The sequence below is a fragment of the Desmodus rotundus genome, chromosome 5, assembly GCF_022682495.2.
Source record: "Desmodus rotundus isolate HL8 chromosome 5, HLdesRot8A.1, whole genome shotgun sequence".
Classification (NCBI taxonomy): Eukaryota; Metazoa; Chordata; class Mammalia; order Chiroptera; family Phyllostomidae; genus Desmodus; species Desmodus rotundus.
The window spans coordinates 22,867,290-23,011,468 of NC_071391.1; the positions used below are offsets into that span (position 1 = coordinate 22,867,290).

A 144,179-nucleotide genomic window follows, 5' to 3' on the forward strand; every position below is an offset into this window, starting at 1 on the left:
AGAGAGGGAAAGGGAGGAAGAAAGAGAGGGAGGGAAACATTGATGTGACAGAGAAACATCGATCAGTTGCTGCTTGTACACACCCCGATCAGAGACCAAACTAATAACCCAAGCATATTCCCTGACCAGGAATTGAAACAGTGACCCATCACTTTCCAGGACAACTCCCAACTGAGCCACTCGGGGCTGGACAAGCATTTTTAATTATTTTTCCATTATAGTGATGGATTTTCACAGAATATTTTATTCTCTTTTCAGGCCTCCTTGGGACCAACAAGAGACATTTATCAAGCAGGGGCTGGGGCTATGGGGGCATGCTATGATTAAGGAAGCTAAGCAAAATAAGCCATGTTGGGATGAAAACTATGATCTCATTGACAAAGAGTTCCAACTAACCAGCACACAGATGATACATACACACTTCCTGGAACTTTGCTTTCTCTCTTTTCCACAAGCGTTTTCTCTGTAGTCACTGAAGTATGGAGACCTTTTTTTTCTCTCTAAACTTCCAACAGAACTCTTTGTGCCAGGGATAGCGCAACTCCATCCTTCTGTGTCCCATCACCAGTAAACAACTAAGTGAACATCACAGACTCTGAGTATTTGTTGCCTCATAAATGGAATTTAGAAGAGTCTTTGGATGAAAATCACCACACAGAGTATAGTAGAGTATTATACTTCTATGCAGAATATTATCACACCAGAGATTATGAGGCATACTTACTTCACTGAGAGTCTTTTGTGGGCGACATTCATGTGCTGAAAACAGACGTGGCATTTTAGATAATGGAAATTTATGGAGACTGTAGATATTTTCCCCCTAGAAAATGAATACGTCTTTTATACAATTTCCAGGATAAAGGATACTAGTGAAACTGTGGAAGCAAAGCTCTAAAATATTCATTATTTTTCTGCAACATCAATTTGTTTTTGGAGTTGGTAATGTGTTTTAAAAAATTATTTATGTTTCAAATGAATCATTTGCTGAACAAACTCACATAAAAGGTAAGGAAACAGAAAAAGGAAGGGAAAGAAGACAAATTGATAGCCTATCAAATTGTGGTTTTGTCACACTTTAGGTTGCAAAGAACAGAAGCTCATTTAGTCTTAAGGAAACAGGGTTAACTGTAAGGACATGTATACTTTGAAGTTGTTAAGCCATTTTATAACTGAGATGATTCTAGGACTGGTTCCACCAGGGTCCGCTTGGTCTCTCTGTCTCTCTCTATCCCTTTAGTGTCTATCTTCTTCCAGCTTAACTTTTCAAGTAAGGTACTGTGATTGGATTGTTTAATTTGTAACTATGGAGTATATCTATCGGGTAGTCTCTGATTCTGTTACACATCCCTGACAGAAGCATTTAGCTTCTTCTCTTAAGAGGAAAGAAGAAGCAGTATAAAGTCTATGTCACACCAACTAGTATAGGCCCACTACAGAAGTCAAAATAGTATATACCAATGTTTACTACATTGCAAAAATATATGCATATGTTTGAATACAAAAGGGACTTTGAAATAAAAATTTTCCAAAGTGATGAGATTATAATTGCTTATTTCTGTCTCAGTTTTCACCAATGTTATTGTTGTATTGCTTTGACTAAAATATAAGGAAGTTTTAAAAATATTTTTATAAACATCTTCAATTTAAAAAAAAGATTTTATTTATTTATTTTTAGAGAATGGGGAAGAGAGGGAGAAAGAGAGGGAAAGAAACATCAATGTGTGGTTGCCTCTCATGTGGCCCCCACTGGGGACCTGGCCTGCAACCCAGGCAACCCAGCCTTGACTGGGAATTGAACTGGCTACAATGTGGTTCATAGCCCATGCTCAATCCACTGAGCTATACCATCCAGGGTTATTTGTTAAATTATATTTTATTAATTATGTTATTACATTTGCCCCAATTCCTCCCCTCCCCTTCACTCATCCACCAAGTACCCCCCACTCCCTCAGGCAATCCCAACATCTTTGTTCATGTCCATTGGCACGCATATAAGCTCTTTGGCTACTCCATTTTCCTATGCTGTACTTTACATCCCCATGATATTCTGTACCACCAATTTCTATTTCTTAATTCTCATACCTCTTCATCTATTTCCCCCACCCCACCCATCTGGCAACCATCTTCTCTGTATCCATGATTCTCCATTTTTCTTGTTTGCTTAGTTTGTTTCTCAGATTCATTTGTTGATAGACATGTCTTTATTGCCACTTTATTGTTCATAGTTTTGATCTTCTTATTTAAGAAAAAAGTCCCTTTAACATTTCATATAATAATGGTTTGGTGATGATGAACTCCTTTAGTTTTTTCTTATCTGGGAAGTTCTTTATTTGCTCTTCAATTCTAAATGAGAGCTTTGCTGGGTAGAGCAATCTTGACTGTAGGCCCCCACTTTTCATGACTTTGACTGGTTCTTGCCAATCCCTCCTAGCCTGCAAAGTTTCTTTTGCAAAATCAGCTGACAATCTTATGGGAACTCGCCTGTAGTAACTAACTTCTTTTCTCTTGCTGCATTTAAGATTCTCTCTTTATATTTAACCTTTGACATTTTAATTATGACTTGTCTTAGGATGGGCCTCTTCCCATCTATCTTTTTTGGAGACTCTCTGTGCTTCCTGGACTTGCATGTCTATTTCCTTCACCACCTTAAGGAAGTTTTCTTTCATTATTTTTTCAAATAGATTTCCAGTTTCTTGCTCTTTCTCTTTTTCTTCTGGCACCCCTGTGTTGCAAATGTTAGAAAGCTTAAAGTTGTCCCAGAGGCTGCTTACACTTTCTCAGCCTCATCCACTCTACTGCTGTTTCCCTGAAAATTGTTCTTTATTTCAATTAGTGTATCCTTCATTTCTGACTGGGTCTTTTTTTATGCCATTGAGGTCCTCACTAAGTTCCTTGAGCATTCTTATAACCAGTGTTTTGAACTCTGCATCTGATGGATTGTTTATCTCCATTTTGTTTAGTTCTTTTTTCTGGAGTTTTGATCTATTCTTTCATTTGTTTCCTCCTTTATGCAGCCTCCCTGTGTTTGTTTCTAGGTACTAGGTAGAGCTGCTACAACTCCCTGTCCTGGTACTGTGGCCTAATGTAGTAGGTGTCCCATAGGATCCAGTGGCACAGCCTCCCCTATCGCCTAAGCTGGGTACTCAAGTGTGCCCTTTGTGTGGGCTGAGTACACCCTCCTCTTGTAGTTGAGCCTTGATTGCTGTTGGCAGATCAATGGGAGGAATTTACCCAGGCCAGTGTGCTGCAAGGATTGGCTGTATCCCCTGACCACCAACCTCCACCCTCCATGGAGGATCAGCTGTGCAGGGGCAGAGTAGTGGTACTCTGACATGGTCTGTAGCTATCCACTGGGTGCGTAGGTTCTGGGGTTTCCTGGGTCATGCTGGTTGAGGTCAGTGCACACCTGCATTTTGCCTGGAGCCACCCTGCCTGAGCTATGAAGCAATCTGAGTTGGCTGCTACTTCTGCTCAGCTTAGAGATTCCCAAGCAAAGCCAAGCCATGAACCTAGGCTGGCTGTGCTAGTGCAGGGCCTGGGGTCACTTAATAACACGTATGGGGCCTGGGAGCTTACCGAGGCTGGACTGTTTGAGAGGATTTAGGGAGCTGTGAAGCATGAGCCAGGACTGGCCATTCATACAGAAAAGTAACTGTTAACAGTTTGGGTCGGCCCATAAGTTGGGTGGGACAGAGTCTCGGGGGACCTCCAGGGCAGGGCAACCAGTGTTAGCCAGGTAGATGGAGTCTCAGATACGGCAATGATCTCCAAGCTCTGAGGCTATGTTAGGGGGAGGGTTCAGAAAATGGACAATGGCCTCTGCCAACCTTTCTGTGATGGAGAAAGCTATCCCCTAGTTCTTGCCTTGATGCCAGACACTTCAGTTCCTCCCCGTAAGCCACTAGTGCCTTTCAAGCTGCTACCCTGCTGGTGTTGGATCTCAGAGGGAGTGAGTCTAAGTAAGTCCATGTGTGGGTTTAAGGGAAACTGCTTGAGACTCCAGCAGTTTCTTCCACGGACTCAATCCATGCTGGGTTTTGTGGTCAGAAGTTATGGGGAGTTATCTTCCTAGCACTGGTACCCTGGTCTGGGCAGCTTGGTTTGGGGCTGGGATTCCTTGCTCCTGATATATCCCTCCTGAATTTTTATCCACTGCACGTGTATGTGGGACTAGCCCTTTCCACGTCTCTGCCCCTCCTACCAGTATGGATGGATGTGGTGTCTTTAATTCTGTAGTTGTCAGACTTCCATTCAACTCAATTTCTGATGGTTCTGAGTGATAGGTTTTTCTATAGTTTAGTTGTAATTTTGATGGGGGTGTTTAAGAACACAAGCAGTGTTTACCTATGCCTTCATCTTGATCAGAAGTCTTAAAAATATTTATGACAATGAATATAATTTAACAATGCCCACATACTTTTTAACTGACTTGTTTTAGGTTTTTTTACTTAAAAAAAAAAGTTTATCTACTTGTTTTTAGAGGGGAAGGGAGAAAGAGAGGGAGAGAAACATTAATATGTGGTTGCCTCCCACACACCACCCAGCCCGCACCCCAGGCATGTGCCTAACCAGGAATCAAACCAGGGGCCCCATGCTTCACCGGCCGGCACCCAATCCACTGAGCCACACCAGCCAGGGCCTAGGTTTTTTTTCACTTTTAAAGTCCTTTTCAACTCAAGCAGTAGAGTCAAATTAAATTTAAGAAATGTGTAGAAGATGTGTTTAATTAACGTTCTAATTCATAATGAGTCAATAGTCATCCCAGGCAGTTTCATCATGGACACGGAAAATTTATTGCTTGGAATTGTTATATATACTTTAAAAAATAAAACCACAGATATATTTGCGTCCTTCTCCTACAGCTTTTGAAATATTTGCCCACCTCTACGTAGCTGTTGCCATGCACCTATCAAGCCTTTTGTTGAAAAGGTCAAAATATACAGGGCAGACCGAAACATTAGGAAAATACAGCCGTGCGGGTCAGGAGGTTGGGTATGCTTAATGTATTTATAGCATTGGGCACATTATATCAAGTACAACACACACTCATTCTTTTATGAGCATTTTAGCTAACAGGAATTTAAAGTTAGAGATAACTATAGAAAACTTCAAAGAATTTTTAAAAATCCAATCATTTGGTTAACAGAGCTTTTGCTTTGTTATCAGTGACACTAATGAGTTTTTCAGATTCCAAACAAAGAACCAATATTGGCATTCATAGCCAGCAGATACATTTCTAAGTAGTTAGAGTGTCGGGCAGGTGGAATATATATTTATGAGTACTTAATTACAATGATTGCTCAGCAATTTAATAATTGTCATTTGTTTCTAATAAAATTGGTGTGTGAGTTGTAAAAAGTTAGTTCCTTAATCATATGGTATGCCTGGACTTTAGAATTCTGATTAATAATTCTAATGATTTGCAATAAGGAAGTAATGTTCTGAACTAAATTTGTTTAATCAAGTGGAAACTGTATTTGTCTGCCACCTGGGGGATTCATGGAAACATTGCAAGTAGCAAAAACTCAAAAACATTACAATATATGTGTTAATATTTGTCTTGTGAGTGATGTTGGCTAAAACATACATACACATATATACATGTATATGTAGGTATAATTGCAGCCAATGAGGTAGTGACAAAATCAAGAAACTTTTATTCTGGATGTCAAGTAACAAAAATGTTTCCAAAAGAAGGGAACGGTTAGTTTTGTAATTGCCGGTAGAGCAAATAAAATGAAGAGAACTGAATACTGACCACTGCATTTGGCAACTAGAAGGTCTCAGGTAGCCAGAACAAGGGCAGCTTCTGATATTTTATGGTTTTTATTGCTGTTATGTGCATATCTTTTCAGTTATGACATTTGTCTAATCCATTACTGCTGGAGTATAGGAAACTAGTAATTTTTAATAGTTGGTCTTTTGCTCTGGCTGGTGTGGCTCAGTGGATTGAGTGCCGGCCTGTGAACCAAAGGGTCGCTGGTTCAATTCCCAGTCAGGGCACATGCCTGGGTTGCAGGCCAGGTCCCCAACAAGGGGCACATGAGGGGAGGCCACATGTTGATTTTTCTCTTCCTCTCTTTCTCCCTTCCTTGTCCTCCATACAAAAAAATTGATCTTTTATTTGACCACCTTACTAGATTTTATTATTTCTAATAGTTTGTCAATTGACTTACTTATATTTTCTAGGTAGAAAATATTGTTTGAAATCATTGACAGACTTATCTTACTTTCCAACATTTGTATTTCATTTCACATTAGCTGGTATCTCTAGTGCAGCATAGCAGTAGAATTGAAAGTGACCAGTACTATAATTTAAAATGATTTGCTGTAGATTTCTGGAAAATATTTAACAGATAGGGAAGTGTCCTTCTATTCCTAGAGATTTTCCTTTTCTTAAATCATAAATGTGCATAGAATTTTATCACTTTTTAATAAATATCAAATGATAAATTTTATTTTTTTAATTATTAATATTACTTGTTAATCCATCCTTATGGGTAACTCTAACTATCCTATATTTCGTATTTTCTTTTTAAGCTCTGTGGTTTCTTTTTTTTTTTTTATCCTCACCCAAGGAGATGCTCATTGATTTTAGAGAGGGGGTTAGGGAGAGAGAGAGACTGGTAGAGAAACATTGATTGATTGCCTCTAGTATGTGCCCCAACCAGGAACTGAACCCACAATGTAGGCACGTGCCCTGACCTGGAATCAAATCTGTAATCTTTGGGTTTACAAGACAACGCTCCAACCAACTGAACCACACTGACCAAGGCTAAGCTCTGTGCTGTTTTTAATTTCATTTTGATTTTGGATTCTTCCAATTTTATTCAAAAGTAAAACTGGCTTTAGGATTAGTTATAAAGTACCAACACAGTACAGTTTCGGTATCAGGATTGTTTTCAGCTTTAAAATGATGTGGAAGTCAATGAAAGGAAGGTACTCAACACATTCTAAACTACTATAATACAGGATAAATTTCCAAGCTCTAATGATGATTTACACATTTCAAGTAATTGATAAAACAAAATTTTGATTGCTTTTTAATTCAATCAAAAGTACCCATTGGATTCAATCCACTCAGAAAGTGAGTTATTACTATAGCTAATATCCATGAGAACTTGGCATTGTATCTGGCTGGGTGCTAAGATACCTAGCCTCTAATGTGACCCTTAATGACCTCCACTTACAGTACCTGCTTTCATACCCTTGTGTAATCCCCATCTCTTGAGTGGATTTATCGGCCAGCTTCTGATGAATTAAATATGGTACAAGTGATGGGATGTCACTTCTGAGATTAGGTTATAAAAGACAGTGGTTTTTGTGCTGGATATTCTCTCTTTCTTGGACTGCTCACTCTGGGGAGGGCCGCCTGCCACATTGCCAGGCAACTGCGGAGTTCATCAGAAAAGAAAACAAAGGAGGACTCTGGCCAACAGTCGGCAATAAAATAAAATAAAATAAAATAAAATAAGGCCCTCAATCTAACAGTCCTGAGGAATAGAGGCCCATATGAATGAGCTTGAAAGCAATTCTTTCTCTAGTCCGGTTTTCAGATGAGACTTCAGACTCAGTCAACAGCTTAGCTACAACCACGAGAGAACTGAAGCCAGAGAGACCCAGCCAAGCTGGGCCCAGATTCTTCTACTTTCAAATTACTTTTCAAAAAACCAAACTACATATGTAAATACATACATATAAAGCAAACATGTCAAAATGTTAGTCACTGCATCAAGGTGTGGTTATACAGGTATTCATTGTATTATTCTTTGAACTTTTAATTCTTTAAAGTTTTTCATTAAAAATATAGGGAAAAATGGCATTTGAGTCAAACTTTGAAGAGTAGAATGTGAATATCATTCTTTTTTTAAAAACTGATTTTAGAGAGACGGTGGCGGGGGGAGAGAGAGCGATCACTTTGTTGTTCCACGTATTTATGCATGAACTGGTTGATTCTTGTATGTGCCCTGACTGGAGATCCAACCCACAACCTTAGGGTATAGGGACGATGCTGTAACCAACTAAGCAATCAGCCAGGTGTGAATACTATTCTTAAAGAACATGGTTCTTACATTAGTTCCTACTTAGAAAACAGATAAAGAGAAAAAACATTTGACACAATCTAGGTACTGTATATTATACTGTACATCCTATTTAATGTATACTATTTCTATATTCTACTTTTTCACCGAACAATATCATGAATGTCTTTCTGTCTTTACTGGCTACATGACATTCCACTGTAGAGATGCCATGGATTATATTTAACTAGTACTCTGTTGTTGGATGGTGCAATATACTCCTGCTAATATAAATCTTTTGCTCATCTGTCTGATTACTTGAAAGGGTAAGAATTTAGGCTGTGCAAAGGGGCCGAGGCAAAAACATGGGCAGAGGTGGGATAAGAATGTATAGATGGAAAAGTTGAATAGTTTCCTTTGTCTGGGGTTTGGCCACTATAGGCAAGGAGGGTGTAAGGAGACATCTTATGATGATCCTTGATTGGAAAAAGTTTGAGAAGAGTTGCCCTCACTTATTCTCAAGACATGCCAGGTACTGTTCTGAGCACTTTTTCACGTACAACTTTTTAAAATTGCAGGTACACTGTTGTTATTCCTGTCTATAGGCAAGGAGACTGAGGCATGGAGAAAATAAACTGCGCAATGCTACCCATCTAGTGAGAGATGGAGCCAGGATTCAAAAGAATGCGGTCTGGCTCCACAGCCTGCGAGCTATTATATCCATTTTGCAGACAAGGAACCATAGTGAGATGCTGAACACAATAACCGGGCCTTATTGACTTAAAGCCTTAGACACAATAGTGAATGGTGACGGTATAAATTAACATGTTCTTAATCTGTCCCTCTCATCCCCAAGAAGCGTAAAAAGCGTTAGGTGAGACCACAGAAAACCTCGATAGTTTCCTTACCTCCAAACTATAGAAGGCATTTAACATTTAGCTTTGCTCTCTAAGCTGGCCTTTGGGCCTGAACTTAAATGAATGGGAGTCAGGCTTCAAAAGTGAAGAAACAGGATCCACAGCTTGATAATTAAATTCCAAGAGCCGCGCGAGCATTCAAGCAAAAGTTTCCCGCCTCCTAACCGGTAGCAACCAGTTCAGCAACAGTCCTTCCAGCCCAGGGCCGTGACGTCATCGCAGGCAATGACCCCTGGCCCTAGTTTCTCTGCTTCTGCGCGGTCGGGTAACCGGCTCGGCGCGACCGTAGGCCCGCCCACTGACCCGGAAGTTAATACAGAAGCCACACCTCTCTCCACCGGCAGGGACGCAGCCATTTTAATTCATATCTGAGTGGGCGGTGGCGGTTCGTGTTGGCGGTCTGGCTCCGCCGGGCAGGGGGTAACTTAATAGGTTTGAGGGTGGTTTTTAGTTTAATTTTTCTTTTCTAGCTTCACATCACGGGCCAGTTTGCACGTTCTAATTATCTGAAACAATGTCAGGAGACGCAGCCACGGAGCAGGTGAGGAAGGAGAGTGGTGGGGCCTCGTGGCGACCTCTTCTCTTCACGTCTCTGTTCGTCCTGGTTCTCCGGCCATGTTCGCTTGAGGCAGGGCTCAGGGGTCTAATGAACCCGGGGGGCCTGGTACGGAAAAATTGTGGAAATGGGGAGCAGGATCTGAGATTTAAAATCATTTCTTGGCTTCTGTTTTAGGCGTTAATATCAACACGTTTGATTTAGACAATAACCGTAGAAGCTGCTTCGTCCAGTTTAGATTCATGGAACTACTCCGGTTGGATGCCTGCCTTTGATACCATTTTGATGTTAGGGTGATTAGGAATTGATTGTTTAAACATGTACTCGCTGTTTTAAAGAAATTAGGCAATATTAATTCCACCCCTTCTCCGATAAATATTGTACCCAGAAATAGGTTAGTAGCTTGAGAAATAATTTGAGATTAAAGTAATTTGGGGAAATAGATTCTTGCCAGAGTGAATGAAGGGAACAGTCTGGGAGTAGAGCATGCTTTTGCTGGGTAAGAGTTAGGAATTTTGTGGCTTTCTCCCGCTTTCTTCTTTATTCTGTTTACATTTCGTTTTACAGCGAGACAAGTAATGCAGAATATGATATATCGGAAATGAGAAGCCTGTTTCGGTCCTTGTAAATAAAAGCATTTGTTTTAATACTGGATATAAGTGACATTTAAGTATTTAAAAATTCACAATTTTGATCGATGATTTGTTTCTTTTGCTCTTCATTCAGAATTTTGTCGTATAGTGTTTACCTTTTAGTTTGAAAGATGAAACATTTTATAAAAGGTATTACTCAGTTTTTTTTTCGATTTAAGTTTTGGGATGTTCAGGTAAATAGTTTTTAAAATGGAGGCTAGCTAGCCTGCAGTCTCAATTTCCTGAAATTTCCCATTGCCATAGCAACGAAATGCACTTAGATTTTCGGTTTCCAAGTCCTCACCTTATAACGTGGAGGTAGTCTAGGTAACTAAATTTCATTATGTCGGGGAAGTTTGGCTAGCTGAATTTTATTTGCTGTCGACTGATTTCAGTCCTGAAATCTCGGCAGTGTTTACATTTTATATGATGCCCCAAAATTCAAAGTCTTAAAATTAGTGTATGTGTACCTACCCTTTTCCTGCCCCCCTTCCCTTTTTTGTGTATGTTATCTGGAAGTAATGTACAAAAGTTTTATTGAAAATTTCCCAAATTCATTAATTTTTTTACAAGATTTAATTTATTTTTAGAAAGAGAGGGAAAGAAACATCAATGTGTGGGTGCTTCTTGCTGGACCCCAACTGGGGACCTGACCCACAGCCCAGGCATGTACCTGGACCCGCAGTTGAACATGCGAACCTTTGGTTGTTGGGCTGGCACTCAGTCCACTGAGCCACACCAGCCAGGGCCCAAGTTCATTGTTAATTCTTGAATTTATCTAAAATTGTAAAGACACTGAAATGTTTCTGTGACCTTGGTTATTTCAGAACTCTAGTGTTTTAAATGGGAGAAATGGTGAAAATTTATAGGAAAAAAATCTCACCCAAAAGTTTTATTGTGCAAAGTTGAGGACACAAAAAGGCTAAGAGTGCCGTAACACCTGCAGTATAATTCTTTTACTTAGAATCAACAGTTGTTAAACATTTTGCCTATTTGTTTTATCTCCCCTACATATTTATTTATTTGAAAATAAATGGACACACATTTAAGCATTCTCATTATTTAGCATCAGCCCCACATAATTAAGCATCAGTGCCCTTATATAACCATCATGCCATTTTCCCACCTAAGAAGATAAATGCCGTATCATTTCTAAAATCCAGTCCGCATTCAAATTTTTGTGCCAAGAATGTGATTAATACAGTATTTTTTTGTTTTTTCTATCAGAATCTAATCTCGGTTTACATTACATTATTTGGTTGTCTCTTGAATAGTCCCGATATTTTATCCCTAGGGTATTGTGTGTTTGAAGACTACAGGACAGTTTTCTCGTTTTCTGGGATGCAGTATCATTTAACTTGTCTCTTCATCTTTTGTATTTCCTGAAACCTAAACTCAGCTTTGATAATATTTAGGTTATTTTTGGATAGAATACTTTATAACATGTTAACAGTTACTTCATACTAGGTGGTTCCACTGTTAGTGATGTTTAAGTTTGATTACTTGGTTAGGGTGATAATGCTTTGTCTCTATTCATTGTAAAAGATTATTTTCCCTTTTAGTTAGTTGTCTGTGTCGGGGGTTTTTTAGATTTTATTTTTAGAGACGGGAAGGGAGGGAGAAAAAAAGGGAGAGAAACATAGATGGGAGAGAAGAAACATTGATCAGTTGCCTCTTGCATGCCCCCAACTGGGGACCTGGCTCACAACCCAGGCATGTGCCGTGAATGGAATTGAACTGGTGACCTTTTGGTTTGCAGGCTAGCGTACAATCCACCACACCAGCCAGGGCTGTCTGTGGGTTGATACCGTGTTCAATAACCTTTTACCTAGTTATTTATCAATTGATAATCTTTGAATAAATTCGTTATTACATTGAAGGTCGCAAGTGGTGATTTTTAAAAAAATTCTCATGTTCTGCCTCTACCAACTGGCTCATATTTTTCTGTAAAGTTTCCTCTTTTTCCTTTCTCCTTTTCAAAGATTGAGACTTCAGATTCATAGATTTCTCTTCACTTAGTGTGTTAAAATCATTAATAACCATTTTTCTTTTGGATACTCACCTTGTCCCAACTTTTATGGTGGTTCCCGTATCTTTTTTTCTATCAATCTGAAAGCATTTATTGACATCTGATTACCATTAAGGAGTCATCTTCATATAATCTTTTCTTTAACTTTTTAATGATACTTTTCAAACATTCAGAAAAAGAATAGTATAATGTTTCTATTGGAGAGTTTCAACTCAAGGCAAATCTTGTTTTCACCATACTTTTCACTGTTCTTCCCATACCCATTACTTTAAAGCAAATCCCAGATGTTGTATTATTCACCTTTTACTGAAATGGTAATTAAAAGATAACTTGAAGAGTGACATCATTAAAATTATGAATCAACTAGCTTGCTTTATTATGTGTAAGACAACAGTCAGTGAAAATTTAGAGGAACAGGAGTGCCTGAAATGACACAAGAAAAAAGAAAGAAACTAAATAAAAGTGAAGAATAATAAAAATAAAAACCACTCTGAATCATGGATTTGCTTTGGAAAGGTGCCACAGGATGGGATGGACAAAGAATACTGCAAGATATGAAGTGTAGGTTTCTTTTAGCCTTTTAGCATTGAAACTTAAAATTAAGTATTTGCTGAATAAATCGAATATTTTAAATTCGTTACTCAAAAATATGGACGGTCATTTCTTGGTACTGAATGGCTGGATTTGTGCCCTTCAAAAGAAAGTGATGATTGTAGACAACAAAAGTCACGGCAAAGGTTTACTGTAAAATTAAAATTTTTTTTTACTTACTGATTTTTAGAAAGAGAAACATCGATTTCTTGTTGCGCGTATTTATGCATTCATTGGTTGATTCTTATATGTGCCCTGACTGGGGAAGGAACCAACAACCTTGGTTTATCATGGGAGGATGCTCTGACCAACTGAGGTACCCAGTCAGGGCCTATTGTAAATTTTTTACTTTTTTTAATCATATTTTTTGTTTATGCTATTACAGTTGTCCCAAGTTTTTCCTTTGCTCCCCCCCCACCCATCACTCCCCACTCCCTTAGACAATCCCCACACCATTGTTTATGTCCATGGGTCATGCATACAAGTTCTTTGGCTACTCCATTTCCCATACTGTACTTTACATCCCCATGGCTATTCTGTAACTACCAGTTGGTACTTCCTAATCCCCTCACCTCTCCACCCATTCCCTCAGACCCCCCTCCCATCTGACAACCATCAAAACATTCTCCATATCCATGATTCTGTCTCTTGTTTGCTTAGTTCAGTTTTTTAGACATTTTTTTTCTCTTGTAAGGAAATTCCATTTTGCATTTCTAGAGCTGTTTAAATTACTTTGCAGTGTTTGTGGGTGTTCTTTTGGAGCTTTATGTTTTGATAGTTTAGTAGTGACAAAAGTGTGTGCATATAGGTTTCCCTCCTGATCCACCCCCCCCCCCAAAAAAAATTAGGCTCCTGTGGGGAATTATGGCTATATTTTTATCTTGTAGATTTTATTTTTAGCTGCTCGGTTCAACTTTTGATTGCATTCTTTTTTTAGCTCTGGTTTACCTTGTGCACTACTCCCTACAGCATTTAGTAGAGTAGAGTTCCTCCACTGGGTTTGAGCTTGGGCTGAAGGTGCTGCCTTATTTATTGTTGCATCTTAAAAACCTAGGAAATACTGTTTCATACTTAAAGGTGTTCCATAAATAAATGGATGAATTTGAACCAATGCTACATGTAATATGTTACAAATTCTCAAATAACTTAATGTTTTGTGAAAACAAGTGCGTAAGTAATTAATACAAAATAAAATAATTGGGGCATAAAAATTGGGTGGTTTCAAAAATTTTGTTGGATAAGTGGAGGGAGAGAAGTGTGTTGGGCCAAGTCAATTCATAAGAACCTTTAATTTCATAAAATGTTTCTACACTCCTATCTTTTAGAAATAAGACTTCACTTTTTAAATAATCTATAGCCTATCTGAAAATTAGAAAAGGCTAAAATATAAACAAAATTTTCTCATTTTGGGAAAATGTCATGACTTGTAGAAGCACAAATAAATTGCCATTAGTTCTTAAAAGAGGGAAATTTGGGGCTGTAAATCAGTGTTTTGCCTTTGGTGAAAAATAAGTTTGTGAAGATATAGAAAATATGAAAAATGTGTTCTCTTATTTAAAGAGGAAAGAAAGATGAAACACAGTGTCAAAACCTGAAGCCTGGTTAATTTTATTGGGTAGTTATTAGTACTTACTAGCAGTTAGGAGGAATTCCAAACAATTTTAAAGCCAAATTGTGGGTGTTTGTGGGTGTGAAGAAGAGAGACAGAAAGGGCCAAATATGTATGTTAGATGATGCTTTCTTTGGACTCAGTTGCTTTTGTTTTTAAGAATAAAATATTTCTGTAATAGCCTTTTTCTACTTTTCCCCCACCTGTTTTAAAATATTTAGTATAACAGTTTTGAGCAGGCAAATTTGATTTGGTCTTTATTATTAATGTTTATTAAGAAGGCTGGACTATACAGAATAGTTGGGAATGATTATTTCTAAGAGAGATTGATCTGTGCTTGTAGAACTATGGGTTTTCCTTAGAGGTGCAGCAGAAAATCTCTCATAATCTCTCTTATGAGAGATTGCATTCTTTTTTTAAAAAATTTTTATTGTTATTCACCCACAGTTGTATGCCTTTTCTCCCCATCCCTCCACTTCACCCCACCCCAGCTGAATCCCCCTCCCTCCCCCACCTCCACTCTCCCCCTTGATTTTGTCCATGTGTCCTTCATAGGAGATTGCATTCTTTAGCATTAGAATTATAGGAGGTTTGGGGAATACAGGAGTTGACATCCTGGATGACCTTCTGGGACAGCAAAATCTGTATTCAGATGTTTGTACCTATTAAGTGGACAGTTGCCAAAAACAATTCATAGTTTTAAGCTCTTCTGCCATTGTCCCTGAATTTATTTCTCTATTGACAAGACCCAGCTATGAATTTGAATCTTTGTTTTGCTGTAAGTTGGTAATGATGTGAGAACTAATGTAAAAGGGGATTTGATTTGGGCAAATGTTTAAACTACTTTTAGATTAATGGGTATTTTATAATAAGCAGGAAATATTGAATAAAGCCAGAATGGCAAAACTGTCCTAATTGATGTTTTTCTGATGTTTCACTTAGTTTATCTAGTGAGTTAATAGCTTGGCTACTCTTGGTCTAAAGAAGCCACCTTTTTTTTTTTCATTCTAAAGGGTTAAGATTTTATTTATTTATTTTTAGAGAGAGGGTGAGGAAGGGAAAAAGAGAGGAAGAGAAACTTTGATGTGCAAGAGAAACATCGATTTATCGGTTGCCTCTCACATCCCCCCCAACTAGGGCCCTGGCCCACAACCCACGCATCTGCCCTGACTGGGAGTCAACTGGCAACCTTGAGGTTCACAGGCCAGCACTTGATCCACTGAGCCACACCAGCCAGGGCTAAAAGACTAAGATTTTTATTTGTAGTTTGTTAACTGTTTGTTTCCTAGGGGGTGAACAAGCAAATTTAATATGCAAATATAGTAAGTATAATTATTTGGACCAGTAACCTTCAGCCTATTTTTCCCCCTAAGTTTTTGGATTGTTTACATATTTAGTGGATTTTTAGTTTTTGGCAGGGTTGAAGGGATGATGTGCCTGGTACATATTATGATTCATAGCAGACTGGTAAAGGAACACAGGACTAAACTGGCATCAAGTCCTAACATCACTAGTCACATAAAGTTCTTTATTCTCTGCATATAAATTGGCTCAGGACTGTACTTGAACATGTTCTTGCAGAGTGCTACCTTGGTCTACTTTTAATTTTGAAAAAAGGTTATCAAGAGAGACTTCAAATGTATATTCATACACAGTTTTCCTTAATGCTTCAGCACAAAAAAGAAAGAAAAATTAGAATGACTTAGGCCTGATGCCACTTTATTTTTGTTAAGGAAACAACATTTGGAAAAGATCTATTTACAGAACAGGTAGATTAGGTAGTGGTTCTCAACATGGAATCCGTGGTCCACTGCACCATAATCACTTAGCTGCTTTATAAAAATATAGGTGTCTACACCCCAATTTGAGACATACTATAACAGATTGTGTAAATGAGGAAGGCTCATAATATTCATTTGAAATGAGCACCACAGGTGATTTTTATGTACATGAAAGCTTGCAAACCACTTAATGTATTTTGCTGTTCATAATGCACTCCTGTGTATAATGGGCACCCACATTTTTGTGCCCATTACACACGGGATTATTATAGCCCATGGTGTGTAATCATTATGCCCATGTATAATACGTATCTTTATTTTTCCCTAAAAAATTTGGGCCATAGGGTGTGCATTACCCACAGCAAAATAAGGTACATAGGGATTGAATATTCCTGGACCTTAAAAGTTGTTTTTGAACCCATTTCTTTTCTTTTTTTGTCTTTTGTTTTTCTTTTCTGTTTTTCTCTTTTTTCTCTTTTTTTGTATAGTTTCTTTTTATTTCTTTTTTTCTTCTTGAATACATTTCTTGATAAAATAGAGAAAAAATTGCAGAGTATTTGAGGATGGTTAGCCCTTTAAGATAGTATTTTACTGATTTTCTTCCCTCTACTATATTTAGTCATTACCCTTAACAGTAGAAATTACTTATAAAACCAGGTATGAGACTCATTTCTGCCTCTGTTGGTCATGGTTAAGAGCTTATGGATTTAAATCCTTTACCATTCCCCCCTCCCATCCCATACTTTTGACACTTATCACTTGGGTTAAACTTTCACTGACCTTTATTTTAACTTAATTTTTGTATGACTTCTAGCATAATAGCCTCCCCATTTACCACAAAAATAGATAACGAGAGAATGAGGATTACCTTTTTTTCTGTCCAAGTTTTACTTACCTAGTGGGAATGGGAAGGAAAAAATTAGATTATTCTTTTTACCGCGAATTTACTAGTTTGTTGCTTCTCTTCCTCCCCCAATTAACAATTTCATAAGTGAGCTGCCATATAGAAAGTGGTTTGCACTTTCAATAAAACTTGACTCATAGTTTTCCAGGGTCTACATGACACGTTCCACAGGTATATGGAAAGGCTATTAAAAATGCTTTTCCTTTTTACAAATTCATAACTAGTGTAGTCATATCTTCCAAAACAATATATTCCAATAGATTGAAAGCAGAAGCAGATAATGTCTTCAATTCAGCCACACAATAAGGAATCACCCCAAAATGTGAAGCAGTGCTATTGTTTTCACTTTTTTTGTTTGTTTGTTTTGGGAAATAAATATGACTTCCTTTTAAAATGAATGAATTTTTTATTTTAACTTTTAATATAATTTTGATAGAAAAAACCCACAGTTGTCAAAATTTCTTTGTCTTCTCAGTATCTAAGAGTGCAAAATCATTTACAAGAAGTTTTGAGAATTGTTGAAATTTTCGTTGGGCCTGTGAGGCCAGTGTCTGGAGTTCAGTTTCTCTGAGTTAGCTTCTCAACAAACAAAAGGTTAGGCATGGAAAATGAAAGGACAAACCACCAAATAGGATAAAGTTTTCATAAAGTACATATCTAATAAAGGATTTTATCTGTAACGTATAAAGGACTCTTACAATTCAACGATTAAGATAACCCAAGTAAAAATTGGCAAAGAAATAGACATTTCTCCAAAGATAGACACATGACCAATGAGAAAATGCTGAACTTTGTTAGGGATCAGGGAATTGTAGATCAAAACCACAAGAAGATACCATTTCACACCCACAAGGATGGTTATAATCATCAAAAAGATAGACATGCCCTGGCGGGGTTGCTCAGTTGGTTGGAGTGTCATCCTGAACACCAACAAAAGGCTGCAGGTTCAATCCCCAGTTGGGGGCTTATGGCAACAGCAAGGATCCATGTTTTTCCCTCCTTCCCCCCTCCCCTCTTCCTCTCTAAAATTAATGAGCATATCCTGGGATGAGGATTTGAAAAATAATAACAAGTGTTGGTGAGTAGGTGGAGAAATTGGAACCCTCATAATGCTGATGAGAATGTAAAATGGTTCAATTGCTTTGGAAAATAGTCTGACAGTTCTTCAAAATGTAAAACATAGAATTACCATATAACTTAGCAATTTCACTTCTAGGTATACACCTAAGGGAGAAAAAAACACAAAATGAACACCTAAAAAGTGAATCCGGTGTCCATTAACTGATGAATAAATAAAATGTGAGATATCCTATACAGTGAAATATTTTTGGTAATAGAAAGTGCTAACACATGATCAAACATGAACCTTGAGAACATACAAAGTGAAAGATAAAAGAACATGTATATCATTTAAAATCATGAAATACTACATATCTATGGAGACCAAAGTAGGTTGGTTGGTGGTTGCCTAGGGCTAGGGAATTGGGACATGGGAATGACTGTTAATGAGTGCAGGTGTCTTTTCAGGGAGATAAAATGCTTTAAAATTTAGTGATGGTTACAACTCTGAATATACTAAAAGCCATTGAATTGTATACTTAAACAGGTGAATTGTAAGTATGTGATTATGTCTCAAGCCAAAAATAAGAAATTTTAAAAGATCAGACATCCAGTGGGTTTCTTTGACTTCCGTGCTTTTAGCTAGTTGTGCATATGTTATTAACAGAAAAAGGACTAAAGTAGGTCATTTCTTAGCAGTACACTACTAGGAAAATAATTCATAGAACAGGTTTCCTCAGAATATATTCTGGAGAGTTCCTCAGTAATATATTCTCCTTATACAAAACATTTTCAAATTCATAATTTTTTCTGATTTTTGTCAGATTCTGATACCATTTGAAATTGTATATGTTGATATGTTGCTGTATACTCTATACAGTTGTATTATTTCTCTGGTTTTTAAAATTGTACAAATCAAAGAAATTCCCAAAGGTCTAATACCTTTGGTAACATGCATACCTTGGAAACCAGTCCAGTTTTTGTTCTGCTCATTTGATTTGTGGCCCCATCTTATTCCCCATTCATATCTAAGTAATAACGAACCCTGGCCAGGTGGGTCAGTTGGTTAGAGCGTTGTCCCCAGGGTGTTTCCCCATGTGAGAAGCCGCCAGTGAGTGTGTAAAGTGGAACAACAAATTGATGTTTCTTTCTCTCCCTTCCTCTCTCTCCCTCTCTCTCTCTCTCTCAATTAAAAAAAAAGTTAAGGCTAAAAAGTGGTGAGGTGAGTTCAGTACCTGCCCCCGCCTCCACTACACCCATACAAATAACAGTTTTGCATGTGTAAGAGCTGTAAAGGCAAATATTTACAGTTGCATAAGCTTGATTACAGTACTTTTAGTTGTTTTTTTTTTTTTTTAGTACTTTTAGTTTTGAAAAATCTTTGTGAAATACATTTTATGGTTTGTAAAAATAAACTGAGAAATAAAATAAACAGGAACAAAAAAGGCAGCTACTTGTCCTTTACAATTTCTGTTAAGATCCTATATGGTCCTGATGTGATCTATACTGCAAGGGTTTTTTTTTTCCTCCCTTACAATTATGTTCTCACATTTTATTTGCCAAATATGGCACTTTATATAAATGCCCTATTTTAGGAATTTAGTGACGTACCTTCAAAGACCTAAAAGGTTCAAATTTTACTGTCATATATATCTTGTGAACTGAGAATGGTTTTCACCATGGCTTCAGGAAATCCTGTGCTTCAGGAAACTGGTATCAAGTCAAACAGTAGAAGGAACAGAAAAGAAAATATGTTAAGAAAAATAATAAAGGTCTCTTATTCTCATGACAAATTTCAGGACAGTTACAGGACAGAGATTTAATTGACAACAGGTTTCCTTAAGAAAGCCAGAAAAAGTAAAGAAAATGTAATTCATAAAGACATAAAGAGGAAAGAAAACAAGCAGCTTCTCAAAAGGACACTGAATCCTTAGAAATCTATTAGGACTTCTGTTTGACTCTGACCAACTCTAATCATTAACTCTTTAAAGTGACACATTGTTGACTTGTCTTTGGGAGATGAACACACAATACAATATGCAGATGATATATTTAAGAATTGTACACCTGAAACACATACCATTTTATTAACCAATATCACCCCAATAATTGAATAAAAATAAAGTAAAATAGGCCCTGGCTGGCTTGGTCAGTTGGTTAGAGTTTCATCCCCATACGCTGCCAAGGTTGCAGGTTCCATCATCAGTCAGGTCTCATACAAGAATTAACCAGTGTATGTGTAAACAAGTGGAACAACAAATTGATGTCTGTCTCATTCTCTCTAAAAATTAACAATAACAAAAAATGATAATGGGAGTATAGTTGTTTTTTTTTTTAAAGGTAATGTGATTATAGTTTATTCCAAAGGCAAAAGCTAGATTTCAATAGAGTTTCTTGTGGTAATAAGTTTTGGGACATGTAAGCATGGGACAGCTGTTCTTTTCTATAGTAAGACGACTTCTGAACTCATTCCATTATAAATAGGCACTGGAAACTTGCCCAAAGTTTTCTTAAAGTGGCCTAGTCCTCTGATGTCAGCCAATTCAGGAAATAATAATACAACTCCATTCCTTAAGGAGGTGTAGGCTCCTTGTGGATACTAGCAAACTGTTCAGTTTTTAATTTTCCTTTGCCCTACAGCAATATGGTAACCAGGCCAGAAAACAGTGATGTGTTGTTGGCTACCCACCTGGTTCATACCTGTGAGAATGAATGACTTTTTATTGAGAGAATTAAATGTGTCCATAATGACCAGAGGATACTCTTAGTAAATTTGGTTAGTTTCCATTGTTAATTAATGCACTTGATTGAGAATTATCTGTATAGATAACTATGAGCATTTAACATCTTTGGCCAAAGAAAAATAGGGATGTACCAGATTCTGAAGAACTGAGCCATGGTTCTGTTAGCTTTTAACTGGACTCTGGGCAGTTTCATGTAATTCAATTATATTTCTTATTATGAAATGGGGTTATTAATAATTTAACAAGTGATGATTAATGCTTGACAAATGTTTTACATTTGATCTCCAACATCCTTTGCATGGGTCATTAGCCCATAGTAACCCCTTCCCCCAGATGTCTAGATAGAATTTTGGGGGTTCCATGAACTTGGATGGAGAAAACAGAACTCTTTATTTTCACAAATCTCTTAACTCAAATTGAGCTTTTTCTTTAAGTATGAATATAGGCAAGAAACCACACTAGTATTAGCAACAGCTGTGATTGGAACATATTCAACATAATGTTGCACTCATCACTAGATTTGCCACTGGATCTTGTTATTTAATGTGTTATAAAACTTTGTTTTAAAAATATTTCAGAAGTTGGTTTCCTTTGAAGTCCCGCGTAGTTTGTGTATTTAAGAACATTATTCTGAGAAAGGGTCCATTGGCTTCACATAGAACTTAACTGGAAGGTTCTGTGGCACCAAGAAAGGTTAGGAAGCCCTGGAAAGCCATGGTTTTCAACTGAGGCTGTACATTAGAACCTGGAGAGGTTTTTGTTTTTTGATAGTGATGTTCCAGTCCCATAAAGCAGATTATGATTCTGATTTAATAGATCAATTGGGGGGGACTTGCACGTCTTTAAATCCAGTTTTCCCCAGTTGATTCAATGTTCTCCCAGTGTTAAGAATCACTAAAGTAAAGGTTTTATTTTAGTAAGGAGACATTTATACTTCATGCTGCGATTATGCTGGTCAACTATTAAATGAAACCTTCTGAATTTTCTCTGTTCTTTTACAGATTGTGGTATACATTATCTAGCTTGGTAGGTTAATAATTTTCAGCAAGTGGATCTTGAGTGATTTGCTCTCCCATTAGGCTGCTTTGAAATTGTTGACTTTGACTAAAGCAGTTCCGACTATAGCTTAGGTATTTTTAGTTCCTGATTTAAATATCTTGTATAGATTAATTTATTACTAACATTTATAGTTGGTATCTACCAAATTAAGATTCTAGTTTATTTAAAATATTTTTTTAAATTTTTAAGGATTTAATTTATTTTTAGAGATGAGGAAGGGATGGGGAGAAAGGGAGAGAAACATAGATGTGTAAGAGAAATGTCAGTCAGTTGCCTATTACTAGCCCCCAACTAGGAATCTGGCCTGCGACCCAGGCAGGTCCTGACAGGAATGGAGGACCATGCTCAACGCATTGAACTAGTCAGGGCTGTTTAAAATATTTTTGAAGTTTTTCAAGAAGTAAACACTTTTGAAAGGAGTCTCTTTTATTGTATCCCAAGTGCTCTTCAACAGTGTCTAGCACACACTCTAGGCACTGAGCAGATATTTCTCAGGTGAAGAGCAAAAATTCAAACACCAGAAGAGTATACAGTGTGAAGTAAATGCATGTATTTGTGTGTGTTTGTGTCTCCCACCAGTTGACCCCCCTTTTTTTCCTAAAACCCATGTGGCTAATTATAGACCTTGTCCTTTTTACTGAGACTACAAATTTTATTATAATATTTATTAAAATTTTTCATCCATGATTATTTATTTCTAGTGTTATGCAATAATAAATGGCTTAGTAGCTAGCTATTCTTTAGTATACATGTACAGTAGGATACTTTGCCAGAAATGGAATTCAGGGTCAGATTCATATTAAATTTTTATCAGTATTACTACTTGCTCCTGCCAACAATGTGAGAATGTTTCTACATAAATACAGTGCACTGTTAATCATAAAACACTTTTGATCTCTGTTTTATGGATTATATTTATATTTCGGTTGAATGTTTAAAGTTTGTTTTTACTTTTTTCTAGGATCTGTTTGAATATTTCAGCTTTTTTTTAAGTTGCTGGTCTTTTATTCACTGGACTTAATATATTAATAAATTTTAGCATTTTGCCAGTGTGTTAATGGATATTTTTAAGTTTGTCTTTGATTATGATTTTTTATACAAATTGAAACTTCATAAATTAAGCTCTCTTCTTTCAAAAGCTTCTGAAGAGCATTTTCCATGCAGAGCTAAATTTTAGTATGTTTTTTCCTATTTGTTTCTTGTGTTTTTGTTTTTAATGTTTAAGTCTTTGAGCTACCTGATTTTTACTTTGGTAGAAAGGGTAAAATAGAAATTCAACTTTATTTTAACACAGTTGACTTGGCAGTTATTCTTTTTTTTAATTGACTTTATTGGGGTGACATTCATTAATAAAATTACATAGGTTTCATTGTCTGTATATTGTTGTGTTTACCACCCCAATCAAATCTCCTTCCATCACCATTTATCCCCCTTTTTTCCTTTTCTACTGACTTTGCAGTTATTCTAATAGATGACCATAGTTATATTCTAACATCATACTTTGGATAATCCACCATTCTGATTTGAAATACCACCTTTATTATTTGCTGATTTTCCATATATTCTCTTTCTGAACCAGCCTGACTGAGTAACTGAGTAACTGGTTTGTAACCATTAGGAAACTTTTACTATGCCATTTTATGTTCTAAGATATGGGTGGGGCCAGTAGTCCTTCATTAAACTGTCTTCTCTTGAATATTATTGTGTAGCATCCTATTGTAGAATTTCCAGAAGTCTTGCAAAAAGGCAACATGAAACTTTGTATAAATTAACATTTATTTGACTTACCGTGTATCACTTTCTTTTTGTCTATAGTATTACCAACAACATAGGTTCGTGCGTGTGTGCGTGCATTGTGTATTAGCTACTTTTAAGATTATATTTCCAGACCAGCCTTGGCCAGTGTAGCTCGTTAGTTGGGTATCGGAAGTGAAAGGTCTCTGATTTGATTTCTGATGAGGGCACAGGCCTGGGTGAGTTCCGTCCCTGGTTGGGATGTGTGCAAGGGGCAACTGATCGATGTTTCTCTCTCACATCAATATTTCTCTCCCTTTCTCCCTTTCTTCCCCTCTCTCTAAGAAGAAACAAAATCTTTTAAAAAAAGAGTTTATAAAAAATCTTTTAGAAAAAAGTTTAATAAAAATAAAACTACTTATTAAAGGGTTTAGAAAAATACTAAAAGCTAGAAAGGGAGGAGGGAAGTCATGTACCTCCATTATCTATCACCCACATGATCACTGAACATTTTAGTACAATCTTTTAAATCTCTCTTATTGCAGAATTATTTATTTTACAGTTTTCATTATGATGTATATAAAATTTGTGAGTTGTTTGTTTAAAACCTTTACATCAAAATAAAATTTTCATGGCCATTTCATGCTTTCTCTTTATGGCTCAGGATGACTGCACTATAGCAGTGTTTCTCAGAGTTGGTCTCCAGACCCTGTGGGTTCCTAAGATGATTAGAGGATCTGTGAGTTTAAACTGATTTTAAAAATTTAAGGCATTATTTGCCTTTTTTCATTCTTAACCTCTTATGAGTGTACAAATCCAGCTTTTAATTTCTAATATGGTAAATATTGAAATAGACCACATAAACAAAAGCTTTTTGGTATAATTACTAATTTTTCAGAATAGAAAAGGGGTCCTGAGACCACGAGGTTTGAGAACTGCTGGTCTGTAATATTTAATGTAAAAGATGGATTTATTTACATTTTAAAATGTCTTTTTAACGGTCTTTTAAAAGTGCGTGATGACTTGATTTTTTTATCTAGTTGACAACATAGAGATTATAGAAAATGGAGGCCTCTTTTATTATAAGAGGGCATTTTTATGCCTTGTATTGTGATACTATACCCAAGGACTGATAATGTGCTTGAATTAAATTAGGCATGAGATTTTTAAAACAGTAACTTCAGTTTGTTACTTTCTCTCCCCAGGCAGCTGAGTATGTCCCAGAGAAGGTGAAGAAAGCCGAAAAGAAATTAGAAGAGAATCCATATGACCTTGACGCTTGGAGCATTCTCATTCGAGAGGCACAGGTTTAGTGATAATAGGATTACATTTCCTTCTCTATGGGTCCAATCACACTACTTGGTTCTGCAGTAAATATTCTCATAATCCTAACATTGTAAATGCTGTTTATTGGTTTTCAATTTTAGAATCAACCTATAGACAAAGCACGGAAGACTTATGAACGCCTTGTTGCCCAGTTCCCCAGTTCTGGCAGATTCTGGAAACTGTACATTGAAGCAGAGGTTAATATTTTTTTTTATTTTTCTTATATAGCATCTGATGGGAATTGTAGCATACACTATAGTGGTAAAAAGTTAGGAACATAGATAGCACAGCTCAGACAAGGAGGATTTAAAATGTTTCTTGCCTTTATTTTGTAAAATAGGTATAAAGGAGTAATTAAAATGAATTTTTGAAATTTGGGTCTTTACAAGCTGATGATTGTTGCATTTTGCGGTTGCAACAACATTAAAACAGTTTCAATGGTATTGGAGTGCTTTAGCCTTTTATTTACTTGTCATGTGTCAATTTATTGCCTCCTGTGTCATTTATTTAGAACTCATTTTTCTTTTTATTCCTGCTTACAAAAATATGAACTACTGGTATCATAAGCAAATACAGAAATGTTAACTTAGTTTCATAGGTTATTTTGAATGGTGAAATGAAACATTTAGATGAAAAGTTATTTCAGATTTTAATTTTGTGAAAATACATGGTTTGTCAATAAATGTGAGCACTTCAATAATTTAAAGAAAAATTTTTTCTGTAGGAGAAAATTTACATTATACAGAAATAAGCTAATGTGACTTAAATCTATGTAATCATAATTTACACCATGATACTTTTTAAAAATTGTTTTGATATTTGAAGTCAGGCATGTTTATTTTAAAGAGTAAAAATTATCCCATTCTTAATTATGATTAGAAGGTAATGTTCATTTTTGAAGACTGGAATTAGTCAAGATGATAATAAAGCGTTAATATGTTGATAACAATTGGCACCAAGTAATCATTTTTCAGGTTATAAATTAATGGGTTGGAAGGGGTGAGATGAGAATAATTGATACCCACATTAAGCTGAAAATGATATCCATTTCTTCTTATAACTTAAGAAATATTCTTATTTTGAATATTTTGTAACATAAATTCTCAACATAATCAAGTACACTGCAGCCTTGTCATATTTTCCACAGTAGCTGAAATTTGATAATATGTGGGTCTGTTTTAGACCTATTCAAAGGGCTCTAGTCATCAGCGATACTGAACAAACTTCAGCACAACACAGTGTTGTTAACCTGTGATGTGTGCCTCACAGTGGACTCAACCAACAGCAGCTTTAAGTGGAGGCTACAGTGTACTCATTGTATTTGTGGTATAGTTTGTATTGTATTACTCTGGGAGGGGAGGAATTACTGGACAGTAGCAGGAACGTTGTGTGTGTGTATGTTAAATATTTTGTATGTGGTCGTATATGTGGTATGTGTGTTTGAATGTTTGTTGTGTGAGAGAGGTTGTACCTTACGTGGAGTCTGGTTGTGATTTTGGCTGAGGACCATATCTTGATGGTTTTATCACTTATCCTTTGGGACCATTTCCTTCCTTGATATATTTAACCATCAGAGTAGGCTGGCACGAAATTCACCAGGTGAGTGAGTAGCTCTCTCTGAAGTATGCTGAAACCAGTGCTGCTTTATAATACTCATTAAAGCAAGGAACCTGAATCACCTGTACTTGGTCTGCATTCCAGTTTGACTTTACAAACACAGCTTATATGCAAACTGAAGAAATGATTGTCATTGGCATATAATATATGACGTAGTACTTTCTGAGTTTTAGAAATTTCCTTCAGTTTCTCAAATACTCAGTTATTATTAATGTGTTTTATTATAGCATAAGTTAAACTGAAATGGTAATTAGACACTCCATTCTCTATAAACACAATCAGTCTGTTTCCCCCATTTCCTAATTGAAAATATGACTGCATTTTAATAAGAATTCTAAGACCAGATGTTATTCCAAGGAGCTGAAAGTTGTCTCAGGATCAGACTTTCAGAACTGCTAGCAATTGCCTGACTTATTTAGTTGGTAGTGTTTGCAGTTATTTTAGACACACACAAATACGCAGGTACGTATGAAACATCTTTTGAGAAAAAGGGCTAAAGAACATACTGTGTGTTTTGTACAATTTGTATTTCTGGTTTAGGAGTTAAGATGTTAAATTGAATCTTGATTTCAGAAATGCATATCCTGAGCTGTGTTTTTCTCTTTCCTGATTTACTCTTTATATTTTAAATTTTCACATTTTGTACTTTGTTTAGCCTGTGAGAGGTTAAAATTTTCTTTGGCCATATCATCCAATGTGGCCTTTAATATTTGTGGTGAAGGCACATAACCTATCATACTACATTAAAATCTATAGTAGTAATAAGAATGTCTTTACATCAAAGGTAGTACTAAACATATTTGCATAACATGCTGTATGCACTCTCAAGAAAATAAAGTTTTGTTGACATTTGTTGTAACTCAGTACTTTATGGTGGGAAAACTATAATGTTTCATTTATATATGTTCAACTAAACCAACTTGTATGAGTCCAAATACATTTAGTTCTTCTCGAATAGAAACTACATCCATCTTTCATAAAAGATGATTTGCTTCCCCAGAGAAATTTCTTGTTAATCCTACTTAAGTTCAAAGCTACGTAAAAAGGAGGTTTTTTGCTTAAATTTGAAATATCAGTTGCACGTGGGAGCATATTATAAATAATTCTTAGTAAAAAAAATTAGTGACACTTACTAGTCTGATATTTTAAATGTTTGCCAGTATATGAGTTTTTGTGATATCTGAGCATTTAGCAAATACCTGGCTACTTGAATAAATTTGAGCTTTAAAATGTCATTCTTAATTCATTACCTACTTTATTTTTTTGCATAGAAGCTGTTGGATGTAAAATTCTATTGTTCTAATGATAGGGCATTTAGAACCAACAAATTTGTATTTATGATATTTTATAACTTCAGAATTAAGCCAAATTACTTGAGTGTTGTATATACTATACAGTCACATGCCATGTAATGACATTTTGGTACGACAGACTGCATATGCAGTGGTGGTATACCATAGAGCCTAGGTGCATCTGGGTTTGCATAAGTGAACTCTCATGTTTGCACAGTGACAAAGTTGCCGAACCGTGCATTTCTTAGGAAGTATTCCTGTTGTGCCCTGGCCAGTGTGGCTCAGTTGGTTGGGTGTTGTCCTACAAAGCAGAAGGTCTCTGGGTTCGAATCCTGGTCAGGACATGTGCCTGGATTACAGTTTTGGTCCCTGGGTGGGGCAGATACTAGACGCAACCAATTGAAGTTTCTTGCATTGATGTTTCTCTCCCTGTATTACTCCCTTCTCTCTAAAAGTAGATTAAAAAATCTTTAAAAAAGAAGAAAGCATGCCTGCCATTAAGCAGTTCATGACTGTATAGGCACTCATACTTTGCCTCAGGTGTGTGAAAGATGCTGCTTTACTCTTGAATTACAAAACTGCTACTTTGTACGATTTAACAGTCATAACAATTACATGATTCTCACAGCGCTGTAGTTATCAAATATATAGTATAATTGTAATTTTTACCTGAAAATACTTTTCTGCTGGTTAGTTTTAAAGTAAACATTTTAATACATTTATAGCCATTTAGTTGATGTATGGATGTCTTAAGGCTGCAGTGTAGTATATATTTGTTTAAGAAACGAGTTTTTACACACTGGAATTAAGTAGAATACCCTATCAGAGTCTCACTGTCCTTTTTTTTTAAGAGTTTATTTTTAGAGAAGAGGGGAAGGGAGGGAGAAAGAAAGGGAGACAAACATCGATCTGTTGCCTCTCTCATGCACACAGATGCACACCAACTGTGGGCCAAACCCACAACTTAGACGTGGGCCCTGACTGGGTGCGTTTTGCTTTGTGGAATGACACCCAACCAACTGAGCCACGCTGGTCAGGGCTCAGTGCTCTTTAAAGAACCACTGTGTGGAGTGGCCAGAAGGATCACTAAGAATCACAAAATTGAGAAAATTTATAGTTTTGCCATGTATGGTTTTTTTCCCCTGTTGTGACTACAGCTTTTCCTGTGGCTAGGTTAGTCAGTGAGACAACATGTAAAGTACAATATTTTATTGTTAACCAGTCTGTTTTGAATTGGGCCACAATTATAAGAAATTTTCCTATTAAAGGATGGTATATTTTATTGGTAGCTGAAGGAAAAAATGAAGGTAATGGTGCTGTCTGTGAAACTGTAATTCTTTAATAAACATATAGAGAATTGATTGCTCTTTCTTTTAACGACTTTAGAAACAGGAATACTTTTCTTATACAAATAATGGGTCGTAAGGTGTACGTGTTCAATTTTTTTCAAAATAACATTTCTACGTGGGAAAAATGACTTAAAGTTACCTTTCTTCTTGGAAAATGGAAGTGAATTCAGGATGGAACATGAGTAACCTAAATTGAAATAAACTTCTCTACTGTCTTTACTGTTTCAATGCCTCTAAATAGCAGTTTAAACTGTATTGTTTTGTATACATTGGGCAATGTGATTTTTTTTTAATGTAGATAAAATTGCATTATCATATAGATTGTTTTTTTTCCTATTTGGCTTCCAGTTTTTTTTTTTTTTTAATTGTACTATTTTCCTATAGCTCTGCTCTTTCCTGTTTGTAATAAATGTTGGTCCATGTCTGTGTGATTATTCAGATTGTACTCTAAAACACAATATGCTCTGTAGTTTCTTAAATGCATGTGATAATGTAGTGTAGGGGGTGTAAAACAAAATAGGAATTATTGCAGATACAGAACTGAAGTGATTAAATATCTGAAATGCTTTGAATAATAACATTCTATTTTTAAAACAAAGGCAGTATTTGTCTACTTGCAGTTTTATTTTAATGTCTGACCGATTTTCCCTTCTGTTGCAGCATAGATGTTGAGGTGTTATCATTTCTAACATGGTCTACACATGCTTTTCCTTGAGAGCCTTTTCTCTTCACCTAAGGCATTGCATAAATAAAACTTTTGCAAATGATATAGTTAATTTAGATAACAATTTTTAAAAAGATTTTATTTATTTTTTTAGAGAGGGGAAGGGAGGGAGAAAGAGCACCCCTAACTGAGGACCTGGCACACAACGCAGGCATGTGCCCTAGCTGGGAATAAAACCTACAAGCCTTGGTTCACAGGCTGGCACTCAGTCCACTGAGCCACGCCAGCCAGGGCTAGGTAACAAATATCTTTTTAAAAAAAAAAAAATTGTTTTCTATTCTTTATGTCTTGTAGGTATTTTATCTGAAATGTAGGACTTTTTTTTTTTTTTTTTTTTTTTTTTTTTAAGATTTATTTTTAGAGTTGAAGGAAGGGAGAGAAGGAGAGAAACATTGATGTGTGAGAGATACATCGATTGGTTGTCTCTCACGTCCCCAGCTGGTGTCCTGGACCACAACCCAAGCATGTGCCCTGACTGGGAATCAAACCAGCAACCCTGTGGTTTGCAGACTGGCACTCAGTCCACTGAGCCACTCCAGCCAAGGCTTCAGGCATTTATTTTTTAAAGCAAAACTTTGCATTAGTCAACTGGATTGCCTTTATCTTTCTTAACTTCGTAAAGCAAAATTTCAATCTTTGCCACCACTGATAAGTATCCTGAAAAATATTGTCATCTTTTTCAACCCAGCTTCTTGTATTCTATTTTAAGAGTTATTGTATATTCCGGAAATGTGGAAAAGGCATCTCCAACCAGATTTTAATAAAAATAACATACATTATAAAATTTGTTTTGAAAAAAAGGGGGGGGCTGCTTGATCGTGCAATTTCCAGTTCTCCTGTGGGTCGTGTTTAGCCTAAATTTCTTGAGCATTTATGGAATAACATATTTGATGTACAATACCTAATGATTTTTTAAAAATTACTGAGCATTGTTTCAGTAAGGTTTGGTATATTACCCCTTATGCCTATCCCAAGAGGCATTAAAGATATGCTACAACATGCCATCAATGAATAAATACAAACACATAAAAGCCTTTCATAATAACACAGTTATAAACCTACATATTTGGATGTAGAACTAATCCTAACAAAAAAGAATTTAAGGGTGCTCTGCACTTTTGGTTTTACTTGAGCATAAGGGAACCAGGTGGCAATTAATTGACTTTCTCTTAAAAAACAAAAATATCTCTAGTCAAAGGCTCAACTATGTTCTAATGGGTTCATTGTGGGGGGTTTTGTTTGTTTTTAGTTTTGTTTAGTGTGTGTTTTCAACTTGTAAACAGTTCTTCCTTTTGAATGATTCTGGTTCAAGGCACTTCCAAGAAATAAGGATGTCTAAAATAATAGTGGTATCTGTTAACAGCTGTACTTCTAAATGTGGCAAGACTGCATTTATTAGCTTATAAGTAATTTATTTTATAAATTTTAATTTTTATTACTAAACGGTTTTACACTTTGGAGCAGAAAATAAATAGTATAATGGTGTAATCATTTAAAGTCTATAATTTCTTTCCACATAATTCAGAGTCTACAGCAGTATCAACAAAATTATGAATGGTTGCTTTGAATACAACTTGTTAAGAAACTAAACAGATTTTTTAAGTCTCAGGAAAGCATAACCTGGGGTAAGTTTTATGATTTTGTATGCTAGGAGACTTCCAAAGAGAAGTATTTTATTTGGAAATACTAAGTCATAAAAACAAAGGATCTTCATGTCAAAGACAGTACTGAAATGTCGTTTTTGGAATAATAATTTGAAATGTGCTAAGGTCCAAAGGTAAAGTCCCAAAGCTTTTTTAATCTTACTAATACTGTTGTTTATGTGACAGAACATTCTCATTTATAACTTTTTTTTTAAATGCAAGGTTTTAACTCTGGCATGTACAGATAACATTATTGTATGTCTTTGTCTAAAGATTCCTATATGAGAAATGGTCAGCCTTTACTGGTTTTATTGAGATACAATCGACATAGAACATTGTATAAATTTAAGGTATACAGTATAATGATTTAATGTTTTACATATTGCAAAATGATTAATGTTTAGTTAACATCCATCACCTCACATAGTAAACAAGGGAAATGGTCCTTAATGGTGACAATTTGTATAACTTTTAATATGGAAGTTGGAGAAAAAAACTGTTGACCATTTCATGATGATGGTTTTCTTGAAGTTTTTTCTACTCAACAAATTGAATGTACAAGTATCACATTTAAAGCCAAGGTGGACATTAAGTTTAAATCATAAATTTAAAGGTGGAAGATAAAATGAATTAATTTAGCCCTCTTGTTTTTATACATGACTAAAATAAATCAAGAGATCATTGTCCAGTAAACCCAGAGTTTACAAACTACTTTTTTAGGATCACCTGGGAAGCATTTGGATACAAGGTTTGCATACAGCATACCAAATTGCTGACTCAGTTTCCAAAGAACGGACACATGGAATCTGTTATTGTTAGGTGTTTCTGGCAGTCAGTTTTAGAACTGAAGCTTCAGAGGGCAGCATTCAAATCTAGTGCTTTGAGAATATTTCACACCTTGCAAAATACTCCGTACATTTGTCTGGACTATAAAGTGATTAGAGTCTTGCAGCCAATTCTTTTGACTACACCATGTTGTGATTTATGAGTAGTATATAATCAAATACTCCTAAGTGGCATGTACTATGTGCCTGGGAGTATTCTCGACAGTGTGGTAACAGATCTGCCAGATTCAACTGGGACCACTTTTAACCTGCTCATTTTATTCCTGGGTTTGACACAATTTTTTGGCCCTATTAACAATATAGGGTGGGACAAGAGTAGATTCACGGCTGTTCATATGTAAAATACAATAATCAGTTTAAAAAAAGTAGTATACTAATTAATATATAGTAAAAGAATAAACTAACATGTACTAACAACTGTAAACCTTATTTTATCCCACCCTGTATAATCACCTAAGTGCCAAACTCACAAGTTCTGAGGAAGGCCCCTGTGTTAGGAGAGGGCCACACAGGCTGAAGAGTAAATGTAGCTACCCTTGAGGCAGTTTTTTGATGTGAATACCACATAATTTCAGATTATTGGCTAACATCCATTTATTGAATCAGTACTTAAGTGTCTCTTGGGAGGTGAGGAATAAAGTGTTCTCACAAAGAGCCAGTCATTATTTCTAGCTTTTTGTGTAGTCAAGGTTTTACCCATTTTTGAAATTTTCCTTACACAGATGAGTGTTCTTATCACCATTTCAACTCATGTCCCCTTATTTAAAAATGTTTTATCCTCAATGTTATGATAGTTTTAAAATCATAACTTTAAAAAATAGTAACTTCATTATTTCTAGTTAATGTCTAACTTCAAGGGAGTTTAACTTCCCCACTATAATTAAGAATTTAAGCACCAGTGATATTTGTATAAATACTTGTATAATTTTATAAAATGTAAATGTCAAAATGAAATTAATGAAATATCTTGTGAAACTGTAGACTTTATGGGATGGGAGAGAGTTTAGATATATTTGGAGAAGATTGCCAACAAAATTTTGGTACCTGTTTTTTGTACATTTAATTCCCTTGTCCACATTTTTTTTTATTATCAGTTTTAACTACTGTGTAATAATTGACTTTCCAGATTTTGTAGTTCTTTAAAACAGTGCTGAGATTATCACTGTTTAGAGTTGAAGATTCAAATTGTATGTCAGTCTCTGGGGATCACATAATTTAGTGCTGTGTTATGGGTTGACTACATGTTACAAACATTTTTCTTATTTAAGCAATTTCTATACATTTACTGTTTATTTTGAAAGTATTTTATTAAACTTACAAAAAAGGTTGCAAGAACAATACAGAGAACTCCCATATACACTTCACCCTCTTTGGCTATTTTTTAACATTTGGCATATGCTTTATCCTATTTTTTTCTGAACCGTAGGAGATGGGGTTGAATACATTGTGACCTTTTAACACTTGTGTATTTTCTAATAACAAAGGTATTCTCATACATGTGTACTTATGAAATTCAGGAAACAACATAAATAGAACTTTAACCTGCTATCCATGTTCTTTCATTATTCTAGTAATCTCCTTTTTAGCAATTTAATCTAAGGCCATCACATGTAGTTGTTATCCTCTTTGGTCTTCTTTGATGTTGGCTTAAGCCTTAATTTGTTTGATATTTTCTTAGTAGATTCAGGTTATTTGCATTTTAACTGAAAAGGTACAAATGGTTGGTTGTCCTCTTATCTCACCATGAGGTATGTGATACTCATTTACATCTTAGTGGGATGTCATTGTTGGGATTTTCTTTACTGTGTTTTCATTTTTTATTTTTGTAATAAAAGTAACAAGGAGACACACTCTCCTTGGGAGCATAAGCACACCCAAGCCTTTCTTCCCCCTCAGGCTGCATTTCCTAGACTTAAGGGTCCCCACGAGATGGGAGCAATGGGCAGCAGCATTTTATCCCAGGCTAATCCCCTCACCCTGTCTCCAAGACCCCCTTTGTCTGATTTTGCAGTGAGCTAAGGCAGTCTCAGTTTGAATTTCTTCTGTTGATTCTTGAAACAAAACCTTTCCTTGTTTCACTGTCCCCAGTTTTGATAAATGTACTCTCAGAATAAAAAGAAATATTAATGGGGAGATGCTTTGTAAAAATAATTTCTCATTCAGTAACTGCCCACCCCATTTTAATCTATTAACGATTCTTGCCTGAATCATTGGTATTTTTCTGACAAATCAGTGTTTTCTGTTTATTGTTGAGTATAAATATTCTACTGATGACTCAGACGTCAAGCTTACTCTATTTGAAAACTATTGGAAATACTAGCCTTTTTCTGTCCCTCCTTTTTCCTTTTGAAGAGCTTACTAATAGTAGTTCAAAGATGACTTACAGGATTTGAGTGAGTTATAGTTGTATCAGATTTTCCAAATACAAAATCATACTGTATCAGTAATGCCTTTACATTTTGTCATAAATTGTATGAGGAAGATTGAAAATATTGCTAACCTTACTCATAAGGTTATCTAGAAACTTAACTAGTTTAATGTTTTTGTAAGAACCACTATAAGCTATGGCAAATAAATGTCATTGTTGCTTTACTTAGTTGATCAAATGGCATTTTCAAGTAAGAATTTGTTTAGAAATCTTGGAATCTTTGGCTTTAAAACATTCGAAACTGAAAAAGACCACCTCAATATTTTATTGTTTGCAAATGCTTTATTTTTAAAATAGTACAAAAATAATTTCTTGTCTGAGGTATAAATTAGAACACTATGAATTAGAAAATACTTTCTCTTTTTCTCAAAAGATTCATTTATTTTTAGAGGGGTTTGGAGGGAGAAAGATGGAGAGGAAACATCGATTGGTTGCTTCTTGCACATGCCCTAACTGGGGACTGGTCCACAACCCAAGGCATGTGCCCTGATGGGGAATCGAACCAGCGACTTTTGGCTTTGTGGGACGACGCTAACCAACTGATCCATGTGGGTCAGGGCAGAAAATAATTGTTGTGTTAACCATTAAAGTGGTATTTTCCAAAAAGTAAGTTGTTAAATAGTACATTTGAGTTTGCCAAGTTCACGGAATAGTTGAGATTTGCGTTCAGAGAACACACTCTTAAGTCAAAAGGACTTAACTGCGTGTCTGTGATTTATTTTTTATCTAGTGGGTGGTTACTTGCCATGTGTCTCAAGTGCAGGGTTTGAATTCTGCCCATTAACCTGTGTTATTAAAACAGTGGCCTGATCATTTTTTGTAGTATAAAAAGATATGTTTAAAGAGTTGTTACTTCATTTTTGAAATGCAGGGGATTTGTAGGTCACTCTATAAAGGATAGTATGGAGGAGTAGGGGACACAATCTGGAATGTGGTGACCTCTGATTTTCTACTTAGTTCTTCCATAGGATTCCTGTGACCTTAGGGAAGTCATTTAAAATTTAAAGAGTAATATGAATATTACCATAGATAACTGTGCACCTTCCACCATGACTTAGGTTTTGCCATGCATGCTTTCTTTATCCATTTTTGTATAAATAACATGGTCCTGCATAACCATAATAATACCACACTGAAAAGGAACAGTGGTGTCCTAATATAATTTAGTATCCAGCTCACGTTTACCTTTTTCTAACTGTCCCAGATTTATTGTTTCTAAACTTCCCTGTGTCTGTAATCAATGAAATCATTTGAATTTTATGTTCTCATAATTGCCCTTTTTGTGCTATGCCTTCTGTATATCAGTTTACCGCACAGATTTTGTTGTTTCTTACCTTCGTCCCCTTCCAACTGAATAAGAAAATTAATGTGAATTCAGATGTTTGCAGCAATCTGTAAATTGTTTTATTAACTGATCCAGACAAGAGTTTTCTTTAAACTGCCATAATATAAGGAACAGGGTGGGAATTTTTTATATTTTTACTACTGACAACTTACTCTGATTTTTAAATATATTAGTAATATTGTTTTGGATATTACCCAAAATATGCACAGAACTAACTGCATGGAGTTCTTAAAAGTAAGTGTTTGTCAGTTGTGTTACATTTTAGATGCACATCTACGAAACTACTGAATTTCATGGAAAATGGTACTCTATGGGAACATCATATAAGGAAAAGTGTGAGGGAGGCATTTTTGAAGGTGAAGCATATTCTACAATAGATTTTTAGAAGTAAAAAAGATAAAATATACATTTAAAAAACCCATCGTTGATTTTCAGTTGTCTTGTTGATAGTAGTTTTTTTCTGTATTCTGATTACTTGACCTTTACTATATTTTCAATAGTGTGTTTAGTACTTTATATGAAATATCTGGTTATCACATTTTACCTTTTGAGGTAGGTGTCTGTTTTCCCTCATTTTCTTCTGATGATCACCTTTTCTGAGATTTAGAGGACTTACATAGCTCTCCTAAGAGCTACAAAATTAAAGGTTAAGCTACTGGGAAGTAAATGGGGAAGGTGAGGGTTTATACTCTGGTATTCCATTTCCTGGGTCCAAGCTCCTAGTCACTAACCACTATACTAACTAACCTAAAGAACCGAAAATAGAGTATATTACAGAAATAACTATATAGTAGGTTCATAACTGACTCCTTTTTCTTCGCTCAAGAATTTCTTGTATTCTTATTTAACTACTAGGATTTTGGGTTACATTAAAAAAAAAAAAAGATTTAGCTACTCAACCACATAAGATTTCTACAAATCTTTTAGAAGATAACATGGTACATTAATTTATGTGCAGTCTCATCTTATGGTTTGTATAAAATCTTAGCTCTAAAATTCTACTTTGCTATTTTGCTATTTTTTTTTTTTACCTGTCACAGTTTAAAAAAAATTCTCAGTTGTGTGTACTTGGACTAGCAGGAGTTCTGAACACAAGCAGCAAGTTTTAGTATTTCTGGACTTTTAAGAAGAACATTGGTACATTTGTTACAACTCCAAATGCTTATTTACAATCAATATTAATGTGAGAACAGTAAACTTTACTTCCTGTTTCTGGTTTAGCAATTAGGAGTTTTATTAGAATGGAATTTTCTTAAATCAAGGCCAGAATTAAGAATACAGGTAAAGCCTTGGCTGGTGTAGCTAAGTGGATTGAGTGCAGGCTGTGAACCAAAGGGTTGCCAGTTTTAATTCCCAGTCAGGGTACATGCCCGGGTTGTGGGCCAGGTCCCTAGTAGGGGATGCACAAAACAACCACACATTGATGACTCCTCCTCTTTCTCCTTCCCTTCCCCTCTCTCTGAAAATAAAGTCTTTAAAAAAAGAATACAGGTAAAGTATGTTAGCCTTTGAATATCTGCTAAGTAAAGATTTCTCTTCAACTTTACATTAATGTCTTGCAAGATAAGTTTTCTGATAGAGTATAATTTATTGTGAATTTTGGCTTTGGAGGGGACATCTTCAAAATGTTTGACATTGTGAAACAAAACTTCATGAAGAAATGGAGTGAAGTCAGAGGAGCACAATATTTAACTCTCTAAAAAAAAAAGTTTTGGCAATGAGCAGTGTGCCTCAGTTGATTGGATATAATCCTGCAAAGAGAAGGGTGACTGGTTTGATTCCTGGTCCGGGCACGTATGAGAGGCAGATGATGGATGTTTTTCTACCTCTCCCTCCTGTTCTCTAAGAATGAATGAATATATAAATCTTTTAAAATTAGTATTAAAGAATTTCTTTATTTTTAGAGCGAAAGTAAAGAAGGGAGAAAGGGAGAGAAACAGCCTTCAGTTGCCTGTCATGCCCCCAACTGGTGAGCTTTGCCTGCAGCACAGGCACATGCCCTGACTGGGAATTGAACGGGCAATCTTTCAGTCCATAGGCTAGCACTCAATCCACTGAGCCACACCAGCCCAGGTAAATAAAATCTTTTAAAAGGTTTTAAAGGAGGATCGTCACTCATAGTTGATGAGAAAACCACATTTATTGAAACTGGACTAACAGTTTCAGTTATTTGTATTTTGTGGTTTATCAGACTTAGATATTCAAGAGATACTTTTTGAGCATATCCTGTCACTGAAAACTGAACTATCTTCATGCAGCCTCCTGGTACCACTCAGTTGATTCTAAATTATGTTATGTCCAAATTATTTACCTATAAAACAGTTTTACAATTATAAGTTTCCCAAAATTGAACTGTAGAAATACAGGGTGAGTGGTGCTCATGATAAGTTTTGGGATAGGAAGAAAGGTATAAGCTGTAGTTCAACCTTTAGAAGATTCTCTCCATATTAAAATGTGCAGAATTTTGCTGACAAGCCCTTTGGCAAGTGATTTATTTTGTGGAGTCCTTGAAAGTACCCTGAAACAGTGGATGTTTAGTAAAATGACTTAAACAGAAGCCTATTGGTATACAGTGTGGGGCAAAGTAGGTTTACAGTTCATATGGGATATAATACAATCATTAATTAATAGGACAAGAATAAACTTTGGCCCCGGCTGGTGTGGCTGTGTTAGAGCATCATTCATAACCAGAAGGTTGTGGGTTGGATACCTGTTCCTGGCACATATGGCTTCTCTTATCACTGTTTTCTCTGTCCCTTCCTCTCCCTCTCAAAACCAAGGGAAAAATAAAATGCCTTTGAGTGAGATCTTAAAAAGTTTTAAGAAACTCCTTTGTGTACTTAACACTGTAAGTGTACTTTTGCCTCATTCGGTATTTGCCTGGGTTATGCTGAGATAAAATTGCCCCAAAAGTTATTTTTTCAGTGATAAAATTTACTATTGAATTTATAGATTCTCAGAGTCATCTGGTACGTTTCCAAGCCCTGAACCATCTCCATACTGTCATGGGTTTTATGTGGCTATAGGGAAAAACTACATGAAGTTGTCTTGTTTCAGGTTCGTTCTTTGACTTTGTATGTCAAAAGAAGATAGGGGATTTCCAGGTACCTACTAAGGAAATGTATGCTAGACACTCGGCTGCTATGGAAATCACTGAACAAATTTACAGTTTGTTAATGGAGGCAATTACAATAGGTTGTAGGTGCTGTGATAGAGCAAATACCAATGCTTGATAGAAAAAATATTTGCCAAATCCTTAACAAAGGACAAAAGCGTGCTTTGAGGTGTTGGAAACAAACTGATAGTTTTTAAGCTGAATTTTGCTTCTAGTTCTTAGTATTTTGAATGGCTGACTTGTGACTATTACATGAAATTTTTCTTAATTACAGAAACATGAGCTTGTTAGTTAATCTGGAATTGTAGCTTCAGTTATTAGGGAAAGCACTAGAGAAAAGGCATAAACATCTGAGGTTTCATAATGGTTAAAATAATATGAATGTAATTTTGCTCTCAGAAAATCTTTTTTTTTTTTTAATTATTTTTAGAGAGAGGTGAAAGGAGGTGGAAAGGGAGATAAACATCAGTGTGTGGTTGCCTCATGTGCCCCCTACTGGAGACCTGGCCCACAACCCAGGCATGTACCCTGACTAGGGATTGAACTGGTGACCCTTTGATTTACAGGCCAGCACTCAATCCACTAAGGCACACCAGCCAGGGCTGCTCTAGGAAAATCTTACATTGAAATATTTATAATTTAGGGCCCTTGTTTTAACTCAAATGCCTACATTAATTTAGAAATTAACTGAGTGGAAGTTTCCTTAAAAAAGAAAAATTGTATGTTAGAAATTTTTTTGTTTCATTTTATTTTGTATTTGAGTGAAGAAACAATAGAATTAAGAAGCTATGAGGCCTTTTATTCCTTTTAATAGTCTTTACATAGTTTGAGGAAAATGTTACAGTAATTGACCAGAGTGTTCATTTTGGGGAAGACAGCTTTTTCTAATGGAGGAATTACTTACAGTTTATATATAGAGAAAATTTGAACAGTTTTCTCAATTTCATTCCTAGAAAAACTTTTACCATGAGTAAAATCTGTACTACGTGTCAGTCTTAGGGTGGCACATTGCTACTGTACAGTAACACAATTTTCAGATTGATTCATGCACAGAAAATGATCCGCATTCATTATGTGAATTGTATTGATGAAAACAATTGAAACGTTATCTCCTTATTTCATTAAGTGCAAATGTAAATGTGGGAGTGTACACTAAAAGGGACAGTTATACCAAAATGACAAGGAATTGAGAACCAAGATTTTAAAGTATTTACACTTTCATTGATAATATAGTATCAAAGATCGAAGCTTAGTTATGAACAAAACCCTGAAACTAATGTTCTCGCGGCTTATGAATGTTATTAGAATTCTTAAAGACAGGCTAAAATTAAGAAAAATCGAAAGCACAAGAATTGGTTTTCAAACATCTATTTAACAAAAGATTGGTAAATCTATCTAAGCCTGTATTTTTTTTTTCAAAATTGTGTAAACTCCAAAAATTTATTAGGGAGTATTGTTTATGGCAATATGTTAGATAAGTAATTAAGTATAAATAATAATTGTATCAGTATAACAGTGATTTATTGTATATTTTTTTAAAGGAATGATATTACATGGAATACATTGTTTTTATAGCAGTAAGAGTATTTGAAGATTATAGTGGGAATTTAATAATTAGTTCTGGTTCTTGATTGGGTTTGGCTACTTTCTGGAATCTTTAGCATTAGAATAAACATGTTTCTATTTCTAGTAGAAATTGGATATAGTAAAAAACTACATTTTAAATGAATTTACCCGTATTTTGCCATGTATAATGTGCTCCCATGTTTTTGGCCCAAACTTTAAGGAAAATAATACTTCATTTTAATTTTTAATTCAATTATTTATATTCAGATACTTGTTTTTTGTATTATAAAGGAATTTAGCATTTGTTTTTTTAACATACTGAGGTCCAAGAAATTTTGTATAACAAATAATTACAAAACACAAGATACAAGGTATTTCAGACACTACCCATGTATAACATACATCATTATTTTTCCCTCAAAAATTTGGGCAAAAAAGTGTGCATTATACACAGCAAAATAAAGTATCCTTCTAATAGCTAACATTTTTATATATTTAATAATCAGTTATTAGTCAGAAATACAGATAGGTGGTTTAAATTTTAATAACTAGGAAATGAGTGTAAGAAGTCAACTAGATACCAGCTTAAGTATAATATTTTGCGCTTGATGTCTTCACAGTAGTAGTCCCTTTTTCAGGCACACAGGCTTTCTTAAACATTCTAGACACATCGCCACCTCAAGGTTTTTCTTCACATTAGTTTTGTGTGCTGTAAAGAAATTTGCCCACTCCTGGCTGGTGTGGTTCAGTGGATTGAGTGTCGACCTGCAAACCAAAGGTCACCAGTTTGATTTCCTAGTCAGGGCACATGCCCAGGGTGCAGGCCAAGTCCCCATTTGGGGGCATGTGAGGGGCAACCATGGTGTTTCTCTCCCTCTTTCTCCCTCCCTTCCCCTCTCACTAAAATAAATAAATAAATAAATCTTTTTTTAAAAGAAATTTGTCCAGATAGCTGACTGGCAAGATCCTTTGGTTTCTTCAGATTTTTATAAGAGTCTTATCTTCTCAGTAATGGCTATCCTGTTTAAAATCTGTACTTATATTTCCAATACCTCAACACTTTCCTTTATTTTTTCACCTATAGTACCATCTCATAATACAGTAAAGAGTTTACAGTGCTTAGGGGTTCTCTTCTGCACATTGATATGTTTTAGGAACCTAGAACAATGCTTGGCATTATACTGGCGCTCTAAACATTGTTGTTTGAAAAATCCACAGTGGAAATAAAGTTGAATTTACCACCTTTTCAACTTGAATTTTAATTTCTAAGATTTAAGAGTATGAAATCAATTTATAATATGTTAAAAATAGTTTCTCTAGAAATACAAAAATTAGGACTAATACCTTCAGATATTTGATTATCTTAGAATAAGTTTCATTTATATTTAAAATTACCCTTTAAAAAAAAAAGAACTTATTTATTTTTAGAGAGATGGGAATGGAGGAAGAGGGGGATGGAAACATCAATGTGTGGTTGCCTTGCACGTGCCCTCTAATGGGGACCTGGCCTGCAATCTAGGTGAGTGCCTTGACTGGGAATCGAACCAGCAATCCTTTAGTTTGCAGGACCATACTCAATCCACTGAGCAACACCAGCCAGGGCTATAATTAGAATTATCTTGATGGCCCTGGCCAGGCTGTTAATTTTATTTGGATCGTTGTCCCATACACCAAAAGGGTACAAGTTTGATTCCAGTCAGAGTGCGTATGGATGCAACTCATCAATATTTTTCTCTCATACCAATTTTGTCTCTCCCTTTCTCTAAAATCAATAAACATATCCTTGGGTAAGGATTAAAAAAATATATATGTTTATATTATCAGTGTATGATACAAGAGAAATGTTTTTAAGGAATTACCCAATATAAAGCATGCTTCTGATTTACCTAGTGTTTAGAAGTACCTTTAAAAAAAAAAAGCTTGTGATTCCAAAGTGCTCTCAGATAAAACTTAAAACCTAATAGAGAAGATATATGGCCTGCCTGGTTACAATAAACCTTTAACCACATATATTGGAGTTAAATTTCTGAAACATTTGTGTATATAAGAAATAAAAACTTGAATTTTCATACATTGTTTTATCAAATTAGTAAACCACAAATATTCTAACTGTTCCCCACCTCTTTCACAGCTTTGACTAATGTATATGTGTGCCATGTCAACCTCAGATTGATGAGTGGGCATTCATTAAGTCATCTAGATATTAAAATATGTAAATACTTAATTTACTCTTCAGGCATCATATAATATTTTTTTAATTTTATTTATTTATTTTTAGAGGGGAAAGGAGGGAGAAAGAGGGGAAGAAACATCAATGTGTGGTTGCCTCTCACATTTCCCCTACTGGGGACCTGGCCCACAACAGAGGCATGTGCCCTGATTGGGAATTGAACCAGTGACCCTTTGGTTCACAGGCCAGCACTCAATCCACTGAGCCACACTAGCCAGGTGTATAGATTTATTTTTAAAACACATAAAAGATTACTCTAGCTTCAGTCTTTAAAAAAAAATAGTTCTGTGTTAAATATTATTTATTATTTTTCATTTTCTTGTGGCTTTACCCAAACTTTATTAGGTATAGCAAATATGAAAGGTAAACATTATACTTATTTGGGAATGCTATAAAACATTACAGGAAATAAATTTGATGAATGAAGTTACATAACTTTACTTTCGGAAATTTAGGGTTTCAATGAACATTGGATTTTAAAGTTTTTAGTTGCTTTTTATAAGGTGGTTTGCATACAATTTTTTTTTCTTTTTGAAAGCTAAATGTTAAAATATTAAAGTTTTGATAACATGGTGAGCTCAGTTATTAAGGTCAGCAGTCATTAAAAACAACTAAGGCAGCCAGACACATTTTAAAAACATCTTAAAGGCATTGTAAAGAATTACTAAGAGAAAACTTAATTAGAAAACAAACACAAAGCAAAGAAAAAAACAAAACTGGGAGGTAAGCGGAGTACCTAAACTTCATTGTGGGAGCTTTCGCCAAACAGAGAACTTAAGCTGAAATTCTGAATGATTCTAGAAGCCCAGACAGAAGTCAAAGCCCAAGGTTTGCCCAAGAGAATACCCTGTCCCTTTAAAATTGTGTGCAGACAATATTCAGGGTGACAGTGAGCCAGAAATAAATGCATGCTGCCTTCCTAACTCTAGGAGACTGAGGAAAGTTGCTGTGATCCTGAGCCAGAGCCATTGGAATGGGGAAATGCTGAGATGTTACAACAATAAGTTGGCCCTTGGGTGGATTTGTGACTCAAATAAAAGTCACGTGGGTGGTTCAAAAAGAATTTGAATCATAAAATATGGTGGACTCAAACTGAGTTTTGCTGCTTGGTACCTAATGCACTTACTCAGATCCTTTCTCGATGAATGCATCTTCATCCTAACGCATAGAAGAACCTCCACAAATATTTTTCCAAGGAAAAGTAGTTCAGTCGTTAAAACTAAATACAAGGAATCATCTATATTAAAAGTATCTGCAAAGACTTGATAAACTAGAATAAAGTTTGAAATAGGTTAATAACACAGTGCTGAAGAGAGAATTGAAGTGTTGGAGAAGTTCAGATTGGAGCTTCAAGAGACAGTAAGATAGAAAATAGTAAATTGAGGATTAAGAGCTACAAAATGTAGGGTGAAAATGTGTTACTGGATTTCCAGAAGTAGACAGATAATGGTTACAACAAAATTGAAGAGAAATAGCAAGAATTTTCCAGAATGCTAATGATTTCAGCAGATTCAAGATTTCCAACAAAGAATTCAATCAGGATGTTAAATGAATCACAAGAAAAATTACCGCCTAGACATATGAAAATGAAACGATAGAAAATGAAAGAAAAAAAAATACAGAAGTAGCTGGATTCAAACAGACGAATAAGCTTCAAAAGATTCACAGTTGATGTTTCCCTAGCAGCAATGATGGAAGCCAGAAGATTGTAATTGCCTCTTAAATTTACAGAAAGGTGAAAAAGTATCTAGATTCAATAAAATACTGTGTATTTTGGACATTTCTGATTATAGTGTAATTTCCTCAAAAGATTTATATCTGCATATTTTAAAGAATATATTAAGTATCCAAGTTTCTCAATAATTACTTTATTAGTAACCTGTCTCCCCCAGTCATTCTGTTCAATGAAAGTTCTCATAAAATGAAAGGACTTTTATTAGAATGGTAATGGTATTTTTTACCTTTAAGAGTTTAATGATTATTTTAATATTTAATTACAAATAAATTAGGTAAAACTTACTTGATTGGTTTAGTGCCATAACTTTTTAAAGTTTGTGGCTTCCAATAGTTTCTAAAGTGTTGGTTTTCACTCAAATGTTACCCACATATATACTTCAATAATCTCATTGTTAAATGTTACAAATACTTTTTAAAATGTTTAAAATATTAAGTGACAACAATGTCTTGTTTCAGTAATTAATATCCATTTTTAGGTTTGAGAATTTTTTATTTTACTTATTTTTGGAGAGGGGGAGGTAGAAAGAGGGAGAGAAACATCAATGTATGGTTGTCTCCAGCATGCCTCCGACTGGGGATCTGGCCTGGCCTGCAACTCAGGCATATGCCCTGACCGGGAATCGAACCAGCGACCCTCTGGCTCTCAGGCTAGCACTCAATCCACTGAGCCACACCATCCAGGCAGGTTTGAGAATTTTTTGATTAAATGAGTTAAATCCTGATGATAGTATGTACCTCTGTCCTATATATTACCAGTTTGTGTTAAGTTGGTTTTCTTTTTTAAAATACTTGAATTACAGGTATGTAGAGAAACTGCAAATGTATTTCCTTGCCTTAATAAATACTTAAATAATTTAAGAATATATATCTAATTTCTGTATGTATAATATATGTCCTATTTCTTTTGCTCATAGAGTATTTGGAATGTTTGTTTTGAGAACTGTTAATGAAATGCAGGAATATGTTTAAACATAAGAGAAGCCACAAAGCAGATGTATCATCTAGTTTTAAAACATTTTTGAAAAATTATACTCCAAAAATCCAAGATACCCATCTGCTCATCTTTGAGCTGCCCAGCGACAAATACTTAGCTTGCTTATTCTCTCTCCTTTAAATGAGTAATTATGTAATTATGTTCTGTTTCCACCTTGCTTTTTATATACTTCTTTTGCTTAACAAAGTACATTTTAGAGGTGTTTTTTTTTTTTAAAAAACAGGTACTTACTATTCCATATTTTGTTTAATCTGTTTCCTACTGAAGGATATTTATATTCTTCCCAAACACATTTTATTATACACATAACAGCATTGAAATCCGTGAACATGTCATTTCCATTTGTGTGAATATACCTGCTTATTAAATTTATAAATGAGGAATTGCTGAATCAAAGAGTTTGTGGGATTAAAAAGAGATTTTATATCCAAATTGCCTTCCACGGGGGTTGTAATAATAGAAAATCACACTGTAATCCTGGAAAGAGCCAACTTCATATCCTCTGTATGTAATTTGTTATTACACTTTAATTTTTTCCACTTTTTGTAGGTAAAGAATTACAATCTCAGTGTGGTTTTTATTTGCATTTCTTATAAATGAGAGTGAGCATTCGTATCTTTAAAGACCCTGTAGATTTATTTTTCTGATAACTGATGTCCTTCCCCCATTTATATTTTGATATATATGTATATATATATTTTTTTAATTTGCAGAAGTACTATACATTAGGAAAGTTAAGAGAAACTTTTAACGTCAGCATGATGACCACAAGTTCAAGTAATTTTGATATAATTAAATAATATGTTATCTTCATTGCTTATGTTTTTCTCAGTGTCACATTGGAAGGAATGATAAATACGCTGTGAGAAGAAAGACCAATATTTTCCTTTCTTATTTTGGTTTTTTGACTTGAGTTAAATATTTTTCTTTCAAATACATGTTGTGTGCTTAGTTTCATTTAGCTGAACAAAACCCATGATTTCCCATTTAAATCTTATTTGCGAATTATATTTCTTAAACATCTTAAACCTTTTACATACTTGTAACTCAACACTAGAAAGACATGAGAGACTTGAATTGCCCATATGTAATGACAATAATTTTAAATAGATTTCATAAGAGTATGTTTCTGTTTGTAGTTACATTTTCCCCTTAAATTGATTTGCCTATAAAATATTTGTGAAGAAAAATCTTTTTTCATAGTATACATTTTCTTGAGTTATTCAATAAGGCACTGAAAATGGAAAAATGAAGTATCTTTTAAGCATGAGAGATCCCTTTGTGAGTTTTACGTAGTATGTAGATTATATTTGTACTATTTAACATTAGACATTTTAAAAACTAGTTTTCCCAATGGTGAGGTAATTAAACATTCCATGAAATCTAGTTTTCCAACATGTATGCCTTACTATCCAACAGTGTATCTCAACTGTAGCATTTGAAAGCCCATCCTTAGATTATTTTAATGCTTCGTGTGCATATTGTGGTTGAGGAGGGGACGGTAATAGAACAATGGTCTTGTTCTTATTCCTCTGTTCTTCAGGTGTAGGAGTGATTGGGAAAGGGCTGTCTGGAGCTCAGGTTCTTTGGAGAACTGAGCATTAGGAAAAAGTGGTTTTCCTATTACTTTTTATATGTCACAGCTTCTGATAATCTGACAGCTCCACTAATCTGTTACATAAAGCCTGGACAAAATTACACCTGTATGTTAGAATCCACTGACCAGTTGTTTATTAGATTACAGGAACCTTCCTCCAGGCTTCATTTACAGGATAGATCATTTCTTGACTGACTTGTTCAGGGTTTTTCCCCTTCAACTCTATTTGCATTCCAGTGATAACACAGAGTTCTTTTTTTTTTTTTTTTTTTTTTTTTTTTATGGCAGTAATTCCAGTCTGATCTTTATTTCATTCTAGCCTACTAAAACCTTCATAGTATTCCATATAGGATTTGAACTTAATTAATTACTTTTTGTGGCACCACTTTGGAAAATATCATCAAAAACATATTTAGAGGGGATAAAATGTGAAGTATAAATCAAACAATTCAAACAATATAAATCAAATTTTAAAGAAAATTGTGCATGCTTTTGTTAAGTCATTAAATGTGACCCTGTTAAGAGGAATGCAGTTAGGAACTTAAGGAGTAAGGAAAAAAGAATAAGTTCCTATGAGATTATTTTATAAACATTCTGGAAATAATATTTAATATTTCAAAGTAGAGTTAAAATTTCACCTTTGGAACGTGTATCATAGAGAAAGACAATTCATTTCTCAGTCTTGATTCCACTGGAATTCAATGGGTTTTTACCTGATTTTTTTTCCTTTAATTTTTATAAAGATAATTTGTTAGGTATATCTACCTATTTAAACTTCCACTTTCAAAATCCCAATTTCTCATCTTTTACATAGTTATGCAAGGCAGTATTAGATGGGAAATCATGTTTTCATCCAAGAGAATGAAAAATGAAATTGATTTGGGTGTTTACATCATCAAAACCATGTGAAAATTTACTTTCAAAATCCATATTAGAGTTTTAATCAGTCCTTATCTATTTTTAAAAATTGTCACCTTATTCTGAATTGACTGACCATATAATACGTAGCACACACTTTCTATTGAAGTGTGTTTTTTCTGTTAATGTTTTACCATAAACCCTTTTAGTGAAGTGAGGTTTTTTTAAAGTTTTAACCAGAATTATAGAACTTATGAGTTTTCCGTAAAAGTTCATATTTTCATTAATAGGAAAGATAGCATAATATTAGTTCAAGTTAATTTTGAATGAATATGCAATCAGTGATTTTTATCCACCTTTATTTAACAACTATTTATTGAATGTCTACTATATGTTGGGCACTATTCTAGATGCTCTGAAATAAACTGATACAACTCATTGACTTTGTGGGATTTTATTATCTGGAGCGGTAAAAAAAGGTTTATTAAGCCATATCTCAGAAGAATGACCAGGTCCTGGGACATAGAGTCTCAATTACCAGCCACAGGGCTAGATGGGAAAGACAAACATGCCCTGAGGGATTCTTTGATAATGTGGACTCCCTTGTTGTCAAATGAGTCAATGAAATAGTACCTAGATGGAGTGCTGAAAAAATGATTTTTATAGTAGGCTTTCATAAACAGTTGTCACTGAAGCTATATATGTGGATGAATGAAAATTTGGAAATAAATAGTGCAATTTTAAAAGGCAAGCATAATGTCATCAAATGAATGGAAGTTGAAAAGACACGAAGGAAAAACAACTTGTCAGGACTATTTAAAAAGAAAAAACTTCTGTATTTTTCTTATATAAAGAGTAATATAATAGCCCTGGCTGGTGTGGCTCAGTGAATTGACTGCTGGCCTGTGAACCTAATGCTGGATCGATTCCTAGTCAGGGCACTCGTCTGGATTGCAGGCCAGGTCCCCAGTTGGGGGCATGTGGGAGGTAACTGATCTATCTCGCACATCATTGTTTCTCTCCCTCTCTTTCTTCCTCCCTTCACCTCACTCTACAAATAAATACAACTTAAAGAAGAATAAGTTATTTCAGGGAAATGTGTAAAGTTATAAATATAATGGAAAATCTATATTTCCACTACCTTTTACCACTGTTAGCTTTTTTAGATGTAGGTACCCATAAAATAAAAATGTAAAACTTTGTCGTAACATCGACTTTACACTTTTTGTTATTTACTATGTAAAAATCAACTTCTAAATATGCTAAAGTCCATTTTATTTACATTTTTATTGAATTTATTGGGGTGACATTAATAAAATTATATAGGTTTCAGGTGTACAATTCTACATCATTTGTATAATGTGTTGTGTGTTTACCACCTCAAGTCAAATCTTCCATCAACATCTATACTCCCTTTACCCTCTCCCACCTCACTCCAATCCCCTTCCCCCCTGGCTGTCACCATACTGTTGTGTCCCTGAGTCTTTTTTTTCTTTGCTTAATTCTTTCCCCCTTCTCAACCAGCCCCATGTCCATTATAGATACATGCTATTTAACCAGTCCTTTATTATTCATTCATTTTTTGCTTTATAAACAGCTAATGTAAATAAAATTTTACTTACATATCTTTAAACATTTATGATCATTTCTTTAGACTGATAATTTAGAATTGGCATTTCACTATCAAAGGTTGCTAGCATGATTTTTCACATTGAGCTAGGAAATGATGGTTTTTGCTTGACAGTTTTATAAAACTGGCCATTGTGTAGTTTGTCCAAGAGTAGAGATTAAGAATTAAATAAATGTATAATTTATTTGGATACAGTGATAAAAGTATCAAAGGCAGAGTTGCAGAATGTGATTATAATTCTGATCTACAATTAAGAGTGAATAGCAGCATTGATAAAAATTTAATATTTTATGAGGAATACATTATAAATTTTATAGAAGCAGGAAATGTATTTTTTTTCTACATTCATAATTACTGGAAATAATGGAAGAGTAGGCAAATTGCTCAAAAAGTAGAGAAACTTAATCCAGTTTTTGAAAAGTGATTTTAAGAAATGCTAGTTGAAGCATTACCCATGATAGTATCCACTATAAATGTTAACGCTTATTTAGCAGTATAAAAGTATAAAACCCATCAGGTTTCTTTTTCTTCTAGTGTTATTTGACTTTCTAGACAGGATTTTATCCTTTCTCTTACCTCAAATACTTTTGGGGGTTCTGTTCCTTTTCTCTGCCTGGTAATGGATATTTTTGAGAAATTAAACCAGTGACTCAAATGTACATCTTTAATACCACTCACTGTCTTACTTGAAATCAATAATATATCTCCTAGCTTTAAAACATTTTTTTATTTCTTTTTTTATACTTTATTGATTATGCTGTTACAGTTGCCCCAGTTTTTCCCCCTTTCCCCTCTCCCTCAGGCAATGCCCTCCACTGTTGTTCATGTCCACAACTTACGTATGTAAGTTCCTTGGCTTCTCCATTTCCTATACTGTACTTTACATCCCAATGGCTATTCTGTAACTACCTATTTGTACTTCTTAATCCCCTCACCTCTTCACCCATTCTCCCCATTCCCTCCCATTTGGCAACCATCATAACACACTCCTTTTCCATGAGTCTGTCTCTATTCATGTTTGTTCAGTTTGTTTTTTAGATTCAATTGTTGATTGATAATTTATTTTTGCCATTTTATTCATAGTCTTGATCTTTATTTTAAAATAGGTCACTTTAACCTTTCATATAATGGTTTGGTGATGATAAACTCCTTTAGTTTTTTCTTGTCTGGAAAGCTCTTTATCTGCCCTTCAATTCTAAATGAGAGCTTTATTGGGTGGAGCAGCCTTGGCTATAGGTCCCTGTTTTTCCTGACTAGAATATTTTTTTGCCAATCCCTTCTGGCCTGCAAAGTGTCTTTTGAGAAATCAGCTGACATTCTTACGGGAACTCCCCTGTAAGTAACTAACTGCTTTTCTCCTGGTGTTTTTAAGGTTCTCTTTATATTATTTAAACTTTGGCATTTTAATTACGTTGTGTCTTGGAGTGGGCTTCTTTAAAGCCATCTTGTTTGGGACTCCTTGTGCTTCCAGGTCTTACATGTCTATTTCCTTCACCAAATTAGGGAAGTTTTGTTTTATTATTTTTTCAAATAAATTTCCAATTTCTTGCTGTTTCTCTTCTTCTGACACCCCCATTAAGCACAAATGTTGAAACGCTTGAAGTTGTCCCACAGGCTGCTTACACTATCCTTGTTTTTTTGGATTCTTTTCTCTTTTTGTTCATATTGGTTGTTTTTTGCTTCTGTATGTTCCAAATCATTGGTTTGACTCTTGGCTTCAACCACTCAACTGTTGTTTCCCTTTAAATTAATCTTTATTTTGCCCTAGCTAGTGTGGCTCAGTGGATTAAGTGCCAGCCTATGAACCAAAGAGTCCCCCGTTCAATTCCCAGTAAGGGAACATGCCTGGGTTGTGGGCCAGATTCCCAGTTGGGGGTGGGTGAGAGGCAACCACACAATGATGTTTCTCCCTCTCTTTCTCCCTTACCCCCTCTCTAAAAATAAATAACTTTTTTAAAAAAATTGCTCTTTATTTCAATTAGTGTATGGCTCATTTCTGACTGGATCTATTTTATGCTGCTGAGGTTCTCACTTGATTGTCTTGAGCATCGTTATAACCACTGTTTTGAATTCTACATATGATAGATTGCTTATCTCCATTTCATTTAGCTCTTTTTCTGGAGTTCTGATCCATTCTTTAATTTAGGCCGTGTTTCTTTGTCTCCTCATTTTGGTAGCCTCCCTATGTTTGTTTCTATGTTTTAGGTAGAGCTACTTTGACTCAATGTCTTGGAAGTATGGCCTAATATAGTAGGTGTCCAGTGGGTCCAGTGACACAGCCTCCCCTATCACCCAAGCTGGGTACTCAAGGTACACCCTCTGTGTAGGCTGAGTATACCTTCCGCTTGTAGTTGAGACTTGATTGCTGTTGGCAGGTCAGTGGGAGAGATTTATCCCTGACCCACAACCCAGGCAGATGCCCTGACTGGGGATTGAAGCAGCAACCCTTTGGTTCGCAGGCTAGGACTCCAGAAGTTTTTTCCACAGACTCAATCCCTGCTGGTTTTTGCAGTCAGATGTTATGGAGACTTATCTTCCTGGCACTGGAACACCCTGGGCAGCGAGCGAGAGTTAGTGTGGGTCTGAGAGTCCTCACTCCCAAGATATCCTTTCGGATTTTTATTCACCACACGTGGATGTGGGAGCAGCCACTTCCATGTCTCCATCCCTCCTAGCAGTCTAGGTGGGTGTGGATTTTTTAATTCCATAGTTGTCGGACTCCTGTTCAACTCTATTTCTGACGGTTCTGAGTGATGATTGGTCTCTATTTTAGTTGAATTTTGATGTGGTTTTGTGAGGAGAGCCATGTTTATGAATGGCACCATCTTGACCCAGAACTTCACCTAAAAATTTTCTATATGAATTATTTATGATCATCTCATTAAATCCAATAAAAAGTAAACTTTACTGTGCAGCAATTACCACATTTTTCATTTTTGTTCCCATGAAAAAATTACTTGTATTATTTCTCCCTCTGTATTCCTTTGTTTCTCTTGCTGTCTTGCCTTCTCCAAAAGCCCAGGCCACTATTACCCAGTTGAGGATGACAACAACAGCTTCTTTGCTATTTCTCGGGATGTGTCTTCTTGTCCCATCCCATGACACTGAAAGCCACCTCTGTCTTCCCCATCTTCACACTCCCTCACCATAGCTTCTATACTTTCACTATGGGGTGACGTTCAATTTTTGTGTGTGTCAGGTTGAAACTCTGCTTGGCTTTTTATTTAGGCCCCCTGTAAGGGACCACCACCAAAATTAGCCCACTTATTTTCCCAATACATATTCTTTGTGGTATGGATGTCTTCACTATGGCACAGAAAACTTCAGAAACTATGTTATTTCATTGAGTTACACAAACCTTTTTTTCTCATTAATGGCCTGGATTTCATCTGCTCAGTAAAACTGTCCTTGGTAGTAATTTGCATGGAACTCCTTTTCCACTAAATTTTATAGGACATGGAGCATATATAAAAATAAATTTAAAAATTTAGTCTTCTCAACAATAATTTAATATTTCCAACTTGATTATAAGATCTTTAATAAAATTCAGGTTCACATTCCCATATCCACCTGATAAATCCAAAGCACACACTACAAATATTTTTTAGTTCGGAAAAGTGGAAGATTAATACCTAATTTGGTTGGTACAAAGAATCAAAATGAATGTAAACTTAAACTAGAAATGTATTTTTGCTTATCAAACTTTAATTTGAATTATACTAACAATAGTTTATATTTTCCACTGATACTTAACCAATAGTTCTTTCTGTAACACATTTTAAGGGCCACAAGAAATAAAATTTATAGGACGTCAACAACTTTTAGCCAATTTGTTAAATCTTTCAATCTGTGTATATGTATATACATTTGTACCTACATTTAATAGCCAAATTATAAATTACAGAAATAATACAGTAGGTTGTAGGAAAAATTAGGAAATACAGAAAAAGATTTAACTGTGAAGTATCTATTTGACTCCTTTGCTGAAATATAACTGCATAAAACTAAGTTATATATAAAACAGTATAATCCACCACTGTATTTCCACAGCTAGTAAGAGCCTCCACATAGGCACACAATTTCTTGTTGAATAAAATGAATTAGTTTGCAGACACTCCTTTTCTGATATCTTTATTTTAAAATTGAGACCATGTGGTGGTACGCAAGATCTATAGTCACTGTAGCAACTTAAGAATGTTTGAAGATCTTAAAGTGCAGGGGCCATTCCTTTCTATTTCCCAAATTCCTTAAAACTACTTATGTATCGTAATATTTCCAAGACATATTTTTCAGGATTTAAGGGATTAGAAAGCAGCAGAAGAGTGAGAAAGACTAATGAATGGACCACAAGATTTGTGTTTACGATGCCATGTGCTTTCAGTTTTGAGGCTAAGCTTTTCATATAAGACAAGCAGAATCAGGCAGCTTCTATGGCTCAAACTCAGTTTAATTAATTGTCTTAAATTCTACAAAAATGCATGTGCTATACTTTAGAGTAGAAAAGATGTCAGGAATAAATTAGGAATATGGGTTTGCAATTCGTGTATTTATCACAATTTTTGTAAGCAGCTGCTATGTAAAGTCATTTGAGATGGGACCTGGCCCAGTAGTGTGTGAAGATGAGCATTGGCTTGTCCCAAGTGGTTATTATATGAAAACGTAAACACGGTATGTAGAGACTTTCCTTTAGATTGTTAGGCTTGTTTACTTTATAGAGTTATGTCATGTGGGTTCATTTGGCAAATATGTTTTTGAATTGTTTAAAATTGTACAGTTACTCATTAATGACTTACAATTGACAATTCTAAAAAATACTGATGTTACGGAATTTTTTTCCCCCCAAGGTATAAAAAAAATTGATTTTGAGGTAATCAGGTAAAATGCTGTTTACATGTAAAGGTTTCTCTGTTAAGAAAAATGTTAGTTTTCTAGGTCATCAACATTTTATAAAATGTTTCATGAAATATAAAAACCATTCCTAATACTATTTAGGGAAAACTAATTTGCTTTCATAAGATTTTATTTATTTATTTTTAGAGAGAGAGAGGAAGGGAGAGAAAAAGAGAAAAACTGGTTGCCTCTCGCATGTGCCCAGACTGGGGACTGAACTAGTAACCAGGCATGTGTCCTGACCAGGAATCGAACCAGCAACCTTTCCCTTTGTGAGACAGCACCCAGCCAACTAAGCAATACCAGTCAGGGCAAGGGAAAACTAATTTAGTTTTGAACCATTAAATACTGTGGCTTCTTTAGATTGTATAAAAATGTTCCAGGTAAAGGGCACAGCTACTCTGAACTGGTCAAAAATGGATGTTACCCATGAGTCAAAGCTTTGTTAGACATTTCTTCTGATAAGGTTTACATTTGGAAAGTTAAATAATTTGTTTTAAGTGATCATTAGGTTCAGTGATTTCCCAGGGAATTGATTTTAATTAATTATTAATTAAATAATAATTATTATTTAATTAACAATTAAAGATAATTATTGCTCAATTAATGCTTGGGAAGTAATTTGGAAGTTAACAAAGGACTGGAATTAAAAAGTGTTTAAAATGATCAGGAATAGGCCCTGGCCAGTTAGCTCAGTTGTTCAGAGCATTGGCCCAAAGCACCAAGGTTGTGGGTTCAATCTCCAGTCAGGGCACATAGAAGAATCAACCAATGAATGCATGAATGGGTGGAGCAGCAAGTTAATGTTTTTCTCTCCTTCCTGCTCTAAAATCAATAAAATAAAATTTTTTTAAGTATCAGGTTAGATTGTGTTTATTTAGAGTCATACTTGTAATAGTCTTCCCCAATAACCACTCATTTAATTTAATCAAATTAAAAAAAATCTAGTATTGATCATCTAGTTATTTTTCTTTTTTAATAAAATAAAAATAATTAGTATTTTGATAATTAAAAATATTCCTTTCCCTCAAAAGCAACTTGTCACATCTTGGTAAAATTAAAATAACTCATCAAAAAATATATCGCAAGTATATGATATTTTTAGACTAGCAGCAGATAAATCAAAAGGATAAGTATTAAAAATTATCCTCAATCTTTTCTTGTAATGATTTTTAATTATAAAATAATATTAACCACATTATATACATTTGGAAAAGACAATTATTCCATTACACTTCCACATAAATTGTTCATATTTTGGTATATTTCTAATCATTTTTAAAATCTTTGCATTATACTAACTTGGAAGATTCCTGTTATAAAACAATCTACATTTACCTCAGATAATTGCACATTAATGTTTGAAAACTGAAAACAAAATAATTTTAAGAGCCCCTGTCATTTATAGCTATATAACATTACTTTTAATAGATATGAACAAATTTCAGTATGCTTTGTAAATTATTTTTATGTATATAAAGGGCTTTAAATGGCAGCATTTTTGATTGGTTAATGATAGACTTGAGAATCTGTGATATCAAAATGAAATCTAAAGCAGTATCAAGAATTTAAAAATTTTATTTACTAATTTTAGAGAGAAGGAAGAAATGTTCATTTGTTTTTCCATTTATTTATACATTCATTGGTTGATGTCTTGTGTTTGCCCTGATTTGGGAATGAACCTAGAACCATAGCGCCTGATGACTATGCTCCAACCAACCGAGCTACCTAGCCAGGGCTAAGATTTGTTTTTTAATATAAATTTAAACCAAGCTTTGGTTATCAAGTCGATCCCTGTACACATAACTATGCTAAATATGTTTAAGAATATTTAACTTAGAGGTAAGTTGTTTTCACATAAATACTAGTAAACAATACCCAGAAAAATAACTTTTTAAAGAAATACGGTGCAGTAGTAGGATGACCCAAGGAAGGCTGTTCACATGTTCTTGTACAGTTTCACCAATAATGGAACTTGAATGTGACCTACACCGTAACCTTTGTTTTTCTCTAATGGGGTCAGTTATAATAATGACATTAGTCTTTCTGGCTATTTGGTTTACATAGTTCTATTTAGAGAAAATGAAATGAAAGTTTATACTCCTTTGATTCATAATTTTGTTAATTGGTATGATTTATGAGCACCTGGGATGTCTAACTGCTTTTCTTTTCAATTTTTGGAAAATCACTTACAGTAGTTATTATTCCCATTTTATAAGTAGGAACACTGATGCTGGGAGACATTCAGTAGGTGATACAAGGTGATCAGATCCTTTTTATTTTATCACACAGTTTCTCCAAAGTAGGTTGATTTTTTTAAAAATTGAGTGATATTTAAAAATAATGAGATTATACCTGCTGTGATAATGCTACCAGTGTAGGCTCTTAGAAAGGGGCTGTCAGAGAATGAATATCGGTGAATTTAAAAGTGACAGTCCATGGCCATGTGTATTCAAGGCCAGAGACACATCCTGTATCAGAAGTGTCTTTTTCCACATACGTATTGAACCAATACTGATTAAAGCAAATAATTGATGAGTCCAAGATGTAGGACCAATTTGTGTAGGAAAGAAATATAAAATTCTTCTGGTTTACATTTATTACACATACTGATATGTAATTTTTACTGAAATGAATAAACGAAATCATATAACTGATCTTCAGTCTTTTTTCTTGCCTCTATTCCTCCACACATAGAACTCTGCCCATAACTGTATTAACAACTTTGTGTATTTTCCATATTTTCTCCATTCTCATAGTCACATACAGACATACATGTGTATAAATAAGATGTATTTTTGATCCTGTTTTACAAAAATGGATTATATTATACACATTTTTATTCAATAAAATCTTGTGGAAATTCCCCCAAACTATGTGGTACTGTCCTAATTCATTTCATATGGATATATAATATTCCATGATGTGAATGTACCATAATATATTAAACCATTTTTCTGTTGGTGAATATTTACTTTGTTAACTTTTTGTTGCTGGAAAGTTTGCAGTTAATAACTTTGTATAACACCTTTATATCCTGGTGCTTTTATTTCTATGGAGTATATTCCAGGAATGGAATTGCTGTGTCAAAATTTGTGTATTTTTATTGTTTGAATAGCTTTTACCAATGGCTTTCCATAAAGGCCATAACAATTCATATTTCCTTCAGCAATGTGTGAAATCCCCTTTCCTCATATTGTTTCAGTAGTGTTAATACCCTTTTAAGCTTTTACCATTCTGATTGGTATTTATTTGCTTTTCCCATTTGGTAAGTTTGTTTGTGTTGCCTTACTGTTTTTATTTTCATTTTCATTTTCATTTTCTCTTCTGGGAATCACCTATTCATATTCTTTGTCAATTTTCCCACTAAGTAGTTTTGGTTTTCCTAGCCTATTGTAAGAACTGTATATAATCTCTCATTGTATTTGGAAGCTGGTGACTTGACTTCACTCCCACTCCCATCTTAATTTACCTCTACTGAGCTAAGCAGCTGGATGCATGACCTCAGGTTTTATGGCTGTCTCAAAGCAGACGGCCCCTGGAGAGCCCAGGGCAAGGCTTAAGAACTGACCCATAGAGATACTCAGAACCCCTCACCTGCCTTTCTACTCCAAAGGAATGTGGACATCAGGCATGCTAAGTCCTCCCTACTCTTGAGCAAAGATTTCTTTCTGGCTTTTTGTCAGAGAATTACTAACAGCCTGTTTTCCCTCTACACTTGCTACATAGCTGTCATGGTAGGGGGAGAATCAATTACCACTCTTAAGACTGCCAACACAGCTTCAGTGACTAGACAGCAAAAATAATTGGACAGTTAGTGATCCAGCAACTGTTGGGATAGGCCCCCAACAAGGTAGAGCTGCTGCAGGAGAGAGACACTAAGGAGTAAAATAATGTGAATGCAGTGAGATTGGAAGAACAGTATTAAAACTCTGGAGTCAGAAACCATTATTGTTTAACCAACTACAGCAATAGTGGAGGAGGATGGTTGCTTGGAGACTTAAATTAGTGTCCTGGAGGATCAAGTGGAACAAGTATTTTTAAACCTAGAGCAAAAAGTGGGTAAAAATAAATTTTGAGGATAGAATAAGGAGACTTAACGTGTATAATAGGAGTTCTAAAAGGAAAAGGGAGAAGAGGCAATAATTTAAAAAGAAAGTTGTCAAGCTCAAAGACTGTCTTCAGAGTTCTCATCTGTAGCATCCTAAGCCACAAAACAGAAAATTTATATACACTACTGAGAGAAAAGGACCACAAACCAAGATTTCTTTAACCAACCAAGTTATTCATCTATCAGGGTGAAACAGACTGATCTATCCCAATTGAGCAACAAACTCTGCCTACCATCTGATGAAAATACTCAGAAAAGAAAGTCTAATAATATTTAACCTCGGTCTTTGCACACACAATTCTTCCTGGCAGGAATAACTCTTCCCTTTCTTTACCAGTGTAACACCCAAATTTTTTCTAGGAAATCTTTTGCAGCTCCCCAAGTCTGCGTTTTATGCTCCTCCTAAATGTTCGCTGTACTTACTCTACCTGAACATTTATTTTCCCCATAAAATTGTAAGCTCTATGAGAACATGGGCAGACTATGTATGTTGTGTTCACTGGCATCCCCAGTGCCTAGACTACAGTAGTTTGCCTGAGTGACTAAAAAATTTATGTATGGTGAAAATTAGCAAGATTTTTTTTCTGTCCTACTATGCCTTGTATATCTGTATTCATCTTGTTGACTATTTTACAAAATTTTAAATTCACAAAATTTCAACATGAGTGCATGAAAATCTATTCATATAGGGTCAACTTACATAAGGCATATTTACAATGCATACATCTATGTTGGGTTCAAATGTCTATTGTTTTTGAAAGGTAGAATTAGTAGGAAAGTATAGAGATGGATTTGCAGGATTATTTTTAAAAATGAGGTAGTGTCTTAATACTCTAAAGAATGATGTTAATCAGATATTTTTCTGTTTTCAGATTAAAGCTAAAAATTATGACAAGGTTGAAAAGGTGAGTTCTATTAAATATGCTTTGACTTTTATGCTGAAGTTTAAATTAAGACTTACCATATATATGGCAAACAGTAAATGTTAACAATTACTAGATCTAGGTAGTGATTATAGAGGAGTTGATTGTACTTACTCAACTTTTCTTTATGCTTTAAAAGGTTAGTAAAAATTTGGAAAAGGGAGTGATTATATTCTACTGACAAATAATGAGAATGCTTTGATTATCTAAAAATAAGAAATAGGAAAGGCATTGCTGTTTACTATTTATTTGCAAGAAGATAAATACATGAAAGGAGCTACGTTTTTTAATATTCCGTGTCACCCATGTACCTGTGAAATTTAACCATGGATTCTGATAATTTTTTTTTGTATTTATAGCTATTTCAGAGATGCCTTATGAAGGTTTTGCACATTGATTTATGGAAGTGTTATCTTTCATATGTCCGAGAAACCAAGGGCAAACTACCAAGTTACAAGTAAGTTAAGTCAGGATCTGCAGAATGCACGTGCCCTCCAAGGCACACAGTCCATCCCGCAGTAACTCACACCTCCTCTTAACTCCAGGGAAAGAGATGAGTTTGCTGTCAAACGTAAGAAAAAGCATCTTATTACTTGTCATGGCATCACTGTTGGCAGGTTATGATGCAGTGTGCTCCTTACGTATTCCAAGGCATTCCTGACAATTCTATTGTTGTTTAGTTGGTCTCCCTGCTTGGACTTTAACGCACCCATCTGTCTTCACTGAATCTAAGTAATGGGCCTTTCCCAAATGCTATTTTTATGTGTAACACACAGGCAAGTTATGTCTATAACAAGAATTCAATCTTCTTTTCCTCATTATACTTCATTGTCTTATATTGAAAAGCAAATATTTTTCTCTAAATTTTACTTCAGAGCTAATAGAGCTTCAGATGTAACTGACCTGCTTACAAAAGATAGTTCCACATTTTACTCTGCTATGTACAAGATTAGGCAGTTTAAAAGATATAAAAATTAGTAAAACCTGGGCCTCATTGTTGATAAGCTCTCGAGCAGTAGGTAAAAAAAACGAAGTTAAATTAATGACATTGGTAAGCTAAATAAAAGAACTTGATGTACCTCTAAAGGAGCCTTTAAATTTTTGTTTCTGTATACAAAATGTTCAAATGCTATTCTGATCATATGATCAGAGATTATGATTGTGCTTTAGTTGTAGATACATTTTAATAAAGATAATTTTTATAAAACATGTTTTTCACATTTATTTCAGAGAAAAAATGGCTCAAGCATATGACTTTGCACTGGATAAAATTGGGATGGAAATTATGTCTTACCAGGTAGAGTTAAAAATTTTTTAATATATACACTTAATAAATTTGAAAGTGTGAAGAAAGTAACATTTTATTTTATTTCTTAGATTTGGGTGGATTACATCAATTTCTTAAAGGGCGTGTAAGTATTTTTATAGTTTTTTTTTTCCCCACTGTGCACAGTTGATTTAACTATAGTATAATTGATGGCCTTTCTTATCCAACACCAGGGAGGCTGTTGGGTCTTACGCAGAAAATCAGAGAATAACAGCCGTCCGAAGGGTTTATCAACGAGGTTGTGTTAATCCAATGATCAACATTGAACAACTCTGGAGGGACTATAACAAGTACGAAGAGGTAAATTAGGCCAGAGTAGTTATTGTAACCAAGCCAGTTTAATTTTCACGCATTGTGGATTTGCGGATTCTAGCCTTTCTGGTATCAGGTACCTGGGTATCAGTGCTGCACATGTCTTTTCTATGTTGATTATAATGAAAGAACACTGCTAATGTTTTTGCAAGGTTTTGAGAGTCTCGTATTATGATGAGTTGTTTTTAGAGGATATTCTGGAAAAATTGAAATTCTAACAAACAATTTTTATTCAGTGCTGAACTATCCACACAATCATATACATACATTGCCATTGATCTCTTATGAAATGGTATTTTTTCAAAAGTGTTTTTAACATCCCTGGCTGGGTTGCTCCATTGGTTGGAGTATTGTCCCATATACCAATAGGTTGTGGGTTTGATTCCCAGTCAGGGCTCATACCTGGGTTACAGAGTTTTATCCCTGGTCAGGTTGAATACAAGGAGGCAGCCAATTGATGTTTCTCTCTGTCTCTTTGCCTTCCTCTCTCTCTAAAAGCAATTAAAAAAACCATATCCTCAGGTGAGGATGAAAAAAGTGAAAAGGAATTTTTTCCAGCAGTAATGATCAGCTGCAATGCACCACTTTCACCTAGTTACAGATATGGGTGTTGGCTTGCATTTGTCAGGAATGGAGCTGCAAGTCAAGGTTTTTGGCTCATTGGCATATCCTTTAACCATTAGAGCTAAGAAGTAAACGCACATGCCAAATAAGCTTCATCACTAAAAGAAAGTTCCTCATAAGCTCTGGGTGGGTAGCTCAGTTGGTTAGAGCATCATCCCAATACCCGCCAGGGTTGCAGCTTTGATCCCTGGTCAGGGCACATAAGAATCAATCAATGAATGCATCAATAAGTGGAACAACAAATTAATGTTTCTCTCTCTCTCTCTTCACACCCCCACCCTGCCACATTCTTTCTCAAATATTTTTTTTTTAATGTTCCTTATGTGTTCTGTGGTTTGGAAGAACTATGTAGAGTATTGAAATCATTCCTTCATAGGTATGAGCAGTGGTTCTCAAAACTTTTGGTCTTGGGATTTTCAAAATATTGAAGACCACAGAGAACTTTTAATATAGGTGTTATATGTCAAAGTAGCATATTGACGTTAAAACTAAGAAGTTTTAAATACTTTTTTAGTCATTTAAATTTTACAATAATAAATTCTTTACCTTTTAACATAAGTAGTATTAAAACAAACTACTTTCCAGAACAAGAAAAATTTTAGTGAGAAGAATGGCATTGTTTTATATTTTTGCAAATTTCCTTAATATCTAGCTTAATAGAAGAGAGCTAGATTTGATCAGCTTCTAAATTCAATCTGTTACGGTATTGAATGTCATGTAGCCTCTGAAAACTCCACTGTGTATTTGTAATAGAGGCAAATAATGTCTTAGTATTATATGAAAATAGTTTTGATATCAGGGACCCCACCGAAAGGGTCTTGGGATGCAGGAGTTTACTCTTTGAGAACTCTTGGACAGGAATGGTAATGTTCGTGTCTGCCCCCTACCTCTGCAGTTATTTTCTTTTATTTTTTTATTTCTTTTTTTCCCCCTACATGGCTGTTCACCCACATAAATCTGTACATCATTCTTTATTACTGATATTAGAATTGTATGGGAAATAAAGAAGTTTTCATTACATAACTTTTAAAATTTCTGATATATGGAAATTTTATTGCCAGTTCAGTAAATGAATAATTATGCTAATATTAAAATATAGCTAATTTAAAACTAATATGTTTTCCTTTTTTTTTCTTAGGGTATCAATATTCATTTAGCTAAAAAAATGATTGAAGATCGGAGTAGAGATTACATGAATGCTAGGCGTGTAGCAAAGGTACGAAATTCTGTCAGGCCACTCAACATAAGAACTTTTCCTGTCTGGTATTACTCTTAATATTTTCAGTCATTAGCAGTCTTAATGACAGTTGCAATGTTTGAGCCAATGATAGATTGGAAATGAAATACCTCTTTACAGATATGTAAAAGGGCAAAATAGAATAAATCGAGTTTGGAAGAAAATTTTCAAATATAGAATCAGGTCATAGAGACAAGGTTCCAACTAGAATTGAAGAAATTCTTATCCTACCCTCCTGTCTGCTCATGCGTATCTGAATACTGTCCCACTCTGTTGTCCCATAACAGCTCTCAGGAACAGACTTCTGTCCTGTGAACATACCTTTTCGTTAATTGACACCATGAGAAGTTAGGGAAAATAGCCTGGTAATACAAACTACTGAAATTTAAAAGGACAGATAGGTTCTCCACAGATGTCAGTAATGATGCCACCAGATCATCAGTCATGTTGATCTGTCCCAGACAGTGACCTCCTAGATTACCTATAGAGAGGGCCCAAGGGCGTTCTCTTCACCCAGTCCTGGCAACCTGTTCTTGGGGAGGTAAATCTCTGTGATCTTTCTCCCTGCTCTTAAACACTTTTTAGATTATATTAACAAAGTGCCATTTGGAAGAAATAGACATTTTAGCAAAGTATTCCAAACGGATCAAGTCCACCCTGTGTATCTGTATATGTGAGTTGTTCTAAGCTCATCACAGAATGCTAAATGTTTATTGTCTAGGAATATGAGACAGTAATGAAAGGTTTGGACCGCAATGCTCCCTCAGTGCCTCCTCAGAATACTCCTCAAGAAGCTCAGCAGGTAGATATGTGGAAGAAATACATACAGTGGGAAAAGAGTAACCCTCTTCGTACAGAAGATCAGACGCTTATAACAAAAAGAGGTAATAAGATTAGACCTCCTGGGACTCCAGTTGCATGTATGTTAGGCCACTTGATATTATCCCATAGGTTACCGAGGTTGTTTTGTACCCCCAGTCTTTTTTTCTCTTAGGGTTTTCAGCTTCAGTAATTTTTATAGGTCTATCTCCATGTTCACTGAGCTTTGTTTTATCATATCCAATGTCCTGTTTAGCCCATCCAGTGAATTCTTCACTTCAGGCATTTTACATTTCAGTTTATAATTTCCATTCTAGAAATTTTTTAATAGTTCCTATCTTATAGTTTCCTTTTCTCTGTTGCAATTTCACATTCATTACCATCTTTTTCTTTATATCCTTGAACATATTTATACCAGTAGTTATAAAATCTTGGCTAATTTCAACAACTGGGCCATCATGGTGTTGGTTTCCTTTCTCTTGACTGGGTCACATTTTCTTTTGGATTTTGTACATATGTACAAACAAATCACTGCAAAGCTGGATTTTGTTATCTTCCTCTGAAGAATGTTGAGTTTTATTTTAGCAGGGAGTTAAGTTACTGGCAGATCACCTGGACCTTGTGGTGGGTTGGATAGGTCTGTTTTAGTTGTGCCCTTAATCTCAGGGTAAATCTCTTAGTTCTGGGACACAGTCTTCACTCCTAAGACATAAAGGAAAGTACAAGGTGTTTACCCAGACCATCTAACTTGCTGGGACTCAAATTCCAAACTTGGTCTCCATTACAATGGGCAGCTGCTGAGATACCTGTTCAGCTCTTTCAGCCTTCCAGCTTTGCTTTCTGCTTGGGCTCTTTGTATTCTTTCCTGTGTATATATATTTTAGGGGTCAACTAAAGATTTGAGGGCATGTATGCCCAGATTTTCAGGCTCCACCAACTGTGGCTGTCTCTTTTGGGGAGTTTCCCCCCTAGTTTTCAGCTGCTCTCATAGCTCAGAACTCAGTGGTATGCATCTCAAACCAGTAAGACTTCAGCATTTGACTGAGTCCTAGCTGTCCCCGAGCTGACACACAGGGGCACGCCCTTTGAGGAGAAAAGCCATGTTAAATACGCTCTCACTCAGTGCGGTTCTGAGTTTTTACTAGCTCAGTCTTCTCTGGTTTCTGTTGTTTTGGCCATTCTCCAGTGCCTTTAAATAGTTGCTTCTGTGTTTTTCAGTTGATGAATTTTATTTCCAGGAGAGTCAATCCAATACAAATTACTCTGCCATTGCCAGAACTAGAATTTGGAACGTTCAAAAGTTCCTCACTCTTGCCTTGCTCTCTTACCCTTATGCCTTTGAAGTACTGGATTTTGTTTTGTTTTGTCTTTGCCTACACCGTTTTTGTATCTACTCCTGACATTCTTGCTTTCCACTTACTGTGTCATCTGACCAGCTTCTTTCCCTTCTTCAGATTTCGCGTTAGATGTCAGTTCCTTAGTGAAGCCTTTCTTGAATCCCTAAGCTATATTAAGTGCTGCTGCTGTAAGTTTCAAGAGTACCCTGTACTTTCCTCATCACAATACTTAACTACTTTCTATAATTATTCTCAACGTTTTTTTTTTTCTCGGTATACTGCAGACTTCTTGAGTATAGGAAGTCTTACTCACTGGTGAAATCATGGTGTCTTTCACATTCCTAGCATATAGTTGGTGCTCAATAAATATTAATTTAATAAATGATGGATGGATGGCGCTTGGGAGGATGATGGTGCCAGAAATCACTAAAGCTTTTTATTTCTAATTATGATTTATTATTGAGTGCTCTATCTTAGCTTAATAATTTAATGATGATGCCTGTATTGATAGTTTCATAAATAATATTGATTTTAATTGAGTGTTGTGATTGTCTTTCCTTAGTTATGTTTGCTTATGAACAGTGCCTGCTCGTGCTGGGCCATCACCCTGACATTTGGTATGAAGCCGCCCAGTATCTTGAACAGTCAAGTAAACTGCTGGCAGAGAAGGGGGTGAGTATTCCTTTTCGTCCCTCTTGGTATTTTCATGGTTTTGGTGTAGCAGTAATTTGCTAAAAGTGTAACACTGAATTTTGGTAATAAAGTGTGAATGTTGGCCCTGCCTGGTGTGGCTCAGTGGATTGAGTGCCAGCCTGTGAACCAAAGGATTACCAGTTCATTTCCCAGTCAGGGCACAAGCCTGGGTTGCAGGCCAGGTCCCCAGTAGGGGGCGCATGAGAACAACCACACACTGATTTTTCTCTCCCTCTCTTCCTCCCTCACCCTCTCTCTAAAAATAAATTTAAAAAATTTTTTTCAAAAGAGTGTTAATAACTTTGTCAATATGAATTTTAGTAACACTCTTATATGATTAGACTTCCTTAGTCAGAATTTTAAGTATAGTGGCTTTTTTTTTTTTAATGTAGTATAGTGATGAATCATTTAGAGTACTTTATGATTCTTCTATTAAAATAGTGGATTAAGTCTTTGGAATATTTTTAAAATCCAGAAATATATACGTGTCTGAACGTACATACATAATGAGTATGTATTTTATTCTCTTTAAGCTATATGAAAATTATTGAGCATGAGCTTTTCTTCTTCTTCTAGGATATGAATAATGCCAAATTATTTAGTGATGAAGCTGCTAATATATATGAAAGAGCCATAAGCACTTTATTAAAGAAGAATATGCTCCTTTATTTTGCATATGCAGATTATGAAGAGGTGAGTAAAAATAATTACAGCTTTCTTATAACTGGATTTTTTACTGCAGGACTGGATTTTTTTTTCTGGTTGCCTCTTTGCCAAGAATATTGCTTTGGTAGACAAAGATGATGCAAAATGAACATTTACTAGTCCTCCGCTCATCATATATTTATGCTCAAAGCAGGTGCCATTGTGGGATGCAGCCTCTGGATTCCTCAGAGCTCAAATCCTGCTTGTTTAGAGTATATATTTATACCCACTTCTTCTCTACCACCTTAGAGTCGCATGAAGTATGAGAAAGTTCACAGTATATATAACAGACTTCTGGCAATTGAGGATATTGATCCCACCTTGGTGAGTAACATTACGAATCTCTTTCCCACTTGCAGTCTGCTTTAACAAACAAACAAAATGCATTTACATACAATAAAAGTCACTGTTTTTATTGTGTAGTCCTATGAATCTTGACCAATAACATTGAGTCATGGGACTGCCATCATAATTAAGATATATAACACTTCAGTCACTTCCCAAAATTTCCTCATGTGACCCTTCGTAGTCAACCCTTCTACTTTCCCAATCCCTGGCAATCACTGATCTGTTCTCTACTCAGTTTTCTTTTTAAATGCAGCAATATGAAACAGCCACAGTGGGGCTTTCTCCATCTAATACCTTCTTCGTGATCATGATTTGAAGCCACTTATGCCACATAATATAAATATAGTAAATAAATATAATAAATATTTCTTTTTAAAAAATGGAGGCAGGAGAAACCAACATCCTGAGAAGGTATTGGATAGAAACTCACTTTGTCCTGAATTCTGCTCTATAATAATGGTTTTCAAAGCCTTGAGTTTCTGTAATAGTGCAATGAAGCTCTTTCAGTGGGAGGGAAGGGGGAACAGGCCAATGCATGGGGCTCTAGACCCTCTGCCTCAGGTCAGCTACAGCTATACTGCTTTTTTGTTGGTTTATATTGGCATTCCACTGCTCTAACTGTTGGCATTTAATAATCATTTTTTTATTTTTAAATTTTATTTGTTGATTTTAGAGAGGAGGGAGGAAGGTGGAGAAAGAGAGAGAGAGAGACATTGATTTATTGTTCCACTCATTTATGCATTCATAGGTTAATTCTTGCATGTGCCCTGACTAGGGATTGAACCTGAAACCTTGGCATATTTGGATGACTCTCAAACCAACTCATCTACTTGGCCAGGGCTTAATAATCATTTCTAAATTCATTTAGCAAACCTCTCTGTACTGTGCACTGTGGTAGATTCCAGTAGTATGACAACAAACTAGATAGATTTTCTTTTCTCAAGGAACTCATAGTTCATTCATTTAAGCACTCATCTATCAATACTGGGTAACAGGTTGATGTCATGAAAACTGGGCAAATAAGGCCCTGGTCAGTGTGGCTCAATGAATTAAAGTGCTGTCCTGTAAACCAAAAGATCGCAGGTTTGATTCCTGGTCAGGGCACATGCCTAGGCTGTGGGTTCATCCTCAGCGGGGGGCAGGGGTGTGGGCGGGGACGTGGGCATGACGTGGGCATGTCCTGAAATCAACCAATGGATGTTACTCTCTCACATCACTGTTTCTCTCTCTCTCTTCCTCTCTCCCTCCCCCTTCCTCTCCTTCCTCTCTAAAATCAATAAACATATCCTTGGCTGAGGATTAAAATAAAAATAATGTTAATACAAGAACAAATTGGCTTGTGGATTTAGATAGTGCAATATCTATAATTTACTTTCTGATTTCTTGGGTATTCATGATTCTTTTCTTATAGAGAAAAACATTGTATTGGAATATGGTAAGTCTGATTTGGATGTTACATGGATCCCATTCTACCTACCTAATAGAAAACAAATACTCGTTTTTGCATAGGTATATATCCAATATATGAAATTTGCAAGAAGGGCAGAAGGTATCAAATCTGGAAGAATGATATTTAAAAAAGCAAGAGAAGATACCAGAACCCGCCATCATGTCTATGTCACTGCAGCGCTCATGGAGTATTACTGTAGTAAGGTAAGAGCTGCAACAGAATATAAAACAATTTCCTTTATCTGAGATACATTAATTAAAAGAAAGGTATTCCTAGTTTTCGTTATTAAGTTTTAATTGCTCATGTCATAAAGGAAGCCTGAGTGTATCGTGTACAGTAAGTAGTATGGAGTATTGATTCAGACCCCACTGCCTGCTAATCTCTGCCTTATTAAACTGCGGATTTCGGAATCTAAGCCCCCTTGAGTGATTTCCAGCTCAGCAATTTTTACTTAATATGTTTTAATTTCCATTTTAATTCTTATTGTACTTTGTCATGTTTAGATATTATATTTTTAATATCCTTTTGAGTATCTTGTCCGTTGTTTTAGGGAAATAAGTACTTTCCTCTCTTTACTTCTAGGACAAATCTGTTGCCTTTAAGATTTTTGAGCTGGGGCTAAAAAAGTATGGAGATATTCCAGAATATGTTCTGGCCTATATTGACTATCTTTCTCACCTCAATGGTAAGTAGATTCTAGGTCTATAATGATTACTTAATATTAAGCCATCAGTGTCATTCTCTGAAATTATGTTGCTGGTTTTTTTTCCTTTTTGAATATGTTATAATTAGGTCCTCACACCAGAATCAGGTACTTGATAGGCGCTCAAGAAATATTTGTGGCCTGTCAACCACGAATTTATATTTATTGGCAAATAGTAGATGCCTTTGACACTGCATAAAGAATGGTCTTTGATGCATCATCAGAAAGTCCCATCAGTAGTAGGAGAAAGCCACAGATTTAGAGTTGGGAGACACAGAGTCGTTGATGCTCATCTCTGATGACTCTGGGCAAATCATCTCTTGTGCCCAGTCTGGGGGAAGGGGTAGGAGGTGATAAGACAGGACAGACGAAAACAAACAAACAAAAACTCTAGCCACCAAAACTCAAAGATGCTCAAGTAATAAAGTAAAAGGATTTGAGGCTACTGAGGAAGCAATTTCAAAAAACAAACGTTATGTTTATTTAGCATCTTTAGTTTTATTTTCCATGTTCTGTCATAATAATAATAAAAATGGCCATCCTTTGTTGTGTTCCTACCTTATACCAGGCACTGAGCTAGGAGGTTCATATGTACATGTATGTATCTCATTTAGTCCAGTCACCCACAATCAAGGGCGTGTAATTTTTTCACTAAAAATTCTCTCATTAAAATTGATTTAAGAAAGCAATATATAATTATATGCTATATAAATGATTATATAACTAGATATCACAGGTATATATCAATGAAATGATAGTTTCAGAAAATATATAGCATTTCATATACCTAACTAGTAGAAAATAAAAAAATTTAAATATGATTTTGTATTTCAGCTTAGTGATTCTACACTCTGGAAGAGAACTTAACTCTTAAAAAGTGAGACAGTGGAGCATTTAATTAAAAATCTTTTTTCTTGTATGAAATTAATCTTCCTCACCAATTTAAATTTTTTTGCTTTTTTAGAATAGTTACTAGTATGTACAGTATTTGCTGTTCTAAAATGGACAATGATATCTGATGTCAGCATTTTTGTCTCTTAGATAGTCCATCATTCATTCATCCATCCACCCATCTGTCCATCATTTATTCAGTACATTCCGGTACTAGGGTCTGAGAATAGAAAGGTGAATAGGGACATTCTTCCCCTCAGAGCATTCTCATGGGGGAGTCAGATGTGTAAATATAATTACACCATCAGCTGGTCCTTAACTGCAGCATGAGTCCTGGGGTTAGGTGTATAAACTTGTTTCAGCTTTCTCACCTGCAGAACAGTCATAGTAAGAGTGCCTCTCATAAGGTTGTTGAGAGGATCATACGGGGTTTGCATGTGTTTGACTTACTTATGGAATGTGGTAAGCATATTATATATAAATGTTAACTATTTCTGATACGGTGGCAATGATGAAAAAAATGTGCTAAATTCCGTAATAGAACCTGGAATGAAGTATTAAATACTTAGGAAGCACAGAGAGGAGAGTATAATGTAAGTTCTGAGTGCTGAGCACTTGAAATGTGGCTAGGCCGAAATGCAGTGTGCTACATGGGCCAAATACCAGACTTCAAAGAATAGGTATGAGAAACAGAATGCAAAATATCTTAATTTTTCAAATAAATTACATGTTGAAATGATAATAATTTAGATATATTGGGTTAAATGAAATAGATTAAGGTTAATTTTACCTGCTTTTACTCTTTTAAATGTGGCTAGCAGAAAATTTAAATTACATCTTTGGCTTGTATCATATTTCTGTTAGACACTGCTATCTAGAAGGTGACATAGAAAAGGTGACAGGAGATGAGCAATAGTTAGTTAGCCAGATAAAGATACAAGAAAATGCATTATTCCAGGCAGAGAACGATGTGACAAGCAGTGGAAAGTCACATGGAAGGGTAACGAGTGTGCCTTGAGCAAAGCGTGGAGCACAGCAAAAAGAATAAAATGCAGGATTTACATACCGTTTTTTAAAGTACAGTATGTTAAGTTTAAGGCGAAAGCCATGAATATGGTGTCATCTTTGGTTTACTACATAATGTACTCAGTACACACTATTTTTATCCAAAAAATTTTTATTTTTCAATATAAATTGAGTTTACATTCAATATTGTTTTATATCAGTTTCAAGTTACAACATAGCGGTTAGAGAGTCATATACTTTACGAAGTGATCCCCCCAATATTTCCAGTACATAGTTCTTACAATATTATTGATTATATTCCTAGGTTGTACTTTACATCTCTGGCATTCAATACATTTTTAATACATGTTCAATACATTTCAAACCTCTTGGTTTCACTTTGCATGTGGACATAGAGTAAAACTGAGTAACTACCCTGAGGCAATAACAACCAGCTATTCTGCTGGAGTTTTTTTTAATCCCCACCCAAGGATATGTTTATTGATTTTAGAGAAAGAGGGAGACACATCGATGTGAGAGAAAGACATCGACCAGTTGTCTCTTGCACACTCCCTGCCATCCCACAACCTAGGTATGTGCCCTGACTGGGAACTGAACATGCAGACTCTTGGTGTACTGTGTAGTGCTTCAACCAACAGCCACCCAGTCAGGGCTCTGCTGGGTTTTTTTTTTTATAACTTTATTTAGGTATAATTCAGAACCATAAATGCACCCATTTTAAAAATATATTTAATAATATAATAAATATATAATAATTGAATTGGATACTTGAATATTAATAGATCCATTAGAGCTTAGCAAGACGTATCGTTTTCCCACTTCAAACTACAGAGGACCTCCCAAGACTCTTTAAGTTTTAATCTATTTCTAATGACCATTCTTTTTTTGTTTGATTACAATTTTTGTAAGTTTATTTGAGCCAGACTGATGACATATGCCTAGGAGCAAGATCTCGTGTGTTCCTCTGGTGACCATTCTTAATTAATTTTCCATTTGCATATTTATTTACCAGTCTAGACATTATTGTACCAATACAAGAATTTAAACTTAAATATAGTGTCATCCTGGTGTTGGAAAATAAAAACTCAAGTATATCTAAATTCAAGCTTGCCATCCTTCACATTCAGTGTATTTCAAAAATATCAATAGTCTTGACACTTCTAATGCCAGGCAAATAATGTAATTTTCATTATTTTTAAAAGGCAAATAGGACCCTGGCTGGTGTAGCTCAGTGGATTGAGTGCTGGAGTGTGAACCAAAGGGTTGCTGGTTTGATTCCCAGTCAGGACATATGCCTGGATTGCAGGCCAGGTCCCCAGTAGGGGGCGCTCGAGAGGCATCCACACATTGATGTTTCTCTCCCTCTCTTTCTCCCTCCCTTCCCCTCTCTAAAAATAAATTTTAAAAATATTTTTTTTAAAAAAAGGCAAAGAGGATGCCAGACTCAGATATCACACAGTTACAGTTTTACATTACAACTGCAGTATACTGAAGGAGGACTGAACTACAGATAAAAGGACCTGACTTCTAGTTATAACTCTATTACTCAGTAACAGTGAGCCAGATCTACTCACCTAATTTTTTTGAACTTCAAGTTTCCTCATCTATAAAAATTAGGTATGATAATAGTTACCTTTCTGCATAGGGTTTTTGTGAGTATTAAACAAGATAATGTATGTATACATATACTGTTGAATTATAAAACTGATGTTTTTTAATATTTTAAAACTCTTCTATTATCCTAGAGGACAATAATACCCGAGTTTTGTTTGAACGAGTTTTAACTTCTGGAAGCCTTCCTCCTGAAAAGTCAGGGTAAGCCATTGTGAAAACTCAGTCAAGTTCTAATGTGGCCTGTGTACTTGAATTGTGATCTGTGGAATGAATGTTTGCTTGTTGACTATAAGTTTCAGGAGAAATTCCCCTTCTCTCTTGAAGCTTAACTTACAAATGCCTGCCTACAATATTTTCATACTTGTTTAAGATAATTATATTTTAGTTTTTGCATACTGATAAGAATTGTTTTGAGAGATGCCTTAGCAATTTATATTATTTTAATATATCTTCTAGTTTACTATATCTCTAGAAATTGATGTGAACAAATTAGAAGTGTTCTGAAATTTTTACCTCCCTTGAGAGCACAGATTCTTACAGGTTGAAAGTTTGATTGACATAAATAGGAACAATGTGAAATAGTGATACAATGGAAATAGTAAGGCTTTGGAGTCTTGGGTTCAAATTCCAGCTTAGCCAACTGTGCCTTGGGCAGATCTCATAACCTTACCAATCCTTACTTTCTCACTGAGTAACAATAGTACCTACCAGTGCAGAATTTTTGTGATAGTCCTATACCTGGTATGTAATAGACACTCGGTATATTACTGTAGTACAACAGTACCTAATGACACTTAGGTAGAGTCTCAGAGAATTAATTTTGGCTATTAGAATAATGGTGAGGCAGAAATTGATTTCCAGTGATCCATATTAAAGGGGAAAAATGGAGAGTTTTTATATTTTTATTCATACATTGAATGAAGAATGAATTCTACATTATATTTAATGCCACTCAACAAAAATGGTGGAGCCACATTATTCTGGAGAAATTGGAAATCTATCCAGATTCCTTTTTCTATTCTTCCACCTAGAATTTACCTTTTCCAGGGTAAATTATTCCTCTTAGTGACCACAAAGGATAGGGATGTATGCTAAATAAGTAAAAACTCACAAAAGGGCTTGAACACAGAAGTATTGAGAGTGAAATATTATGTCTATAATTTACTTTAAATACTTCAGCAAAAACAAAACTATGGCAAAATGTTAACAATTATTAAATCTAAGTAATGATATATTTGTTACACTATTTTTCTGTAGTTCGGAAATCTTTATAATGAAAAAGAGACATACTTTTTAAAATGGAGAGGGGGAACTTAAGGTTTTTTTGTAAATGGACTCCCTGTCCCAAACCCAGAATAATTAGGTATTGATTATTTTCTTACAGAGAAATTTGGGCCCGATTTCTGGCTTTTGAAAGTAATATTGGTGATCTAGCTAGTATACTCAAAGTGGAGAAAAGACGGTTTACAGCATTCAAAGAAGAGTATGAAGGAAAAGAAACAGCTTTACTGGTAGATAGATACAAGTTCATGGATTTATATCCTTGTTCTGCAAGCGAACTAAAAGCACTTGGTTATAAGGTATGTACTTGGGATCAAGATGTGTGTAGTGTCCTGACTTTTCCAATGTTTTAGAATACCTCATGGATAAACTTTAAGTTCTGAAGTACAAATTGATCTAGATTTAGGATAGATTTGCTCAGTTGGTTGGAGCGTCATCCCATAGATGGAAAGGTTGCAGGTTTGATTCCTGGTCAGGGCATATACTTGGGTTGCACGGTGCATACCCTGCTTGGGGCACATACAATGAGGCAATCAATTGATGTTTTTCTCACTCCCTTACTCCCCTCCCCTCTCTAAAAGCAGTGAGTGTTCTTGGGTGAGGATAAAAAAGAAAAAAGAGTTCACGGATTGTCCTTGGGTTTATGAAACACTGAGTAACAAAAGTACTGAACAAAACGAGAATTAAAATGAGATTTAACAAATGCTTTCATTCTTTCCCTTAAATTGTCAATGCCTTGTGTCTGGTGGGCAGATGGAGGTGTTGGGAGGGAAGCAAAGCAAAAGAAATCTCAATGTCATCTTAGGTATTGCATTTTTTTCTAATAGTTCTTAAAACTGATGAATGTCCCTGGTGACCAGTGTGGCTCACTTGGTTGGACATCGTCCTGCAAACCAAAAGGTTGCTTCTTTGATTCCTTGTCAAAGCACATGCCTGGGTTGCGGGTTTGGTCCCCCCTTGGGGCATGTATGAGAGGCAATCAATTGATGTTTCTCCCTCTCTTTCTCTCTTCTCCTGTCTTTAATTAATAAATGAATAAATAAAATCTTTTTTAAAAAACTGATGAATGTTTTTTGACATGAGATCTTACCAAATGTAGTTCCTGTTGCATATTTGTAGGTATAAAGAAGAAATATTACAGCTTGGTAAATCAGTAAATTTCTTTGAGGAATCTGTATCTTTAAAACAGTTTCTTCATTGGGGCCCTGAGGAAATTAGCTTATCTAGGAATGGAACTCCTCTGTGTAGATCACTGCGTGGTAAGAAAACAAATCTGGCTACCTGAACTTGTTCAGACCAGGAGGAAGAATTAATGTTTATGCAACCCCAGAAATAGCCCTTGCTGAGAAGAACCATTGTTCTATTATTTCTGGATTGTTCTCTGTCATGTTAACAAAGACCAAGATGGAAATTCAAATGAAGAGTCCCAGATTGGTCCATTTAATCTAACCAGCATTATATTGGGTATTCCTGACCATCATTCTACATTTCCTCACTGCCCTCTTGTGGCCTGGGTCTCACTGTTCTGCTGTCCAAGCCAGATTAAAATGTTTGAGAAAAACCACCCATAATTAACCTTTAGACCTTTTTAATAATGGAAGCTCCAGTCCTGTGCCAGTCCCAGATTCCTATTCTGAAGTCTAAGGGGTTACTGCCCATGGCTGAGCAGGTTCTGCTTCTAGTTTTTAACAATTTCTTAGTGAAAACCCAAAGACATTTTGGCTGTGTGGATTTATCAGAAAAGGCTATTTGTGTGTAGCATGAGAGCAGAAATGTGAGAAAAAAGTAATTTCCAACAGGCCTGCTAATTTAGATTTGCCACCAAGTGCATTTGAGCAAATTTTGAACGTGAAATGCTCTTATCTCTTGATGGTGGCAAAATGGGTTCTTTTGGTTCTCAACAGGCAGATTGACACAGGTTGCCTATAGTAGAGAATCTTCTTTGGGGGAGGGTCTCAACAGGTGGATGTATCGCTCCCTTTGGAGAGTTGCTCTCAGCCCGGTGCGGCACTGCCAGTACACTAAAATGAGGACTCTGATGGGTTTGCAGTCAGACAGGCCTGTGCTCCCGGTCCTCTCTCTACTTCTTGGCTGTATGACCTTGGAAATAGCAGAGCCTCTCTGAGCTTCACTCCCTTCTCTAAAATGGAGATGTTACTATTTGCCTCATGAAACAAGGAATAAATGGTTAAAATTGTCTGACAAATAGAGGCTGCTCAATAAGTGTTCTTTCTTCCTATAATTGTATATTGAGGATAACTTTTTATTAAATAGCAAATCTTATTAACTGACATAATCAATAAAACAAACTATTTTAGCTTTCATGAAGCACATCCTCACTTAGTCTAGCTTCCTCACTTAAACTGATAGATGTTGTTTAATCCCAGTGGAAAGGGAGTGTCAGAAAAATATTTTAAATTACAGATTTTCTTCCAAATTACTCCACTCCAGTCTTATGTATTTACCCACAAAAGCTTGTATCTATCTGACAAAAGTCCCATCTGCCAACACTGTGTCTAAATGATTGTTAACTGGGGTTGGGTAAAGTTATAAAACACCAAATCTTTAGAGCCTTTTAGCTTTCTTTGTTGAGTGTTTTAACAATCTTTACCATCATCAAGTTCTTGCGTATTCCTCTCCATTCTCTCTTTCTGTGGTTTTTACCCAATTATTCAGTGTATCCTCAAGATTGTAGAACTGCACAATTATAGTCTGTAAGTCCCTTTTTCAGGTCTAGGATTCTTCTGTTCTGCATTTTCAGGATGTCTCCCGTGCTAAGCTAGCAGCTATAATTCCAGACCCAGTTGTAGCTCCTTCTATAGTACCTGTTCTGAAAGATGAAGTGGATAGAAAACCAGAGTACCCTAAACCAGACACTCAGCAGATGATTCCATTTCAGCCACGACATTTAGCACGTAAGCCATGACTTTAGATCCAGTACTGATTTCAATCCAGAGGTGTGGGGGGCAAAGTATGTGACCTTTCCATTGTAGGTTATTAAAGAAGGGTCACTATGACAAGTGACTGGACTATAATCTTTGAACCATGTTAAGAATTTCTTAAAGAAAAAACAAAAAACTCAGTGACTTAAGATTCCAGTAACTCTTTTTGGCAGTGATACTTAAGACCGTTTTCAGAAATGCTGCTACGTACAGATTACCTGTACAGATGGAAACTTACTTCAGTGATGTTATTTGCTATTATTTATGCTTACTAATGGGCACTAGTCCCTCTAGCTCCTATTTGAACCAGGTCCTTATGATTAAATATGTTGTTGAGTAATTAACTTTAAACAGGATTACTGAACAAAAATGACTTGTGAGGCTTAGAAAGGGTGTTTGACAAAAATGGACTTCAGTTTAGACCCTGGGTTGTCTTATGCAAAGTTTCTTGTTTATTCTTCTGCCTCCCAGTGGCCGTGGGGTTGAGACGGCTCTCACTGTCTAATCCTGCTGAGTTCGGCAAAACATGTAAAACACTAAACACAACTTAAAATGTCCAGAACAAAGCAACATAAACATAGAACATCTTTACATGCAAGTGATTTATGTTAGCTCTTAAAGGTGCAGAAATTCTGCCATCCCACCTGATTCCTACTTTTCTCTTTCTCATAGCTCCAGGTTTACACCCTGTTCCGGGTGGAGTATTCCCAGTACCACCTGCAGCTGTTGTTTTAATGAAACTTCTCCCTCCTCCCATCTGTTTCCAGGTTAGTTCACAATTTTCATGGTGGATACTTGCTCATGATGGATGAGTTAGAATACCTGTGTGCTTTTTTCCTTTGTATCATGGGAAATACAAAGTAGTGCTATTTTAACTTGTCAGATTATTGGGGATTACAATTTATTTGTGTCAGTGTCACTAATCATCAGAAATGCAAATTAAAAGCATAATGAGATATCACCTCACACTTGTCAGAATGGCTATTATTAATAAAGCAACAGACAACAAATGTTGGTGAGAATGTGGAGAAAAGGGAACCCTAGTGCATTGCTGGTGGGAATACAGGTTGGGACAGCCACTGTGGAAAACAGTGTGTAGGTTCCTCACAAAATTAAAAATAGATCTAGCAATTCTAATTCTGGATACTTACCCAAAGAAATTCAAACACTAATTCAAAAAGATACATGCACCCCTATAATGTTCACTGCAGCATTATTTACAATATCCAAGATATGGAAGCAACCTAGGTGTCCATTAGTACACAGCTGGGTAAAGGAGATGTGGAACATACGTGCGATAGAATATCACTCGGCCATAAAAAAGAACCATTTGTGATAACATGGATGCACCTAAGGGTATTATGCTAAGTGAAATAAATCAGAGAAAGTCAAATACCATATGATTTCACTTATATGTGGAATCTAAAAAACAAAATAAATGAACAAACAAAACAAACTCATAGATACAGAAAACAAATGATGATTGCCAAATGGGAGGGGAGCTGGGGGACTCGGTGAAAAAATGAAGGGGTTAAGGAGTACAAATTGGCAGTTACAAAGCAGTTGTAACTACTTTGGGATGTAAAATACAGTATAGGGAGTACAGTGAATAATATTTTAACTATATATGGTGCTAGATAGGCACTAGACTTATTAGGGTGGGTGATCACCTCATAAGTTATGTCTAATCATGATGCTGTACACGTGAAACTAATATATTGAATGTCAGCTATGCCCTGGCCAGGTAGCTCAGTTGGTTAGAGCATCATCTTAATATACAATATTGCAGGTTTGGTGAATGCATAAATAAGTAGAATAACAAATCGCTGTTTCTCTCTCTCCCTCTCTAAAAATCAGTAAATTTAAAAAAATTAAATAATGTGTCAACTGTAATTGAATTTTTTAATTTTAATAATTTTAAAAATAAAATTTATTTATATCAAAATAGGGTCCTTTTGTACAAGTGGATGAACTGATGGAAATTTTCCGAAGATGCAAGATACCAAATAGTAAGTGATGAAAGCTCATCGTCTTAAGAGTAGAATTCTCATTGTTGTGTCCTGTTTACCAGCTAGCTCCCAAACCAGCTAGCCGGCTTGTAGAAGTACAAAGAAACCCAGCAGTGATCCAGACCTTCCTGGGCACAGAGACTTCTCTGTATTCTAATTTCACTAAGTAAAATGTCATAAAAGCTTATCTTTTCTATTCATGTGAACATGCACTATTATATTAGACTTGGCTTATGAAAACAATTTTATTAATTTAACAGCAGTGTTTCTCTTTTCCTTTAATTATTTAGTATCAGTACTATCCCATGCTTTGCTAACAGTAGGCTAAGAAATGAACTATAAAGTATCCAGAGTAGCACATACATATTTTTTCATAGCAGTGTAATTTTCAGCATCTTCCAAAAGTCTGTTTTTTTGTTTCAATAGCTGTTGAGGAAGCTGTGAGGATCATTACCGGCGGAGCCACAGAGCTAGCTGTGGAAGGCAATGGCCCGGTGGAAAGTAATGCGGTGCTCACCAAGGCTGTCAAAAGGCCCAACGAGGATTCAGATGAAGATGAGGAAAAGGGGGCTGTTGTCCCTCCCGTTCACGACATTTATAGAGCAAGGCAGCAAAAGCGAATTCGGTGAAACGGGCTCAAAACCTGCCTCTGAAAGAAAACTGTTACCCAGGATTCCCTTTTTGCCTCTTAAGTCATATGTTTAAAAGAGACAATGCTTTGTTACAAGGTTCTTGGAAACAAAGTTGTATTGTCATTGGTGCCTCTATCAGATGGTTCTTGAGAAAGAAAATAAACCAACCTGTGTGAATTTGAGAATGTGGAACTTATGCTCTGAGCAAAATTAGGTTTTCAGAAGTGTGAGAACAGTACAAAACGGCAGAACTACATTTTGTTCCCTCTTCAAGGGTGTCTTGTCTGTGCCGCTTGAAGACCTGTGAGTTTTCAACAGTTTTATTTTAAAAACTGGATGGCTTATGATTGTAAAGCGTTTTATCACATTTTTCTGAAAACAGTTCTCAGTCTGCTTATGTAGAGTCCTGCCTTATTGTTTGTTTTTTATTTATGGCAGAATGTATGGAATCTGTTTTGTAGTTTAAAATTTTAAAACAATCCTTTAAAAAATAAAAGGATCTCAAAAATGTCTTGTCTCCTTCTACTGCTTTCATTCAGAATTTACTTAAAATAGCTAACTTATTTTATGTTATTCAACCAATACAGTTTAAAAATAAATGTCAGCCCTGGCTGGGCAGTTCAGTTGGTTAGGCTGTCATCCCGATACGCCAAAGCTGCGGGTTCAATCTCTGGTCAGGGCACGTACAAGAAGAATCAAGCAATGAGTGCATGAGTAAGTAGAACAACATACCGATCTCGATCTCTCTCTCTCCCCCTCTCTCTATTCCCTTCCCTTTCTCTAAAATCAGTTTTTTTAAAAAGTCAGCAATACCATGAAAAGTCATACTTACTGTGTTTAACTCCATCCTCCCTGATCTTTCTTGGTACTCACTGAAAACATGAGGGATCCATTTTTAAGAGGTAAATGGAACATTTTAGAAAAACTCAGTGCACTTCCCCCAATTAACCTGAGGCAGATTGAGATATTTCATCATCATCTCTCCTAAAAGCAATTTGTGGGGATTCTCTACCCACCCACTGTCTTGTTCTAACATAACTATATTTCAGAAGGTGCTCGGTACTCAAAAACATTTTTTTTCATAGATTGCACTGAAGAAAACTATAGCCAATTAACCAAATTTAATTACAGGGAGTACAAACTTACCATGCAAATAAGTCCAAAAAGCATAAGGTTTTTGCCCTTTGTTAGTTATATTTCCTCCTCTTGACTCATTTCTAGAAAATCTATATAGAAAATCAGTTGAGACTAAGGATTGTGATTCGGCATAAAAGGAAAAAAATGGGAAAAGTATGGCTATAACGAAACTATCTTATATATTGGGTACACAATTTAGAATTTGAATTCAACTGTGATTAAATATTAATCTTATATTTTAAGATCATATTCAAATATTTATATAAAACTCTTAAAGTGGAATGAAGGTTATTGAATCACTTTTATATAAACATGTAGTAAGATTATATTTACATAAGTTGATCACAAGCACGTGTCTATTACTTTTTCCCATTAAAGCTAAAACTGCCTCAAAACAAAGTCAGCTGGCTTTCATTTGGATTTTGTCATCCTCGAGTTCATTTTCAGGCTCTGGGTTTTTTATGTCATGATTATCAACCAAACAATCTGAAAGGCACAGGTTGTACCATACAGCATAGATCTGAAATAGAACAGAGGTAGGGACTCTTGCCTGAAGTGCCCTCTTTGGATAGTGTTTTGAAGAAAACAAAATGGTTCCAAGTACCTACAATGGTCTATAATGGTGTTCCCATGAATGACAAAACAAAGTGGCACAAATGTGCATGAGAGCTTTTTTCTTTTAGCATTGTAATACAGAAAACACACCTCTACCTACCTCTGTGAGAAGTGCCACTACGTACTACGTGTATCAGAAGTGCTTCTACTGCATTTGTTTCTAAGATGTTTCCGCCTAGAAATTATCTGACCTTTAAACATATAAAGGATTATTTCTTGTTAGAAGAAAACATTTTCTAATGTTCTAACTGCTAAGACATACATGAATTTTTAGTTTTTAAAATGACTGTCTGAATATTTGACAATTCCTGTTGTGAACATAGCTGAATGGTAGCATGTTAGAAATCTGAACTTACTTTTGGAAACTAAGGGCAACCTCCATGGCACAGCCAGTCCCACACATCCAAGGACTCTCAGGTATCTGTACTGCTGGACCCAGAGAAATTGCCCCCCCAAAATCCACATTTTTCCTTTTTATAAAAACCATGACAATATCCCTACAATTCTAGAACTGCATAAAATTTAAGGACTGTATAAGTCCTTTATAAAAAATTAATCAAACTGTCCTATGGCAGTAAATTTCAAACAATAAGTTATATCTATGTTACCACACTTAGTAAAGTAAAAGGTCATAGCTACCCGGTAAATGTAAAACTGAATAACCAAATTGTACCACTGGAAAAGAATGAGAAAACAGACCACTTAGTCAGCATTTTGACTTTGGCCAATAATTACAAATTTATTTCATGATTTTGTGACCATCATCAGCCTTTGCTTAATAAAACTAAGAATTCATTTATACAGCAGTAAAAGTATAATTACCATATTCCTACATTTTGTTTTCTGCATTTCAATTCCCAAAATAAACTTCATTAAAGTTGGTAGTTCTTCCTTGACTGACATTTGTCAAGTAAAATTATATTTTTTTAAATAAAAATTTCTTCAGTCTTGAAAGATAAATTCACACCAAGAACAAAACTCAGGTACCATGTTACTGATTTAAATAAAATCATCAATATTCAACAGAAGTGTTAGCTTACCAACTTTTGGGAATAAAAGTCAAGAAAAACAATTCAGCAGTTTACTAAGTTTTCTTCTCTGTCTCAGTCCTCACCAAAGTTCTACTCTGAGCACAAAGGAAACAGTACTTTAAAAAGCAGAGGCAACATGAATGACAAGGGGGTGGAGGGAAGAGGAGTGTTACTTCAATTCTAAGGCTGCTTTTAAGTCAGAAGTTGCACTTTAAAGGTTCTCAATGTTTAGTTCAGATAAGACAAACCTAAAATTGGTGAAATCTGACTATTGCTACTAACTCAAGATACATCTGATTTCAAAACTAAATGACCCCTGGCTGGTGTGGTTCAGTGGATGGAGTGCCAGCCTGCAAACCAAAGGGTCGCCAGTTTGATTGCCAGTCAGGGCACATGCCTGGGTTGCAGGCCAGGTGCCCAGTGGTGGGGCATGCAAGAAGCAACCACACATTGATGTTTCGCTCTCTTTCTCCCTCCCTTACCCTCTGTCTAAAAATAAAATAAATTAAAAAAAAATACCCAAAACCCTAAATGATACTGACTTCCGGCCAAGATGGAGGTATAGGTAGATACCTCCTTGCACAACCAAAAGAAGGGCGGCAACAAATTTAAAAACAAAAAATGACCAGAAAAATTAAACTATGGAAGTCTGACAACCAACCAAGGAGTTAAAGAAGAAACATTCATTCAGACTGGTAGGAGGGAGGGAGACGGGCAGCTGGGGTGGAGAGGATGCATGGCAAGGCAGCGGCTGGCAGACAGGAGCAGGCAAGGCAGCAACTGGCAGACCAGGCAGTCCCACATTTGCATGTGCATAAACTGGGAACAACTGGGGAGTGAGACAGACTGTGAACCCAGGGTTTCAGCCTCACAACCTCTGACTGTAAAAGTCTGTGGGGGTTGCGGCGGCAGAAAAAACTCACAGCCTCATAGGAGAGCTCCTTGGAGAGACCCACAGGAGCCTAGAGTGTACACAAACCCACCCACCCGGGAATCAGCACCAGAAGGGCCCAATTTGCTTGTGGGTAGCAGGGGAAGTGACTGAAAGCCAGCAGAGAGCGGAGCAAGCGCGTTGCTCCCTCTCGGACCCCTCCCCCACATACAGTGTCACAACATAGCGACGTGGGTTGCCCTGGTGAATACCTAAGGCTCTGCCCCTTACTACGTAACAGCTGCACCGAGGCAAAAAAACATGGCGCAAATGAAAGGACAGACCAGAACTTCTGGCCAAAATGGAGGCATAGGTAGACACACTGTTCCTCCGCACACAACCAAAATTAGGACAACAACAAATTTAAAAACAAAAAATAACCAGAACTGCCAGAAAATCGAACTGTATGGAAGTCCCACAACCAAGGAGTTAAAGAAGGGTGGCTGGGCAGAGAGGACACGCGGCAAGGTGGGGACTAGTGGAGCGGGCAGTCCCGTATTTATATGCAGATAAACCAGGAGGAACAACTAGGGAGCAAGACAGACCACACAACCCAGGCTCCAGCGTGGGGAAAAAAAGCCTCAAAACTGACTGAAAACACCTGCGGGAGTTGAAGCAGCAGGAGAAACTCCCAGCCTCACAGGAGAGTTCGTTGGAGAGACCCACAGGGTCCTAGAACGTACACAAAACTCACCGACCCAGGAATCAGCACCAGAAGGGCTCAATTTGCTTGTGGTTAGTGGAGGAAGTGACTGAAAGCCGGCAGAGTTGAGCAAGCGGCATTGTTCCCTCTCGGACCCCTCCCCCACATACAGCACAACAGCGCAGTGACACGGGTTGCCCCGCCCTGGTAAACACCTAAGGCTCCGCCCCTTACTACATAACAGCTGCACCTAGGCAAAAAAAATATGGCGCTAATGAAAGAACAGATCAAAGCTCCAGAAAAAAAATACAACTAAGCGACAAAGAGATAGGCAATCTATCAGATGCACAGTGAAAAATACTGGTAATCGGGATGCTCACAGAATTGGTTAAGTAGGGTCACAAAATAGAGGAAAAAGTGAAGGCTATGCTAAGTGAAATAAAGGAAAATGTACACAGAACCAACAGTGGTGAGAAGGAAACTGAGACTCAAATGAACAGTATGGAGCAGAAGGAAGAAATAAACATTCAACCAGATCAGAATGAAGCAAGAAGAATTCAAAGAAATGAGGAGAGGCTTAGGAAACTCCAGGACAACTTTAAACGTTCCAACATCCAAATCATAGGGGTATCAGAAGGAGAAGGGGAAGACCAAGAAATTGAAAACTTATTTGAAAACATAATGAAGGAAAACTTCCCCGAGCTGGCAAATGAAATAGACTTCCAAGAAGTCCAGGAAGCTCAGAGAGTCCTAAAGAACTAGGACCAAGGAAGCACACACCAAGGCACATCATCATTACATTACCCAAGATTAAAGATAAGGAGAGAATCTTAAAAGCAGCAAAAGGAGACAGTTACCTACAAAGGAATTCCCATAAGACTGTCAGCTGATTTCTCAAAAAAAACCTTGCAGGCAAGAAGGGGCTGGAAAGAAGTATTCAAAGTCATGAAAGGCAAGGACCTATGTCCAAGATTACTCTATCCAGCAAAGCTATCATTTAGAATGGAAGGGCAGATAAAGTGCTTCCCAGATAAGGTCAAGTTAAAGGAGTTCATCATCACCAAGCCCTTATTATATGAAATGTTAAAGGGACTTATCTAAGAAAAAGATGATGGTCAAAAATATGAACAGTAAAATGATAACAAACTCCCAACTACCAACAACTGAACCTAAAACAAAACAAAACAAAACAAAAAACAAAGCAATTAGAACAGGTACAGAATCACAGAAATGGAGATCACATGGAAGGTTATCAGCAGGGAGTGGAAGGGGTGAGAATCGGGGGGGAAAGTACAGTGATTAAGAAGCATAACCGGCCCTGGCTAGTGTAGCTCAGGGGATTGAGTGCAGGCGTATAAATCAAAGGATCACTGGTTCGATTCCCAGTCATGGCACATACCTAGGTTGTGGGCCAAGCCCCTAGTAGGGAGTATGCAAGAGGCAACCACACATTGATGTTTCTCTCCCCACTTTCCCAGCTCTTTATAAATAAATAATTTTTTTTAAAAAAAGTATAATTGGTAGGTACAAAAATAAGGGGAGGTTAAGAATAGATATGGGATATAGAGAAGCCAAAGAACTTGTATGTATGACTCATGGACATGAACTAAGTGGGTGGTGGTGGGGGGGGGAATGTGGAAGGGAGAGGGGTGTAGGGAGGAGGGGATTAAAGAGGGGAAAAAGAGACAACTGTAACAGCATGATCAATAAAATATATTAAAAAAAACTAAATGATACTCCATCAGACCAGGCCTATAGATGAGCTCTAGTTCTTAGATTCAGAAAGCAATATAATCAGGTATAACAGAAACTCATACTAGGGGCAGTTTTAAGCAAAACTGTGCCTGTTAAAGTTTCTAATGCTTATTTTCTAGGACTATTTCTGAAAGTATCTGTGAACATTTAATAGGTTAATATAATGTATTGGGCTCAAAGGCTTTGCCCTTCTCTATCCCCTCAGGTTTCTCTAAACACTATGAATGAAAGGCTACCTATTAGAAACAGTTCAATAATACAAAATCCAATTTCGATTCACAATTGCAAACATTTTGTAGTTCTTATTTAGATTATATTTTCAATAAGATAATGCCTTTAAATGAGTGTCATTGCCCATCATCCACTGCCATTGTCATCCATTCGCTCAAATAATAATATAGAGGTGGAGACGGGGAGAAATCACTGGAGGACAGTGGATGTTGGTGACAAGAGAAGCAAGATTGCAGCTCCAGTAGAGAGAGATGGTGAAAGAAAATACGTCTTGGGACAGGAAAGGAAAAACTCCCTGTAGGCCTCTGAAATGGACTTACCTAAAGGGACGTTAAGCACCAACAGTCGAATCTATCACAATAATAGTTGTGCACCTACAGGAAGAGGGTTATATGCTCTCCTTTGTTGTCAATAAAGCAATGTATAGTCCTTTTCCATGTACATAGCATTGTAATAACCATTATCAAATGTAGTGCTCACAGAAAGTGTGAGTTAGTAAATGTCATTTTACAGATGAAAATACTGAGGCCCTAGGGAGACTGACTGGCCCGTATCATGAAACCAGTAAGAAGGCAACAGAGGAAAGACTCAAATCTAGATCTTCCTCTGAATTGGGAGCTTTGTGCACAATCCTCCTGCAGTCTAGTAAGTTTCTGGAGTCAGATGTACCACAGAATGTCAGAACTGGGAAGGGGCTTAAAGGTCAAGTCCAGTCCTTTTCCTTTACAGGTGTTGGGAATGAGTCCCGATTAACCCCAGCTAGTATGGAACAGTAATGGGATCAGAACACTGGTTTCTTGACAGTTCCCGTCTTTCCACTCTACCGTCCTGCCCCAAAATTAAGAAATACAAATGTTACACATACAAATCAGGGCATGCCAAAAGATCACTGGAAATTCCCCAAGAACACTGGAGGCAGCAGCCAGAAACTTTAAGGCTGGGAGAAATGAAAGTAAGCACCGCCACAAAACCAGAATTGCTGAATAGTCCCTTTAGAATTGTCAGACGGTATATGCACCTCACATGAGTAATCTGTCAAACTTATTAGTAACTTTTCTTCACAGAGCAAAGGTTCTTATACACCTGTCTACTGCATTTAATTGGCAAGGCATCCTATTGTGGTTCTGACACTGTTTCCACAAACCTGTTAGGCAGGAAATCATGTCAAATCCAATCTGTATGCAGTAAATAGAACCACTTTAATTCTGAAGGATAATTTACATGCCACAGGATATTTTGTCTTCGAGGGGAGCAGGAGAGCTGTAGGGAGGAATTCCACGTAGATGCTTAAGAAACATTTCCTGAGTGACTCAATGAACTAAGTGAATTTTCCTGGCCCTTAGTGATAATCCTATGAGATTCCAGGAAGAAAATGAGCTCATTTATCTTCAAAGAGCAACACCAAAACAATTCAATATAAACATTGTGTTTCTGAACTTTGCCTTGTTCACACTTGGCGTTTGCCACTTGTAGAAAGAACTCCATCAGTGAAAAGTGAGGTGGGGGTGGGGTGGGCATGAGAGTCTGGGAAGCTCCCTGTTATATAATATGCATTAAGATTTCAAGCAAACTTTGTCAATTTAGGAACTCGTGGGGCAAAACAAATCTTGTGAGTTAATGCTTACAAAAGAAGGCAAAGAGAAGAATTGTTGAGATTTAGAAAGAATAACTACAGGAAGTAAGTGTATGTGGGTTAAAGTTCCCCTCCTTCATCCTTGGAGGGGGGAGAATAAAACCTCAAACACTCTTGAGGCTGAGGCCGGTAAAGGAGTGCCGCCCCCAGGTGCTCGGGCTTAAAGCTAGTATCATCCAGCCCCTAAGCACAGCCGCCACAGAGCAACCTTAACTACAGAACCAGCTCCCGAAGTGACCTCGTTGAATGCACTGGAAAAGACGCAATTTTGTTCTTTAAAAGTTCTACTTACTGAACTTTGATCCCTTTCCAATAACACCAAAGATTTGTCCTTGAGTCTAAACTCTTAAGAATATGACTTCTGACCACATAATGCAGCATACATCTCTGACTGCAATAAAAAACAAAACAAAAACAAAAAATGGGTAACACGTATTTGGAGAAACTGCATTCCCCCACAACATAACCCTTCACTCCTCTGAAACGTGGTTTCACTACTCGGTCTGTGGCAGGGGTGTCCAACCTGTGGCCTGTGGGCCACATGCAGCCCAGGATGGCTGTGAATGTGGCCCAACACAAAATTGTAAATTTACTTAAAACATTGAGATTTTTTTGGTGATTATGTGTTGCAATGTATTTAATGTGTGGCTCAAGGCAACTCTTCTTCTTCCAATGTGGCCCAGAGAGGCCAAAAGGTTGGAAACTGGGTCAATGTCCCTCTGGCCACTTCTAACCCTGTCCCTTACTCCACCCCACCCCTCACTGCCTGTTCCAAGGTATCTTTTAATTTCTTCCTTGATATCACTGTTAACTCATTGTTTAGTAATGCTATTTAGTTTTTGTCTTTGTGTTTTTCAGTTTTTTTTTCTTGTGATTAATTTCTAGTTTCATACCATTATGATCAGAGACGGTACTTAATATGATTTCAATCTACCTAAATATATTGAGACGTGTGTCCTAACATGTGGTCTATCCTAGAAAATGTTCCATGTGCACTTGAAAAGAATGTACATTCTGCAGCTTTGGGATAAAATGCTCTGAAGATAGCAATTAAAGCCGTCTGATCTAGTGTGTCATTTAAGGCAGCTGTCTCCTTGTTGATTTTCTGCCTGGAAGATCTAGCCATTGATGTAAATGGGGTGTTAAAACCCCTTACTAGGACTGTATTACTGTCAGTCTCTCCCTGTATGTCCATCAAGATATGCTTTACATATGTAGGTGCTCCTATGTTGGGTGCATAAGTGTTTACTAGGGGTATATTCTCTAGTTGGATTGTTCCCTTTATCATTATGTAGTGTTCTTCTTTGGGTCTTACTGTAGCCTTGGTTTTAAAGTCCATTTTGTCAGATATAAGTATTGATACCCCAGCTTTTTTTTCCTTCCCATTTGCGTGAAGTATCTTTTTTCATCCCTTTACTCTTAGTCTCTGTGTATCTTTTGTTCTGAGGTGGGTCACTATAGACAACATATATATATATGGGTCTTGATCAGAGCATTTAAGCCATTTACATTTAAGCCATTTACAATTACAATAAAATGATTATTAATAGGTATGTATTTATTGCCACTTTATTCTTTTAACTATGCTCCTCTGGGTTTTTTTTTTCTTTCTTTCTTTCTCTCTCTTCTCTTTATCCTTCTCCAAACAGACCCTTTAACATTTTGTAATACTGGTTTGGTGGTAACAAACTCTTTTAGCTTTTTCTTGTCTGGAAGCTCTTTATTTCTCCTTCAGTTCCAAATGATAACCTTGCTGGGTAAAGCAGTCTTGGTTGTAGGTCCTCACTTTTCATCACTTTGAATATTTCATGCCAATCCTTTCTGGCCTGAAGTGTTTCTGTTGAGAAATCAGCTGACAGTCTTATGAGAGATCCCGTGTAGTAACTGTCTTTCTCTTGCGGCTTTCAAGTTCTTGGTCTTTAACCTTTGCCATCTTTATTATGATGTGTCCTGGTGTGGGCCTCTCTGGGTCCATCTTGTTTGGAACCCTCTGTGCTTCCTGGACTTGTGTGTCTTATTCTTTCACCAGGTTAGGGAAGCTTTTGGTCATTATTTCTTCAAATAGGTCCTCAATACCTTGCTTTCTCTCTTCGTCTTTTGGGTCCCCCTATGAGGATGTTGTTACTCACCTCATTTTTAATTTTTTTTTTTTGCTGCTCTGATTGCTTTTCCCTACCTTGTCTTCCAAATCACTGATTTGATCCTCTGCTTCAACCAGCCTACTGTTTATACGTTCTTCATTTCAGATACTGTATTCTTTACTTCTGACTGGTCCATTTTTATGGTTTCTAGGTCCTTTTTCATTCTGTTGAACATTCTTATAACCGTTATTTTGAACTCTGTATCTGATAGATAGCTTGCCTCCATTTCATTTAGTTCTTTTTTGGAGATCTCTCCTATTCTTTCATTTAGGGTCTCTTTGTCTCCCCATTTTGGCTGCCACTTTTTGTTTCTTACTTTGTCTTAGATAGATCTGCTATGACTTCCAGTCTTTGTGGACTGGCCGCATGTAGTAGGTGTCCTGTGGGGTCCCAGTGGTGCAGTCTTCTCGATCACCTGAGCTGGGTGCTCCAGGAATGTCCCTTGTGTAGGTTATGTGGGCCCTCCTGTTGTAAACTGAGACTTTTTAAAATAAATTATTTTCTTGTATTGATTCTAGAAGAGGGGAAGGTAGGGAGCAAGAAAGGGAGTAAGACATCCATGTGAGAGAGAAGCATCGATCAGTCACCTCTTGCACGAGTCTGGATCAGGGAACTAACCTACAACCCAGGCATGTGGCCTGGCCAGGAACTGAACCAACAACCTTTTGGCTTGTAGGACGATGCCCAGCCGAGCCACAACAGCCAAGGCATAACTGAATCTTGACTGCTATTAGCCCATCTGTGCGTGGGATTGACCCTCAGGCTGGCTGACTGTGAGGCTCAACCCCGACCACAAGTGCGCTGCTGTGCAACTGTTTGCCACCCGAAGCAGAATTCACCTCCACAAGGTTTGGTGCCTGCCAAGATCTTCCTTTGGATATGCTGCCTGTTAAGCTTATTGGATCCTGCTCTAATGTCAACTGAAGCTGGCCGCTGGGTGTTTGTTCTGGACCTCTTAGAAGGGACTCTGGTGCAAGCCAATGTAATACGCTGCCTGTGACTGGCCTTCACCAATCTGTTTGGAGCTACAAGCGATCTACAGTTTACGGCTGCCTCTGCTGGGCCTGGGTGCATGTGGGAAGGACTAAGCTGTGCACCAAAGCCGGCTTTTACCAGCACCGGGCCTGGGAATAGGCCAGCAAAAGTCCCAAGGCACTGCAAGATCTGCCTTCACCTCATGGCTGCCTTTTAGGCTCAGTCATTGGAAGAGTATCTAGCTGTACTCCTCAGTACAGCTAACACCCTGTGTTAGCTCCACAGGGTGGGGTGAGAGGGAGTTCAAAGGGGAGGGCTACTGCTTTCCCCTAGGCCGATGCCACAAGGAGGGGAGTGTTCCATCCAAGAAAGATGGCCTCTGCAGTGTGGGGAATGACAGCACAGGGATCCTGGCAGTTGTCTCTTCAGCTCCCTTCCCAGAGCCACAAACCCCAGACTCTCCTCATGCAACTTTAGTTGACTCTGCCAGAGCCCAGGGTGAGTGGCTGCAAAGGAAATTTTAGGTGTTGGCCCTTTTAGAGGGTGCCTGCGTCTCCTGCAGACTCCCATTGCTCCCTGGCAGACAGAAGCCCTGCAGCTTTTCGCACCAGATGTTATGTGGGCACCTCTTCCTGGCTCTGGTGTTCTGGGCTGGGGAGCCCAGGTTGGGGTTTAGATCCCACACTTAGGGGAAACTCCCCCACCCCTGCAGCTGAGATATCCCTCTGGAACCTCAGCTGCCACCTGTGGAAGCGGGGCCAGCCCTTTTCATGTCTCTGCCCTCCCTACCAGTCCCAATGTGGATTCTTCTGTAAATCCTTGGTATAAGACTTCAGCTAGTCTTTAGTTGTTTGTTCAGGATGACTGTTCCATAATTCAGTTGTTAATTCCAGTCTGGTCCCAGGAGGAGGTGAATGTAGCTTGCGCCCACTCTTCCACCATCCTGGATCTCTGTCCTTATTGCCCTCGATAGGGAGACCCCTTGCGTGATTTCATCCCCTGCTGTCGTGGCAGTCGGCGACCACTCCAGCAACCTCGTGGCTCTGCCTCTAACACAGTGTCTCTGTCTGACAAACACACGCACACATTTAGTCACAAGTTATGTCAGGAATTGTGGACACTGAAGGTCCTCAACAATACTGCTCAATACGCAGGGATTTCTATATGATTTCCTTATCAAAGAAAGGAGTTCATACTATTTTCATCTGAAAACACTTACATCTAGTTCTGGAATTCTAATCCAATCAATACACCCATGTATTGTATCACAGTGAATTTCTCAGTAAAAACTCCAGACATTTATTTCCTTTTATGTTACATCAATATATATTTAAAATATGTATTTTTTCCCCTCAACTTTCAAAGCTTACAAGTCAAAGAACTTCCTCTCTCTAGATCCCATAAATCATAACTGCTTTCATTCAGGCTCAAGAGTAATTTTGTATAAAAGAATAAGCTTTTTAAAATCAAGCAACTCTCCTCTAGAACGCAAGGGCTCTGGGGCTCTGCTAGGTCAGGTGGGGGAAAGGCAATAAATAGGGGCAGTGGGGGGTTGGCAGTAAGACTATATACAGCCCTTCTAACACAAAACATCTGGAAGGAGGAGGGTGGGAGGCTGTGTCAGAGGGGCAAGAGTCTAAACAAGGTCATGGCTTATTCTCTTCCATTCTTGGGTGTCTGAAAGAAAAATTACCCGGATAACAGAAGACAGGTCCCAGCCTCCTAGGGGAGACAGCCACAGTCATGATAGAGAGGGGGTGGAGACACAAGGCAGCCAACCACTCCAAAGATGGGTGCTACCTATGAAACTCAAGATAACAGAAAGCTTCTTTGATCTGTAAACTTGTACTCATAAATACAAACCCTCAAAATAGAATTCAGTGCATCTTTCAACAAGTCTTTTCAACACTGATACACAATAAATATTCTTCATTTTGGAATCAATGCTATTAAATAGAAATGTACTACATAGCCATTTTCCAAAGCCAGTAATAGTTGAGAACAGGTGTTCTGAGTGGAGTAGATAATACTGCTGCGGTAGGGAGCATACATGTTAGGAGCTAACAAGGACCTTACTGAGGACTGCATCATAGTAGGGACTGAAGACCATCTTGTTATAGTTGACCAGGCGAACGAATTTAATAGCGACTTCCTCCAGCTCCTTTTGGACTGGACCCAATCCCCCAGGAACTGTGGGCAGTGGCTTCTGATGACCTGAGGCAAGGCAGGTTTCTAAGAAAGCCAGGATTCGGGAATCTGTGATATAAAAGAAAGCAGTTGATTGTTTCTTGCGCAGGGTGACTATTCAAACTTCTGATTATGCTTCAGTTTTTAATTTAAACATCACCTTTTCAGGAAAGGCTTTCCTGACCACCCCCTAGATCAGGTACCCACAGCACCTTGCACTTCTAAACAGTCATCCCATTTGTAATGTTTCCTTCCCCCCTTTACACGGGTAGTTTCATGAGAGGAGGAACGATGGCTTATCGTGTTCATCATTCTCTCCCCGGCATCCAGCTCAGCGCCTGGCATGAAACCTGGCCCCTGTGAAAGCTCATGATACATTTGAAAAGCAAGAGCAAATGTATGAGCATAAAAAGGGAGACTAGAGTGTTAACAGGTTCTGCTCCCAGAGGAGCAGGACATACTGAGACCAACATTAACCACTGTTGAAGATCATACAAAAAGTGGGATGAAAAATAAAGCAGGAATTACAAATTCAAAAACGAAAAGAGTGCACTAGCTGGGTGGCTCAGTTGGTTGGAGTGGGATCCCACACACACCAAAGGTTGCAGGTTTGATTCCCGGTCAGGACACACACCTAGGTTGTGGGTTCAATCCCTGGTCAGGGTGCATACAGAAAGTAACTGATCAATGTTTCTCCCCGCCCCCCCAACCCCTTCCTCTCTCTCTAGAATCCATAAACATACCCTAGTGTTGGAATTTAAAAAAGAGAGAGAGAACAGAGAAGATTCCAGCACGTTGGCCTGTCATCTGTCTTTTCCCACTAAGCCCACATGAAAAAAGCATGAACTCCCTGCTTTAATGCCTGTAATGGAGGGCCATGGAGTTGGGGGCATTTGTAAAGTTGTCCTACTCTGAGGAATAATTTAGGTTGATGCTTTTTTAGCCCATGCCCTTCTACAATACTTATGCACTCTCCTGTGTATCCTCATCAGCCAAAAAAACTAAGTATAAGCCTTGTTTCTTACAGATTTTATTACAAAAGCAATAGGGACGTTTATATTGAATGGTCTTTCTCACACTACTTGCCCACCCCCTGCCCTGGGGAACCCTCTCTGGTGCCAATGACTCGCACCCATTAGAACACACTGACAGAGAAATTGCTAACTGGACGGGTGCAATCACCCCTGTTCCGAAGTGAATTTGCAAGTGGTTTTCTAAGGTTCCCAGAGCTGGAAGCCTCACCCAGAAGTATTGATCCTCATATTGTTCCTACCTGAGGGCTGGTTTTTATCTCCATGCCTATAACTGGATGCTACTAAACAGCCAGGATGACAGGACAAGGAGCAGCTTGTTAGCCAGCAGTCTATTTACAGGCACTTTCCTGCATCTCTACCAAGGTCAACAATATTAATCCGGATGATCCGAGGACCTGGCAATATCTTTAAAAGGCTGCTCCACCAGAGTGATACACAGGTGAAATTGTGACCGATGCAGGGCTGGGATAAAATAATTTTTCAAAAACACTCATCCATGTAACTCTTTTTTTTTCCTCCATAAAACATGAAAAAAAGTTTAAAATATTCTTTTATTAAATAGAATAATTTTTTAAAAAGCCACAGTATTAGAAGCAGGCCCACTAGTGGTCCAGCCTTCTACCCCAAACTCAAATCAGATAACCACGAATTATTCAGCTATTGCTGGAGCAGGTTTTTGAACCAAGGCCTGCAGTTTCAAAGTCAGAGCTTTCAGAACAATGATGGCTGCCTGGTCACTTGCCCAAACCTTTGGGTCCCTCTAATCACGTTGTGGTGATCCCTGCTTTCTGCCTTCCCCCAAACGTACCCATGATCCTGCGGATGGGGTCATCGGGACTGGCCACGGCCTGGATCTGGCCCTTGAGTACGGTCTCCTTGTCCATGGTAAAGGGAGCAAACCCACTCAGGGAAAGGCAGCTGCTCACCTCCAGGCAGACCTTCTCCCCAATGGTAGTCAGGACATCCTTCAGATGGAAGGAGCTTGAGCAGGGAAGGAAAAGGAAAAGCCAGGGAAGAAAGAACCAATAAACAGTGCACATCTGCCCTTCCCCGGTAAGAGTCACGATAACCAATTCATGGACTGATGTGTTCAAAGGGAACATTTGTGACTTTCCTCCCTGCCCCTAATCTCTCAGGCTGTATACACCTGATTCAGGGACTGTCTGTCTCCCCTGTCCCCTCTCCCTCTTCCTCTTCCTCTCACTCTCTCCCCAGTCCCAGAAAGGACAGTAGGAAGTGGAGAACTCAGATTATATCAGGACCAACAACCCAAAACCCAACTTCCTACTAGCGTCTGTGTGGTGAGATAAGCCTGGAACTGACTTAAGAATATCTTGAATATCTCTGGAACAATACACAAGGAACCAGAAATTTGGTAGCTATGGGATAGAAGTGGGAAACTTCATTCAATACCCTTTTATCCTTTTGATTTTCAAAACATGTGAGTGTATTAACTACTTTAACAGAATAAATAAAATTGAAATCCAAAAGTTAAGAAAACTAGTATCTGGGGTTCCTGGGGCCTCCAGGCTATCCTCAAGAGTCTGCTGGGAGCCCTCCTGCTGCTGGGTATCCTGTGAGAAGGCAATTAATTGCCTTGGTTTGGTGTCTAGACTCTTTGAGCAGTAGGACTAGTGAGAGCAGATGTGCAGGCCCCGGGGCTCACTGCTGGCACCAACCCTGACTGCAGGGCGGGCATGGCAGTGCAGGGCTGGACTCCTAAGGAAGTGCCAAACAGGGGCCCTCTCATCAGTAACTCTGACAGCGCAGTTCTACTGGAGGGGGACCTGGGTGACAGCTGGGCGTTACACCTGTATAAGGGCCTCAGGCTAGGCCTCAGCTCAGCAAACACCCTCCTGGCCTAAGTCAGGACTGCTGAACCCCTAGTTACAACACGTGGGCATGCTCCTCACCACACCAAACACATGTGTGCTTGTGCAACTCAGCAGTAAAATCCCTCTGTTTTGCAAGGATGAGAATGTCTGGGAACATTCCTCTTAAAGAATCCTTTGAACTGGACCTTGTCAGACCTTGTTTACTTAGAACCATTCCAAAATATTCTACATGCTGTAAACCACACAAATCACCTAATCTGATTTCACTGCAAGAGCAATTAGAGCAGCTGCCCTCAGAAGTGGGGATTAGTGCTGGCTGATAGAATAACCCATTGATACCCAGCATAAAATGTCTATGAGGTGTGTGCAGAGGGCAGAAAACTTGAATCGTGTACTGCATTGTGCTGTGTATAATGGCTCCCGTGCATAATGTGCACCCACATTTCGTGCGCATTGTACACAGCATTATTAGACCCATGGCAGGCAGTCATTATACCCGTGTATAATGCGCATCCTTATTTTTCCCTTAAAAATTTGAGCAAAAAGTGAACATTATACACAGCAAAATATGGTACGTATAACTCGGGGGAATACAGCTTGTTTCTTATATGTACTTTCCTTAGGGCTGTGTTGTCCAAACTGTTAGTTGGTTGTGAAAGCTATTCAGGGGTAGCAAACAGTATTTTTTAATAGAATAGAACAGAAATATCAGGGTGTGTTAAGCACAGTTAGGATAAGTTATATAACAGAAAATATATTTCTTAGTATGGGCCCTGGTCAAAAACCTTTGAAAGCCACTGTCCTAGAGCCTTGCGAACCCCAGAGTGGATTCTGACTTTGTATGACTCCGAGTAAGTTCTGCGGGGGCAAAGAAACTTGGAGAGCGATGTCTCCTCCCGGTTCCTAGATTCTGCTCTACATTCAGACGTCTGCTCTCTGCCCCCCTGCTGCCTCCCACCCCCCCACTAAAGGCCCACCCACAGCTCTTAGCCACTTACGGCAGACGCAGATCTGTCAGCAGGATCTTCACGATCATCTTGAGTTTCTCAGCAAAGCTGGCCTGGCTGGAAATTCCTGAGGCTGCCATGCTGAACGTGACCAGCAACACGGCCCCCAGGATGGTCAGCTGCTCCAGCTGGAGCTGCAGCTCTTGGAAGCGAGACTGGTCCATCAAAACTGTCTACAAAGAAAACAGAAATCATCCCTGAGCTGTAGATTCCGGCTGGCCAGCAGAGGGCGGTGGGGCCACAGCCAAAGTTTCCCTCAGATTTTTCTAGTCATTTCGGAGCCACAGAAATCACATGTGAATTATTCCTCTATCTCAGAGCCCCTTCCTCATTAAAGAGGCTGCAGTAGGGCATACTCGTGAAGAACATGAGACAGACTGGGTGTGACCCAGACTCTCATTTAATAGCAGCATGACCTCACGCCACTGTTTTCAACTCAGCCCTATGCAGAATGGGGCTTCCTACTTCAGAGGGCTGTTTTAAAAATGAAAAAAAAAAAAAACAACCCCACCCAAAAACATGCACATGAAGTGGCTGGCAGAGCCAACATGCAATAAATGGAAGTTATATCATTAGATAGGAAAGAGCAATGAGACACAGAGTGAGGGTGGCCTACTCGCCCCAGTCTGTCCAGGACTAAACCGGGCTTAAAACCAAAATTCCTAAGTCCAAGAACCAGCACCACCATTGTAAGAGTGAAACGCTCCCTCTCTGACTCCACCTGATTCAGGACCGTCAAGCTAACAGCTCCTGCTTTGTCAGGCATACAGGCATGCTAAACATCAGAGGAATTCTGCTTGTGGCTTCAGTGTACCAAATCTGCCCCTCCCATGTTCCATTTCCTTGATGTAAAAGAAGCCTGAACTCTACTTTCTGAAGATAGATTTGCGGATTAGGTCTCCCATCTTCTTAGTTGGTACCTTCTAGATCAATAAACCTGCCCTTACTGCAGACTCCTGATGTTTTGAGTTTTGCCCCTTCCAAGCGTCAGGCACACGGACTTTGGACAGGCACACCACCACTTCCCATAAACACACACCAGTCCTGGGCAAACCCGTCAGCTAGTCACCCTATCCGGGAACTGAGCGAAGGGGGAGAGAAAGTCCTTGAGGGCAGAGCCTGCACTTACTCACCCTCAGTACCTAGCATGAAGGAGGCTCTTAAGAACCGAATAAATGAACAAGGAAAGAGGGAAATGAACACTAAAAAGAAAAGGTGAGAATGACAGATAACAACCCAAAGCCTCCTGGAAAGCAGTCAGTGAGTGAATTTCCCTGACTGTGTCCCTGTGTTAAAGACACCCCTGGGTCCAACCGGGCCAAGTCCCCTGTGTGGAGGGAAAGAGCAATAGCGAGGCTGAGGAAATAGGACTTGTGATCTGATTTTTTACAGGTTAATCAAATAAACTTTAAGCACCTATCTTGCTATAAGAAACTGATACACCAAATCAAGTTATAACAATTTGGGGTCTTAGCCCAGAATTCTTCTCAAGAAGTAAAAACTATCTTTGAAGATTGAGACTCTATTGTTAAACACAAATGCTTCAACCGACTTCTCATCAGCCTCTTTTATTTTTACCTCACTTTGCTAGACAGCAGTGCCCTGGCTTTGATGCCTCCCAACACTCTGCAGCAGGTGACTTTAGGATGCAAAAGATTTCCAAGGAACAATTCTGAGCGTAGACATCTGTCCCCAGTGAAAACACCATCCTCTTCACAGCTATTTTTTTTAAGGCTGAAAACTGCCCTCCAGGAGAAAGCATGCCACTATTCAGAAGCAACTGCCCCCTACCCCCAATTCAGCACCCTCTTCAGAGCCTCCTCTGGCACAAGACACGGAACTCAGAGGCAAGAAGTGAAACCTTAGACTTACAATGAATGTCTTGAAAACAAATAATAAGGAACTTAGAAATAAGGCTATTTAGAGAAGTAGCAGCATCTGAGGCTAGAGATCAGAAGCCTGAGTGCCCTCAAAACACGGGGGAATCTACACACCAAACCCACTGTTCGCAGACTAAACGGGGAAATCCCGTGGTAGTCATCTCCTCAAAGGACCACTGTGACTAGAAGTGCTTACTGTGAAAAACACACGAAGAGAAACACTGCTCTGCATGGAAGGGGAAGAAGTCTCTTTAGATAAAACTGAAAGGCAACATCACTGCTACTGTTTAATCAAGGTGAGTAACAGTAGGAGAGTCGTTCAGCAGCACAAGTTGGAAACCCCGTACATTGCTGATGGGACTGTAAAGTGAGCAGCTACTTTGGAAAACAGTTTGGAAGTTCCTCAAAATGTTAAACTTTAAGAGTCACCACATGACCCAGCAACTAATCCTAGGTACATACCCAAGAGAATTGAAAACGTATGTTCCACACAAAAACTTGTACACAAATGTTCAGAGCTGCACAATCCGCAATAGCCAAAAAGTGGAAACAGTCCAAATGTCCATCGACTGATAAGCGAAGAAACAAATGTGGTACAGCCATACAGCCTTGAAAAGAAAAGCTGACACATGCCGCAGCATGGGTGAACCCTGAAGACATTATGCTGAGTGAAATAAGCCAGACACTAAAGGACAAATATAACTGCACTCACATGGGGCAGCTAGAGTAGCCAAAATCAGAGACACCAAGTAGCACGGTGGTTGGCGGGGGAGGGAGGGAAGGATGGGCCACTGTGTAAAGGGCGCAGAGTTTCAATCTGTGAAGATGGAGAAGTTCTGAAGAGGAACGGTGGCGAGGGCCGCACAACAGTGTGGACGTGCTGATGCCACTGAACTGTACGCTTAAAAATGATAAATTCTCTAATGCATATTTTACCCAATAAGCAAAATACAACTTAAGAAAAAAAGGGAATGACATACTGACCATACCGACACATGCTATGACACGGATGGACGTAACTACGGATACTTAGTGAAGAAACTGACACAAAGGCCAGTACTGTATGGTTCCGTTTAGTTAAAATGTCCAGAGCAGGCACATCCACAGAGCCAGCAAGTGGGTCAGTGGCTGTGGGGGGCAGGGGTGGGTAGTGACTGCTTATGGACACAGAGTTTCCTTCTGGTGCAGTGAGAATGTTCTGAAACGAAATAGTGGTCACGGTCCCGTTACTCTGTGAATATACTAAAAAACCACTGAATTGTACAATTTATTAAAAGGGGAAATTGTGTGGTATAATGAATTTATCATAATAAAACTATTATTTTTTTAAAAGTTCAGCAGCTCACAAAGAAAAGAGCAGTGAGACCGCTCGGGGCACTCACCTCAGGGAACGGTCTCCGGAGGTGGTCCCATTTCAGAAGCTTCAGGTACGCGTAGTTCTGGACGGCAACGGGATTTGGCAGGAGACCGTCCCCAGAGCCAGTGGCCCCTCCCCCAGCTGGCAGGGCATTTTTATACTTCTGGTTCATAAGGTCCTCTGCAGCTTCTTCCAACCACTGGGTGACAAAGTCCAGGGAATCTGTGAAAAACAGGGCTGTGAACATTACCAGGACACTCGGGAGGGATGCTTCTCGGAATTCCTTTAGGGGAGATAAGATCATCCTGGAGGTGTGGTACGGTATAGAGTATGGACTTTGGAATCAAATAGAACCTGGTCCAAATCACAGTATCACTAATTACTGGCAGAGTGATTTTAGGCAAATCATAATCTGTCTGAATACCAGATTCCTAAAGCAAAGAAATGCACGTCATGTCAGTCTGTTCCGAGGATTAAACAAGATCGTGAAGATAAAGCACCCAGCCAGGACTTGCATCCTCAGATGTTTGGCAGACCTTCGCTCTCTCGTCTTCCACCCCTGGCTTTTCCTGGTCTAGACCTTAGTCTCCTGTCAATCTGCTTTACCATCAGCCTTGCGGGAGGGGAGCTCTGTCGCCCGTTTCATGTGCATCACACAGCATTTGGAGCACTGTCAGGGGGACTGGTGGTCTTTCATCCACCATCACGCTCCCCTTAATTTTCTAAACTGAGTAATGCCCCAGGGACCCTGAGGGACATGAGAAAGAAAATGAGGTTTCCGTCCACATTATCTGAGCAAAAAATTCCTCTGACGGGTCACAGAACATGTTGCAGCTCTGCCAGTGGAATCCACCTTGAAACCAGGGGGCAGTCAAGATCATGGCTGGAGTTCACTGTTCGTTGCTGCAAGAGGACACAGCTCTGCTTCTGTTAGCACACGGAGTGTACCGAGCTCTTGGCTCTGAACTTTGCTATTCCTTTAGCCCTCTGCCAACAGCATTCTCCATAGCCCGCCAGCACTGGGAAACCTTGGTACCTATTATACTGTGAGTAGTAAGTACTAGACTCTGATCAGCTCAGGGACTGTTGTAACGCTTCCATTCCAGCAGTGTATCCTTCACTGGGCCCCGGCTGCTGGCACGTGGTTCCCACACTAAGGCTCTTCAACCTGTCAAACTACAACCCGAGTGTCTCCTGAGGGGCGGTACAATACTGCTGGAGGAAGGGAGCTGTGTGGTCAATCAATTCTGGTCAAAAATCTCTCAAATCTATGTCCACATCTGTCAAATGAGGTTAAAAATAGGGCCTACCTCATAGGCTTAGTGTGTGAGGGTTATATATGTTAATGCACATACGTCCTTGGCACAAGCCTAGTATGTAATAAACATCAGTCACTCTTCCTCCAGTGCTGATATTTCTACTCTGCTCCTTCCTTCTCTTCCTGGCCCCTGCACCATCTCGAACTTCTCTCTCTGGGGCTGGATGAGCAACTGCTCCGGGCTGAAGGACCTCTTCTGTTCAGGCAACACAACCTATGCCGAGACTGTCACCTTCATCTGATGATCAGTAAAGTTAGAGGTCCAACGGGACTAGTCATATAAACTGGACCTGAAGATTGCAATTTACCCAATTTACAGCTGCCACTGCAGAGACCCAAGAAGTGCCCTAGAAATGCAACACACTTTTGGATTCTATATGCATCTGTTTTCCTGCAGTTGTCTGAGAGGTTATAAAAATAAGACTTCTTCTGGGTCTGAAAATGGAAGATTTGTGAATGTGAAACAAAAGCAAAGTGAAATTTGAAAGGTGAATTCAGTGGTCACAAGAAGTTTGTCATGTTTTTAAAATCAAGGCCAAGCATATAATTTCCCTCAAACTGGTATCTTCATTAAAAACCTATTTAAGGGTTCTTCATTCCTTCACATTTCTATTCTTATATCCTACTTATATTTCTCTTGCTTGTCAGTTAAATTTTGTTTTCAAGTAATAATGTCTTGTGCTCTTCTGTCTTCAAGTGAGACCATTCTCATACTAAATTTTAGTTTTGTTTTGAAAACAATATTGTTATGCAACAAATTACAGCAACTAAAATGAAAAGACACAGGCAACAAAAGAGCACCACTAAACATTAACCGTACTTGGCTGCTTCTCCAAAAGCTCTTGAAACTTCTTCCTTTCATATTCGACTGACTGCTGCATGAGATGTGGCCTGATGCTACTGACAGCAAAGTTCGCCATGTCCACTTTCATGAGGTCTAACACAGAAAAAATTGCCCTAAAAGAAAAGAGATAAAAGGACTTAGAACTAGACACTTGTAAACATTGTTTTTACAAAAAGAGGTGAGTTGATCTGAGACAGTCTGTTCATCTCAGAAAAGGTGGCAAGAAAAGCTAGAAAAATCATGAGAAAGTAGATTAAGAAAAACAAATTTAAAAAACACATAAGCTTAAATAATAGTTTGAAAAGGCTGCAAATTTTTAAGCTGCTTTCTGTCTCCACTCCCTTTACCCCTTGCCCCCAAGCAAACACAGTTCCCCCCATGGCCTGTCTAGACCAGAACGCATTCCTTGGCTTTGGGTCAGCCCCCAAGGCAGCCACAGAGGAAGGAAGGAGCCCAAGACTTGAGGTTAGGGGCAAAGAGCTCACCACCTGGTAGCTACTTTCACATAGCTTAATTCACTTTCCTAAGAAACAAAGAAAAGTAACTCTCCTTTCTCCTCTCCTCTTACCCCAGTCTCTTCAGTTGCAGGGCATACTTTATATTTAGTTCTGGTGGCATAACTGCTGTTTCATTCTCTGAATGTACCCAACGAGCAGACTTGACTTAATCATCCCATTTTAAGAACCTATCTTTTGGAAATAACCTAAAATACAGACGTAAGTTTTCTGCAGAAAGATGTTTGTTGTATGGTTAAATAGTAAATAATTATACATAATCTAATTGTCCATTTTAACAAAAAAGGTTTTATATGAAAAGAATATTTTGCAGCCATTGACAATGCATACAGGAGTTTTTTAAACAAGTTTATAAAACGGTAATGCAAGAGATCTTTGTGGTGTTGAAACTGTTCAGTATCTCTTTTTTTTTTCATTTTTCTAATCCTTACCTGAGGATATATTCATTGATTTGAGAGAGAGAGAGAGAGAGAGAGAGAGAGAGAGAGAAAGGAAGGGAGGGAGGGAGAGAGAAAGAGAAAGACTGATGTGAGAAAGAAATATTGTTTGGCTGCCTCTTGTATGCACTGTGACCTGGGATCAAACCCACAACCTAGGTATGTGCCTAGGGATTGAACCCACAACCTTTTGGTGTGCAGGACGATGCTCCAATCAACTGAGCCAGCTGGCAAGGGCAAAACTGTTCAGTATCTTGAATTTGGCAGCAAATACACAAACTTAAACAGGTTTTTGTATGATAAAATCACATTAAAAAAGACCTATATATATTTTGTCTCTAAGAGACCCACCTCAGAATGAAAGATACACACAGACTAAAAATAAAGGGATGTGAAAAGATATTTCATGCAAATGGAAAGGAAGAAAAGTTGGGGAGCAATACTTATATCTGACAAAATACACTTTAAAATCAAGGCTATGGTAAGAGACAAAGAAGGACACTACATAATGATAAAGGGAACAATCCAACAACAGGATATAACCCTAGTAAACACTTATGCACCCAACATAGGAGCACCTAAATATGTGAAGCAAATCTTGATGGGCATAAAGGGAGGAGAGCAATAGAAATACAGTCATACTAGGGGATTTTTAACATCCCATTGACTTTAATGGCTAGATCTTCCAGACAGAAAATCAACAATCAGACAGTGGCTTTAAATGACATACTACATCAAATGGATTTAATTGATATCTTCAGAGCATTTCATGCCAAAGTTGCAGAATATACATTCTTTTCAAATGCACGTGAAACGTTTTCTAGGACAGACACATGTTAGGACACAAAACAAGTCTCAATAAATTTAAGAAGACTGAAATCATATCAAGCATCTTCTCTGATCATAGTGCTATGAAACTAGAAATCAGTCACAAGAAGAAAACTGAAAAATACACAAAGACATGGAAGCTAGATAACATGTTATTAAACAATTAGTGGGTCAATAAGGAGATCAAGGAAGAAATCAAAAGATACCTTGGAGGAAGTGGAAATGAGAACACAACAATCCAAAATCTGTGGGACCCTGGCAGAGTAATCCTAAGAGGGAAATTCATAGCATTACAGGCCTATCTCAAGAAACAAGAAAAATCTCAAATAAACAATCTAACTTACCTTTAAAGGAACTTGAAAAAGAATGACAAAGTCTAAGTGAATAGAAGGAAGGAAATAATAAAGATCAGAGCAGAAATAAATGAAATAGTCTAAAAAAGAAATACAAAAAATCAAAGAATCCAAGAGCTAGTTCTTTGGAAAGATAAACAAGATTGAGAAGCCTCTAACGAGGCACATCAAGAAAAAGAAAAGAGGACCCAAATAAATAAAATCAGAAAGGAAAGAGGAAAAATAACAACTGACACCAAAGAAATACAAAGGATTTAAAACAATATTATGAACAACTATATGCCAACAAATTGGACAACCTGGACAAAATGGATACATTCCTAGAAACATACAATCTTCCAAAAATAAATCAGGAAGAATCAGAGAATCTGAATAGACAGATCACACCTAGTGAAACTGAAGCAGCAATCAAAAAACTTCCAACAAACAAAAGCCCTGGGCCTGATAGCTTCACCAGGTTGCTATAACATTCACAAATCAATAAATGTGATACACCACATAAACAAAATGAAGGATAAAAATCACATATCATATCAACAGATGCAGAAAAAGCATTTGATTAAATCTAGCACACATTTATGATAAAAACTCTCAGCAAAGTGGGAATAGAGGGAACATACCTAAACATAATAAAGGCCATATATGACAAACCCACTGCCAGCATCTTACTTAATAGGCAAAAAATACAAGTATTCCCATTAAGATGTGGAACAAGACAGGGATGTCTGCTTTTACCTTTCTTATTCAGCACAGTGCTGGAATTCCTAGCCATAGCAAGAAGACAAGACGAAGAAATAAAAGACATCCAAATTGGAAAGGAAGAAGTAAAACTGTCATTATTTGCAGATGACATAATACTGTACAGAGAACCCAAAAGATGTCACCAAGAATCTATTAGAACTGATAAATGAATTCAGTAAAGTAGCAGGATACAAAATTAATATCCAGAAATCAGATGCATTTTTATATGCCAATAATGAACTATCAGAAAGGGAAATTAAGAAAACAATTCCATTCACAATTGCTTCAAAAAGAATAAAATAACTAGGAATAAATTTAACCAAGGAGGTAAAAGACCTATACTTGGAAAATTATAAGACACTGAAGAAAGAAACTGAAGAAAATACAAATACGTGGGAGCTCATACCATGTTCATAGATAGGATGAATTAACATCATTAAAATGTTCATACTACCCAAAGCAATCTACAGATTAAAAGAAATTACTATCAAGATACCAATGACCTATTTCACAGAACTACAACAAATATTTCAAAAATGTATATGGAACCGCAAAAGGCCCCAAATAGTAACAGTGATCGTGAGAAAGAAGAACAACATTGGAGGAATCATACCAATATCAAACTGTACTACAAGGCCATAGTAATCAAAACAGCATGGTACTGGCATAAAAACAGACACATAGATCAGTGGAACAGAACAGAGAGCCCAGAAACAAACCCATGCCTTTACAGTCGATTAATATTTGACAGAGGAAGCAAGCCTATGCAATGGGCTAAAGATGGTCTATTCAATAAATGCTCTTTGGAAAATTGGTCAGATACATGCAGAAAAATGAAACTAGACCACCTTCTGATGCCACACACAAGAATACATAGAAAAATGGATCAAAGATTTAAATTTTAGACTCAAAAATCCTAGAAGAAAACAGAGGCAGTAAAATCTCAACATTGCTCATAGCAGTATTTTTTCAGATCTATCTACTCGGCAAGGGGAACAAAAGAGAACAAACGGGACTACATTAAACTAAAAAGTTTTTGCACAGCAAAGGAAATCATCAACAAAAAAACAAGAATCACTGGGTTCACTGAATAGGAGAAATATTTGCTGATATATCTGATAAGGGTTAATATCCAAAATTTATAAAGAATCAAAAAAACACACCACCAAAAAAAGCCCAATCTAGTTAAAAAATGGGCAAAGGACCTAAATAGCCACTTCTCCAAAGAGGACATACAGATGGCCAATAAACACATGAAAAGATGCTCAACATCACTAATCATCAGAGAAATACAAATTAAAACCACATGAGCCCTGGCTGGTGCGGCTCAGTGGATTGAGTACCAGACTGCAAACCTAAGGGTCACTAGTTCGATTCCCAGTTAGGGCACATGCCTTGGTTGCCAGCCAGGTCCCCAGTTGGAGGTGTGCAAGAGGCAGCCGATCACTGTATCTCTTGTACATTGCTGTTTCTCTCCCTCTCTTTCTCCCTCCTTTTCCCTCTCTCTAAAATAAATAAATAAAATCTTTTTAAAAAATAAATAAAACCACAATGAGATATCACCTCACACCTGTCAGAGAGGCTATCATCAATAAATCAACAAACAAGTGCTGGTGAGGATGTGGAGAAAGGGGAATCCTTTTGCACTGTTGGTGGGAACGCAGATTGGCGCAGCCACTGTGTAAAGTAGTATGGAGATACCTCAAAAAATTAAAAATGGAACTGCCTTATGACCCAGCAATTCCACTTCTGGGAATTTATCTTAAGTGACCAGAAACATTAATCTGTAAGAATATCAGCACCCCTATGTTCATAGGTTATTGTAAATAACACTGCTGTTATTTACAATAGCCTATATCTGAAAGCAGCCCAAGTGTCCATCACTAGGTGAGTAGATGAAACAACTATGGGGCATTTATACAATGGAATTCTACTTGGCTGTAAAAAAATGAAGAAAAATTTACCCTTTATGACAGCATGGATGGACCTGGAGAACATTATGCTAAGTGAAATAAACCAGTCAGAGAAAGACAAATACCCTATGATTTCACTTATATGTGGAATCTAATGAACAAATGGAACTAACAAGCAAAATGGATACAGACTCGTAGATAGAGAGAGCAGGCTGACAGCTCTGGGAGGGGGGTAAGGGGTGGAAGGCTTGAGCAAAAAAGAAAAAGTATTCATGGACAGGGACAATAGTGTGGTGATTGTGGTGGGGGGCTGAGAGGGGTGAGTGGAGGTGGAAAATGGTATAAGGGGGATAAATAGTAATGGAAAAATAAAATAAAAATGGTTTTTAAAAATTCTCAGACAGCCTCGTGTCAATTCTTTGCCCATATTAGCATAAAAATCATAAAATTTGGTCATAATTATATATATTTAAATATAAACATGCAAAAGACCAATCAATTTAATAGGATTATATTAATGTTAAATTTATTGAAAGTCTTGTTTGCATATTGATTATGTAGGAGAATGTCTACATTTTTAGGAGATACTTGCTGAAATAGTTAAGGACGAAATGTCATGACATTTGCTGTTAACCCTCACAAGGTTCAGGAGAAAAAAAATATATACATATTCACATATATATAAAAAGAAAGCAAACTGACAAAATATTAAAAACTGGTGAATTTACATTAAGGATATATGAGTATTAATTATACTGTTTTGGTGACTTTTCCATAGGTTGGATTTTTCAAAAAAATGTTAATGGTAAGTAACTAAAAAAACATATATATCAACATAACAATGATTGTGCCTTTTGGTGGTAAAATTATGGGTGAATTTTTTCCTTCTTCCTACCTTTTCTATATTTTATAAAGTATGCTTTTTAATTTTTTTAAATGCATGAGTATCTATACTTAAGTCTAAGTTTGAAAATACGCTGTGTATTAGGTACACTTAATGTGATTAACACAATTCTCATACCTGAATAGGGGCACTATTTCCTTAATGTCCTTTAGCTTCCTAACTTCCTCATCTCGAGCAGGTGCACACAGTGTCCCCATCATGCCAATAACAAATTCCGCCAGCTTGGAAATGTCTAGGGCCCCATTCTCCGCCTCCTGCTTTATCAGATCCAGATCCAAGACTTCTGTGATCTGGTTTCTCAGTCTAGTGTGACCAGGCAGCAAGAAAGATAGGAGAGTCTGCAAAAGAGCACAGCCAAGTTTAATCAGTTTCTTAGTCGGGTATTTTTTATTATATATAAAGGAATTTACATCTACCCAAATGAGGACTTACAAATTATTACTGTAATGTTGCATATTTTAACCTCTTATTCAATGAACATGTATACAAATCATTTAGACTACCTACATTTTCATTTAAGCTCTAGGTAGCAATCAATTGGATATAACATGACTAAAAGTGAGAAAAGTAAGCACATTAATTAACATGAGCCTGTGAACCACCCACAGATGCCAATTTCCATGGACACATCTTTTCTTTGATACTACTGCTAAAGGTACTGCAAAAACAGCCCTGTCTTCCACTTAGTGCCTTCTCTATTCCACAGGCTGACTCACTTTCTGGCCACCAAAAAAGGAATGTGTCCATACCTATTAAAAATTTTACAAATCACCTATATTTCATGAAATAAAATATTTTCTTTAAATAATTCTGTATTTAAAAATACTTTTTCTTTGTCTACAAAGGAATGCCTCAGGTTATCATAGCTTGTTTGAAATTTTAAAAAGGACATTAAGCCAAAAGTACTCTTAATCCACATTTTGGCAAGTAATTTAACTCAATCCTTCGATTTCTTTAGTCTTCTGGCACAGTAACATGGAGAGGTTGAATATTCCTAACCCCAGAAAAGCACCACAATTTGTTCTTTGCATTACCTCTTTGATCTCTCCAACAAGTTTAATGGCGTGGTCATATGTTGGGGGGTCTTCACTTAGCTGGACACTCAAGCAATCCCAGAAAGCTTTATGTACAATCTCCTTTACTCTCTTCTCCAAACTAGAGGCAAAAAAAGCAAAAATAAAATATTTGAGCCTCAAATCATTTTCTTTTTTAAAAATTAAAAACAGCTTTCTTGAACTATGATTTACATATTGTAAAATTCCCTGTTTTAAGCATACTGTTCAAGGATGTTTAGTAAATTTATCAAGTTATGCAACCATCACCACAATCCACTTCAAAACACTTCCATCACTCTAATAAGACCCGTTGTGCCCAAACTGTGCACCAAGTTCCCAAGACGTCATTCCCTGAGTACAAGCCATGGTGCCTGGCCACCTCACTCCCTACCCTTGACCCAGCTGAATACAGCACATTTCTGGAAACCCAGAAGGCACGAGCCAAACCACTGGCAATAAGACTCCAGCTTAAAAGGGAGTACCTGCTTCAGTACAACACTCCAGCCGCCGAGTGCCCATCAGAAATCCTGCTTTGACTCGCTGGACCCACACAAGGTCAGCAACTGTCTATTCCAATTTCAGACCCACTCCTAAGACCTCACTCTTAGGAGCTGTGATTGGAATTGGGCCCCTCTTCTTCTGGTATTACATTTTTAAAACTCGCAGAGATATGGAAGAAAAACGAATCCAGGAAGAAAAATTGGATTGAACATTTAACATCACACATTAAGTCTGGCAATGATGGCTATCTATCATTAAAAAAAAAGACCCCTTGTGCCTATTACCAGTCGCTGCCAAGTTCTACCCTGAACCCCAGGAAATTATTAACTTACTGTCTGTATCCATAGATTTCCATTTTCTGGATGTTTCACATAAATGGAATTATACAGAATGTGGACAGAATGTACAGAACTGTACAGAATGGCTGGCTGCTTCTACCAGGCAAAATACTTTCAAGCATCTCAGCCATGTAAGTGTATCAGTGCTTTGATCCTTTTTATGACTGAATATATTCCATTATATGGACATATCTCATTGTATGCATCTATTTCTCGTGTTGGTGGACATTTGGATTATTTCTACTTTTTGGCTATTATCAAATTACTTTCCAAATCACAAATTCTATGGGCTTAGGGTGAGATATTTTAAAAATAGTATGGATAAAGGAAAGATTTACTAGACGTTCTTAAATAAATCACATACCTTATTTTTAGTGATTTATTTCAATAAGTACCTCACTGGAAAGAAGAATTTTCAACAAATATGACAGATGGCACTAGTCCAATTAAGAGCATCTAATAGTGCTACATGATGAAAAGAATATTGGAAAGTTCAGAGCTGTTAATTTTTGCTTTCCTGATACCATCAAGTTTCCTAAGGTTTGTATGATTAAGTACTTTAAGATAACAATTCAGCATGTATACAGGTTGAAGGACTTTATTTCCTAAAAAAAATCCTATTCCCATGTGATATGGGACAACTGCTTAAAGACGTACTGAACTATAACACCTCATTAAAACAAGTAATTATACCATGAGAGCAGAACAAGTGATGCTTCATGATTAGTGTGAAAAACTACTATCTTTGCGGACCACATAAGAAGTGTCTGTAAAGTCATATTTAGAAGCCTGCTGTGGGAGACACTAGAGCTTGCCAACTCAGCAGACATTCCTCCTCCTTTCTTAAGAGAGTACCCGTGTCTTCCATGGCACTTTCACAACTGCAAGGGCAACGCTTTTTCTTTCTTGTGACAAGACACTTTCAAAGGCGCACCTTACAGTCAACAGAGTTAGATTCAGTATGACATTTGCCAGGTGCTGGGGATACAGAGAGTAATGCACAGTCCTTGTCTACGTGGGGTTCACAACCTGGCAAGGAACACAACAAGGAAACGAACTACAGCACAATGTGATAATTACAAGAAATGGATGAAACAATGCAATGAAAACACAGTATGAGTCAGCAAAGTCCTATGGAAAAGGGAGAAGCTGACATGAAAGATTCCCACAGGAGATTTCCATACTGTTCGTTTACATTTTGAAGTTTTAGTGGTCCTTCAATCCACTTTCAAACTCTAGTGATTCTTGGTATAGGAATATTTTTTAGCAACAACATACTAAGGAGAGTTGTATTTGAATATGGTGACATCAAGTGAAAAAAACATTTCCAGAACTGGGAAATGACAGTATTCTACTAAACAAGTATCTCAGTAACCATCTTACCTGTCTTCTGGTAATTCAACAGGTTTAATCCGGAAGTCTCCATTTACTACAATTTCGTGGGCTAGAACCATGTTAGTGACTCCTTTTGCTGTCTCTAGAAGTTCTTCCACTGTCACAAAACGAGGAGGACTGGCTGTAACAAAAACCCAGTACAAGAGATTTGCTTCCCTAGATGACAGTTTCTATTAAAGTTAGAAGAAAGTGGTTCTGGTACCAACTAATGAGTTTGGTTATGCCTCTATTTATGAAAATATTCTGGCAATTTCAAGCAATAAACCTATATTATTTTTTTCATTTAATCTAGAGTCCTAAAAGCAGAAATAACTCACAGTACTCAAATCATGTTTTTGCCCTGATGGGTGTAGCTCAAATGGTTGGGCGTTGTCCCTCAAAGCAAAAGGTCGCCAGTTCCACTCCCCATCAGGGCACATGCCTGGGTTGTGGGTCCCGTCCCCGGTCAGAGCACATGCGAGAGGCAACTGATGGATGTTTCTTTCACACATCGATGTTTCTCTCCCTCTCCTTCTCCCTCCTCTCCCCTCTCTCTAACAATAAATAAATAAAATCTTATTTTAAAATGTTTTTTTCTAAGACTGGTCAATGGAAAATGATTACAATAAACTGGGATTTAGAAAAACTTTTACAGACTATCAACTCCCCAATAAGCTGAGGGTTTATTTTCTAATCCCTTTGCCTCCTATCCATCCTAAATGACAAAAGGGAAACACCAGATTTAAGGTTTCCTGTTTTGCTCCCATGAGCAGTTGACATTTTGCTCCACTGCTAACACCGTGCTGTGAATGAATCTCCCCAAATTAAACCAGCAGTGAGTACTCTGGGGTGCCCAGGACTGCTTATACAAAGCTAAAACTACTCCCCTGTACAGACACCAAGGAAGAATGTGAGTTCTAAAACTGACCAATGAGGAAATCTTAGGGTGTGTGCCACAAGTACTTTGAAGAATGCAGGCTCACTGTATTAAAACCTTGAGACATCTCTGATTTCTCCCTTTCCACTGCCCTGATAGCCGAGTCCTGTAGATTTCACTTCTGTATCAACTGCTGCAGCAGCCTCATGTTTGGTCTCCATACCTCTCTCCCCTTTGAAAAAGCGTGAGATTTATCTTCCAGAAAGAAAATTCTCATAGGTGTTCTGAGCCATGGAACATTGGGTAATTCCTATTTTTTAAATGTGTTTGACAAGTACACGCAGTTTTTGGTATATCAGTAAAGCTGTTTTTAAAATAAAGTCCATGATAAATAAAGTTCTTTAGCCTGGAACAGAATTGGGGGTAGGGAATGCTTGTGAAAACAGATTGCTGGGCTCTCCTCTCAGCATTTCTGATTTAGCAGGTATGGCGTGGGGCCAGAGATTCTGCATTTCTCACAAGTGTCCAGCTGATACTGATGATCACAGAAATCATACTTTGAAAAGCACTGGCCTAGAAGAGGACAATATTAATTTTAAGTCATATGATAGGATCTGGGCTAAAACTGAGATAATGTCACTGGTTTGCACAGAGTTTAAGAGTCACAAAAATCTTAGTTTAGTGAAAAGTAATTTTCCTTCCTCTCACTTTTTTCCTTTTGCTTACCAAAAAAAAGGGAACTAAATCTAAGAGCTGGTCATATCCTGTCTGGTAAAAATTATTTGGTCACATAAGGGGAAGTTGAAGAAAAGCAACAAAATTCTAAGCATTTCCAGAAAACATTAATAAAAATAATAAATAAAAATTTCCTTCATAAATATTGGAAAAATATAATACATATCCAAAATCAAAGCCCAGATAGAAATTTAAGAAGTCAATTTCTGCCAAACTGAGCTACAGATGAAATGCAATTCAAGTCAAAATCCCAGCAACATTTTGTTAAAACTGCCAAACTGATTCTAAAATTTATATAAAAATGCACCAGACCTACAAAAGCCAGTATCATTTTGAGAAAAAAAAAAGAATTGAGCTGGAGGACTCACATTAACTGATTTCAATACCACTATAAAGCTACAATAATCAAGACAGTGTGTTCTTGGTACAAGGATAAATATACAGATCAACTGAAGAGAGCAAAAGATCCAGAAACAGACTGATGCACACAGACACACACATAAGTACACATGCGGTTAGTAAGGCAAAATTAGTTTTTTTAAATCAAATGGTACTGGGACAATTAGAAAGCACTATGTAAAAAAGGACTCAATCATATCTCACATGATAAATAAATACTAACACAAAATGGACCACAGACCTAAATATAAGAGCTAAAACCATAAAACTTCTCGGATAAAACATAGGAAAAATTCCTTAGGTAGAACACAAAAAGCTCAAAATATAAGAGGAAAAAACTGACAAACTATAGTTTATCAAAATTCAAAACTTTTATTCTGTTACTTTATTAAGAAAATGAAATGGCATGCCACAGATAGGAGGAAATACTTGCAAATGATCTGCTAAAGGACTCAGAGTGATAACATAAAAAGAAGTCTTACAGCTCAAAAACATGGTAAAAAACAATTAAGAAATGGTCAGAAGATCTGAACAGACATTTCTCCAGAGTAGTTACACAAATGGCCAGCAGGCTCATGAAAAGATGCTCAACCGTGTTAAGACAACAGAAAATACATATGTTGGTCTCTACCCCTTGGTTCCTGGCACAAATCTCTTATAATTTCTTAAAGGATAAGAACACTAGGAACATCTCTTGTTCCAATAAGGTGACTCTGAGTGGGCCCCTGGATAGTCCCTGGATGAGGGCTAGTCATCCGAAAGACCAAGCAATAATTGGAAGTTTGGAATTTCAGCCCCAGCCCTCATCCTCCAGAGAGGGGAAAGGGGTTGGAAATGGAGTTATTAAGTGATCGTAGCCTCCATAAAATGCCAATAATATGGATTTCGGAGAGCTTTCAGTTTGGCCAATACATTCATACGGGGAGGGTGATACACCCCAAGCTCAGGACAGAAGCTCCTAAGCTTGGGGTCCTGCCAGACCTCACCCTATGCATCTCTTCATCATGTTGTTCACCTGTGTCCTCGATCATATCCCTTAATAAACTGCTAAACATAAGTATTTCCCTGAGTTCTGTGAGATGTTTAAATTAAGCAAATTAACTGAATCCAAGGAGTGACAGCTGAAACCCCTGACCTATAGCAGGTTGGTCAGAAGCACAGGTGATAACCTGGGCTTGGGACTGGCATCCGAAGGCAGGGGCAGTCTTGTGGGACTGAGGCCTTAACATGAGAGATCTGATGCTGTTTCCAGGTACACAGTGGCAGAATTTAATTGCACTGTAGGACACCCAGCTGGTAACACAGAGAATTGGTTGGTGGGGAAATAAAACCCCACACAATTATGATCACAAGTTAAGTGTTTCGTGTGAGTAGTAAAGGTACACACAGAAGAAAAACCCAAGAGGATGGACTGGGTTTGTATCCACACAGGTAGAAACTATAGGTTTTTTCTTTTATAATCAGGAAATGCAAATTAAAACCACACTAACCTACTACTACGACCAACTAGAATGGCCAATATTAAAGAGACTGATCATACCAAGTATCAAATGGATGCAGAGCATCTGGAAGTCTCATACATAAGCAGTGGGAATGCAAATGGTACGGTCACTTTGGAAAACAGTCTCTTGGTTTTTTATAAAGTAAACCACACACTTAGCATACAACCCAGTAACACCACTCCTGGGTCTTCAGTCAAGAACACTGAAAACATATGGTCATGTGAGGACTTGTACGCAAATGTTAGTAGAAGCTTTATTCATAACAGTCAAAATCTAGAACTATTCAAATGTCTGTCAACTGAAGAATGGATAAACAAAGTGTACTGTAACCATACAATGGGTTACTACTCAGCAATCAAAAAATGAACAAACTACTGATATGTGCAAAGACATGGTTGAATCGTAAAAGCATTATCCCAAGTGAAAGAGTCAAATACAAGAGACTACATACAGTATGATTCCATTTATATGAAACTATAAAATGGGCTACATTACAGTGGCAGATAGCAGATCAGTGGTTGCCAAAGAATGGTGGAAGGAGGGGAAGATTCACTGACAAGGGGCACAAGAGACTTTTGGGGGGTGATGGAAATGTTCCAGCAGCACATGGTTGTGATGGCAGTGAGTGACACAACTGTAAACGCACTGGTCAAAACTCATCAAACTGCACACTTAAAACTGGTAAATGTTACTATATATAGATTATACCTCACCCTGGCCAGGTGGCTCAGTTGATTGGAGCACTGTCCCATACACCAAAAGGTTACAGGTTCAATCTCTGGTCAGGGCACATACCTAGGTTGTGGGTTCAATCAGGTTGGCGTGCATACGGGAGGCAAGCAATTAATGTTTCTCTCTCACATCAACTGATTTCTCTCTCCCCCACCCTAGTTCCATCTCTAAAGTCAATAAACATATCCTCAGGTAAGGATTAAAAAAAATTATACCTCTGAATTTTGAAGTTGATTAAAAATTAGAAGGCACTCAGTAGTGATTTACTATATACACAATTACTATTAAATTTCTTCAAGCTAGTATTTGCTGTTTCCATTTATCAGAAAATGGAATTTCCACTGTGGTATATCAGTATCAAGCATCAGGAGTTACTAAACTCTGAGTTCTTAATCTCTTAAAAAGAAATTCAGAGATCATCACCAGGGCTCCCAAGTTTGGTTTTAACCTTGGTTTTGAAAAAAAATCTCCAAATGTCTGGTTACCTCAAATTTACAAAAATAACAGAAACATACCAAGTCCTCTGAGTAATAAAACCGGGGTCCATTAATGCTTGCTATAATAATGCTGTAACTTTTGTCTTGGCCACTGACACACCATCCAGACTGAGAAAGACCCAGAAACTTCAGGGCCACATGATCTGGGGCCACACGAGCCATAGCCACAGCCTCAGTGGCAAGCACCGGAAGCCCCTGGGAGGCTGAGATAATGCTGGTGGCACGCGTCATCACAGGAGCAACCTCGACAAATATCACGCAGGTTACTTTGGGAGGCATTACCACCTAAAGAGGAACCAGGGCTTTTGCCCAACTGTCAAACCAGATAAACTGTGGACCTTGGTCAGTGAGCAGACAAGGTAAATGCTGCCAAAAACAAGACCACAGCCGCTGCCATCATCAATGTGGTGTGACTGGGCTACTACAAAGTTCTGGGGAAGAAAAAGCTCCCAAAGCAGCCTCTCACCATGAAGGCCAAATTCTTCAGCAGAAGAGCTGAAGAGAAAATTAAGGGTGGCCCTGACTGTTGTGGCTCAGTTGGGTGGGCGTCCTCCTGGCAAATCAAAGGAGGTTGCTGGTTGGCTTCCTGGTCAGCGCAAACACCCGGGTTGCAGGTTCAGTCCCCTGTTCTGGCACCTACGAGAAGCAACCAATTGATGTTCCTCTCTCACTCAATGTTTCTTTCCCTCTCTTTCTCCCTTCCTTCCCCTCTCTCTAAAAATAAATACATAAAATCTTTAAAAAAGAAAAAAGAAAATTAAGGGTGTTGGGGGAGTCCTGTGTCCAGGTACCTTAAAGCCAAACGAACGAAGTTCATTAAGTGCTCATACATGTCCCCGCCCCCTGCCCCACCCAAAGAAGAATACTATGTTGATTAATAAATTACCTGGGTAAAAACTTTGATAATTTTAAAAGAAGCATAGCTCAAACACAAGATGTCTGTACTTCTTCCAAATATGAAGAATTACTGATCATCTATACTTTGGAGAGATAATATCAGCACTGACATTCTTAGACTATGACATTTCCTCTTAAAACTTTCATTTTTTGGACTCACTTCAAAAAGCTTAAGTATTCTTAATAAAAGACATGAGTTGGGGCAACTGCTTGGAATCCATGCAGAAACTGCCACCCTTTCATCTAGGAGACCTGCTCCCTGCCAGGAACCTGAAGTGACTTTACCACGTATGATCAGCAATCCGAATCCCCTCAACCTGTGGGAACTCAGCCCGCAGGCAATGAACTCAGGGTGTGGTGAAGTCACTCCCATTCAAAACCCCCCCTTTTTTTCTAACCTGCACAAGCACAGTCCTGGCTGGAACCTGCCTCAGACTTTTCAAACATTCTTTTAATTAAAGCTACAATTGTACTCCACCCTCCTATTTCCTTTTTTTAAAATAGTTTATATTTTATTGTATTTTTTTTCCATTACCATTTATCCCCTTTATAACCTCTCCCACTTTCATTTCTCAGAGCACTTCAGAGAAATTGGAATGTTATTGAAGCTGGAGGAAGATAAGAACATTCTGGACATTATTCTAAAATTTTAATTTCTCATGCAATTGAAAACCCACAAGTTGAGAAACTGTTGCTACTCTTACATGCTCATTATTGGCAATGAGCATTTAATCATTTTATTGGAACCTAGCTCAGGGCCACATGTACAAGGAAGCCTAATAAAAATATCATCTGAAAATAAGATAATATCACTTCTAACCAAAGTCAAATTTGCTTACAGTGAGGTCTTTGCACTCGTTGGGTGCTAGGAGAGCCTGACTTTATTTTTTTCTGTAAAGCTTCATCAGAACCTTCCGCGGCATCTTCAAAGCCTTGCTCAGAATCATTTGATTTTGATTTCCCTGCTTCATTTATGTTGGATTTGTCGAAGTTTTCAGACATTCTCAATTAAGTTTATTCACTTTCCTAAAAAAGAAAAAGAAAATGAACCTAGGAAAGAAAAAACTGAACCAAAATGTTCTAACTGTCAGTAGCTAACAGTGTGACTCAAGGAAAATCAGTAATCTCTTCGGGTTTCAGCTTTCTCATCTGTAAAATAGATAGGCTTGCTAAGATCTTATCCAACTACAATAGTCTGTGTCAATGATTAAACAGATACCTGTAAAATGACACTTGTTATTTACCAAGTTTATGGACCTGTATATCAGATAGAGAGTAACAAGTCTGAATATTTTTGTCTCACTCCTAAGTACCATGTCACGAGAACACAGGGCTTTAAATTGTTAGAAGATAACACTATAAAGTGCCTGCTTGTATTTTAATTCAAAGACTGATTCAATTCTTAAATTCTTTACTTTCATTCCTGAGTGCTGGTAGGAAAACTTTGGAAATAATGCTTTTAATCAGGCTTCCAAGTGAATACAGTGGGCTGAGGAGTTGGCTCCCTGATCTCATTCTGTGAATAGGACACCTGGCGATGACAGATAGAAGGTAGGATTTTATGAGGCATTTAAAAAGAATGTGTGGGGCAAATAGTTTTATTAACTCCTTGCCAGTCAGCAGAAAAAGATGGTGAGTAAAGCAGGAAGTTGGAAGTAACCATAATATATGTGGCTGGGTGGGGTTTTAATTTTTTCAACTCTTTATTAGAACAGAAATAACACGCCTGTTAGGGCCAATAAATAAAGGCCTGCAATAGTAATCTCTTATTTACTGTGTTAAGTTTTTGTCAAGTTGTTCCCACCCTCGCCTACCCGCCCCCACTCCCAGTTTTAGGGTTCTCTATGCCCAAAGTGTTTCCAATTAAGGGAGAAGAAAGATGTAATGTTCCTGCATTTACACTACTGAAAAAATTAGTATTTGTGCTATTGGCACTTAAAGATCATAAAACGTTTTAATAAACTCTAATTAGGCTTTATTACACACCTGGAAGATAATCCAGAGACCCAAAACAATGTCAACTGCTCTGGGAAGGTTTGGCAGACTCTTTTCTGCACATTAGAGAAGAATCACTTGATGTAATTATCTGAAATTTTAACCTCCATTAAATAGAATGAAGTTACTGGAATTTACATTTTCAGGTCTGTATTATTAATACGAAGATTGCTTTAAAGCAGTTCCCCTTTAACTTCCAACATCTCACTCCAGACACCCATCTCCTCTCTGTCCTAAATCCTATTTGCCTCTGGAAATGCTCCAAGATCCGAAAGATAACATTACCAGCACATCCTATAAGAAAGGACCTACAAAAACACTTCTAATTTTATCCTCTTCACATGCTGGGAATGAGCTCAGAAAGGATGAAGTAATTCATTCTGTGCAGTAAAGAGGAAAGGCAGGCTTTCCAGGTCTCTAATACTCGGCTAAGTAAACGAACCCATCCTTTTAATACCGGCTCAAGTCCAAGCTCCTCCCAGGACACTTCCCCATCTTCGGCAGTATTTGCACCTTTCTCTGAACTCCTGTAGGACTGGTTACTAGACATCTGGCATTCATCATTGCCTTAAATCCAATTCAAAATACCCTTATTAAACAGTAATAGAAAGATGAAAAGGCATGGTCTAGAGGGAGAGACAGACATTTTTACAAGGAAACACAGGGGAACTTAAGCCTTAGTAGCATTATGAAATCGCTAAGGAAATATAGCAGAGGGAGAAACTAATTCTGCCTGGATGAGGTTGGAATAGCCTTCCCAGAGAAGAGGATATTTGAGCCGGACTTTCTGAAAAGAGGATTTCACCCAATTAAAAAAATGTCTGGAAGAGGAGAGGCGGTGAAAAGGGGGGCATTGCACTCAAAGAGCACAAGGCGAGGCACGAAAATGAGCAGAAGTCCAAGTGGCAGGTGCTGTAGATGAAAAGATGGGTTGCGGCCAGATTGTAAAATGGCTAGTTTTTATTAAAAAAAAAAAAAACAAACCCACAAACTTTTCACCTAGATTTTTAACTTCTTAAGGGCCAAGACCAACCATATTTTCCCCACAGGCTCCATACCTATAAGAATATCCCCCCAAACAGATACCCACGAAGGTCGTTGACAGCTGTGTCATCTCTGTGATGTCGGTGTATTTGGGAGGGACGGGCGTTGGTCCCGGACCTGCACGGGTTTCAATTCTGGCTCTCTACTAGCTGGGAACTTCAGGTTCCTCATCTGGAAGATGCAGCTAACCTGTCCCTCTCCGGTGTGGGGGGGGGGTAGTTTAAAAGACAGCGTGCATAACATCAGACGGCACACAACCGGTACTTATAGTTACTGGGCTATAGGATGCATTTAATTACTTACAGCGTGCTCATTCATGCAACAATCACCAACTCCTGCTATGCCTAAAAAGGGAACCGAGGGTAGGAGGATCCTCGCACTCGCCGTGAACACGTCTATCTGAGCTTCACGCGGGACCCCAGCGGGACACTAGAGACTCCCCAGCAGAAAGGGCCTTTCAGCAAAATAACAGGGCTCCATCCACCGACGCCGGGATCACTTCCTCTGGCCCCCAGCGCCACTCATTCCCAGCGTCCAGATGCCGTTGTAAACAACTGTTTGGGCGGGCGAGGGAGTGGGCGCGCCGGGAGGACGGCCTCGGGGGGGTGGGACCAAGGCCGCGCTAAACCCGCCCGTGGTACCTGCCTCTTCTTCGCCTCCACCGACATCACCGGGGCCAGACGCCACGGAGCCAAGAACCGCTCGTGATTTCCCCCTCGTGCTTCCAGCCTCCGTGCCCGGGGCGCTCACCTGCCGCGGAGTCGGCTTTCTCGCGGCGGCCGCGGGGGCGGGGAAGGAGGCGGGGCGGCGCGGCGGCGGCGGGAAGCGGTGCGCGGCGGGCCAGCGGTTCACCTTCTGCCCCTCGGAGGCCGCGTCCCTCGCCCGCTGCGGGCCTTGCTGCGGGCCGGGCTCTGGTGCGTAGCGGCCGGCGGGGTCGCTCCTCGGCGACGGGAAGGGGAGGCAGTTGTGGACCGGCAGGTGCCAGCCCCACCGGGGGCGCGCCGCGATTCCCTACGCAGAGCGGGGGGCGGGGCTCCGAGCCGGGCGGCGCCATGTTTCCGTACGGAAAGCAGGGCGCACGGAGGGAAAGGACCGTGAGGTACAGGGGGTGCAGCGTCTGGCGAATGAGCGGGGAGGGCAGGCCTCCTCTCCGGATCCGCGTTCGAATCTTCCCGCCCAGGTTTTCAAATTTAAACGTTACTTCATGTGTTAAGGGTGCACATAGTTTATGTTCCTCTCCCCCTATTTGGGCTGTTAAAAAAAGTGATGGCCACCTGGATAGCGGTGAGGCAGGATAGTAAGAAGCTGGGAAAATTCCTTGGTAAATGAATAGAGAAACAGACAGCTGAACAAACTGGCCAAGCCATTTACAGCCAGGTACAGGGGTCGCCCCCCTACCCGCTCCGCTACCCCCCCCCCCAGATAACATCTAGGCCTCAGTTGTATTTCAGCTCCAGGCCCAGAAAAGCAGCAAAACCAGGTGGGCAACACCAGCACCAGCTGCAGCGACCAAGGACCCCCTGCCCCGGCACTGAGCCATCGGTGGAGCCCACCACCCTGAAAGAGCACACCTGGAAAACATATTCTGCTGGAACCCTCCTCTCCTAAGACCCCTCCTAAGATTACCCCCTGCAACAGAGAGAGAGAGAAACTCAAGACAAAGGACCCAGCCCACGCCATTCTCTTCCGCTTCCCCTTCCCACTCTTCTTCCCCGGCAGGCACGCTTCTCCTGAACTTGAAGGGTCGCCACAATAGTTGCAAACGGAGGAGCAAGGGGCAGTGGCAGCTTATCCCAGGCTACTCCCCTGAACCTGCCCCCAAAGCCCCCTTTTCTCTGACTTTCCAGTGAACCAAGGCAGCCCAGCCTGGGCTCTCCTGTTGCTTCTTCGGTGCTAAGCCCCTCCTTGTTCTACTGTCCCCAGCTTTAATAAACGGTCCCTTGTAGGCACCTGGGAAATCTTTCCTGCCTGAAATCGAGAACCCACAGTCCACCGGCTAGCCCTAGGCAGACCCACTCAGGGCCAGGCCTCCTGTCCCGGAACAGCTTCAGTGGCACAGAAGAGGTTTGGTTTGGGGGTCCTCTCTTAGATTTAAGTGGCTGCTCCACTTTGTGGATGGGAAGAGCAAGATTTCAGGCCTGAAAAGACTGAAGGCAAGGGGGCAAACGGTTCTACGAGGGCTCAGCTCGGGTTGGGTAGTTCACAAACACAGGGAGCCCTCAGAGATGTATTCCAGCTGAATTCTAGAAAGGAAAACTGTTAGGACAAGCTCATTTTGGAGCTTCATTCGCGTCCATCTCGGGCAGTGGGGGTTGAAATGATCTCGGGGCTATTCCAAGGAAGCCATGCTTTTCCTCCCTTGTAGCAGTAAGATAGCAAACATGAATAGTTTTTGTGTCTAATCTTAAAGAGTAAAAGGTATGTAATTCTTTACTGTTCATTTGTAAAAGTACTTTAGGGCTGAACATAAATCACATGTGCTTTAAACAAAATAAGGTAATAATTGTCTTCCACCTGTTTAACGAATTAGAACAAAATAAGATGGAGTGACATTGGTGCTTCTGAACACTACTAAATAGATCACATGTGGGCAGTTATCGCTAATGTACGGAAGGCTAAGGATGCAATACAACACCCTCAAGCCATTTACTAACAAGCACATTATTTTTCCCTAAATACACACACACATCCTCAGATGACTATTCGCTAGGAGGAAAAAAACCCTTAAGATACTCAACTAACTGGAACTAAGATTCACAAAGAAAACGTTCAGTTCTTAGGACTGAGTCCAGGTTGATGTACCGTAGAGTCTCCATATTAGTGGTTCTCAACCCTGACTACACCTTAGAATCTCCTGGGGGCAGTCTAAAACTATCAGCTTAACTTGGTGTGTGTGTGTTGGGGGGGGGGGGGGCGGTGATACCAGGCAAGAATTTTTAAGCTTCCCAGGTGATTCTGAGATATAGCCAGACTAGAATCACCTTCCTAGCAAGATCTACCTCCTACCTCCAGGCCCCTAGTGAGAGTGCCCTACTTTGGTTGGATTAATATAAACAATTTTGACATGTGTAGAGGACATTGTGACAATACAAAAACCACTGATTGGACTTGGAATGCTTTGTAACCTTTTGATATATTCTAAGTTGTTTCCTTTAAATGTTAAAAACATTGACACATGTTTCAGTTTTGGCTGCAAAGACTAGAAACTCAAATTGCCTCAAGGTAAATGGAGTTCACTGCAAGGCTGCACAGGGTTTGGGAGGAGAAAGCTGGCAGCTGCCCTAGATAGAGATCAGTACTAGTCCATCATCTCAAGTCACACAGGATCTCTCATCACATCTCTGCTTCTTGCTGCAGTGTGCTTCACTCCTCTCTCTACACTACAGACTGGTTTCTTTATTTTCCTAGTTGGCCCCTCACAGTTTAGGTTTTTATATACAGAATTTGATTGGCCAAGATAATTTTGTGCAAAGTCTGTCTCCTTTGACAGGTAGGTTGTCTCAGCAAGGTTGGTGGTGAGTCTCACAGACACCTGCAAATCAGGTGTATAAGTGGGGATGGATGCCCAGGAGGGCATTCTGAGTGAATGAGGGCACACAGCAAATGATTGACAGTTCTAGTGATACAGGAGGGATGCCAAGGCATTCGGGTACCACTGACAGTGCTTGCAGTAACCGATATTTCTGAAATTTTTATCCTATTCTTGATTATGAAGTTTGAGGTCAACTGTGGTTTTACTAGATTCTCCATGAAATTATTATTAGAATGCTGTTTTTTCTAGGACCGTGAATATAATTAGGCATTAGTTCTTCATTGCCCTGAAGGAGAGGTGTTAGTTTTGGCTGCCAAGTAATCATGCCATTTGACTGTGTGCAAGAGAAAAGTTGCAGATCAGGTAGTGCACACACAGTTGCTCTGCCAACGATGGTCTCACCACTTTCAGTAGTTTTTTTCTGAAAACTTCCTCACATTTAAATCATGAACTATCTTCTCTTTCATTTTACTTCATTGTAAAGAGAGCTGCCTTCCCTTCTTGCCTATGCAAACAAAAAGCTAACATGAAGTTATGAATTTCTCCCATGTAAAGAGTGTCTATCAATTATATCTTAAAAAATAAAATATTTATTGACATGCTAGCATATTGGTGCATCATTTTAGTTTTCCCTACCTTTTCATCAAAAGTGTAAGTTTAAATAGATGAAATTCAGTCTCATTTTAAATTTTTGGTTTTATTGTAAGGTTGAACAACTTCAAATTGTATTTTATTGCTTGTATATTTACTAAATATATCTTGACAGTCCAGTAGCTCCAAAATAATCATTAACATGGATAAGAAGATGTTAAAGATGTTAGCTCTAATGACCAAGAAATGTATGAGTAGATATGAAGAAGTGACCAGACTAAGAAGGAGGGGAAGGGAAATGTGAGAATAAAAGGAGGAGGAATAAAGAAAAGAACCTATAGATTAAGAGAGACTTAAGAAGCACATTAACCAATTGCAAATTTTGGACCTAAGTTGGATCCCTATTTCAATAAACTGTCAAAATCATTTAAGATGAGAAAATTTGAATACTGACTGCACATTTGATGATATTAAGGAATTGTGGGCCTGTGTATGTGTGATATTGTGGTTATGTTTTCAGTGTTCTTTTAGTCAAACATACTGAAATTTATAGATGAAGTTATAAGGTGTCTGAAATTTGTTGGGGTGGGACCGAGGAATGGGTGGGGGTATAGATGAAACCAGATTGGCCATGAGCTGACAATTGGTGAAACTGGGTAAGTCGTGGGAGTTCAATATTCTATTCTCCATATATATACATTTGAAATTTTCCACAATAAGCTTTAAAAGATGTTGAAGTTTTCAAAAGCATTAGGAAAGTTCAATTTCTGACTTGTCTACAGTTTATGGTAATTAACAAATTCACTTTATCAAATCTTGTATCATTAAGGAAACCTGTTAAGATATAAACCACACTCCTATTGATTTATAATTATGGAGATCATTATTGTTTAATATTTTCTTACATAAACACTACAATGTCATATCATTAAATTCCTATGATGTTCTAATAATGTATTGTGCACAATTATAAATCAACTCACCTAAGAGAGGTCAATACTTAACAGCAATATACCATCTAATAACTCAGTTTCAGACACAAAAGGTTATACAAAAAAGTTTTATTAAGTACAATTTCATATTTAGAAGAACATTCAAAATTATAAATGTGATTGGATCTTTAGGATACATAACTATTAAAATACACAAGTTATATACAGACATTAGAAACTCAGTCTCCAAAATACTCAATAAAGATGTCTGGGTGACACTTATAAAATTGACCTAACAATTTTTTCTTCTCTTTGGCAGGCAGTTTTGGATCTTTATCAATAGTTTTTAATAAATTCAATAGCTCGTCCTTGGTTGTCTTCTGTGTATGGTCAGAATAATCACTTTGATCAATTCTCTGGCAAAAAATATATCCTTAAATATTAAAAGTAAAACGTTCAGTTAATGAATCTATTTTTCAGATTTAAGTACAAAAAACAAGCAGTATCTTTATATTTATGTTCCCCATTTTGTAAAACGCACTGAAGATGCTAAGCCCTGCTGCCTTTCTAACCCCGATCAAGCTATTTTGGAGCAGAAGGAGGCTCTCTGCTAAGTTTGAGGAGATTGTTTAACGTTTAGTTGTAACTAAAGTACAACTACTTATAGCAAAACACTTTCAAATAAATAGTAGGAATATATCTTTGGAAGATTATGAAAATAATGTTTTTCAGATTACCTGTGTCTCTGTTTGGATCTCTTCCATTCTGAATGGCCATGAGCTTAACACTGACGATTTTATGTAGAGTTCCAGGAATCTTAAAAGAGAGGGAGGGGGAGGGACATCAGACATTATTCAAATGCATTTTAATCTAGTGATCTATTACATAAGCTCAAATTAACTATCATAGTTTTACCTTAAAAACATCTTTTTGATGATCCATTAAAAAGAGTACCAGAAGATCAGTTTTGCCTTTAGATAAATTTTTATTGTCAACAATAGCTTTTGAGAATATCCTTTTCACAACCATTCGGTTGTCACTCTATAAAAAGAAAACAAAACATGCCTAATGGTATATACTTAAAGGTTCAATATAAAAGACAAATATTAATAGCTACTATCATTTCAGCATACATGATGCTGATGATGGAATAATCTGACACGTGGGTCCTACAGGTATTAAGGAATGCAATTAACATTTAGATAAAAGACTTACTTCTTTCTGCAATTTAAATTCAGAATGATGTGCTGCAACAGCCATGAAATACAGTAGCCTTCTAAATTCTTCCTTATTTTGGGAATCCAGAAGCTTTATAAAGAGCTGAGTAGCTTCTAAGGCTATTTCGGTCTTCCCATTCACTTTAGCCAAAGGAAAAAGTGCTTTTAATTTTGACCAAATATGACTATATTAAAGGGAACAATATTCAAATTAAAGCTTAAGCTAAAAAGTAAACTTAAAACTTTCAAAAGTAAAACAAAATGAAAAGACCAGGATTTACAATAAACGACCGATACTATCAAGAAAGAGTATTTTCAAATCGGCAGTTAATACCCTAAATCCTTGTAATATAATAATTTTAGGATGTTAAGTGTAACTCCTGGCTTTGTACATAAATTCCCAGACTGTTTTTCATTATTCAATACATTCCAAGGGTATACTATTTGTATAGTACTGATGTACCCAATTCTACCTGAGAAAAATAGAAAGGATCTCCAAATCCCCCAGTTTGTTTTCAATAAACCATGTGGAACAGTCTGGCTTATTGGTAGAGGGACAAAGCAGAGTGTCTGCCATTCTGGAGACTGAAGGGGGAATGGCAGTGTTACTGGTGGTATTGGTTTAGAAAGAAGAAAACTGCTACTCTTTGCTTAATAAGCTTCCAGTGAATGAGAGCAGCATTCTCCTGTGGCTACCAGAAGTTAGAGCTAACTTTAGAGCTTATTAAAGGCTTTTTCCAAATGGTCCCTAGAAGTTTTGGAACAGACGTACTTTCCATGAATCAATCCAGATCCACTCCCAGCTTGAAATTGTACCATTCTGATTAATTTTTAGGACAATTAACTTTTTCTTGTTTCACCCAAAAGACAAATTCTAATATCCATTAAGATCTTACTTACCTAAGAGTTCTGCAATTCCATTATGAACATCACATAAATGATTTAACAGAGGTTCCCTATTACTGTAATATTGGCCAATGGCATTAAACAGAAGTTCTTTAACTAAGTCTATTCTATCTGGTTGCTCAGGAAAGCTTCTGCTTATGTCCACCACCATCTGGTCTGGAAGGTACTCCAAGCAGTCAGTTGCTGCAGAGAGCCACTCATCTTCCCTGTGAGGGGGGAGGAGAGGAGGAAAGAACCACTTTAAAAAGCAAAGAGTAACAGATACACACAGTACCCAATTTACTAGCTATTTCACGTTTGCCACCAGGATGAATTTCTACACACTTAAAGATATGTGGAACTATTTTTAATATACAGCCAGGTCACATATCATGGATAAAAGATTTGGCTTATTACATGTCTTCTTTTTCTTACATTTAAAAACAGTGAAAACACAGAAGCTATCCAGTAAAATATAGAATAGAAAAGGACATCAAAATTCACAGTCTATTCTTTACATTTACAAAGGAGCCAAAGAAATTCTAAGTTACTTGCTGTAAGGGTCCCAGGCAACACTAGAGCCCAGAACTGACTTCCAGACCACTGTTTTCCTAATAGAATGTCTTTTACTACAGAGCTTTGTGTATGGCCTATCATCTCCCACTTTGGCTGGGAGAGAATAGAGGAAGGTAAGGTAGGGTTTCAGAATAATTAAATACTAATTTCCATTTGTAATAAAATACCAGATAGATAACTCCAGAAAAATGCTATATTTCAAGACATAAAATAACTTCTAATATTCAATTTGTTAAAATATATAGTCTAAGAAAAGATTCATATACTCTACTCTCAGGACAACTAATCTACCACCCAGGTGCATTACTGTGGGCATCACCTCTCTGGATACCAGTTTCATTAGGTTTATAGTAAGATTCAGCTAGACAATCTTTAATGTTACTCCTAGTACAATTTCTGATTGTGTTTAAAATTTAAGGTAATAATGTTTTCATGTTATTTTAGATTGAAGAAATGTAATTTAAATTCTGATAGAATAATAGGCTTCCTATTATACATGCATAGTTAAATAACTAGTGTGTTGGGATTAACTTTTTTACATAGGTTTTTACGCTAGCTTTTGATATTCAACTGTGTAATAGTTCATTGAAATGTAGAGCTGGTGAAGTACTAAAAATGGAAGTTGAGCTCCTTTTCTTACATTTCCATCTTCCTAACTACTGGAACACTATCTGCTAAGGCAGAATAGTTACAAATCAAATAAGCTTGAAAATACAAGATTTTAACCTTTAGTAATTTTATTTAGGAGAGAAGCTTCAAAAGTTATAAGGAATATAGTATTCTTCCTTAAGGAAATAAAAAGCATAATTCCCTTATCACTTGAAGTTCATTTAAGCCTTTAAACCTTAAGATTTATATTGAGGAGAATAGTAGACAGAGGTGAGAACAAGAGTTAATTTCATTATATTTCTTTAATAAAACTAGTTAATTTAAAAATACATATTTAACATGTGTTCCAGAAGCATATAAAAGCATATGTGTTCAAAGGAGTGAAAGGATTCTAAGAATTTGCCAAATCTGTTCATTTTTTTCCAGGTTTCTTTGAAGACCAGACATCTCTAAGAGACCAGACAGACCTACATTTTAACAAAGATAAGAAGATGGAGAATAATCATTTTCTTCACTTGATGTGCAAGTAAGTTATATGTGAAACAAAAATGAATATGAAAAATAATGAAATATAAATCACTTTTTCTAATTTTACCAAGGCGATTTCATTCTTTACTTTCCAAATACTGATAATATCAACTGGCAATGCACATGTGATTCTATGGACAGAAGAATTCAAAAGATGACGTTAAAACCCTTAGCAGTGATCATTTTAAAGCGCACTCCCATTATTATATGTATTTCCACATACTGAGAGTCACCATAAGCTTTGAGAATCCCTCGATCCAGATAGTTACTGTTGTTGACCAAGTCAGGCTGCTGCTTGGGTTGAGGAACTTTAAGTACAACCTCTTGCTGTTTGAGTAACGAGTCAAGCAGTGGAAGGTCTACGAGCTGTAGTAAACGGCCAATGGTTTCTTCTTGCCATACTTCATTAACAACTACACAGGAAAATGAGAGGGTGAAAAGTAACAATAGTTACTAAATATTCACCACAAGTGTGCGTAGGCAGGTCTAAGGTAATAAATAAATTTGTGGCAAACCGAAAAAGAGAGAGAGAGAGAGAGAGAGACAAAGAGTCAACCTTATGAAGTGGTTTCTTAAAACAATTTAAGATTTGTTTAAAGTGTAGGAGAACAGACTTTGGACAACAGGAATTCTTTTCATTTTTGTACTATAAAAAGCAATATGGCAGAGATAAGCCATCAAGTCATATAACATGTTAATAAGGACTTTGGAAGAAAGAATGATTCATTCAGTCTGAACACTGGTTTGAAACTCTTGGCTGCAAATTATTCCACTCAGGGTTTCTACAACTTTAGGATGGGGGAGGGAAGGTGGAAATCAGTCATTAAACTATATTCCATTGCTACAGACAAAGAAGAACATAAGATTTATGTTACTATTTTAATGTAATTTTCAATTTTTTATTTAACCCAATAAAATCTTAGGGAAAGAAATATCTGAGAACATATTTAAAATAAAAATCTGCATGCAAAACATTTCAGATTTGAACCTCAGCCAGCTGATAGGACAAAAGTCAGTGTTCAAGAATTGCAACACTGATCTATTTGTTAAAGATAATAGACTTCTGTTAAAACTTAATATAAACAGCTTTAATACACAGTGCGCTCTTTCTTCGTGCTTTGCATATTTAAATTCTAGAAAGGTTAAGATTGAAACATTTTAAATAACTGCATTTGAAGTTAGTCTTCTATTTCGTATTTATGCCATCTTCACCTTACCTTGTGGAGACAGAGTTGCAGAGAGATTTACATGAGGGGAGTTAGCCGGCTTTAAACTCAGATTTTCCCAGAGATCCTCTAAACTTGCTGATTTGATGTCAGATGATTTAAATAATGTCTCTGTAAACCTAAAATGCATTATTTCATAAGCGAATGCTTATTAGTAAGCCTAGGGAAATATTTCAGTATGCAAGAGCCAAGAGTTTCTGGAAAGTTTATGTGTTTCAGAGCAAAAACACACCAAAGCAAATTCTAAAAATCGAATAAAATACAAAACATCCCACCTTTTTCTAAATCAAGTCTACATATACATACACTAAATTCTCCTTCGAAAATTTAGACTCAGGTAATTCAATGAATAAAATTTAGTCAGAAATAGACATACCTGATAAAAACAGTAAGCATGCTAAAAATTTAAAAAGCTTTACTAGGCTCACTGTTTTTATCAGGTATGTCTATTTCTGGGACATGCTTTGGTACAGTGCTAATCTTTTTCTAAATAATTTCCAAAGATCTACATCCTTTATCCCCAGTTCTGAAACCTTAGAAAAACCTTTATTCAGAACTCATTTGATGACAAAATCTGTCCTGAGACTACCATAGCTATTATTTATCCCAGTTAGTATGAATATTTTGTTTACTGCAAAAACATTAACAGGTTGATTACCAGAAGCTACCCTAGATCACTCTAGGGGTGTTATCTATTATATATGTACAAACTACCTTTCTAAAATCTCCAAAGTTCCAAATTCCTAAATGCATCAGTCAGGTAACAAGGTTTTCACATAAAGCATGTGGAACTGCATCTGGAAAGTGTTGACTATGCCCTACCTTATTCTCGTATCTCCTTCCTACATATAGTGGCAAACTTTATCATGTTTTAAGTATAGAGTTTTAGCCCTGGCCAGGTAGGTCGGTTGGTTAGAGCATCGTCCTGATACACCAAGGTTGTGGGCTCAATCCCTGGTCAGGGCACATATAAGAAGGAACCAATGAATGCATAAATAAGTGAAACAACAAAATGATGTTTCTCTCCCTCTTTCTCACTTCCTTCTCTCCCTCTAAAATCAATCAATCAAAAAAATTAAATTAAATAAATATAGAGCTTTAAAATATTTGAAAGTCAATACACCAAAACTCTGACTTTGGGTCAGCTCTGAATTATAAAAGCTTCAATTACCTCTACATAGTTTAGCTGAGGAGAATAAAAGAGAAAAGTTTTGTTTATAACAAATAAATCAGGTCATTATGTACTCATCACCTACATCCATTCCAATTATTGGGTTTTACAATTCTGTCCTATAGTCTATCTTTAAATGACTCCCTCATCTCCACCACTTTCGCTTCTTCACCCTCATCAGTAGACTGCAGTGTTGCCATAGACTCTGAACTGGCTGTCCCATTAAGTTGACCATACAGCTGCCAGGATGACCTTTCTAAAATGTAATCTCATCATGCTTAAAATCTTTCTGTGGCCTCTCAAAATAGTATGATCAAGCACAAACTCTTTAATATGTCACAGGAAACCTATGCATCCTGGGTCCCACATGCCTTTTATACTTCACATCTGCCACTCTGTGGAGTCCAGTGATATCCGACCTGCCTGCCTTTGCCTTCTGTGTCCTCACACCACTTTGCGCATTAACTGTCTACCATTTTTTTACATGATAATTGTAACTTGAAGCAGAAAAAAAGTTTGTTGATTGTTCATATTTTATATTTAGCAGAAACAAATAAATAAAAGTCCACTCTACTTTTATCAAATATACCCACAGACCCAGATTTTTGCCTAATTTACTAATTCAAAAGGAACATAAAGCCAGTCAGCATCTTATTAAAAAGTAGATAAAATCCTGCCAATATCCCCATGACACTCTTACATTATACACCGACCTGGAAGGCGACTGTAGTTCATTCTCTTTGCCACATTGACTGTCTTGGTTAGGTATTGTTGTGAATCTATAAAGGCTGCAGCTACTATCTTCAAACGTAGGTTTTTTGTCTTTTCTAAAGACTTTGGTTGGAACTGCTTCAAATACTTTGTAGTCCATAAGTGCTTGACACACTCTTACCACTTTGGCCCGAGGAATGTCTACATCACCAAAATATTTATTCTGAATTAGGTGAGAAAAAACGACATCTACAGCTTCCGAACCAACAAAGCAGTCATTGTGTCTTTTTAAATGGTGCCTTCGTTTTTTCACCTCCACTTGTGTTCGAAGAGTGTTTATAATGCTGCTCCATACATAGGTGGCTCCAAATGGTTTCTGGGCCACACTGAAACCTGGAATGGAAAAAATATCACAGAGTAACCTTATTCATTTCTGATAAGGTCCAAGCAATCCTTCAGCAAAAAATGACAATTTTCAAAGTTATTAATTAGAAGCAATTATGATGTCAGCTTGTTATTAAAATATTGAATTATTAGTGACAATTCACTTAAAAATTTAGTTTCTACCATATGCTAAACACTGACCTATGTGCTTGCATACAGCAGTGAGAAAAAAAAAAAACCCAACAACAAACAAAATTACGGATTTATACGTTATGGGAAGATACAGACAATACATAGGTGTTACATCAATGCTAAGAAGAAAAATAAAGCTATTTAAGGAAGAGAATGCTATTTTAGATGGGATGTCAGGAAACACCTCTCTGATAATGTGATGAGTTTCTGGGCACCATTTTAAAACCAAGGAAGCAAGCTGTGCAGATATCTGGAGAAAGAGCAGAGAGAACAGAAAGAGCAAAGGTCTTGAGAAGAGGAAGGAGACCGGCCAGCATGGCCTGAGTGGGAGACCAAGGGAGAGAACAGTAGGAAGTGAGATCAGACAGAAGTGGAGATGGGTTTTGGGGATGGGAGGGTGCAGATCAAGTAGGATCTTGTGGCAGTTACCAGTTATGTGAAAGGAACTCTATCAAGTGCCTTGCATAAAATGATCTAATCTTCATAGCAACTCTATGAGGCTGCTATCTTTTTGAAAGATAGAAAACAGATACACAGAGGTTGAGTGTAATTCCAGGAATTGTAAGAGGTGATATTAAGATTTGGCTCATGTTCTATATAATTTTATTTATTTTTTCTCTGCATTCCTTCCATGTTCTATATTAATTTTAAAGCATTTATCAATTAGATAGATAGAATACATAGAGGTACAGTTATAGATACACACACACACATTTGTTGGAATAAACTAATAGTATTAAAGCTTCCTACTATGCAGGCTTATGAATTAAGTACATTGTAAGCAGGGAAAACTAACAGTTTAGTTTCTGCCCAATAGGAGCCTATTGTAGCCTATTGCAAAGATAAGAAAAGCACAGAAATAAAGCAAGGTTTTAGCCTAGCAGAAAAGAAAGAAAAACTGCTTTCAAAGATTTCTTATCATATTCTCCTTCATTGTAATAAACTGATATTTGGCAAAGATACAAAGAAGAAAAGGAGAGACCACTGAAAGAAAAGGAAATGGACCTTAGGTTTAGTAAGCTGATGGAACTGTCTAGCTCATCAGCTTGGTGTCTGGCTGGCTTGCTCTTTGCTTTCTCTCTTTTTACATAAACACAGACTATGCGTTTTTATGGGCTATGCTTTTCAGTGTTCCTCTGAATATTCAGTGGTTCTTATTTTTTAAGTCCATTTTTGTTAAGTGTATTACTTCCTTTATTTTTAGGATATTTTGACAGAGAAGTTGAAAACTTAATTCTTCCCTTAAGGGAATCTAAAGATGGAAAACAATACACATCAGTACAACAGTAAGGAATAAAGGGAATTATAATTAAAGAAACAGCTACTGGAAATTACCTTTCTGCCTTCTTAGATAAAACAGAATATGTAAGGTGAAAGCAAAGATAAGTTCCTGAAGGACATTAAAACTCCACTTAATGCATTCGAGTCATAAATTTTAAGTGGGTAAACTGGAATTCACCTTTTGTGTTGCAAGTAATATAATGAGCATAGTGAACCATTACACTTAATTTTATAGCTACCAGAAATTTTAACATCTGTACCATGAAAATTACTAACATACAAACACACACACACATAAAGCCCTTTACTGTTTATTTGTATATTTCCAATACCAAAAGCTGATGGGTAATTTCCTATCTACTCATTATTATATTATTTTAAAGTAATCATTGATTGTTCTTAATTATAAAAATTCCATTTTAAAATTATAGGTACCTAATTCAGTTATAAACTAAGATGGAAGAAATTGATGCCAGTTTTCCAAATATCATGTGAGCAGTTTTAAGAATGAAATTATAGGCAATCAACTGGATAAATCAAGGTGGAACTAGATTGACTACTGGTACAGTATTTACTCTCTACTGAATTAAGCCAGAATCAGGCATTTGATGGAATCTCAAAATATGTCCAGATCGTGCACGGTGTTCAGAACCCCAGAGCAGCTGTACTGTTTCCAACCACAGTGACTAAACAAAGGAGTGTTAGCCATTACTGTGCTAAACTACCAGAGATTATAGTGAAGATGCAAATGAACTTAACATCTGTTCTCCAGTCTTTCATATCTTCATCGTACTGTTAATAGCTAACATTTAGTACTTACAATATGACAAGCTCTGCCTTCTCTCATTTAATCCTGAAAAACTTCTCTGAAATAGTTGTTAATAATCCTATTTTGAGGTAATTAAGGCTTAGTGAATTAAACAAACTTTTCTGCAGTTTCACAGGTAGTAAATATATACAAACTAGCTTTTCCTTATATATATATTATATACATAACATATAACATATATAATATATATGATATATATGGCCACCAACTAATGTTACCCCAATAAATTCAATTTATAAAAAAGCAAGCCACCAGATAGTTTTAGCATTAACTTTCATTGAAGAATTGGATTAAGTGAAAGAGCTTTAAGTGAGCCAATGAGATCAGAAGAAACAAAATACACAACTTTAAGATTTATGAACCCTTAACCAAGCTGTTTAAAAACACTTGGTAGTTAATACTCCTAAAATAAGGCAGGATATCACAAATTCTATACTATATATTGTCCACAGTACACAGGGTAAAACAGGAAAGGAAAATAAGCCAGATTCAAACTTGTAGAGATCAGATTGCCCTTTAAGTACCAGTGAAACAGACTTCTGAGCTAGTGATAATATTAATGATGAAACAAATAAGTCAGCTGAGCTACAATCAGGTTAGCATACAAACTCTAAAAGATAAGGCTGGGTCACTTATTAATTTGAGATCAATAAGACAACTGAAGTGGGTAAGAGGGAAGGGATACACAGCCTCAGTGATGTGGAAAAGGCTAATCTGCACATGGGAATTAAGAAGTAAAGAATAAATTTCCCCATATTAACTTGCTGCTTAAATATGGGAAATCAGGAAGTTTTAAAGGTTGGATAACACAGTATAAAAGATTAAAGAACAGGTTAGAGCAGGATAGTAGGCACCTGTGAGCCACACAATGTTTCCACAGTCCTCCAGGCATGATACAATTCAGCCCTTTCAGGTCCCTTCTGTTCTTACTGACCATTAATTCCCAACCATTGCATCCTGGGATATTTCCCCTCAAGCATCGCCACCCACAGACCCAAACTAGCTCATGTTCATACAGATACTTTAATACATAATATACCTGGACCTAACAAGTAAATGTGCCAAAACCCACACCAGGATAACCTGTTTTTTAAATGCTGACTTCACCAGTTGAACACAGATCCCCCACATGCTGGTTTGAAACTTCCTATTTATCATCATCTAGTAGCTGAAATGAACATCGGAGTAGCAGACCATGTTCAGTAAGAAATTATTGTGATTTCTAAATAGGGTTGAAGACATCAGAACTGTACAATAAATGCTTTGTAAGCCTAGCAACTATAATTGAAGCTTCAGCTTGTCCTCAAACCTCACTTGCATGAGCTTAAAATTCTTTAGACTTTATATCGCTCTCTACATCTTGATGCTTCCTTATTTATATTTGGTCAAGTGTGTTTGAAAATAATCATGACCAAAGGATCAAAGAGTCTGCAGACCAGCTGCAATCACCCTGATAAGAAACTTAACCTCTATAGATTCGCTTCATTTACTTCTACAAGAGTTGAATGCTATGTTTAAGGCTGGTTTCAGGTCTAAACTGACTGTAGGATTTTAGAAGCTGAAATTACACCTCTCCATTTAGATACGGATATTGAACACCAAATACAATGTAGTAAGAAATGAAGCATACACAAAATTTGACAATCCCAGATGAAAGCTTTTTGGAAGGTAGCCTAACAAGAAGCCCAGAAATTGTTTTCAACTAGATCTATAACATACTATACATGCTTTTGCGCACTATATAAATCTAAGCCAGTTAACATTCATTTTTCAAACAGCCTCATCTTTATTTGCTTGAAAAGGTATCTATTTTTAAAAAGCAAAGACCTGCCCTTTTAGGTATTTGAAGTCTACCAAAGGGTTACCAATAATGAAAAAGTTAAGCTTCTAACATTGAACTCTGATGTATATTTGTAATGCAGCAAATAACCATCTTCACTTCTAAAAATGCACACTAAATAATCAAGCTATTACTGAAATAATTTCCTAAATATCAAGTCATAAGACAGGCATGTCAGGAAATTATACTTACTCAAGAGTTACAAGGGGAAAATCAGCCTCAACTGATCTGTGCAGTCAGCATCAACTGTGACCCTGCTGTGAAAGCCTCTTTAAGGGCTAAAACACTTACATAATCATTTTGAATAGTGAGATTATGTTAATTCCTTAGAAGATCAATGTCATTATAAAATTGGATCCCAATAAAATGTAAACATATACACAGAACTACTAAAACATGCTAAAAATGAATATGCAAGAATTTTATTTTAATTTTCAGTTATTAAGCTGTCCCCCCTCCAAAAAAGAAAAAAATTCAAATAGTTCATTGTAGGTAGTTACCACAAAAATTGAACAGTGAGCTAGTGCCTTATTTTTTTCAAATTTCCTTATAGCTTGCAGAAATTCAAATTATTTAATTGCCTTATAGAGTGCTTCACATAATACAGTCAGTTATTCAATGCTTGTTAGTTGTAGATTACTGCCAACTACTAAAAAATTTTAAAGAAGGGTTAACACAGTGGTTCACAGTGGGTGATTTTACTCCCCACTAGACATTTGACAATGTCTAGAGACATTTTGGTGTCACATGCTGAGCAAGGGGTAGTGCTACTGGCATCTAGTCAGTTGAAGGTGCAGGGATATTGCTAAACATCCAACAATGCATAGGGCCAGCCCCCCAAACAAAGCAAATGTCAATAGTGCCAAAGTTCAGAAACTTTTGGTTGATCAAATACTGTTTAGACATGGAAACTTGTGTTCATGCAGCAGACACGGTGCTAGGTTCTGTGAATACAAAGCGTAAAACAAGAGCATGGGTTTTGGAGTCCCAGAAACCTGGGTTCCATTCTTGCCTCCATCATTTACTAATAATGCAATCTTGGGCACACTGCCTAACTTTCTTTCAAACAGTTAATTCCACTTCTCTCGGTTACTGGAAGGATTATATGAGGCAATATAGGTAAAGAAGCTAGCACAGTACCCAGCAATTAACAGATATGTAACTACAAACAAAGAGGGAAACTCACAATCTAGGAGAGCATAATGAGATGTGGACTCAATGTAATGTAATATCCTAGATGGAATTCTGGAATAGAAAAAGGACACTAGGCAAAAACCAAGAATATCTGAGTAAAGTATGGTCTTAGTTAATAAAAATGTATCAGTATTGGTTCATTAATTGTGACAAATGTACTATACTAATCTCAGATGTTAATAAAGGAAACTGAGTGAAGGGCATATGGGGACTTGATGTACTATAACTTCACTGTTTTGTAAATCTAAAACTATTCTAAAATTTTAAAGGTTTATTTTAAAAGTAAAAAGATATCTAAGAATCCTCTAAAACATTTCCATACACATACAATAAATAAATAAAAAGAAAAGGGAGGGTATCTTTCTTCCTCTTTCTTTCTCTGAACTAAGAGGATAGTCTGCCCTCAAAGAGCTTACCCTTCACCTATTCATGCCACCTGGATGATGTCAAGCTTTGAACAGTATTCAATTAAATAGACCACTAGCAGATGTGAAGACAAGATGCGATATATGCCACAAGATTTAGCTCTTCATCAGAAAATAACAAATATAAAAATCCGAAATCATTTAAGATATGAGAATTTTATTTAAGGATTTTTTTTTTCAAAAGAGGTTTTAAGACATTACTTAGAGAATTGTCAAGACCAAGGAAAAGGACTACATTTATTGGGCACTAACCCAAACCTGACAATAGATAAAGGTGGAGAACTGTGTTTGGGGTGCTAAAACTAGGCAGCTGTGACTAAGTAGATAAAAATTCCTGTACACTGATACCGATATTGCAACACTTTTACTGCATATTGGCTTTGTAGTCCAAAGTTTGTTTTCCTCCTGTATGGTATTAGAGTCGTCATGCTGAACGAAGCCTGAGATTTCTTCTGAAAAGAAGGCCGCGGGCCTGTAAAGTATGTAAATTAAATTTCTACTAATAAGAACGGTGTAAACATATGTTAAGAGACCTATCATCCCAAGTAGGCATTGGCCGCTGCTTTAATTCATACAGATTAATGAGATAGCATATGGGAAGTACTTTGAGCTCCCTGGAAAAGTGATACCAGGTGAATTCAAAGAATTAAGTTACAGTATTGAGGGATAACAGTATAACATACCACTTTCTTGTTTGTTTATATTAAAAGACAAATGTCTTTGAAGTACTTGCTGCAAGTTAACATACAGACTTCATTTCTACATAAATCGGGTCCCTGGTCATTACAGCCCCTTTATGGTATGGACGAGTTACCAATTGGTAGAGAAACAAAAGTACAAAGCTGCTTGCCAGAGCACATAGAAGGGAAATGGCAAGGAACCAAGAACGGAGGCTCCTATTACTGTGCTCACTGGGACTGTGCAAGGCAACTAAAGTGTGGAAGAAGGATTAACAAATGCTAACAGGTAGGGTTCCAACTGTAGCAAACAAAACAAATGAAAAAAAGCTACTGCCTTTTTATTGCACTTGGTGTACAGAGAACCAGCGGTCTTTTCCTTAGGTTCAAATAGGCTCAGCGGCACTTCAACTCTTCTGGAGTCATCTACTTAATTCTGAGTAGATGACTCTCCCTTACACCATCTAAGAACCTGTTCACAGGTGCCCAAAGCTTAGAATTGGTATTTCATCTGTTGGGAAAAACAGGATGCCATAATTTTAATCATGTAAAACTTGGGAGTTTCTTTCACTCAGAAAGTGAGCCTAAAGATTTCTCATGACTATTTCCAATATTGTTTGATTTTACATTTTCAAATGAAGTATTTCCCTTCATTTCACAATGTAAAAAAAAGGAGAAATTCTGAATGTAGTTATCATGTGCTTCTCTGAATCCTTTAACTTGGATCAGAATAAGGTCAGTATTATTATCGTTCTTAGGAAAGTACAGATGAAAAGTAGGTCCCTGTCACAATTTATCACTGGCATTTGAGGATGAAAAGGAGCATTACTAATTGGAAGTCAAACACAAGCCAGGGCTGCCCCCATTTGCCCTAAGTCAACTCACTGACCACTGTCACCTGGCAGCATTTTACAAATGAAAGGCTTTTTGTCAGATAGGGAACCAATTCCTATGACACGCCACACTGCAGCTACAGAAAGGGGAAAAAGTTGTAACTCGTCTAAAGGGGAAAAAAGCCAAGTGTTATATGGATATCCTAACTATATTTACTGTGTTATAGATACACTAGAATCGGAATTTTATAACTGATTATCCGATTCATGTCATTTGGGCATTTAAAGAAACCAAGATGCTAAGCAAACTGCCCCCCAAAATATGATTAAAGCTGGTGACAAAATTCACCAACGTCTTTCCTAATGTCCTGTAATTATTTTTTTACTGAAATACTGCTTATCCAGAAAGTGTATCCGGTGCGAGAACTGTAGTCCCAGCCCGCCAGCCCACCCGGTGACCCCCACCCTCCCCGGACAGGGTCTTCAGCACTTACCAGGAGGCCTCTCCGCCGGGCTGTGGAGAGCGGGAAGGTTCAGCCTCGCTGCCTTCTCCCGCACGGTGGCCATGGCCAGAGCCGCCAGAACACCACCTCCTCCGATCGCAGCGCTGTGAGGTCGGAGCAGGCGGCCGCCTGTTAACTGGCCCCAGACGGGGCGGGGCTCCCGCCAGCCACGCCCGGGACCGAGGACTGGCCCCCTAGCCGCGGCTGCCCTGCGCCGCACAGTCCCGGTCACGTGCCTGCCGGGGCATCGAGTAACCCGCGGCCCCGAGCACGAGAAAAAGGTGCAGACCACGCCCTCAAGGACAACGCTGGCCACTCTATACTCGATGTCCAGGTAGAAAGTCTTTCGGTGTGTCCAGCGCTGCGAGTTCACGCCGGCCCCCACGCGGCTCGCATCCCACCGCCGCTCAGCACCGCCCAAGCGCAGGCAAGGGAAAGTGCCCGGCAGGCTTGGACTAGCTGGGTGCAAACCACGTTGCATCGGAGATTAGCTCTGGGACTCGGCGAGTTGTTTAACTGCTCTGTGCCTCAGGGTCCTCACCTGTGACGCGGGGGTAGTATAAGTATGTGCTTCACGTTGTTTTTTTATGAAGATTACACGAACTAATTCATGTTCAGCGTTTTAGTAGTTGGGTCTGGGACATAAGCGCTTAAAATTACCTGAAGGTAATAAATGCATGTAGCTTTTCACACATCCCTCCCTGTAAAGAACAAACAAATCTTTATCTGGCCCAGGAGAGCAGTGCTTAGAGGTCATAATCGGGAGGGCATCTGGCAGGCCTTGGGGCTGGCTGCCAAGGCAATTGTTGCTGCCTCCAAAGTAACTCTGAATGAGAAGGGTAGGGACAGAGTTTGCCATGGAAAGGGAATGAAGCCGAGTAAAAGGGGAGGGTGGGCTGTTGATGGCAAGTTGAAACAGGGAATCCTGGGGTCCATCGCTGGATCTCTGAAAGAATGAGTGATCTAAGAGACCAGTAATTCAATTGCCAGATATTTGCCCTTTTTTTCTTTTTGAAATTCGGGGATTTTACAATTATTTTAAACCTTTGGTATATACATGTCTTGGAAGGAGAATGCCTGTGTGATCGGGTTATATAATTAGAATGGTATTCAGGTGGGAGTTGATTACTTAGCTCTGCATGCAGTTGTTTCAGAGAATACATACCAAGAAGCTGTGACCCTGGATGCCTGAGTTTAGTGGGCAGTTGCTGTTCCTAAGATCTAGAAGACCAAGGGCTTGGCCCTTCTTTCTTTTCTTTCTTTTTTTTAATGTGCTCTCTCCCCCTGGTGGTTGTAAAACCTGGACTCACTTCCGTTAAAGGAATTTCCTTTGTAATTTCTTCTGTTGGCTCAGAGATTACATAGAATTTAGGAGCCGTTTCCAGCGCCAATAGGCGTGTTATCTATAGTCTGTCCCATGTTACATAACAGCATGAATACACAATTCCATCCTCGCTACTTAGGATAAAAAAAGCTCATCCTTTTCTGAAAATAAGTCCTGACAAACACCTATACTGGGTCTTTGAAGAGGTTGGTAACTTAAGTGACCATTTTGATAATTTAAAGAATTTTTAGTAGCTTGTGCTATATTTGTCTACCCCACCTGAAATGTTGTATTTATTTCCTCTTTTCTACCTAACCACATTCTATATACCCCAGAGGCCTAACTCAAATCCCACCTTCTTCACTGGACATATTTTTCCAGGTCACCCTATTTCTTCTCTGACCACTGATGGCACTCATCAAGTATCTTACTATTTAGCCTCGTACCCCCTTTGTATAGCTAGATACTATCTAATTATTTCAGCACAATCATCTTGATTATCTAACAAGATGGGAGAATTGTCCAAAGCAGGGAGCCCATTTTAACCTTTTAGATTTCTTTCAGTATTTGTGGTGCTGAGCAAAAAGTAGATGTCTTGATTTTCTTTATCAAAATACACAGTGCTGCCCTGGCTGGTGTGGCTCAGTGGATTGATCACCAGCCTGCAAACCACAGGATTGCTGGTTCGATTCCCAGTCCAGGCACATGCCTGGGTTGTGAGCCAGGCCCTCTGTGGAGGGGCACATGAGAAGCAACCACACATTGATGTTTCTGTCCCTCTCTCTCTCCCTTCTCTTCTCTCTAAAAAATGAGTAAATAAAATCTTTAAAAAAATACACAGTGCTTTAAAAACATATCCGCATCATACTTTTAGAAGTTGAATGGTTAGAAACCTCTCTTGAAGGAAATTCATAAAAATTCTTTTAATCTCCAGCAAGTATCACAGTCAGTGTATGGTCTGAAAGAAAATTTCTCCCACCCCTTTCTGATCAATTCAGTGTATTGCTGCATAGCCTGCAGCCTTTTTTCTTTCTTTTAATTCTTGTTCAGTACTATAAAACCACCACTAGCGTGCACCCAAGTGGTAATTTTTGCAGGATTATTTTTCACTTCGAATGCTTTAAAATTATTTTTATTGATTATCTCAATAAGTGTGGCAAGTCAGTATTACATTTAGCATATGGGAAAACTTCACTTAATCTAAATTTGTGTAAGCCATTCGAGAGGTAGGAAACAGAACAGGTAGTTTGTCTCACTAACCTGTTCTGGTGCAATCCTAAATAAAAATATTATAAACAAAACAAAACAAAAAACCTAAAAAAACCAACCAATACCTCTGGTTTCTCTAGCAGTGTAAACCAATGATGAGTAAAAATCTTTTGGAGTTTTTAAAAATTGTATTATTAAGGTGGTAATCTGCCATCTTTTCACTATTAAAACATTGAAAGTGTAATTTTTAAATTTCTAGTTCAAATGTTGGCTAATCACATTTCAGTCTCATCTTAACCAAGCTCCACCCTACCAAAAATTATTATAGTAAGACTACTTGTGTTTAGGAATTTATCCCCCTCATATGTATTCTCATTGTTTTGGAGGGGACTGCCAAGTGTTAGGGAAAATGGGGAGGAAGGCACTGAAAAGAGAAGGAAATTACAACTTATTTTCTGGAAAGGATCTGATACATAATTGATAAATTTGTGTGAACTGGTTAGTAAGTTACCTTTCCCAGGATTCTTCCATTTTAATCTTAATTTTTAATAGAATACAACAAGATTGTCCCCCATTAAAGACATTTTGAGCAATAGTACATTACATAATGAACATATCTGGGAAGCAAAGGGAGCCTCTTTTTTCTAAGATTTTATTTATTTATTTTTACACAGAGGGGAAGGGAGAGGAAGGGAGGGAGAAAGAGAAGGAGGGACACATCGGTGTGTGATTGTCTCTCGCACACCCCTCTATTGGAGACCTGGCCCGCAACCCAGGCTTGTGCCCAGACTATAGCCCATTGGTCAGAAATACAGGTGATAAGCTGGGCTTGTGACTGGCATCTAAAGTGGTGGTGGAGGGTAATCATGTGGGAATGAACCGTCACCCTGTGGAAATGATGCTATCTCCGGTTAGATAGTGTCAGAATTGAGTTGCAATGTAGGACGCTCAGCTGGTGCTGGAGAATTGCTTGCCTGATGGTATGTGAAAGCCCCTCACACACATTGGAATTGGGTGCAGAATCTTACTGACAGAGTAGGTAGTCAATGAATATTTGATGATTTAAGGAATGAAAAGTAGATTCTTTCCTCCTTGCTACTGGGTTCTCTTATTTATATTGCAGAATTGTCTCATAGGCTCCTCTAATATCTGCCTAAAAATAGGAGAAAGTGATCCACCTTGGATCTCCATTGTTGTGTTGTTGAGCACCTTCTCTCCAACCTTTAAGCGGAGCAGTTTATTGGTGTAACCTAGGTCCATAATCTAACATCCCAAGAGTTTATTTTTTGTGTTGGGTGAAATCTCTGTACTAGCCTCAGGTGTCTACCTTTTAATTTTATATACATTATGTGACCTTATTCATTGTCTTTCCTATTGCAACTTCCTAAGATGGAAAATTCCATATCACCTGCTGGCTTATGCTTGGTGTGGGTGTGCTTGCCCTGAGCCTTCTAATTTCCATGGCTTTCAGAGGCCTTTTAAAGTCTTGTGATCTATTCTTTCTGCCACTCTT

General features: G+C 37.5%; 3 protein-coding genes and 1 pseudogene across 11 annotated transcripts; 2 read left to right on the top strand and 2 right to left on the bottom strand.

The window, feature by feature from the left end:
• Window positions 1-9,280: 9,280 nt before the first annotated feature.
• Window positions 9,281-80,306, top strand: CSTF3 (cleavage stimulation factor subunit 3). Its single transcript, XM_024558694.3, has 21 exons — window positions 9,281-9,479; window positions 24,842-24,943; window positions 25,064-25,159; window positions 59,806-59,838; window positions 60,216-60,313; window positions 61,087-61,153; window positions 61,234-61,268; window positions 61,357-61,483; window positions 63,258-63,335; window positions 64,078-64,240; window positions 66,075-66,184; window positions 66,782-66,898; window positions 67,160-67,234; window positions 68,768-68,911; window positions 69,291-69,393; window positions 73,074-73,143; window positions 74,327-74,522; window positions 76,985-77,138; window positions 77,838-77,932; window positions 79,114-79,174; window positions 79,601-80,306. Exons 1-21 carry the CDS (start codon window positions 9,453-9,455, stop codon window positions 79,801-79,803), a joined length of 2,154 nt encoding a protein of 717 aa, XP_024414462.2. The 5' UTR covers window positions 9,281-9,452; the 3' UTR covers window positions 79,804-80,306.
• On the bottom strand, window positions 79,873-120,978 carry TCP11L1 (t-complex 11 like 1). 9 transcript variants are annotated; one of them, XM_053924049.2, is made up of 12 exons: window positions 120,643-120,797; window positions 117,798-117,984; window positions 111,329-111,461; window positions 109,086-109,206; window positions 108,169-108,389; window positions 102,337-102,473; window positions 100,224-100,420; window positions 96,953-97,134; window positions 94,928-95,100; window positions 92,975-93,154; window positions 88,075-88,173; window positions 79,873-80,476 (listed from the first exon to the last, which is right to left on the bottom strand). In XM_053924049.2, exons 2-11 carry the CDS (start codon window positions 117,958-117,960, stop codon window positions 88,121-88,123), a joined length of 1,560 nt encoding a protein of 519 aa, XP_053780024.1. In that variant the 5' UTR covers window positions 117,961-117,984; window positions 120,643-120,797; the 3' UTR covers window positions 79,873-80,476; window positions 88,075-88,120. The 9 variants fall into 9 exon arrangements, with proteins under 9 accessions (XP_053780024.1, XP_071077513.1, XP_024414697.1 ...); XM_071221412.1 differs by having other exon boundaries at window positions 79,873-81,032; XM_024558929.4 differs by lacking the exon at window positions 79,873-80,476 and having other exon boundaries at window positions 81,052-88,173; window positions 120,748-120,978.
• Window positions 109,361-109,836, top strand: LOC112303166 (NADH dehydrogenase [ubiquinone] 1 beta subcomplex subunit 4 pseudogene; annotated as a pseudogene).
• A 4,188-nt stretch (window positions 120,979-125,166) lies between the features above and the next one.
• On the bottom strand, window positions 125,167-140,254 carry DEPDC7 (DEP domain containing 7). The gene is made up of 9 exons (XM_024558995.3): window positions 140,125-140,254; window positions 131,978-132,368; window positions 130,085-130,212; window positions 129,091-129,280; window positions 127,170-127,381; window positions 126,268-126,410; window positions 125,968-126,093; window positions 125,790-125,868; window positions 125,167-125,485 (listed from the first exon to the last, which is right to left on the bottom strand). Exons 1-9 carry the CDS (start codon window positions 140,195-140,197, stop codon window positions 125,292-125,294), a joined length of 1,536 nt encoding a protein of 511 aa, XP_024414763.2. The 5' UTR covers window positions 140,198-140,254; the 3' UTR covers window positions 125,167-125,291.
• Between the last annotated feature and the right edge of the window lie 3,925 nt (window positions 140,255-144,179).

Excerpts from the sequence above, each read along its gene's own strand:
- DEPDC7 (XM_024558995.3), bottom strand. The coding sequence starts at position 140,197 with ATGGCCACCGTGCGGGAGAAGGCAGCGAGGCTGAACCTTCCCGCTCTC. Across the intron at positions 132,369-140,124 it reads CCCGGCGGAGAGGCCTCCTG|GTTTCAGTGTGGCCCAGAAA; the intron begins GTAAGTGCTGAA and ends TTTCCATTCCAG. Across the intron at positions 125,486-125,789 it reads AGATCCAAACAGAGACACAG|GATATATTTTTTGCCAGAGA; the intron begins GTAATCTGAAAA and ends TTAATATTTAAG.
- TCP11L1 (XM_053924049.2), bottom strand. The coding sequence starts at position 117,960 with ATGTCTGAAAACTTCGACAAATCCAACATAAATGAAGCAGGGAAATCA. Across the intron at positions 109,207-111,328 it reads GTTGAATTACCAGAAGACAG|TTTGGAGAAGAGAGTAAAGG; the intron begins GTAAGATGGTTA and ends TTTTGCCTCTAG. Across the intron at positions 93,155-94,927 it reads CCCCATCCGCAGGATCATGG|ATTCCCGAATCCTGGCTTTC; the intron begins GTACGTTTGGGG and ends TTTATATCACAG.
- CSTF3 (XM_024558694.3), top strand. The coding sequence starts at position 9,453 with ATGTCAGGAGACGCAGCCACGGAGCAG. Across the intron at positions 64,241-66,074 it reads GACGCTTATAACAAAAAGAG|TTATGTTTGCTTATGAACAG; the intron begins GTAATAAGATTA and ends GTCTTTCCTTAG. Across the intron at positions 69,394-73,073 it reads CTATCTTTCTCACCTCAATG|AGGACAATAATACCCGAGTT; the intron begins GTAAGTAGATTC and ends CTATTATCCTAG.